General features: G+C 37.6%; 3 protein-coding genes and 1 long non-coding RNA gene across 7 annotated transcripts; 3 read left to right on the top strand and 1 right to left on the bottom strand.

Annotated features, from left to right (window-relative positions):
* Positions 1-828: 828 nt before the first annotated feature.
* On the top strand, positions 829-52707 carry MAP3K2 (mitogen-activated protein kinase kinase kinase 2). 3 transcript variants are annotated; one of them, XM_081948406.1, is made up of 17 exons: positions 829-1325; positions 23873-23935; positions 24279-24397; positions 24703-24743; positions 26192-26291; positions 28185-28298; positions 29391-29478; positions 30956-31074; positions 31236-31315; positions 31433-31500; positions 32700-32789; positions 34278-34484; positions 35037-35185; positions 35812-35943; positions 36832-36961; positions 38702-38879; positions 40363-52707. In XM_081948406.1, the coding sequence occupies exons 2-17, from the start codon at positions 23932-23934 to the stop codon at positions 40586-40588; spliced, it is 1845 nt and encodes a 614-aa protein (XP_081804532.1). In that variant the 5' UTR covers positions 829-1325; positions 23873-23931; the 3' UTR covers positions 40589-52707. The 3 variants fall into 3 exon arrangements, with proteins under 3 accessions (XP_081804532.1, XP_081804533.1, XP_081804534.1); XM_081948407.1 differs by lacking the exon at positions 829-1325 and adding an exon at positions 1490-1508; XM_081948408.1 differs by lacking the exons at positions 829-1325; positions 23873-23935 and having other exon boundaries at positions 24304-24394; positions 24699-24743.
* Positions 43461-55472, bottom strand: LOC309389773. Its single transcript, XR_014175005.1, has 2 exons — positions 55043-55472; positions 43461-45179 (listed from the first exon to the last, which is right to left on the bottom strand). It is a non-coding gene; the product is annotated as an uncharacterized lncRNA (long non-coding RNA).
* Positions 55473-55547: 75 nt separating this feature from the next.
* Positions 55548-75507, top strand: ERCC3 (ERCC excision repair 3, TFIIH core complex helicase subunit). The gene is made up of 15 exons (XM_081948394.1): positions 55548-55696; positions 56547-56752; positions 57428-57664; positions 58517-58566; positions 59294-59429; positions 59698-59859; positions 62454-62658; positions 63057-63371; positions 64276-64460; positions 65000-65202; positions 67840-67936; positions 68142-68259; positions 69625-69743; positions 73060-73212; positions 75103-75507. Exons 1-15 carry the CDS (start codon positions 55678-55680, stop codon positions 75235-75237), a joined length of 2340 nt encoding a protein of 779 aa, XP_081804520.1. The 5' UTR covers positions 55548-55677; the 3' UTR covers positions 75238-75507.
* A 2651-nt stretch (positions 75508-78158) lies between these two features.
* Positions 78159-108686, top strand: CYP27C1 (cytochrome P450 family 27 subfamily C member 1). Of its 2 annotated transcripts, none has more exons than XM_081936547.1 (9): positions 78159-78784; positions 86865-87055; positions 89071-89270; positions 90278-90487; positions 91949-92112; positions 95889-96055; positions 99220-99298; positions 101332-101535; positions 106441-108686. In XM_081936547.1, the coding sequence occupies exons 1-9, from the start codon at positions 78446-78448 to the stop codon at positions 106555-106557; spliced, it is 1671 nt and encodes a 556-aa protein (XP_081792673.1). In that variant the 5' UTR covers positions 78159-78445; the 3' UTR covers positions 106558-108686. The 2 variants fall into 2 exon arrangements, with proteins under 2 accessions (XP_081792673.1, XP_081792674.1); XM_081936548.1 differs by having other exon boundaries at positions 101371-101535.
* Positions 108687-120266: the final 11580 nt, after the last annotated feature.

Below are 120266 nucleotides of genomic sequence, written 5' to 3' on the forward strand. Positions count from 1 at the left end.
ACTCTGATTTCTGTTGTCACAGAAATCTGTTTAACCTCCACGATCTTAATTATGTCATTGTCTGAGTCCATCCTCTAGGTCAAGGCGGCGTTGACCAAAGCTAGCTAAGCTAAAATGATTTATTTAAAAAAAAAATTTAAAAATATTTTTAAAATATTTATTTTTATTGTTTTCGTGACCGCTCTTCTTAGAAGAAAAAAAAGACGACTTAAATTACTCAAAGCAAATATGTTTCAAATCATTTTGACTGGAAAAGCCAATAAAGGTTCAGAGACTCAAGATTCGCGATCAGAAATTTGCTGAGAAAAATAACTTGAGCATTGAGCGTTATTCCAAGCGTGGTCTGTTTTAGCGCTGCCATCTGGAGGAACCCGGAAGGTGAACATATCGGTGGGTTACTCCAGAATTCAAAGTCTACCGTAAAATGGTTTTACTGGAGAAGGTGGGAAGCATAGCGCTGCCGCTAGTGTTCAGATAAAACCGTGTCTGCAGAATGCTTTGTTAGGCCATATAATATAGGCATTATATATTTCATAATATAATATTTATATATTGTAGGTGTGCGTATAATATAATATTCTATGTACATTAAAGCCACGCATTCTTCTAGCCAAAGAGTTGGGCACATCTGCATTCTTAAAGCTTATTAAACCACAACTTCCAGCATTTCACGCTCTTTCGCCGGGCCTGCCGGGAGTTGTAGTTCAATGGGCTTCTGAGTTTCCCATGGTCGCCCCGCGCGCTAGTTCTTCGTCTGCCTTGAAAATGTTGTCTCTAAGCCGAGGCGTCGGAACGGGGGGGGGGGGGGGAATGCGCGCGCTTGCGCGAACGACGTTGACGTCGCCGCCGGGTTCGGTATCACGGGTTTCTGCGTGAAGGAGGCGGAGCTCTGGAGAGGGGGAAAAAAATTGGAGGAGGCAGGGAGAGAGGAAGGTCTGGCTGGATAAGGTGACGGCCGCGGGGTGGGGGGGCAGCCGTGGTATCCTTCCCCCTGCCCCTCGCCCGCGGGAGTGCCCTGGTCTTTCAACCGCCGCCTCCTCTCTATCTCCGTCCCCCGTTCCCCCCCCCCCACCTCAGCCTTCAGCTTTCGCTTTCCTGTGGGGTGAGGGGCCGCCGGGCCTGCTCCCGTCTCCCCCTTTCAACGCCATCCTCCCGTCTTCACCCGACCAGGGCCAAGGAGCATCTCGGGTCTCCGGTGAAAATCGAGAACCTGGACCACACCACCTCTCCTCCTCGGCGGTTTGGGCCCGGATCCTCCAGTCCGGGGGAATTCTCCTCCTCCCTTTCTCCCCCCACCACTCGCGCGCCTTAATTCTGCCCCACAGGTACGTTGGGGGGTGCGCGCGCGCGCGGAGGGTGCGCTGTGGGGGCCCACCAATTCCGGCGCCTCATGAAAAGTGGTGGTGGTGGAGGGGGGGGGGTAGAAGCAAAGCCGACGTCCTGGGGAGGTTGGTGCGCTGAGGGGCGCCAAGGATGGTTGTTTTATGGGCTGTCTCCGCTTTCCGCAGGTATCGGCTTTGTATTGCAGGAGCGACCGCAGAGTTCTGAGGGTAGGAAGTCTCTTGAGTTGTGATTTGAAGGGGAAAAAAGATCCGAGGTTCGCTTGCGTTGCCTGAAAAGAAAGGAGAGGGGGACTACATGAGCTAGCTGACTTGTACTTGGGGGTGGTGGTGGTATGAGGAAGCAGTCCTGCTTTGCTCACTCCCAACGTCTTTCTCAAGAAATATAGGTGTCAAAAGTCCTGCCCAGGTATGCCTTGCACGTACATTTTTTATGTGTCATAATTGTTTGAGATCAAACTTCGCTACTAAATGGATGAGAAAGCAATGTCGGTATATAACCTTGGCTGTCAACAGTTAATAGTGTAAAAGTGGCCCTGTTTATACCAGAATAACGGTTTGTTTTGGAAATGCCCTGCATGTTTTCCCTCCCTCTGGAGTCCTGCTGATTTATACATAATATATTCTGAGAATTGTGGGCTGTTGTACCATGAAATAAGATTTTTAATATTTGATTATCTGCAGTTGCCTCTTGAAAAAGCACCTTTGGTTATCTGCTGGTCGTTTTTTAGTATTTGAGGAAGAATGTTCAATCCATCATGAAAGAAGATGGAATTCGATTTATCAATTTAAAAACAAGATCTAGAAACAGATGAAAATTAAGGCTCAATAGTGTTATGGACAACCGTGAGAGATATTTTGGGTGTATAATGAAGATTGTCCACAAGAACTGTACTTGGGTCGGTTTTGATTGTGATCTTGACTAATAAAGTTTCACTGAGTGATTTTGGAAAACAGATTACAAATAGAAAAGGTTATATTTGCTTAAGTGGTTTGTGACATGATACTGCCAGTGAACACCGGTTTAATATAATTTGTGCTATTTGTGATTTGGGCTTTTAACTGCTTTTCTCTATGTATTATTTGAAGCATAGAGTCTCTGGGGGCAACTGCTTGATAGATTGTCTCCTGATTTATGAGTGTTGCCCATCATTGCATATTTGTAAATGGAAAAGTGAACACTGGGTTTCTTTTGCCCTGTGTTGTGAAATGTGGAAATACATGCAAGGAATTTTTCTGGCTTCCGCTTTTGCTTGGCAAGCAAATTCTTGCAAGTTTGCCATAACATTGTGGGTTTGAGGATCAAAGTCTGGAGATGCTGACCACATTTTAAAGATATTTATATTTCAGGTTCCTTTCTCTCACTCTCATGGTAAAAGAGGCTACCAGAAACTCACATTAAGACTTTTTAAAAACATACCTAGGAAGATTAGTTTAAAAATAACATGTTGGTACACTTTTGATATCTGTAATAAATATGCATACAGTATCTACATTTCATAACGTGCAGTTTAAGATAGGTGAGTTTTTTTTAACAAGTAACTTAGACTACAAAGGTTAGCCTATAAAGTAATTGATACTGGTTTTGATAATTATACAAGCTGGTAGCTCCTTAGAAGGGTTTCTCCTGCCAAATTGTAAAAGTCAAATATTTTACAAGAACAACACACTCCTCAGATAATCAGGCCATAAATTGTTTTATAGGTTAAACCAGCATGTGAAATTTAGTCCAGAAAGCAGTCAATAGCTACCAGAGGTCTTATAAGCACGCAGTGTGATATTAATACTGTGTGGGTATAGATAAGCAGCATGGCTGCCATATTTTGCTGCAAAGATTTCAATGCTCTTTGAGGAGAATTCTTTGTAGTAGTAATAGTATAACCAGGGTATAGGTAACTTTTATATAATCAGATTGGCCCACAAATGGGCATAATGTAATTGTTTAAGGCCTTCTCTCCTCATTACTCTCCTAGAATAGAGTAAGATCAAAGCATCGTAAATCTTTCTTGCAAAATGTAAGTTCTTTCAGAGCAGGTGAGGTGGCATCCCAGATAGAAAAAAATGCCAGTAGCTTTTTACTAATCAGTAATATTTCTGCTCAGTTTGCACTGATTTATTCTTTTGAAGTCCATTATCAAATTTAGGCAATATTCAAGATAACTTTTTTTATAGTTAGGAGAAAAAGAGCAATAATGTTTTTTTTAAAAAAAAATTTATTGGTTTTTACAAATGTTTATAGGAAAGAGTAAATAGGTACAAGAAAATTTTGACAGCTACATCGTGCGAAAGGTAGAAATCCCCCCGAATCTCACAACTTTTACAGAAAAAAAAGGAATCAAACATTAAAAAATAAACATTGGCAGCTTTTTGTTTTGCATTATATCAACAATATGTTCAATCATCTTTTATGTCACTTCCAACAATTACATTATAACAACAATTGCAATAATGTTTCAAACTCATTTTTGTGACCTGAGTCTTTTCGCTATTGCTTCCTCCCCCCTGTCTTCTGGCAGAGCCATTGCCCCTCCCCCCCCATATCTTGTGTATTGTCCCCTGTTCCATCTAGAAAGGCACTGTATTTTTCAATGAAAGCCTCTGCCTCCACAACTGTATTAATTCTAATTCTAGTGCCCTCCCAGAAAATCACCATTCCTTCTGGCAATAACCATCTGAACCAAATTCCTTTATTATATAATTTCTTTGATAAAGAGGAATATTTCTTCCTCTTATCTCTTACTTTCTTCGGAATTTGTTTAAGAATGGTTAGTTCTTTGTCTTTATATTTTAATGGTCCCACCCTTTGAGCTCCTAAGACCTCATCTCTTGTAGTCTTTCTAAGAAATTTAACATGTATTTCCCTTGGAACATTGTGAGTTCTAGTGTATATACTGAGTTGATCCTATAAATCAAATCAATATCCCACCATAGCTGTTGTTTATTTCTTTTAATATATTCTGCTAAAATTGTGGTCATGATCTCCTTAAGGTCTTCATTTTCTGTCTCTGGTAGGTTTTGAAATCTAAGAAAAAAAGACATTCTTTCAAATTCCATTTTTATCATATGATTTTCAAATTCTCTATTCCCCTTTTGGACAATCTTAACCTCCTCCCTCAGCCCAGTCGTGTCTTCCTCCAGTGCACCTAATGTTGGGCATTCAGACAAGGAAGTATTTGGCTTATACAAATAGTCCTCAATTTACGACCACAATTGGGATCAGAATTTTCATGGTTAAGCAAGATGCTTCAGTTGTGCAAGTCGCACATGCTCATGAAAAACCATCATCTCTCACCCCTTCCTGCTGTCACCGCCAGTCCATGGAGCTGGAAAGCTTGGGGACCACTATGCTAGAGGATGCCAATAGAGCCCTCATGGCAATCCCTACTGCCACCATATCTCAAACCCACTGAACTGTTATATACTACATGATTGTTTTAAGTTCCATTTCATATTATAAAATATGATTACATCATATTAAAATATATATTCCATATGTATATGCTTATATTATCTGTGAGTATTCTGAACAACTCTCTTGCTGTGTACATTAAAACAGCAAATATATGCAATATATTGTATTCAAGTCTTCTCTTTCATCCTAAACAATATCTGCTAAACAGATATATCTTACTTTTCTTCAAACGAGAATATCCTTTGTATATTTTTATGATTTGGAGCAAGCTGCAAAACATTGTCCTGACTTTTATATTTTATATTACTTCTTCCTTATTGATGTAATACAGGGATCTGCAATCTTAAACACTCAAAGAGCCATTTGGATCTGTTTCCCACAGAAAATACTGGGAGCCACAAAACCTGGGTGGTCGTGGCCAACTCAACGTCACTCCCACCCAGTCACATGACTTGTCCTCAGCCATGCCTATCTCTGTTTTGTGGTTCTGGGTGTTTTCTGTGGGAAATTGGTCTCTCTCTCCCTTCTGTTTTTCTCTTTTTCCTCTCCCTCTCCCTTTTTCTTTTCCTTCCTTTCCTTTCTCTCCCCTTCTCTCTCATTTGTTTCCCTCTTTTCCCTCTCTCTCATTTTCCTGTGCGCTGCTTGGGGAATCCAAGCATGGGTTAACTTTGTCCATTAGCCTAGAGACTGAGTTATGTAATTGTTGACTATGCCTCCTCTGACTGGGCTAGTTCAGTTTTTTAACTCAGTCCAGCCTAAAGAGACGTAAAATAATTTGCTCTAGGATAATAGACAAAATTAACTCATTTCTGCAGGATTCCTCACTATCTTGACTGTTTGTGGAAATTGGAGAAGCACAGTTCGTGTTGTCTGACTGGTTTGGCGGGCGGCAGTTCACTGTTCGCCTCCACCTCATTGGAAACCTCCGGCAAGTACCTTGAGGCTCTCGCAGCGGGGGGACTTATCGCCTGGAGAGGATCACAGCCTCGCGGTTTTACTTGCGTTCGTGTTGTGGTTGAGAGTAGCTTCGCCGCTCTCTGTTTCGCTTGTGATCGCGGTTGAGAGTTGGTTCGCCACTGTCACGCCAGCTGGGATGGGCGCAAGCCGCTAAATCTAGCGTGATCTGTCCCAGAGCGGTTTCATCACATTTACTGCTGCCACGCCACTCTCGTTGCCGCTACGTTACCGCCACGATAACAGAATCGCTGAAGGTCTCTGGCCGGGAGTGGTGGCCATTTTGGAGCCGAATTTGAATTTAGCGCTGTTCTTGCTGGTGGCGGCCATTTTGGGAGCAGTTTGTTTTCTTGCCGAAAAAGCAGCCGGAAGGGGCGCAACTTGCAGTTCGTGCCTGAATTGCAGTGACATGTCAACAGTCTTATCTGTGCTTGAGGAGGTCGATTTGCCACTATTACGCTTCGGCACACGTGATTGTCTTTCGATCTTAGCAGCCTGAGCCAGCTTCGCTATTGGTAGCAGCGTATTCACTCTGATATTTGAACATGAGCTTGAGCCTTTCAGTTCTCCCTATTAGTCATAATGGCAGATAATCCCACCTCCGGAGGCAGCGCTGGGGCTTCTACTTCTTCCCTGCTGCACTGAGACCGCCGAGGCAGGGCCACCTCCAGGGCCTCTAGCCATAGGGCTCGCTCTTCTTCTATGGCTACAGATAGGGCCGCTAAACGCAAAGACAAGTCATCGGCCAAGGCACCCGTGGTTACCAGCAGGTCGCCTCCCACATTATTGGTCAAAGGCCCTTCTTCTGGTTCTTCCCTGCATTTTACAGGGATCCAGGGTTGGTCCCTTGATCTCCCTATATCCCAAGGGATAACATCCGAGGAGGGGGTTTGGGACCCAATCTCCCCCTGGGCTTTCTGATGTTAGCCCAGCCTCGGCCCCAGCGCCTGTGCGCTCAGGTCCCACGTCTACTTTTACACCTACGGCTGCAGGACTCAAACCTGAGGAAGGCCCTGAGTTCAGCCCCCCAAGCTTCAACATATGATATCAGCAGCCATCTCACAGGGCATCAATGCAGAATTGCATCGCAGGGCCCAACGGCCCAGAATACCTAATTTATCTAGGGACCTCTCTACCTCCCAGGCTGACCCTCCATCACCCCTGCCCTTGGTATACAGCGAGGGTTTGGTGCTGGGCAAGGAGGCAGAGGTGGCCGACCTAGAATTTTCGGATGACGAGGACCTAGTGCAGGACAAGCCTACCTTTTCCGGGTTGTTTCGTCCAGCCTTATTTAAATCACTTTTACACAAGGCTAAGGCTACTACCAACGTGGGGGGTGCTATCACCCAGGCTAGTAGTGGGGCTTGATTCTACAGAACGTCTATTTGCGGAACAGGTGCAGGAACAGGATGTCATTCCCTTTCCGAAACTGTTCCTTGATATTCTCCAAAAACAATGGACGCAACCAACTGCTGTCCCTCTACCTAGTAATGGTGATAGGAAGCTCTATACTTCCACACCAAAATTGGATGGCATTCTTCAATTCCCTACAGTAGACCCACAAGTGGTGGCCTTGGCCTCCCCAGCTTTGATTCCGTCTGAAATTTTGGAAGGCCTTAAGGCTGAGGACCATAAGGCCAAATTGGTCATATGTAAAACACACACTGGGCATTATGAGCCGCTAAGGCGGCCTCACTTTTCAATAGGACTTAACTGGTCTGGCTTAGGCAGCTACAGGCCAGGCTTGCCCCTGATGATATGCGCCTCCACCAGGATTCAACAAATTGGTGGCGGCATTAGAGTTTTCTTCTGATGCTACCCTCAACGCGGCCAAGTTCGTGTCTCGAGCGGTAGCATCCAATGTGGCGTCCCACCCCCTCCTTTGGCAGGCGGACATCCACCCCCTTCAAGTGCGGCCTCTGTTTGGTGCCACATTGGACCCTATCTTAATTGAGACTAGGAACAAACGCAAGGTGCTCCCATCAACCAACAGATGCACAGACAGGAGGCAACAACCTTACAATAGACGGCAGTTCTTTCATGCTGGGGACTCTGGGTACAACGTAGTTCCATATATTTCCCAGTATAATAGGTCCTATACACAGACAGGACAGGGTCCAGGACCGTTCCGGTGCCAGGGATAGAGGCCGCCAATAGAACCAGCAACAGCCTCAAGCCCGGCGGCCATTTCGTGGTGCCAACAACCCGTCCTTTCGTAGATACCGGTGACTTACACGGGCTGGGGCCTATTGGCAGGCGTTTAACAGCCTTCGCTCACCAATGGGCAGAGACCACCTCAGATGCCTGGGCCATCCAGATCGTGAGGCTGGGCCTCACTCTAGAATTTCTCTCTATCCCCCCGAGGCGTTTCATCAGGTGCCCCATACCCAAGTGTCAGATAAAGAGGCGTATGATGGACACTGAAATCCAACATCTACTATCAATCAATGCCATAGAGGAGGTACCAAAAGGGCAGGAAAGACTAGGTTTTTACTCTATTCTATTCCTAGTCCCCCAAAACTTGGGAGAATGGCGAGCCATTCTAGACTTGGAGCGGCTTAACTTATACATAAAATACCAGAGGTTCAAGATGCAGTCGCTCAAAAGCATCTTATCCTGCATGCACCGGGGCGACCTAGTGGCCTCAGTCGACATCAAAGAGGTGTACCTCCACATGCCGATAGATCCGGCACATTGAAAGTTCTTGCGGTTCCACTTTGCAGGGCAGCACTTTCAATATTGAGCACTGCCATTTGGCCTCTCATCAGCCCCAAGAACCTTGACAAAGTTGTTGGTGGTGATTGCCACATCTCTTCGGTCACTACCCATAAGAATCAATTATTACCTCGACGACATCCTGGTCCTGTCGTCATCCCGGAACCAGGCAGATCGAGACCTGCAGATCACAATCGACACTGCAGCGCCATGGCTTTGTTCTGAACTTTCCAAAGAGTCACTTGCATCCGACCAGGTCTCTCTTGCACCTCAGGACCACCATCAACTCGCAGTTGTGTGTGGTGTCACAATCACAAGAGAGACGACAAAGCCTGCAGGCCTGGTGAGTCACGTACTATCACAGAGGTCCATACCACTGGCGGTTCTTTCCCAGCTTCTTGGGAAAATGATCTCATGTATAGACATTGTTCCCTGGGCACGGTTCCACACGCGACTGCTCCAATGGTTCCTGCTCCCCTTCCAGAGAGCCCACACCAGTCACTCGCAAACCAGGGTACAAGTATCACCCAAGGTGCTACGGTCGCTCAGTTGGTGGACATCCTGCAAAGTACTCAAGGGATGTCTCTTCAAGGAGCCAGACCGCATCGTAGTGACGACAGATGCGAGCCTATTCGGATGGGGAGCCCACGCTCTGGACCGAGTAGCGCAGGTACACTGGACTGCCCAAGAACTTCAGAACAACATCAATTGGTTAGAGCTGTGGGCCATTCGGCTAGCCCTCCACGAGTTTCGGGACTTGGTGACAGCCAACCATGCGTTGGTCCTCACCGACAACGTGGCCTCCAAGGCTCATGTCAACTGCCAAGGAGGCACGCGGTCCAAGTCCCTGATGCTGGAAGTGGAGAGGCTCCACCATTGGGTGGTGAACCGTTCGTTATCGATTCGGGCAGAGCACATATCGGGCACAACCGACACACAGGCGGATTGGTTGAGCAGGACCACGGTGGATCAGGCGGAGTGGCGGCTCCATCGGGCCCTGTTTCTGGAATGTCTCGCAGGTTCAGTCAGCCCGAAGTGGACCTCTTTGCCCAATCTCACAATTCACACCTCCCGAGGTTTTACACAAGGTTCCACGTACCGGGGGCAGAGGTCACAGATGTGCTTCGCAGTGCTTCGCCGGAAGGCCTCCTTTACGCCTTCCCGCCTCTCCCAATCATCCCGCTTGTCATCCGGAAGATTCTAGCAGAACAGGCGGAAGTTCTCCTTGTTGCACTGATGTGGTCCCATTGCCCTTGGTACTCTGACCTCGTCCATCTGTCGTTCTCACGGCCAGGGAGAATTCTGGACAATCAGTTACATCTCTCCCAGGGGGCTCTCATCCAGCCGAACCCCCAACTGTTACAGTTAGCTGTATGGCACGTGAGCGAGCTCTCTTGACTCGACAGCGTTTCTCTGACAAAGTCATTGATACAATCCAAGCGGAACGACATCACTCCACAACTCGCATCTATGAGGCCACCTGACAGGCCTTCTGCAGGTGGGGCCGCACGACCTGAGTTGACCCACTCACAGCATCTGTACCACAGGTACTAGATTTTTTGCAGATGATCATGGACAATGGGCTGACACCCAACACCCTCCACTGCCAAATTGAAGCTCTATCGAATGTTGTTGGGGGCGGGCAGGGCCGCTCCTTGGCTCAACACCCAAAGGTTTGGTAATTCCTAAAGGGTGCCTCGAACCTCAGGCCGCTGGTAATCCACCGTTACCCCACATGGGACCTATCCCTGGTACTTAGGGCCCTCACGGCAGAACCATTCGAACCCATCCGCATGATCAGCATTAGATTGTTGACCCTTAAAACCGTCTTTTTGGTAGCTATTACATCAGCTAGGAGGATGTCGGAGCTGGTGGCGCTGTCGCTCTACGAGGACCTCTGTATTGTCTATCCAACAGAATCATCCTACAGTTAGACCCAGTATTCCTCCCGAAAATTAATTCATGGTTCCATAAGGCCCAAGAACTTATACTCCCGGACTTCTGTCCACAGCCCTCACATCTGCAAGATGGCACCACCTCGATGTTCGAAGGATGCTCCATCGCTATGTGAAGCGTACTGCATCATTCAGAAGGTCAGTGGCGCTATTCATGTCTTTTCAGTCAGCATCCATGGGACAGAAGGTGTAATTGAATACCATTGGACGCTGGTTGAAAGTGTGTATAGCCCTCACTTACGACGGTCAATCCAGACCAGTTCCCAGGCGTATCACCCCCCCCCCACTCCACTAGGAGTGCGGCCACCACAGCAGCCTAGGCGACGCAAGCCTCGGTGGAGGACATTTGCAGGGCGGCAACTTGGTCATGTCCATCACCCTTTATCAGGCATTACAAAGTGGACATGTATGCCTCGGCGGAGGCTTCCTTTGGGCGGCGAGTCTTGCAGAGGGTTCTATCACCACCTAGGGCCCCTGACCAGCCTAGCTCCCGCCCTTGAGACTCATTGCTTTGGCATGTCCCATGCTTGGATTCCCCAAGCAGCGCACAGGAGAAGGACTGTTGACTTACCTGAACAGTCCTATGTGCGCTGCGAGGGGAATCCAAACCCGCTCTCGGCTTCGGCTTGTCCGGGCATTGGACACTTTCTTTCTGGTTACCTGTTTACTCATCTTCAAGTTCCGAGCCTGTTCTATTACATCTCTTGGATCGGCTGAGCCTTCGTACAAAATTGAACTAGCCCAGTCAGAGGAGGCATGGTCAACAATTACATAACTCATTCTCTAGGCTAATGGACAAAGTTAACCCATTCCCTTCGCAGCGGACATAGAAGGACCATTCAGGTAAGTCAACGGTCGTTCTCTCCCTCCGGCTCTCTCATTTCTCTCTCCCTTCTCTCCCTCATGTTTCTTTTTTTCCCCTCTCTCTCATAATCTATATATTCGCATGATCAAAATTCAGAAGTTCAGCAATTGGTTTATTTTTATGACCGTTATTTTTATGATCGGAGGCTTCCCCGAAGCCTCCGGAGCGCAAAAAACTGGTCCTATGGGCAAACCAGAAGTTCGGGAATGGACTTCTGGTTTGCTCATAGGGTCGGTTTATGCCAGAAGTCCGTTCCCGAACTTCCGGTTTGCTTATAGGGCCAGTTTTTTGTGCTCCGGAGGCTTCAGGGAAGCTCCTGAAGCCCCTGGAGGGCCTGGGGGGGGCAGGGGAGGGTGTTTTCATCCTCCCCAGGTTCCTATAAAGCCTCTGGAGCCTGGGGAGGGCAAAAAAAAAAAGCATGCAAAAATGGGGGGTTGCGCCTGTCATGCGTGCATGCGTGCTGTGTGTGTGTCGCACATTGCACTATGGGTGCGGCATGCCCGCGCATGACCCTCTGCTTCCCCTGCTTATGGCACACGAGCCAAAAAAGTTTCGCCATCGCTGATTTAGACCCTTCACTCAGTATTTTGTTGAAGCATCTTTGATAGCAATTGTAGCCTCAAGTCTTTTTAGGTATGACGTGACAAGCTTTGCAGACCTGGATTGGGGGATTTTTTTGCTATTCTTCCCTGCAAATCTTCTTCCAAGTTCAGTAAGATTGGAGGGTGACCGTCAGTAGAGAGCCATTTTCAGGTTCCTCCAGAGATGTTCAATAGGGTTCAAGTCACGGCTCTGGCTGGGCAACTCTAGGACATTCACAGAATTATTCCAAAATCACTCCTCTGTTGTCTTGGTTGTATGCTTAAGATCGTTGTCATGTTGGAAAGTGAACCTCCAACCCAGTCTGATGTGAGCTTTCCCTCAGCTCTGACCAGTTGTCCACTCCCTACTGTTGAAAAACACCCCAATAGCATAATCCTGCCACCACCATGCTTCACTGTTGTTGGGATGATATTGGGCAAGTGTTGAGCAGTGCCTGGTTTTGTCCAAACATAACATTTAAAACTGTGGCCAAACAATTTAATCTTGGTTTCATCAGACCAGAGAATTTTGTTCCTCCTCCTTCAAGTGTTTTTTTTTTTTTGCAAACTCCAAGCGGACTTTCATGTATTTTGCACTGAGGAGAGGCTTCTGTCTAGTCACTTGGCCATAAAGCTTAGTCAGAGTGACCATCATGTTCTTGGTCACCTCTCTTACTAAAGCTCTTCTCTCATGATTGCTCAGTTTGATGGGGCAACCAGTTCTTGGAAGAGTCCTGGTTGTGCCAAACTTCCTCCCTTTGAGAATTATGGAGGTTCTTAGGAACCTTGAGTGCAGCAGAAAATTTTTTGTAGCCTTCCTCAGATTTGTGCCTTGCAATAATCCTGTCTCTGAGCTCTGCAGGCAAGTCCTTTGACCTCATGGCTTTCGGTCTGCCAGAGTATGCATTGTCAGCTATGAGGTTTTCTTTAGAGAGGGATATGTCTTTCCAAATGATGTCGAATAAATTTAATTTAACTCAGTTGGACTCTAATCAAGTTGTAGAAACATAACAGCAATACTCAAGAGAACTGGGAGCCACCTGATCTGAATACTTATGCCAATATGGTATTTCAGTTTTTTTCTTTTTAATAAATTTATAAACATTTTAAAATTCTGCTTTCACTTTGTCATTATAAGGTACTGAGTGTAAATTAATGAGGAAAAATGTATTTCAACAACTGTAGAATCAGGCTGCCCCATAACAAAATTGACAAAACTGAAAGGATTTGAATACTTTTTGAAAGCACTATATGTGTATGTGTGTGGGTATACACACACACATATATACATAGATGTAGATGCATATATGCTATAATTAATTTATGTATGATAAGCTATGATTAATATTAGTTTCAGCAAGTCATGTGAATTGGTTGTTAAGCAAGGACTAGCTGTACTAAGCATATTTTTTTTTAAGTATGTCTACCTAGAGCTAAAAAACAGAAAGGTAAGAAATTGGTAGATTTTTCCAGGCAATGAGTGCTGCCACTGTATTTCTTGGACCTATATGCTGCCTGGAGTTGCAACTCCATTGCTGACTTTAATGCTTAGACATGTTTATATGGGTAGCATCAGAGCTTTAAGAGACAACCATGATCCTTCTGATTGAGTGAGCAAGCAAATAGGTAACTAGTGGAAGGTCATTGAGGATGAGAAAAACATTTTCTTGATCTCCTGGTGCCTGAATAGTTCTATTTGACAAATTGAAGTTTTCAGATTGACTTGAAAGATAGACGGATGTACAGTGCATTACATTATTACAATAATTCAGTCTGAAAATAATGAGGGCATGGAAAACTGATGCCAACTCTACCTGATGTCTAGTAAAACCTTGTTCAGAGATTTGGGGTTCCCTCTTTTAAACACCTGTTTATTATATGTGAGTTTGCTTGGCCTCTTTGCTGATGAGGTGAACTATCTTTGAAGTATTTTTTTAGTTGCTGGCTAGAAAAGTTATAACACTGAAAGTCACTGGTGGCAATTTTGATTCCTTGATATTCATATAGTGCTTTAATTGAACTGTGACCATGGTCAATTTCTTTATCGGAGTGTGTGGCATCATCACATTATCACTGTAGCATTGCAAATATATATTTCAGCAAATGCAAGAATTTTAATTGACATTATTGTTTTGCCTACAGTCTACAAGATAGGAAAAATTAGTAATTCAATTTACATTAGAAAAAGCTTTCTCAAGAAAGTGTAACCTACCGTATTTTTCAGAGTATAAGATGCACCTTTTTTCCTCAAAAAAGAGGCTGAAAATCTGGGTGTGTTTTATATACCGAATACAGCATTTTTTGCCTCCCGAACCCCCTCCCTTCACCAAAATGGTCGTGCATACCCTTCTGGAGGCTTTCAGAGAGCTCCTGGGGGCTGGGGAGGGCAGAAATTAGCAAAAAATGGGCCGTTTTTTGCCCCCTCAGCAGCACTCTATAAGCCTCCATAAGGCTATGCATGCAGTTTTTTTCCGGAGCGAGGGACAGGAGGCTCTAGTGGATGGTACTGACACACCCATTTGGCCACGAGACTCGGATGAAGCTGAAGACACGCCTCTGTGCTCCACCCTTTCTCTCCAGTTCATCTCAGTCTGGCCAAATAACGAGTCATATTTTAAACTTCTCCTGCGATTTCTTTCTCTACTGGAACCTCCTTGCCTCTGCAGCCTCTGAATCTAGCTCTCTGCTCTAACCTGTAAGTAGCTCTACGTGGTTTTTCTTCCTAGCCACCAGGGAGTGTTACTTTGTATCCTAGCGATCGGAGAGAGCGCTGAGGTCGCAGCGGCCATTTCCTGCTTAGCCTAGCACGTGGCGCCGATCCCTGGGGTTTCTTGCAATTGGGAGGCTAGAGGCTAGGGATTCCCAGCCCAGAGGCCCCCCCATCGCCCCAATCAACTTTTAAATGGCTTCGGCAGCTGGATTCAAGCTGCGGAGAGTATGGAGCACTGAGAAGAGCGTGAAGTTCTTTTTAACTGTGAGTGCACTGCGGAGCGGAGGAGAGCGCATGAAGCTACCCAGGCCAAGGCAAGCCTCGGCGGCAGCCCCCAAACACACCATACTCGGTGTGGAGGCAGGGGCTGCCCAGAAGGGGAGAAAGCAGCATTCACTGAGATTGTTTTCCCCTTTAACTGTTGCAGCGGAAGAGAGGGATAGCCAGGAGGCTGCGCAAGGAGGGTGATTAGTTTTTTCCTAATTTTTCTTACTCCCCCACTTGCCCAAGATGGCGGAGGAGGCGGGGAGGTCTCCTTCTTCCCCATGCTCCCCTGGGGAGGGACCTTCAACCAGGCAGCGACCCACTGCTTCTGCCAGGGCCCTAAAGGCTATCAACCCCCGCCCCTCTCGTGCCACCCAGAGGGACGAACTGAGGAGGCACAAGGCCCTCTCAAAGAACTTTTCCAGGACTGAAAAACTGAGGACCTTGCAGGGTAGGCTTAGTGCTCCCCCCTGCTCCAGATCTCCATTGGGGGGTGAGTTCCAGCCTGGTCACCCTCCAGGTTTCCCAGATTCCCTAGAGAGATTTTTTGGGGAAAGTTCTCCTTCTCCTCCCCTTTCCCTGAAGGACTTGGCCTTGGAAGATTCCTGCACCCACATGTATCCTAGGGAGGATCAGGCCCTACCCAGGTCCACACTAGCTCCCCAAGCTGGGATAGCTCATGAGCCAGAGAATTCCGGTTGGGATTCTCTGGATGTAGATAATCTGCCAAGGGGGCTACAAAATCTCATCAAAAGAGCAATTGCCTCCGGAATTGCGCATGGATTGCAGCAGCAGACTGTTCGGTCCTTAGCACCAGATCAAGGTGGGAATCCTAGGGCCAGCTCATCCCAGGCTTGGCCTCCATCCAATCCTGTGAGCCGCCCTGCCTCTCCTTCCCTGATTAGTGAAGGTTCAGTAGCAGGGGACAGACCCCAGAGAGATCCTGACCTGTCTGAAGATGAGGAGGATGACAAGCTGGAGCCTCCGGCATTTACTGGACTATTCCCCCACAAATTTATTCCGGTCTCTTCTACGCAAAGTGCGTGCTACTGCACAGGTAGAAGAGGAGTGGGGCATAGAGGGAGCTAGGGAGGGGGCTAAAGAGAGCGCTTTTAATGGGCCTGCAGCAAAAAAGCCTCGGGGGCCAGTTTTTCTGAACCCAAGGTGGTGAAGGAGGAGATTCCTGCCCCTCACCTCTTCCTAGAAATCGTAAAGAAACAATGGGAAATGCCCACCGCCTTCCCAAACCCTGGCAGTAATGACAGACATTTTTATAACATTGAGCCAGATTTCTCCCAAGCATTACAACTACCCGCCGTGGACCCACCTGTGGTGGCCCTGGCGTCTCCTGCATCTCTGGTGGCCAAGGACGTAGCAGACAACCTTAAGGCAGATGACAGGAAGGCAGAGATGACCCTGAGGAAGACATTCCAGTCAGTGGCCTGGGCCATCAAGGCAGCAGCATCGGCCTCATTCTTCAATTGCACGGTGATCCTGTGGATGGAGAAGATCCAGGAACGCATTCCCTCAGAGGATGTGCGACTGCATCAAGATTTAAACAAGTTAGTGGCAGTGGCTCAGTTTTCGGCTGATGCCACACTAAACGCGATGAAGTTTGCCTCCAGGGCTATGGCGTCATCTGTGACCTCCCGTCGCCTCTTCTGGCTCGGGATGGCAGGCGGACCGCAAGTCCAAATGGCAGCTGGCATCAGCCGACTACATGGGGGCTTCCTCTTCGGGGCAGCCCTGGAATCGCTCCTCGTGGAGGACAAAAACAAGAAAAAAGTCTTATCTACCTCGGCGAAAAAGGCGGAACAAAGGTCAACCCCGTTTTACCGCAAGCCCTCGTACCGTCCCCCGGAACAGGAGGCTCAGCAGAACAGGTACTCTTTTCCCAAGTCAAAGAGGACATCTGACCACAACTTCAGTAGGGACAGATCCCACTTCCAGTCTCAGAGTAAGCGGCCCTTTTGAGGAGGAGGTGGGCGCCCCTACCGCTGGGGCAAATAGGTTGAACCCGACTCCACCCATTGGCGGTCGCCTGGCTCTCTTCTCCGAGGCCTGGGCGAGGATTTCCTCTGACGCCTGGGTAATCAGCACGGTCTCACAGGGGCTTCGGCTAGAGTTCCTCTCCATTCCCTCCAACCACTTTCGCACATTTCCCCTGGTGCAAACTCTAGACAAGCACAGGTGGATGCCTCAGGCCATTAAGCATCTGCTTGACATTGCCGTGATAGAATCCGTCCCCTCGGACCAGGAGGGCCGGGGGTTCTATTCAAACCTGTTCCTCATGTCAAAAGCTTCGGGGGGGATAGAGAGCTATTCTCGACTTGCAGTTCTTGAACCAACATCTTGTGTACCGCAAGTTCAAGATGATGTGGCTTAAATCCATTCTAGCAGGCATACGGGAGGGGGATTACAGGGCATCTATAGACCTCACGGAGGCTTTTTCTCCATATTCCCATCCTCCTACTCCATAGGGGATACCTACGTTTCTCCGATCTGGGTCGCCACTACCAATACAGGGCCCTACCCTTTGGATTATCCTCTGCACCTAGGTCATTCACCAAGGTACTGGCGGTGGTGGCAACCTACCTAAAGGGTTTCCCCAATAGGCTGCATTGCTACCTGGATGACATCCTCGTCTAGGGGGCATCCCCGGGTCAGACAAGGGCAGACTTCTGGCAGATCGTGGACACCCTTCAGGGGCTTGGGTTCTCCGTCAACTTTGAAAAGAGTTCCCTCATCCTGTCAACTATAATTCTCCATTTAGGGGCGGTTATAGACTCCCATGCAGGGAAGGCTTTACTCTCCCCAGACCGTAGGGCCAGTTTGGTTAAGATGGTTAAGCCGATCCGTAGGGACCGTTATGTTCCCATAGCCCTTCTTTAATTTAATTTTAATTTTATTAAATTTATAGACCACCCCCTCTCCCCAAAGGGACTCGCCTCCACTCGCTGCTTTATGGTGGGCCGGCTGCTGGAAGACTCTCTGTCCGGCAGCCGGCCCTCCATAGAGAGCACTCCTAGAGCAGCCGATGCTGGAAGACTCGGCCCCGAGTTTTGGAGTTTGGAGGTTATGCTCGGAATGGGGGGCGGTGGGCGGCGGCCAGCGGCGGTGCCCTGGGAGAGCTTCGCAAGGGCTTGATGAGGCTGCGGGCGGAACAGGCGCTCGTGCAGCTCCCCTCTCCAGCTGGGCAGAGCTCTATGCACTGACCTAGGGGGTATCCCAAATGTGCCAAGCCGTGGGAGCTGGCGGGTGGGCAGAGCGCCACATGGCTTGGCACCTTAGGGATACCCCCTAGGTCAGTGAATGGCGCTCTGCCCGGCTGGAGAGTGGATTTGCTGGGCGCTGCTCATGAGCATGGTTACCCCATGGCTGCTTCGCCCTTGAGACTGTGCCCGGCTCTTCGGGAGCCAGTTCACAAGGGAGCAGCCACCCGGCAACTCTCCCCTCCGGCCAGGCAGAACGCCACTCCGCAACCTAGCAGTATCCCTATGGTACCACTCCGCAACCTAGCAGTATCCCTAGCAGTATCCCGTGGAGCGGGCGCGCAATTTGGGCGTCCTCCTGGATGCCCGGCTGTCAATAGATGACCATGTGACGGCCGTGGCAAGGGGGGCGTTCCACCAGGTTCGCTTGGTGCGCCAATTGCGCCCCCTATTGGACCGGGGCACCCTACGCACAGTCACCCATGCACTGGTGATGTCCCTACTGGACTATTGCAATGCTCTCTACATGGGGCTTCCCTTGAGATGCACCCGAAGGCTGCAGTTGGTCCAGAACGTGGCCGCGCGGCCAATTATGGGAGGTACGAGATACTCCCTTGTAACACTTCTCCTGCGTGGCCTGCACTGGCTACCTGTGGCTTTTCGGGTGCGTTTCAAGGTGTTGACTATCATCTTTAAAGCGCTCTATAGCTACCTGCGGGATTGCATCCTGCCCCATACATCCCTGCGGCCGATTCGCTCTCACAGGGAGGGACTCCTCTGGGTGCTGTCCACTAGGCAGTGCCAGCGGGCGACGCCCAGGAGTAGGGCCTTCTCTGTGATGGGCCCGACCCTCTGGAATGACCTCCCCCCGACATTAGAATAACGACCGATCTCCGCTCCTTCCGTAAAAAACTTAAGACCCACCTGTTTAACTTAGCTGGCCTGGCCTAACTGTAGCTTTTGTGTCCCTCTAGCCTATATTTTAAATTTTAAATGTTTAGGGATAGATTTTTTAGGTTGTTTTAATTTTTAACTATAACTGTACAGCCTATCATATAATTTGTTTTAATGGGTATTTATAATTATCTAAGTTTGTATATTGTTTTATTGTGGTCTGTACACCGCCCCGAGTCCCTTTGGGGAGAGGGGGCGGTCTATAAATTTAATAAATTAAAATTAAATTAAATCCCGAAGGCGGCAAGCAACGTGAGCACTCCCCCCGCTCCTGCAACTTGGCGCTTTCAGGATAATGCTAGTGAGCGGTGCTCTGCCTGACTGGAGTGGGTGTTGTCCAGGGGGTTTATTTTCAGGGGTGGGCTTATATTTTTGCCCACGCGAAAAATTTGGCAAGGCTTTAGTCCCGGGACACGTCGTATTTTCGGGGAAACACGGTAACAGTACCGGTTTGTAGCCTGGGGATTGGGGACTCCTGCTCTACTGGCTTAATTCCCCCTGATTTTACAGAATTATAGGATAGTCAAGACCTTCTCCCAAAATGAGTGGGTAAATTCTTATTGAAAAAGATGGTCCTGAACACACCACAAATGGCTAAATGGAGCAGCTTCTAAAGACTATCCCCCCAAAATAAAATTAGTGCAGAATATGGCAGTGCCATTGCTGCAGGTGTTAACTCCAGGAGTGTATTATACTTGTGCACAAGGCTGTGCATTAGTTGCTGAAAACTCTATAAGTACAATTCAGAGTACTAGTATTAAGCTGTGTATGGTTGGCCATACACTCCAACTACACTCCAACTAACAACAGCTTATCACAGAAGAAACTCCTACTTATCCCGCATTTTAAAATAATAAACGTGGCCAGGTGCTTTTCTATTAGATAATTAATAATGTGAAATAGCCTCCCTGTCAATATTAGATTAACCTTCACCTTAATGCTTTTCCACAAAGAAGATAAATTTGGATTATTCAGCAGGGGCTTTCAGAATAAATACTTTTCACTGAAATTTTATTGAATCTTATTTATTTTATATCCCATCTTATCAATAACTCAATAACTTTCTTTATAAATAACTCAAGGTGGCAAACATACCTAACTATCTCTTCCTCCTATTTTCCCCCCAACAACTTTGTAATGTGGGTTGGGCTTTGAAAGACACACACACACACACACACACACACACACACACACACACCCTGTGTAAAATTGCACTGAAAAGATGCCTGACATAAAATATTTTAAAAAGCACAATATAAGACAAGAATAAACAGTTCATGTGTTGCATATGGTCTTTAAGATAATTCTATTCAAGCAGCTTATTTCTTTGATCAGTTCTGGATTACCCTGATCTTCTAAATCAGGGATAAACAATTTAGGACCCTCTACAAGATCTGAGTCACATGTCTCATAATCCCTAATCATAACCATGTTGGCAATGTGCATTAATAGTGTTAAAGACACACTGCAAATGTTTTAAAATAGCACTGTGGTGAATATTTTTGAAAGTATGAATGTGTATGAGTGAGAAGGAGGAGAATTACTATTTTCTTTTTATAATAGTTAATTGGTGTGACAGCAGCCATTTTGTAAGTATTTTTATACAAAATCACCTTTTCTCATAGGGCTGGACAAACCATTCCATGGTATGCTTTATGAATCATCCCTCAGAACCTTCTTATTAAAATGACAAGGTAGTCTTAACTATTGAAGAATTGATATGGTTCTTTCACTGTTCCTTCAGTCTAAGCATGCTGCTTCTTTGAACAGTATAGCTTGAATGTTCTTCTGACCAGGGTTCAAAGGGGTGTTTACAAAGAATTCTTAAGAGTGGCAGTCATGTATTATACTGGTTGGTTATTTGAGATCTTCACATTGAGCGGGGTTTTCTAATTGCAGTGCAGCAAATAAGCATGGCTGGAGGATAATTTCCTTCCTTCTGCTATTTAAAAACTGTAAATCAGTGATTTGAGATACATCCAGAACAAATAAGCAAACACTGTTACTATTAAATTAAAAATAGCCAGCTTTCCCCTTGATGCCAGAATAAAATTAATGTTGATGGTTAGTCTAGCTTCCCAAAGAAGAATATTCTATAGTTTTAGTACCACACTTGAAACACACTTTTTCTCTTTTATGCAAACTTAAGATGGACACTTTTGGTGGGCTCCCTCCACGAGAAGAACCATTTCTGTCTTGCCTACACCCTTTGGGACATCTTGCCACTAGAGGTGAGATTTGCCCACTGTCTTCTGACCTTCAAGAGAAGCCTTAAAATCTGACTACGCCAGTTGACATAGGACCCTGAAGGAGTAGCTTTAGGCTGGGAATGGTTGGTGCAGTAACAGCAAAGACACCCCTGCTGTTCTGTTCCAAACCCATGATTGTTTTAAAATCCTCTGCAATTTTAATTTGCTTTTATATTTAGAATTGTTTTTATGTCTATGTTTTTATACATTGTAAGCCCCCCAAATTCTCTCAAACGATGAGACAAGTGGCATAAAAATTTCATAAATAATAAATAAAATAAAACAGTGTTCCATCCAGCTGCTGTTATCTTCTTGAAAGTCAACCAATGCATATAGTAAATTTTAATCATCTTAAGAGAGGATTTATTTATCTATTTATTAGGTTTATAAGCCTGCCTAACTCAAATAGTGTGATTCTGGGCAGTGTACCGCATAAACAACAATAAATTAAAAAAATAAGAAAAAAAGAACACCATATAACAATAAATAAATAATATATAAATGTAAAATGGTAATGAATCACAACAAAAGAACTATAGTGGGACTCCCATTCTATAGGCTACTTAGAAGACCTAGCAGAAGAGGCAGGTTTTAACAGTTTTCCTAAAGGCAAGAAGAGGTAGGAATTGCACATGTGTGTGTGTGTGTGTGTGTGAAGCAGTTACAAAAACTCCTGTTGCTCCTGTTGTGGCCCAGCAGGATCCGGTTTAGCTGCTGATGGACTCGAATATCGAGGAACCATATGAGTCTGCCCTGGACGATGTGGAGGACCCTGTGCAGGGTTCAGACTGAGAGCAGGGACCAGAGAGGCTTGTTGGCCATCAGGAGGTGCCTGAGGCATGGAGCAGTGGGGAGGATCAAAGGCAGTTTGTCCCTTATGCTAGATTGAGAAGGGCTGAGAAACTAAAGCAGCAACTCCATAGGCAGACTCATAGAAGATGATTAAGCACAGGTGGTTGTGGATTGACCCCTCCCAAGAGAGATTATAGGTGAGGCGTTGGGAGGGGACATTTGCAGGAAACAACCGTTCGATTTAGTAGTTAAGAAAATCTATCTGTGTATTCTAGCCGTGTCTGTTCGTTTGGACTATCTGCGTTGCTTCATTTGAATTATCTGGGTTGCTGCAGAGCTACTCTATTGAAGTGAGTTGTCTGGGCCCTCAGCCAAAGGATTCGTTATCTCAGTAATTAAACAGTGGCAAACAGCCAAGTCTGTGTTCTGGTTTATTCACAGGCGTGGGTGGTGGTGGTCAGAACAGCTCCCTAGGTTGTGTAAGATAATAATGGCAAGATTTAAAAGAAGGATCCTGGAGCACACAAACTATTGTGGCCATTTTCTTCATAATCAGGACTTACTGGGTTTGGTGGACCCAACCAAGATTGATCAAAAGCAGCATTGGGTAAGATGACTTAAGAAGGATTTATAGGTGATATACCTGCTTTTCAAACAGGAATTCAACCTCATCTGGGCTATGACATTTATCTGAGCAGAGCCTCAAGGCAGACACATGGTTTCTGATTTCCGTATTTGGCTTGTTTAAAAAAATGCTAATTAGTGTTTTAGTAATTCAGTGTAAAATTATAAGACAGTCTGATGTTTTTCTACACACATTTAGGAATGAAACCGATCAGAAAAATTAAGTTATCATCATGTAAAGATGATGTAGGAATATAAGAAAATATGTCCAGGAAGTTGAGAAGACTAACCGTTCTATAGTACTATAGTTTAAATGGTATGGGGAAGCTTTATAGAAAGACACACATCATGAATATTTACCCCAATGTTTCTAGAGAACTAAATATGTATGAATGTCAAGCTGTTCCCCAACTGAATGGTAAACATATACTATATGAGCAGTTCAGTTAAGCTTATGATCAAAGACCAGTACAAGTAACGCACAAACAAGATACAATAGAGGGCTAAAATACCTTAACATAATGACCTAACTGGCATCTAATAAGTGAAATCCAAGATTTGTAAACATTAAAATTATACTAAATATAACTTCTAAAATTGCAGCAAGATAATGAGCAAATAAAATTTAAGATAGGGTTAAAACACATTTTTAGAATGGACTAACTAGCATCTAATAGGTAAAATCCAGTCTGCGGCCTTCATAATCTAAACACTAAAATTACATTAAATATAAAGCATCTAAAATTTATAGCAAAGTATCTAAAACTATTAAGTAAGAATAAAGTAATAATATATAAAATTTAATAAAATTATAGTTACAGAGCATGTACTATAGCAGGGGTCCCTAACCCCAAGGCTATCGACTGGTTAGGATTAGGGTGAGGAAAACTGTGCATGCGTGGGATCTAGGTTGTGCTCCAACCCATCCCCGATCCCTAGTGCCAAAAATGTTGGAGGCTGCTGCACCACAGGATGTTGGCCCATCAGGGTTCAGTGGATCCTTTGCTTCAGAGTTTGTTTTGCCTGTTTTATTTTGTCTTAAGGACTATGGAGGGAGGGTATTCTTACTTGAAAAGGTTGAATTCAACAGCCTTGATCCATGTACATTGAAAGTTTTCCTGAAAAGTTAATGATGCTAAAGCCTTGAGGGAAAAAGTTGGTTTAACCAAAGGTTTATAGAAACTAGACACTTTTATCATACCTGTCTCATTTCATTTTCATTTATCTTTCTTCTTATTTGTTTAGGCAATAAAAGAATTCTAATGGGAGCACTGTTCTGAAGTTCGGTTTTGCTGGGTGCCATTATGGGTGAGTTCCAAACATATGCCTGAGAATGTAATAATCCAATACTGAATTTAAATAGAAAATGATGAGTAATATTGAAACTCTATGTGAGTTTTTTTTAATCATATAAACATATGAATGGAATAAAATGCAATTGTTGCTGAAAGAAAATATAAATGAAGGAAGGAACACTACCAGAATTAATATCTAACATCAAGCTGTTGAGATCCATATTATAAATGCTCTTAAAATTACAATGCAAACTATCCTTAGATTCTACTTATGCTTCTTAATTCATTAGTTTTTTATGATTTTTAAAAACTTAGTTTGACAAGTACATTTCCTTGTTTCATTATTGTTTAAATAGATGAACAGCAAGCTTTGAATTCAATCATGCAGGATTTGGCAGTTCTTCATAAGGCAAGTCGTCCTGCTTTGCCGCTTCAAGAAATGGGAAAGGGAAAGTTAACTTCACCCAAAAAACAGGTAATCATCTAATGTGTTTGCCCAGCACAGTGAAGAATTTTTGCCTATAATTTTTACATTGATTTGTAATATGTATATTTTAGAAATTGAAATGAAATGGTTTTAAAATTACATAACAGATTTTAAACATATGTGCTGTATATGCTAGTTTATTTTCTGTGTCTTCCTTTCTAATGCTTCAAAAGACTGGAGAAAATTTATATACAATCCTTACCTCCAGATACATATTTTTATAAGATTGTGGAAAAGATCTCTTTATCAATGCAACTGAACACTAAAAATAAGTTTATATAATTCTCTTACAGAATGATGTACGAGTCAAATTTGAACATCGAGGAGAAAAAAGGTAAATAATAGTTCATTTTAGCAAATTTCTGTTATTTTCTGAATATGACAACTTTTTAAAATTTTTCACTGTTTCCATACATTTATAGAATCTTGACTTAATTTAAAACTACCTAGTCAATGTTTGAAAACCATAACCATTAACCATTTTTTAAAAAGTCCTGCAAAGGTTATGACTTCATAGTGCAGGCAGGTGGGCAGGTGCGGTGGGGGACAGGGAAATGCCATAGGCAGGTACTCTAAAGTGTAGATTAACATGTTGCAAATAGATGCTGTGGAGCACAGGAAAATTATGGGGAAGGGTGTTGTAGGCAGGCCATATAGAATGTGGGTGAGTGTCAATGGGTGGCAGGAGGCAGGCACTACAGAACTCAGGCAGGTGGAAAAACGACAAGAGTGACTTTTGACTTCTATTCAAGCTCCCCATTAGATTTGTTTTAGGGAAGCTGGCAGGGAATATTGTAAATCATGATCATGTGATCATGGGGATGCTGTGATGATTGAAATTCTGAGGACCTGTCATAAAGTCCCCTTGTTCAGCATTTTTGTAATTTTGAACAGTCACTGAGCAAATGTCATAACCCAACGACTACCTATAAATGTATGAGGATTTTTGTTTTAGTTTTAATTTCTGCTTAAAAATAGATGAAATAATGTACTGTATTGCAATCTTTCAGTTTTTATTTCAGTCCAAAATAGTTAAATAGTTAGAGAGCTAGACAGATAGACAGACAGTGTTTTCTAGGATGGTTACATAAGATGTTAATTGGCTTAATAATTAACCTCAAGCTACAAATATAACTATGTGGTAAGATTCAGGTTATTCTGACAAATTTTAAAATACAGGTATATTACATTCCATATGAAATTGTAAATCACATAGTACGAATTATTTTTAATATAGAAATTAATTCCTAGAATGCTTGACTGGGTAAAAATGTTGCAAATTAAAGTTTAGTTAAACTTGGTTTATCCTATTATACTTATTGTAATTCTTAAGTAGATCACTTCCTAGCATGGCTTTCTAATACTAGGAAATCTGTATAAGACTAGCAAAATAATCTTTTTACTGTCAATTAGCTCATTAGTCTCCTCCTATAGTATAAAGAAATAAGGCATAATTGGTTATTGCACTGAGCAATATTTTGAGATACTGTTTTGTCCACCAGAAGTCATTGACTTGGAATAATTGAAGTTGAAATTTCTCCCTTTGGAAGGAAAGGAAAGGGACAAGCCTTTATTTAGTACTTTGTAGAGGCAAAGAAAGGAACAAGAGCTTGGTTCTCCATTGCAATTGAATACAGCTCCTGTAGTTTAATTGTTGGGGAAAGTTGTTTTCCTTTTTTTTTCAAGATGGCACTGAAAATAAGTTGGACTTTCATAATTATTATTTGTATTTTTTTTCATTTCTGTAGATTATTTCTAATAAAGTTGTATCCTACTTTATAGAATCCTACAGTTTTCTAGACCTATCAAGCTCGAAGATCTTGCATCAAAAGCTAAAGTTGCCTTTGGACAGACCATGAATTTGTATTACAGCAATAATGAGGTAAAATAATGGTTTTTAGACTGTTCTTTGTTGATATAGTGAAAGCTTGGTGACAGGACTACTTGAAGCTCTGCGACATATTTAAGGTTTGCAGTGAGTTACATTCCACTTGTGCCATTTATAATGTGGCTTTTTGCTTTCATAAAAATATTTTTTCTCATCAAATCATGTATTGATGTAATAAGATTTTTCATTGTGTTTTGGGAAACAGGAAAGCGAAATAAAAATATGTAATATAATATCTTTATTTTTAAGGAAATGTAATACAACTCCTTTGGAAGATATGATTGGGAAATAAAATGTATCTTATTAAATATAAAATCTGTGAATTGGTTAGGGTTTGCAGAATATCATCACTGTGTAACTGAGAAGCAACAGCCTTGTCTACAATAAGACATTAAAAATTGAGATCTCTTTCAGTAACAGTATATCATTACTAAATAAACACTTAAGAGGAAGATTGAGCAACAATAACAAGCAGTTCATCTTACCTTTCTGACTTATCTAGGCAGAATACTAGTAATGCCATACCTTTTGAAATAATTTCTATAAGGGTTGGCAGAAACTATTCATAATTACAGAGTTTCTCTTCTTCATATTTGCCACTCTAACTACTTGATGATGCCTTACCCTTCTCTAAATCTGCATTTTTCACTAATTCAAGTTTGGCAAAGTGCTATAGTTAAGGCATCAGGCTAGAAATCAGGAGCCCTAGTCCCACCTTTGGCACAAAACCAGCTGAATGATCCTGGGGCAGTTATTTCTTCTCATCCGTAGGAAGGAGACAGTGGCAAACCACTTCCAAAAAACCTTGCCAAGAAAACTGCAAGAACTAGTCCAGATAGTTGCCAGAAATCAGCACTGAGCTTAAGGCACAAACATATTTTTTTCTAAATATGATAAGTTTGCCACCTTGAGTTCTTTTTAAAAATGATAAAGGCAGGATATAAATAAATAAATTAAAAAGTTCCATTTTGTAGAATTGAAAAAATAGATGATAATAAAAATATTTATTAAATAATGTTTAATAGTTAAATATTAAGAAACCATTATTTATTTGTTTGTTTTGTATCCTGCATTTACTATTTTCAAAAATAATTCGAAGTGAACCTATCCAACACAGCTTCCTTTGCCTGCTTTCCCCACCACAACAATCATTGGGCTGAGAAAGTTACAGCTCAAAGTTACCCAGCTGACTTTCATGGCCAAGGCAGGACTTGAACTCATGGTTTGTAGCCTGGTGCCTTAACAACGAGACAAACTGTTTCTCTTAATATTTAGTATTTTAGTATTGTTTTGGTATTTTTAAATTTTATTTTAGCATTTTATTTTAGTATTGTTAAAAAGAAAAAAAAACACCTAGGCATTTGCATTGCAGTTGTAAAAACAGAATATTTGATCAGATTACTTGAAGTCCTTTTCCTTGCTCCTTTACGGAGAAAATAATAGTTGTCATGACAAAAATAGCACATTTTATCAGTGCAATGCTGCGAATCAGATGTGGATTTATTTTTCTTTTAGCTACTTCCTTCCATGTATTAAGAAGCCTTAATTTATTATGCTTCACCAAATTTCAAAAACTATAGCCACAAAGAACATAGGCATCTTTAACAAGTAGCATTTGGGATATGGGAAAACCTGGTTAATTTTTACTATGATTACATCTTTCTACTGATTACAGATCCTGCTTAGCCAAATAGTCATAATTAAATATCCTTTTTATGGCTCATTTTTACCCTTTTTCTAGCACACTATCCCTTAGTTCTGCTAAATATTAATTATTGAAGACAGTTGATGTTGCTACAGTTCATTTTCAGGCCACAAACTTAATGTGTACATACATTGTTTGTATTTAATTTGCACTTTAATCTTGTGAATTTTTCCTATGTATAGCTGGTAATTCCATTAGCTATCCAGGATGATCTGGACAAAGCTGTGGAGCTCCTTGATCGCAGTGTTCACATAAAGAGCCTCAAGATACTGCTTGTTGCTCATGGAAACACACAGGTGTGTTAAGGCTTTGTGTAAATTTGTATATTGCTATAACACTTTCCTCTGTTGTTTGCTTGTGACCCCTAACAACCTGATCCCGTTGGAAAATTGCCATCTATCCACTTCCTTTATCAAGGAGTATTTTTTGAGGGGGGTTCTTGTTTCAGAAAGAAACAGAGCACTTGTTTTCATTAACAAGTGATTTTTGATCAAATCTATAAAAAAGATTTGAGTCAAAATCATTAGTTGGATAATGTCTGCATGAATTCTTATTCTTTGTCTTGTAACCCATTAAGTTTGGTTATTCTCATGTGCACATTATTTATATTTGTAACTCACAAAATGCAAGTGTTTGTGTGGGTATATGTAGTATAGTAAAAATTGTTAATGATACAGTATATATTGCATGTAATAAACCATGTTCTGTATGTTCACAGCGTATTCATGAAATATAAATTGCAATCACAAATCTCATTATATAATATCATGTTTTTACTTTAAAGGTTACAAATGTTATATTTTTAATAGTTGTGTCATTAGAACAGTAGGAGAGAGAGATTATAGCCAAAGCCCAAAACAATTTAAAAGATGATGAAAAAATTATATATCAACTATATTTTGATTGTCTATTTCTATCCTTAGTGAGATGTGTGCAGAAATATTCCTAGGTGTGCCAGAAACTTTATTTTTCTGTTTCTAAATAATCCCACTTAATGTATTTAACCTTTCATTCTTGCTATCAATATAATTTTAACATTTGGAATGTGTGCACTTGGGAAATAATAGCATATTAATATTTTACTTGAAACGGGCAGAAATTTGGGGAAAAGTCCAGTGTCATCAAACTGGAATTTTGTGCCATGGGGTTTTAAATAGCTCTGTCATCTGCAATTCCATCTTCATAAAATTTGTACCAGAAGTTCTCAATCCCTCCTAGCCAAATTTGAGGACTATGGAAGGGAGAATAATTTGCTCTACCCATTATCGTCTGTGGAAGTAGAAATGAAACACTGGATGTCCTCTATATTTATGACAAAATGTTGCTTCCTTTTTTAGAAGGGTAGATTTTTTTAAAGCATATATAAGCAAACATACTTTTCCTTGTAGAATAACATGGATCCCTTGTCATCATTAGAAGATTTGGATAATACAGTTTTCAGAGTAACAGAAAAGAAAAACAGGAATTCTGTAATAGGTAATAATCCTTCATACGTTTTATTTGAAACTGGTGGTTTATTTATTTATTTATGAAACATATTTTGGTGCTGCTACAGTTATTTGCAAAAGGCAAGCAATTCAAATATTGCTGCACACAAAGACCCATGATTAATGTGCAGTATGAATCTTGAATAATTGGAAAGTCATAGGAATATTAAACAAGTCAAAACTAAATTCATGTAATACTAGAATTGTAACAAGAACAAAGTACAACACAAAATCTTTATGGGAATACAGGTAGTCCTCGACTTACAACAATTCATTTAGTAACCATTCACAGTTGCAATGGCACTGAAAAAAGTGACTTATGACCATTTTTCACACTTATGACTACTACAGCATCTCTATAGTAACGTGATCAAAATTCAGACACTTGGGGACATGACTTTGTGGCCTTCTGACAAGCAAAGTCAATGGGAAAACCAGATCCACTTAACTGCATTATTAGCTTAAGAACTTCAGTGATTCACTTAACAAATGCGGCAAGACAGTGGATTAAAATGGAGTAAATGGAGTAAAATTCACTTAACAAATGTCTCCCTTGACAACAGAAATTTTGATGTGATACAGTCTCAATGCCTTTAGCTTTTTCAAATTCAGTTTTTAATTCTTTTCATGTCCTGCCCATATTTTTCATACTTACACATCTGAAAGCTACCAAAATTAAAGCAGGCATATTAATTGTTTTGGTAGATTAAAGACAAACCATCAAGAATCATTTATTAGTTTAATTTTTAAATCAAGTAATATTCTTTTCTTCTGATCCTTCAGGTATTTTCTATTTCAACTGATGTGAACATTTCATATCAATAAAAACATTCCAAAATAGAGTCAGGATGAAAAAAATGTGGAAATAATGACTAATATTTTATATTTTCTTTGCAATACATGTCACTTTGTAGACCACTATTCCACAATTTTGTATTCTGTGAGGGAATTACATATAATCAGCATCAGAAAATTGTCTGAACTAAGGGAAAATGTATTTTTCGATACTTGTAGTTTTATCTGGGAAAACAGTATGTTTTCACTACTTGAAAGCAAAACATCAAAAATCACTCTATGTTGGAAAGCATCAATGATATTAAGGAATATCATTCTGAAATACTGTGTGAACAAAGAAGGAAGAAAAAACAAGCATTTTTTAAAAGTATGCGTTCAGCATTTTTGACAGTGTACACCTGTTTGTATCAGTGTGTAAAATATATCTCCCTCTGATACTTTATATACCACATAGAAAATTACAGAAGTACTTACTGTATTTCTTTATATTTGAAATTGTTCTATATTAAACTAAAGTTGCTTGCCTTTCAGCATGCATAATTTAAAATAATAGAAAATACCTGAAGGATCAGAAGAAAAGAATATTATTTGATTAAACATTTTAAACTAATAAATGATTCTTGATGGTAAGTTTGTTTATTATCTTTTTCCATTTTTTAAAAATTCAACAGGCTATACTCGTGACAGCAGCTCTCCTCCTCCAGGATACATTCCAGATGATCATGTGGCACGGAATGGATCATTCACTAGTATCAATAGTGAAGGCGAGTTCATTCCAGAAAAAGACTTAGTAAGCATTCTCTTGTTAAAGGATTTTCTACATGCATATCTGGTAGCTTGAGGGTTTTTTTGGTTGGTCCCCCTTTTTCTCCTTAAATTTTGGATTAACATTTATGATGTGCTTTGAACTAATCAAATTTTTGCAGTACATTTTTTGTGCTTTTCTTTCAGATATTGGATCCATTATCACTGAGTAGCCCTGAAAATTCTGGCTCAGGAAGTTGTCCTTCACTTGATAGCCCATTAGATGGGTGAGAATCATTTATAATTTGTCTTTCTGCTATACTCTGCAAGTCATAGTTTCTTAACTATATACAGGAGGCTGTTAGTTATTAAGAATTTAATATTGCAATGTTTTGTGTTTCTAGAGAGAACTACCCTAAGTCCCGGATGCCAAGAGCTCAGAGCTATCCTGATAACCATCAAGAATTCTCTGGTAGATAAAAACAAATAGACATTGTTTCCAATGTTATTGTTATAAAGTTTTATATTATAATATTAAGTACTTCACAATATAGCGTTTGAGTTGGACAAAGACTATGGTAGCAAATGCAGAAATTTATGTAATTCAGCTATATTATTAAAGAAATATCTAACAAATCAGGAAATAGCAATCATTGCTGAGATGATAAAAAGGATCTTCTGTTTTTTTATTTTTAGTAGATATATTTATAATTTCAATTTTTTCAAGGTCCTTTGGATTTATGCAACTATTTGTCTAGCTCTGTAAACATATGATGTTTAAACATATAAAATATTGACCATATTTATTTAAGTCATTGTAACCTTCACAATTGGAGCTGCAGTAAGAATCTTAAAACTTTTAAGCTTTCAGACACTTGACAAAGTTCTACTGAAATCAAGATAGAATTTAATATTAGTATACGATGAAGTTGTACTGAATTTCACAGTTGAACTGGAAATTTAATCTAGTGGAGCAAAGCATCTTAAAACCTTCAAAAGATTATAACGTACTCTAAAAGATATGTGAGATTTGTTTTAAATGGATGCTTGTTATATTGTAATCTTGTTTTGAAAGCTTTAAAAGACCACAAAATGGGCTTCAGATGTAATAAATGTATGTTCCCATAGTGAAAGAGAATGAGCAGAACCAATCATGCTTACCAAGAAGATAATTAAGCAATATTTCTTGAACAAACTGGGATCTAAATGATGAAATTTGTGTATGTATATAGTATAATACAGTATATTTTCAAAAGGCAACTGGAAAGAAAGTTCAGTTGCCTTTTGAAAAAGCACCTTTGGGACAGTCATGACCTGGATGACTGAGAATCTCCATCCACATATAGTATAGTAGTGTAAAGTCTATTATATTCATAGAGGAAGAATTACTCTGCAATAATAAAGGTATATGCTTGTAAAGAAAAATATTTCTGGGGCATAAAATATGTATTAAAATAAATGTGCTGTTTTTAAAAGGCAATATGAATATGTTCTTTGTATTCTGCCCCTAATTTAGGAATGACAGATACAGTATATATTATGGGGAAAAAAGCATTGTCCTTTATGTATGCTTTTTCTGATTTGAAATTGGGGATGATACATAAACCTTTCTATTCAGTTTTGGTTAGTTTATACTTTTTAATGGAATAAAACAAAAATATTTTTCTTCAGATTATGACCTCCCAATATTTGAAAAGTTTGTCAAAGGTGGAACTTATCCTCGGTACCATATTTCATACCAACATCAAGAATACAGTGATGGTGAGTTGTGGGTCAGCTAACTTACCTGGTTTATATTTTTCTTCAAATTCTTGGTTTCTTTTACTTTAAATTAAGAGAGCATTATTTTTGTGTATTAATTTTGAATTTATAAATCTTTGGGTGGTTTTTTTTAACTAACATTTGTCAGCAGGACCTTTTTAGGGTTGTCTTAGAACAGCAGAATGAAATCTTTTACTTGTGACCACATACAGGCTGCTGCTAAATTTTTTACAGTTCCAGAGCATACATGCCTTCCCTAGATTGCCCAGTAAAATATCAGTTTTGGAGCAGCATAATATTTTCATTTAGAAACACAAGATAAAATTCATAGTGGTTCTTTAAGCTGTTAGGAGACTTAATGCATTTGTTCTTAGCAAAACTATTCCCAGAGGCTATCAACAACCTCCCTCGCCCCTGGTCTCTTCTTCTCTTATGCCATCACTATATTGTATCACTGTTAGGCTGCCAACCAGGCTCAAAATAGGGAGGAAGAGAAGTGTGTTTACGAGCCCCAGAATCTGTTTCACACAGTTGGAATAGCTTTTGAAATCATATGAGAAGTGGTGCAAGGATTTGCAAAGAAGAGATATCCTCCTCCTTCATTCGGGTGATTGGATGCCTCATTGCCAGCCTTGGAGGCTTCATTTTGTCAAAAACACCCAAACGTTGAGCTGGCAGCATTCTAGCATAATATAAATTTAATCACAAATGTTGATATTTAATTATCAGGAAAGCTTCCAGTTGGTTCTTCAAGTTCTCAACATCTGAAAGAACACTCCCAAAATATTTCTTGTTTTACTTAAATGGGCCCTTCCATTCATGGAAGAGAATGGAAAAGATGCAGATCTAATATGGTCCACAATAAAATAATTTCAACATATTTTCAGTGCTTTTTTTTGCAACTTCTAGTGGCCAGGCTTATGTTGTTCTGGAAGGTTTTCCATATTGTTAGAACAGCTTTTCAGGAGATGACAGTGAGAAGGAACAATTTACTAGAGTACCTTCTTTGCTTCCTTCTAGAGCATTTCATAGTTGAGTTCGGTTCATGGCAACTAATTTCAGTTTTGTGTGAATAATGTTTTTTCTTAAATTGACTATTTGTAATGAACTCCTAGAGTTTCATCAACTATGGTATTTAAAAGATCAGCAAGGCTATTTACTTTATAGAGCTGAAGCTATTATTTTCCCACCATCAGTAAAAAATATTATAGTGTTATATTTTAAACCTTCCATGTTTAGAAAATTAAAATCTATTTTCCAAGAAAAGCTGCTTTCTCTGGTCCATTACAAAGATAACTACTTTGGTTATCATATGTATTTCTTATTATCAAAGGACCTGAGAGTAATGTTTATGATTGCCTGTCAAGTCTGTAACATATCTCAGGTACTGTCTAGTGATCTTTACTGTCAGTTCCGTCGAGAACAATGTACTGATAAACAGTATGGTTCATAATACTATGGTGTTGGATTTACTTATAATTTCTGCAGGTCGTAAAACTTTTCCAAGAGTTAGAAGGACTCAAGGAAACTGTTTACGCACTCCAGTAAGTTTCAGCCCAACTGATTATTCATTGAGCACAAGCAGTGGGAGCAGCATTTTCACTCCAGAATATGAAGATGGACGAATGCGGAGAAGAGGAAGTGATATAGAAAATCCTACCTTGACCGTAATGGACATCAGTCCTCCCAGCCGCTGTAAGGAGAAACAATATATTGACTTGTAATCCCTCATCTAAACTATAATTCAGTTGTTGAAATAGCTAGGTTTTATATGCAAGTGTGAGGAAAATAAATGATCAGAGGAATGGGAACATGTCAGAAGAATAGACTAAAAACAGAAAATCCAACATACAGAAGAAGGGTGTAGGCCCCAGTAAGCTGTATCAGGAAATTCATATGGCAACCTACTGTACGTGTTCCTTTTACTAAGAATAATTCTATTTTGAAGATAGTAACAGTAAAAGGGCAGAAAATAATTTGAAATCTATTCATGTTAATATGTGTGCTTGCATTTAGTGTGTTTGTGTGTTAGTAAATTTTGGAGAAAATTCTCGCATTACATACTGACTAATAACACTGCAAACTTATCAAAAACAGGAATTGTAAGTATTCAAAGGGTAAATGTTTATATTTTAAAATAGAATAAAATATGCTGACTTGGGAGCTTTTTGTACAGTGTCAGAAAAGTGTTGGTCTGCTTTTCCCTTGTATAGTTGGATATATCAGACTTCTCACATTTTGTTGCAGCCCCACGTGCTCCAACTAATTGGGTACTTGGTAAACCGCTTGGCCAAGGTGCATTTGGTAGAGTTTATCTATGCTATGATGCAGACACAGGACGAGAACTAGCTGTTAAACAAGTTGAGTTTGATCCTGACAGCCCAGAGACGAGTAAGGTAAGAATTTGGGAAGGAAGTGCCCCCTCTCAGCTTTCTGATATGTACACATGGTGCTGAAAGAAAAAAATGAACTAGAAAATTAAATGAATGACAATTGTAAAGTGCATTTTTATTACTTTGTGATATTCAAACATGTAATTTTGGATTCAATATTAAGAGTATAAGCTACAGAGGACTTATTGAAACCCACAGTATTACCAATAACATTTAAGAATTATATACAATTCATATTTTGTTCAGTAATTTGATCATTGTTTTAAATGTGTACACATAATTCAAACAGAGTCCTCTGAGAACCACTGCTGTGCAATTCTTATTGCAATTTATGGGAGCATTGTAGATTCTTTGATATTGTTTAAAGTGACTTGCGGAAGCTGTTTCTCTAGGTCATAGTTCAATTAAGAGTGAGAATAAATGCTTTTATATTTTTTGCAAAACTGAAGTGTTCGTTTAATTATAAAAATAGTAAAGCAGCTAAAATGGTTTGTAGTGATTAATATTAATGAGCTAGCAATAATGATTTTTAAATTATTCAGTTTAAATTTAAAAAAATACTTGAATCAAGTATTTTTGGTATGATTTAGTGCTAGAAATTTGCTCTTATTCTATTATGTTACTTTTAGGAAGTAAATGCCCTTGAATGTGAGATTCAGCTTCTGAAAAATCTGCTACACGAAAGAATTGTTCAGTATTATGGCTGCTTAAGGGACCATCCGGAAGGAACACTTTCTATATTCATGGAATATATGCCAGGGGTAAGCCACTAGTCCACAAGGAGACAGTAAATTTATGTAATATGTGTATGCCTATATGTAAAAATCAAATCTGCAAATGGAATGATGTGTACCATCAATCTGAAAAGAATACTAAGTTTCTATAAATATCTTCTGTTTTTCATTAGCATCTACAAACAAACATTTCTGAAACCCCACAGAGTGTTTTTGCTATCTGCATTTTGCTCTTGGCATATCTATTGTCTAACAAGCATATTTAATTATTGAATTTTATTTCTATATAAGTATGAAGCACCATATTAAATATTTATGTCTTGGTCAAAATAAGCTAAGGGGATATCTGAGGCTTAAAAGAAATTAGCATGATCAAACAAAACAAATAATTTTAAATTAACAACTATTATTCTTTTTAATATTATAAACAAGTTTGGTACTTGCAGCATTCTGTTATCTTTCTAGTATGAATCAAAAGATATACGTTCCAGAAAGAATCTGGACTTAAAGTTTACATCCTATTTTCCCTAAGTTGAAGTTGCACACTTGGTGGGCTGGATTTAGTGCTCTGCAAGTTAAGGTGAGATGGAGAAAGATTTCCAAGACCAGTTTGCTCTAGTGGTTAAAGCTCCAAACTAGAAAGTAAGAGATTGTGAGTTCAAATCCAGCCTTAACCCTGAAAGCTAGGTGGGTGGCTTTGGGCCAGTTGTTGTGGGGAAAATAGAAAAAGGAAGATGTGTTGGATATGTTTTCTGCCTTGAGTTATTTGTAAAAATAATGGGCGGGCTACAAATAAATAAAAATAACTTTGTGGATTCAATCAGTGTTTTAAGTGCTGTAACTTTTATAGGGTGGATTTCTAGAAAACTTATGTTAAGATCTTTTACTATAGCAAGTTTCTTTCTTTCATTATAGGGCTCAATTAAAGATCAGTTGAAGGCATATGGTGCTCTCACAGAGAATGTGACTCGGAAGTATACTCGCCAGATCCTGGAAGGAGTTCACTATTTGCACAGTAACATGATTGTACATAGAGATATTAAAGGTACTGATGGGGGCATTGTTATAAATGTGCTTGTTGAATTGTAAATATTTCTTCCTAAATCTTGAAGAGTTGGTTTCCTTTTTCTCCTGGTATACTACTAAAAATAGCATTTTATTGAACACCTTTCCTGCACTTTTCAAAACTTAATAAGTACATGTTTCAAGTGAGTGTGTTAGAAAAATGGTTAATATATGATATGATAGATACAATGCAATACAATACAATTGTAATGTTATAATACAATATTGATTAACAAGCAGCAAGCCCAATTCTATTTGGTTGAAGTGATAGTTTTACTAAGGATTACTGGCCAGACCATCAGGGTTCAATAGCATCCTGGTGCAATGTTTTGGAAACCAATTTGATGCCAGGCACATCTTGAAAGGGCTGCACATTGTTTCCCAGGCCAGGTGTCCTTCGCCATCTGGATTAGTCCAATTTTCACACGTCTGGTTTCTGCCAGTGCCATTCCCTCCCCCCTTTACCTCCTTTTACTTCCTCCTGCACTTCTTCCCCAAATGGCTATCCCCCCCCCCCCCCGCATTGATGGCAGGATGCCAGTAACTTAGTGGAGCATAGCAAAGATAGCAGAGCTGACAGCTGTGGTGGGGGCCTGGGAAGTTTTGTCCAGCTATGGCTGGAGTACAAGTTGCAACTGTACATGAAATGGGACCAATAAAACACTTCAAGAAAACCTTTTCATGAAGATAAATGAGGGAGGGAAGGAAACACATTAGACTTGCAAGTTTATATTATAGTAGCTGTTCTAATAAAAGTACTTTAGGTCTACTCAGTGTATGTTACTTGGTTTTGCCCACCTTGTAGGTCTGATACTACCTTCTTTGTGCAATTCACAATGCAAATGTTGACCCTAAAGATCTGCATAGCCTGTTGCTGAAGTATTGTACCAGTTGGAGATGGAGGCATAAATGTTTTTTTTCCTGTCACATGTAACCCTTACCCAGAAAAATTCAAGCCACCCCATTTGATTAGTTTTAGTACATTTTAAATTCCTATTTAAGAAGGTATTTGAAATTAGAAAGAACCATCTTTTATTTGTTTATTAATGTTGAAACAGATTTTTATGTTATGATTTTAATTTTGATCAGTTGTACCATGGATGTTTTATAGCAAATTACTTATTATTCACTGACAGTCAATTGATGGCCTGAGCTAAAGTTTAATAAATAACTAAGAGTCAGTGGAGAGTCAATGCATAGACCTAATGCTCATGTCGATTATTACTTGCCAACAACTGGTATATTCTGGATTAATAGAAGCTTCTGAATGATCTTCAATGGCAGCTCCATTTAGTTCGCATTACAGTGTTCCAGATAAATGATAATGTGGTTATGAGTCACTGTTTAGACTAGTATTTGAGGTGTCAAAAAGTTGAATAAATGTCTGTGCTTTCAGATTTTGAATTGGCTCTTTAACAACTAAGGGAAAGATTGCCCACTATGATTCCTTGAGATCAGGGTTTAATTTCTTGTTTAATAGCTGAGCTCTAATTAAAAGTATATATATACAATTTTACACGATTTGTTCATATTTATTTCAGATACTAACTGAATTATTCAGTCTGCATATAGTATTTTTGTACACTAAATTACAGTATCAATTAAACAAAAAGTGCACTTATTTTGTGCATTATTCTATTGGCCCTGTATGCTTGCACAGCAATAGCTATTATTAATCCAAAGTGGGGACAATTACACAGTCTGTTTATATTTCTTTCAGGAGCAAATATTCTTCGTGACTCTGCAGGCAATGTTAAGTTGGGTGATTTTGGTGCCAGCAAACGGCTTCAAACAATTTGTCTATCTGGTACGGGAATGAAGTCTGCTACAGGAACTCCATACTGGATGAGTCCAGAAGTGATTAGTGGAGAAGGATACGGAAGAAAAGCAGATATTTGGCAAGTCTTATATTATTTTTCACCTGGAACGAATTGGAAATAATTTCTTGTGCATTATTTTGTGAGCCCCTAAATGTACCCACCATGTTGCATTAAGATTAGGGCTGAGACTGTTAACATCAGAAACCAGAATTTATGGTTTATAAAAATTATACACTACTTCAGTTTGAAATATCAACAGTTTGGTATTATCCCTGATTTGTGCATGACAAACCCTCAAATTTAGTAGAGCAGTAGAGCAGAAAATGCCTAATATAGGTTTAAATCCTTAATTACCATTGAACTTTCTAAGGCAAAGAAAAATGTTAATACCTCTAGGACATTGCCATCTGAAGTGATAGAGAAGTTAGAGAAATATCTTTAATCATTGGCAATTTAGAAAGTCTCCATAAGTTGACAAACAATCTCTGTAGGTTTATCTAAGCCAAACTGAGGAGGACATTTACACTAGGTCATTTTAAGGTATGTCCACAGCAGTTTTATGGGGTCATCATGCGGGCATTCCTTTCTATAAACAGCTTTGCCCGTGTTCTAGAGAGTAGAAAATATTGCCCGTGCCATTTTATAGGAATACCCATTACTCATACTTGTTACACCAATTTTACTACCTTATTTAGCTGAGTCTGCTTCCTTCTATAGTTTTTCATTACTGGCTGATACAAACCATGAAAGAAACTTCAGGTTGCAAAATCTGTATGCCTTATGAGAATTGTAACTTGAAGAAAGAAGTGGCATAGCCTTTGATGCAAGATTACCTTAAAGAAAATAGGATAATATGCTTTTCAAAGAAATAATAATGTGTTACTAAGAATTTTTTCAGACATAAATGTTCTTACTACCGTTCAGTGAGTGTCTTTCCTACTATAAATTCTGAAGAAGCTATTTTTATGGCATGTTTTAGTAGTAAAATTATATTTCAGTTATTGGAGCTTTAGAGGAAACTCAAAATAGAGCCGTCAGTATTTAAACTGGGTGCAGCTTTCTTTGATTTTCAAAAAACAGAATAATTGTTACAAATTGAAAATGACTAAATTCATCTGAATGAAATACAGAACAATTGTGCTAGTATAGGATTGGATCTAATTGTTTGGTGAATGGGATTTTGTCCCTAACAATGTCCCAGTGCAATATGAAGCAGATATTTTTGTCTAAAAAAAATCCTGCTTATTTCTGTGTTATAGTTGTTTATTCCTATCAGTTTTGGAATGATGAGGAGAGTGATGAATGCTCTGGGCATTGTAATGAAAACAATAAATTGGTTGAATCGACTCACTTTTGTTTTCTCTGCCCCCTTCTTCCAGTAAAAACATATGAACTTGATAACATTGAAAGAGCAAATTTGTCTGCACCCAAATGAAATCTCAACAGAAACTAATATAGAGCTATAAAAAGCTTTTCTTTTTGATGGGAACATACTTTATGCTTTGATTATCTTTTCCAGATAGTCTTTTTAATTTTAATTTGCTTTTCATTCTTGTTGCAGGAGTGTAGGCTGTACAGTTGTTGAAATGCTCACTGAGAAGCCACCCTGGGCAGAATTTGAAGCAATGGCTGCCATTTTTAAAATTGCCACACAGCCAACCAATCCCCAGCTGCCACCTCACGTCTCAGACCATGGTCAGGATTTTCTAAAGCGGATATTTACTGAGGCTAAGTTGCGACCATCTGCAGATGAACTGCTGAGACATACATTTGCACATTATCACTGATGGCCTGCCTCAATCCCTCTCACCTACTGCATTTTTTACTGCACTTTTTTTTATACAGAGTTGAAAAAAGACAAGGGAGAAGTTATTTCTCTTGATTCTTTCTTTCATATAAATTGTTAAGATCTCTCTGCATATTTAGAATGCAGACTTTTTCCCATTTAGAATCTCCTTTGTTTCAGTAATGTACTGATGTGGTTTGCATAAAGCACTTTAGTACATATTCATTCCTTATTTAAGGGGGTAAAGAATTTATTTGGACCATCAGGAATCATGTATAAGATTTTCCCCATCCCTATTCCCTTGGCAAGCACTGCTAATTAACTCCCAAGGCTGGGAAGATATACATGTCACTAGCAGATTCAGGAAAATAGTATATATCCAGTGGTTGCAGTGTATAAATAGATAACAAAGAACTCTCAATTATATTTGAGCTTTGAAATAAGTTTCATCTGTGATTCTGGAAATTCATTTAGAAGCTAGAATCTCAGGTTGCTGAGCAAGGTACATTTTGGAAAATAAACCATCATATTAGCACAAAAATGTAAACCAAATAAGTGTTTTCTGCTTTGAAGATAAGAAGTCTGTTGTTTAATAGTGCTAGTGCATTAATGTTGTATATCCAGAATCATAGATAAACAGATTGCTGTAGTATCAGACTTCTCTAACGTTAAACAATGTCCACGTATCATGCAACAAACTGATTTTCAGGGTTGGAAAGAATTGATCTGTGAGGAGTCTCTAATGGGTAGAATGAAGTTATTTCATGCAACATAATTCTTTCATATTAATTAAGAATACGTTCTATATTCTTTCTTCTGTCCCAATCATTCTTCTGATTCCCTAAAATACTTTATAAGGTTCAGGTTTTTTTCTCTCTACTGTGAGTTTTATCATAAAGTACTTAAGGTAGAATGGGCAAAAGTGTCAAAAATATAGTTTCCCTTTCTGTTGCTGCTGAACTGAATTCTGTGTCTGAGATGCATATTTTATTTGTCAAATCTCCTTTGCATAATCTGACTAACTTGTACTGGGCTGACCGTGTAGAATTAACTTTGCGGGTTGCAAATGCCTTATTAATTTGCATTGGAGAAGCAAGTTTGGTAGAATGAGATCTGGAAGTTCCCATGTGTATCTGTACCATATAATTCAGTTAAAGCTGAAGACGAAGGAAGACGTAATACAAATAGAAAAAAATATATTTTCACTCCCAATTGTTTTTTTTTTAATTTATTTATTTAGATGTTTTACTTTTGATTTGATAATAAAGGAATAATCAGATTTGGGATTATTATCCCAATTGTTTCAACCCATATTTGGACATGTATTAACAATAGAACTGTAGAATGGATGTTTGCTGACTGGTCCTTTAGGATATGTCTAGCACCAAACAATAATATAACTGGAAAATGGAAAAGATGCTTCCATTTTCCAGAAGTGTTGTAAACATTACTATTAATTGTTTCCTAGGCTTTCTGCAAAATGTCCAAAGCAAGTCAAATTATATGAAGATAAATAGATACCATAATGATGCTATTAAACCTGACCAACGATGACATATAAAACATGTTACATAAGTATGAATCATAAACCACATATACAATAATATAAAAGTGTGTATGTGATTTATGATTCATGCTTACCTAATGCTCCTGGCACCTTAATCATGACTTGGTAACCTGAATCTATGTCTTTATTTATTGTTAAAATAAGTTCAGATAGATAAAGCCTGTACTTTTGGAAAGCATCTCTTAGACATGCTGAAGAGAAATAGGCAGCCCTGATCCATATAGTCTTTCCCCAACTAAAATGTAATTTCAACAGCAGATCACCAATAAATAGAAATGTATTTTTTCCGTTTTTATAGAACTAGGGAAATCTTTTAATCTTAATATCCCAAAACGAACAGCCACCAAAGAATTGTACAAATAAGAATCCTAGCGTTATACATTTTGGTGTTGTTGCTGCCCCATTGATTGCAGCAATAAGCTGCAGCCATTAAATAGGGCTTTTGTTATTGGAAGTTGACCATATGTTGTTAAGAGTACATGGAATATTGCTTATGCATTAGTCTATAGCTGTAAGAGAATTTAAATTGGAGAAGCAAATGTGGCTTGAACAAATTTGACAGCAAATCCTCTAAAAAAATATACAACCTATTAATTGAGTTATTTTCCAAGGGTCTTAATTTTTGACTTTTGAAAGTAACAGAAATGTTTCTATAAGGAGGTCAGGATTATTTTTCTAAAGGTATGCTTAAAATTTAGAATAACTTGTAAAAAGGAATCATCATCGTCATGACTCCTTTCCTGTAACCCTTTAGTCTGTTATGGTTCTGTACAGAGCTGTGTTATCCTACATCTGAGTACAGGCTGTCTTTTTCTGGCCCCTGTAAGAAAGTTCTGTAAGATTCTGAATTTTCTAAACTGCCATCAAGCTATAGCTATGCAAATTATGTAAAACATGAAAATTTCCATCACTTGGTCCCAAGTAGACTAAAAGGAGAGACAACAAGAGAAGTCCTCCTCCCACATTTATCAAGGTGTATATGTATATTTAATAGTTTTATCAAAGTTCTGTGCTCTCTCAATTAACAGGGCTTTGAAATGTTTAAAATCTAGCAGTCAGACAATCATTGCAGCCTCTGAGTGACCTCTGAACAGCGCAGTTGCACCAGTTCAAAATTGTTGAATGAAAATATTTGCTCGTGCAGACTATTTTGAAGACCAAGTTTAACCTTCCACTTATTTCAGAAGGTAGTATCTAAAGCAACAGTCTTAAATGCATTAAGGAATAAGTTACACTGAATGCAGTGATACTTTTTCTTTTTAGCAAATATGCATTGGATTAACCTGTTGGATCCCCCCCCCCCCCCCCAAATCTGAAGCAGAGCCTTAAATTATTTTTTGCAGGGAAACAGGAATCAAACTCCATCCAGAAATTTCTAGCTTAAAGGGCAACCCTAATCAGCTATACTTTTAAACAAATTTACAAAGTCCTGTTTCAGCTGTAAAACATGAACTTGATACTGTTGGAATAGAATCACTGGCTGCCTCTCCTTGCTCTTTCACTATGTAAATAGCCTGTTTATGGTGCTTTTCTGCTATAATTCAATCTTTCTTGGATCGGCTTTATCCTGCCATGCCTTTTGGGAGTTTAGAAGCTTAGGGCAGTGAGTTCTTAAAATTATATTAGGGCAGCGAGGGCGATTGGCTCAGCATGCCAAACATTCAGAAAATGCCAACATTGACGGCATATCACATTTCCCCTCCTCCCCCAGTCAGAGAGGCCGGTCTTGACTCCCCTCTAGATTCTCCTCATCCTGTGAAAGACACATAAGAGAGCCCTGCTCTTGGGGGCGCCCTGAAGCCTCAGAAAAATCACCCGAGAGCATTCTTGTATGGTTTTCTGAGGCTCAAGAGGCCCTTCAAGAGCAGGGCCTTCTTATGCAACTCCTAGAGGGTCTGGAGGCCTGATGTATCACCAAAAATGACATGTCATATCAAGGCTAGCTATCATACTAATATTTTTTAGGAGTCTGGCACAGCGTTAACCTGATTATCAATAGGTCTGATGTTCACATGATGTAGGATACTGTGGTAACAACTGGGACAGAGGGTAAATGTGATTATGTAGAAACTGTTGGTTTTCTTCTTGTCCCTGATTGGGATGTGAAATATGTTTTTTTATACAAAATAGAAAGTGCTGACATCAATTGAACTTTGGAGAAGGCTTGTTTCTTTTGATAATTTATTAAACAAATGCATAAGAATAACTCATGAATGTGTGAATCCCTGAAATACAGAAGTAATGTGAAATTTGCAAAATTCTGCAGCTCTAAAATATTTGAAAGTAATAAGGTCCTTAAAATGGCTACAATTCTATGAGTAGACAGGTATGAGAGCATCAGTATTATGTGAAGGAGCAAAAAAAATATATTAGGTGGCTTAAATTCATGCAGAACAAATGTAAGAATGAGACAATACTTTTTGCTAATAAATTAGAAAAAAACCAGAAATGTAGACAATTAGAATTTAATATATTCTGAACAGGAATAACTTTGTGATCAAGTTGTTGAAATATGGATGAGTGTAGGAGTTGCTTTAGGGGAAAATTGTGATACAATAGCCCTTTGCCTTTCTAAAGTTATGTGCAATTTAAAATATATTCCTTATCAAAATAACTGAGTTATAAGATTTATTCTGCTGTGTATATTTTACATATAATTTATATACAGAACAATTTACAATGACCCTAAACCTATATTTTAAGTGTGGTTATATTTGAAGTAGCATGGGAGATTTCTATCCATGCTATTTTTATTCTAGGGAGCATATACTAGGGACCCATAAAATGCAGATGACATTTCCATTTTATTTTGTGCTTTGTTTAAACTTTTGCATAATTTTAGTCTGAGTATTTTGTATTACCAAAAGGTAATAATGTGATCTTCAAAGATAATGTCTAATGCAAGTTAAGAATTAGAAAATCTTGTAATGTCCAAAGAAGTATCTTGAAAGTAGGCAGAGTCCAAAATTGTAGATAACTTGCCCAGATTGCAGGGTACTTTGTGCTCCTCAAATCCATAGTGTGGCTGAGGGAGAGAGGGGAAAAAACAACAACAACAGAGCAAGACTGATAGCTGTGCCTTCTTTTAATATCGTGTTTTGTGTTGACAATGACAATATAAAAGTGCTTCAAAAAAAAAAAAGGATGGATTTTAAGAGGTTTCCCAATCACTTCTAATACCAGCTTTAGTGGAGGGAGGTAGCTCAGTTATTAATGATTTACCTTTAAGCCGCAAGGGTCAGTTCCCAGCAATTTGGCATGTAGTTATTGAAGTACACATCCAGTTTTGATATGAATTTGTAATTAAAGTTTACAAAACAAAAAGCATAGTGATTGACAGCAAGCTTGCTGTTGCAATTCAAGCCAAATTTTGGATCATTTTAATTACATTTTCCTTGGACTTGATCAAATGAGGCTGGGCACAGCTTATGTGATTATAGGCAAAAGTTTTCTAACCAGAACTTCTAATAAATTCTAATATATCAATTAAGCTAGAAAGAAAACACTAATATAAAAATACTTACATTTCTGAATATCTAAGGTGATAATTTAGAATCCTTCAAAGCTTGCCAATATAAATTGTGTCTGTTGACAGTGATTTGTAACCTTTTATTTTTAGTCTTAGAATTTCAAAAGTATAAACATATATAAGATCATGAAACAAAAGCTATATATTCTTTATATTATTAAAATGATTATGAGAAAATTATATGGGAATATATCACATTCAAATAATTATTCTAAAATGAAACTGGAAACACTAAAGGGAAAATTTAATATCCCTCAGAGCTGAGTAGACATAGCTACATATAGCACATAATCATGTCTTCATTTGTGTTAAAATGAAGACAATTGTGTAGCTGGCTTTTCTGCTACATCAAAAATAATTCAGTATATTATTTTTCAGCCCATTTGTGCAAGATTTAATGTGTGTCCCATCTGCATTATAAATCATTTCTGCAACTGCAGATGGTTTAAACCCAGTGTGAAGCATAACTAAAATTCAGAAAGAAAAATGCAGGGTCATACTTAGATGCTATGATTCTGGGTATAATCCTGAATAGTTGTGCCAATCTTAAATCCAAATAGTCATTTCTTTCTTTTCATATATGACATGGGGTACCCATTAAAGGTAGATCTTGGGAGCACTAGCTTCCTAGCAGACATAGATACAAGTAGCATGCAACAAGCATTTTTCTAAACCACAAATTAAATTAAGCATTTTAATGTGGTGAATTTATTTGTAATTTACATCTTGAAGCCTGATATTTTTCATGAATTTGAAAGTGACAGGGAGGCTTGGCATGAAGTCTGGCCAGTACCTTCAGATATGTAGGATTTAGATTAAGAAAATAGATGTTTTGATAAATTAGAAAGCCTAAAATTTAAAAAAAGATGGTCTCCTTGATGAAATTTTAATTTTTAGAATAAGCTTTACTCCTTAATTTTTAAGAAGTATGGATTACACACATTGGATTAAAATGTTCTTGTTAGACTAACAAAGCATTCAAAGACATCTGAGTGCCTTTATCTTTATGCCTTAAGTTTATTTTCTTAGCATATTGATTACAGAAAAGGTTCAAATCATATGGGACCACTTACTAAGTTGCATAATAAATTTTCCCTTTCCTTTTAAAATTAACTAGGGAGTATTTACAACAATTTTTATCAGAGTTATAAGTATATATAGACTTGCAAGCCTTGCTTCTAAAAATACTGATAGTATGTTAAATCTTTATCCAACCAAGTATGTTATTAGTTTTAATAAGCTGTTAAAAATATTCCAAGTTCACTCATTTCAAATAGAGATGTTAATAGCACTTAGATATGATTATATTCTTTATTCTTAACCCCAGAACTGGCAAATTCTGCAATAACAAAAGTTCTATGTACATGCAAAATATTTAATTCTAGAATAATCAGCAGCTCAAGTGAACTGAGAATGATTTTAGTGGTGCTTTCTTTTAAGAAAGTATTTGCTTAAAGCAAGTGACGGTATTGGTTTTGAATAGGAAAATCAGAAGTAATTTCAAATAAGGTATTTGTATTCTATTAATGCCATGTAGCTTTAATAAGGACAAATCTTGTTCCCGCCATTGTCCAGATTTAATGTAGAAATCAGTAACACTTTCAACAACTTTGCAGCAGTGTCTGACATTTAAGAAAATTGATCAAAAAATTATAATATATTTGTTGATTTTTTTTTAAAAAAAATGAAATTTATTGCACCTATAGAGAAGTACAGACTTTTATGCTTGAATGTATATCTCTAAGGTGAGGTTTTTTTTTTTAGCAGAAGTATTAATGTCAACATACCAGTACAGGTTTGGTTGTGTACTTATTATGTATATGTTAGTAAATTACTGAAAACCAAAGCTTTTATACTCCTTAGGTACAGCCAAAAGCACTATTTATCTAGTTTAGTGGCTGTTAGCAACTTTCCTGTGATTTCTAAGTTGTGCTGGATATATTTATTACCATGGCTCTCTCAGACACACATGCAATCCAAGTGGCTCCTTGAGCAGTAATATCTTACAATTATACCTACCATGCTTTTGGATATTTAAATGTGTTCTGGTGTCATAAAATGCAGTCTTTTTGGAATCCAAGCCTTACAATCCCGGGTACTACTGGTTATACTATTTTGGGAACTTGAGCTAACTCTAGTTCAGTGTTAAATATGTAGATTCCAATTGAAACAGGAGAGAGAGAGAGAGAATCTGGTACAGAAAGTAAAGTAGATATATCCCTTAAGGGAAAATGAAGGTACTTAACCAAAATCTAGCTTTATGTGGAAAGTAGAAAAATTAGCTCAGAATTAAAAATGCTGCAGTTATAATATAGACTAAAATTTCATCTGAAGTCTTTTCAAAAGTAAAGAAATATTTTAATGAATTTAAACATTGGCTTAAATATATTGTATTTGTCATTGGCCTTTGAACTGTGGAGTTATATTCTATAATGGATATATCTAGTATATCCTACATATACATTAGATTGTACTTGCGGATGATACATAAGCCCTATCAGAACAATAATTGGTTTCATCATCTCTCTAGGGCAAATTATTCTCATATCATCCATTATACTAATCAGACCTTTGGACATATTGTGTAGCATATAGTGAAGACCATTACTATTTGAATGGTATACTTGAAATGGTGCAATATTCACACAGCTGTGATCATGCTGATTCCCCTTTGATCATGTGAAAATAGTCATACAACTGCAGAGAAATGTGCACCTGGCAAATGATCCTGTGTATGAGCACAGCAACTCTATTTTAATTATTATAATTACAAAATGAAATGGAAATGTTGCAGACTATATCAACCATGAAATTGAGCATTTGGTTTATGCAGAAGGAATTTTGAATGCAAGTATCTGTCCAAACAAGTGTGTTAATTATAATAATGATTTTTCAAATTTCCCGGTCTTAAATTGGAAAACAAATTATCCTTAGTGAAAGAAATCTAACAAGCAGTCCTTATAATACCATTTTTAACATACAGTATGCTGCCTTAGAAAAGAAGGAAGATTACTAACTGAGGATAATTATCTAAACCTCAGCCTCTTTTATAAGAGAGGCTGGAGGGAGCCAGGTTCTTTGTCAGGCTGTACAGTTTAAAGTGAGTGTCTGCTTTGACTATATTATGCCATTCTTAGTAGATGGATAGATGAAACCAAATGGAAATTTTTAAAATCCCATATAGAACAGTATTTTGTCACAGCTCAAGAGAACATATCTTGGCAACTTGATAGCAGACTCACAAACTTAGTAAACATGAAAAAGTAGGATTGTATTTCATTTGTATGTGTGCAGCTCCTAAAATTGATGACACATTGAAGGCAAAATCCCAATGAAATCTCAATTTGGGACAGAAGCTTGCTTTTATTGTTAATTTGGGTTTAACAATGTGCATAATATTATGTGATTATTGCCGTGGCAAGGAATGTGAAATGACTTTAAATTAAATGTATTTCTTTGAGAGGAACAAAAAGACTGATCCTCAGGCATGGGGAGATTATGCCTAGATTCCTGCATGGGGAGGGGGTTGGATTAAATGGTCTCCAATGTCTCTTCCTCTTTTCTGTGATCTGATTTCTTTCTCCATTAACATTTTACCATATTCTATCTGGTCTTGTTCTTGAGGAGTCCCTGTTTTGAAGGTCTATGTTTGAAGGGGACGCAAGGGCTGCAGCATAAGAAGAAAGTGGGAATGTCTTCCTTTGTGAACAGAGATCTCTGACTGACCTGACAAATATACCAGGCATAGAAGATCAAATTGTAGGAATTTACAATAAGTAGAGAATATTGGCCTAGCATCAAAGTCCTTTTAAAATTATACAGGGTAAACGTTAAAGTTTTCATTCAAGTACTTTACATTTTTCATTTGGATTGTTTTTGGCCATTACTTTATTTATTTTGCTAATTTTAACCTAGAGAATATTTATTCTAAAAGACAATTTATCTTTAAAAATAAACTATATTTTTTTCTCGTTCTGCCCTTTCCCTCCTATGTGTGATCAGTGGGCATCACACATTATACTAGATAAAGTGGGTTAGAGATGGATTGTAGTTTCCATCTAAGTATTTCTGTACTATCTTTTCCCCTCGGTATAAATAATAAAATATTATTCCATTCTGAAAATAAGTTTACAGCTTAAGGGGAAAAAGAGAATTAGTATAATGAGCCAAAGTATTCCTTGTGCCATAGCAAATTAAAACATTGCACATACTCAGTCTCATCATTCCAAACAATTTAGAGCCATAGTCTCTTTGGTGTCTTAGGAAATGAATATTAAAGACATGCAAACAAGTGAGCAAACCTGAGATTTCCGAGTTACTGGAATCTTAGCAGCATTTTTATCTTGAAAGTGCAAACTTTATCTCAAATGAGAATGTACATAGGAAATCTATTACATTCCTTTGGGAATAGGTGGGGAATGATATAAATGCTCTCATACTGGTTTTTTGTTTTTGTTTCTCCCCTTCAATTAAACACACAAAAGCTAATAATTTCTACAATAGTGTTTCATTGTGACATATTCAAACTTAAATGATTGACTTACAAGGGAGAGGTGGTTTATATTACTGGGTTTTTAACACTGCTATGGTGGACAATTAGAATTACTTTTCTACGAAGTTTACTGGGTCTGTATTCTGAGAAACCTCAGAAATGAAGTGGTGTCAATAATGGGAATATTCAGAGTTAATGTATTTAGAATTATTCCATTTTTATTAACTTCACATACCATCTATCCCCATGCAACCCCACACGTATGCACATGTGCACCCAACAGGCACATAATTAGTTCTAAAAAATATATAATGCTTTCTTTTGGAACAGGGTCTAAAAGTCCAATTTCACGTTGCTTGCTTTTTCTATGATTGTTTTGCTAATATCACCAGTTTAAAACTTGATACTTTTAACTGTAAAAAAGAAATAATTACCACAATTATGATACGTTCATACTGTCATACCTCTAGCAAGTGTCACTATATATGAAGTCAGTGGCAGACTCATTTTTCAAAAAGCTATGAATAATAATATATAAATCTTATCCTTTTGATCTAATGTACATTTTTATGCAGCTGTCAAATTCTCTATTTAATCCCTTTATTTCTCTAAATGTTTTTACTCTCTGTTTGAATGCTGGGCACAGTTTGTAACGTATGTACACAATGGTATTTTTTTCTATCAATGTTGACTCTTTTGCACATTTTTTTAAAATGTTTAATTTGTACACTGATTTAATACTCTGACCAACTGTTATGGAGTGTATGCAAAAAATGTATGTGTGCAATGTACTACTGTCTTGAATGTATGAGGATTTTCTAATTCAGTATAAATGTATGTCAATTTCTGGCTTTATCTTGGTTGAGGAACTCAGGACATTAACGTTGCTTACAAGTTCCCCATTGTAAATCTAATCCAGCAACTTGGTTGCATCTAAGCAGCTTATTCTCCCTCTTTTCCACGCATGCACGCACACCTACATGCACACAAATCATTCCATTTGTGAACAGGGATTTTCAAGTTCACTACATACTGTTGGAATATAACAGTCAAATATTGGCAATAGATTGCAACATAATTGGTTTAAAATAGCAGTTAACTGAGTTTTCTCTTTCCTGTGTTTAATGTAAGTCTTTTCACATTCAGTTTTGAGTATTTGACCATTATTTGAGTGGAAAATTGGCCAAATACCAAATTGTTTTACCTATGTGTGATGAGAGTGCATGCAAACTTTTCAGAAGTATGAAGCAGCTAAGGAAACACTGCTTACATGAAACTTCATGCACTCATCAAAGCCTTGGTAAACTTTGGGTTGTGGCAAAGATGTCTAACTTTCAAAAAGAAGGTATACAAAAATACCTTCAATGTACTGTTTTCTCTTTCCAACAGAATCCAGATTCATTTCTACATTTTTAAATAATTCTTTTTTTAAAGGTACTGCATTTAGTTAGATAAATATATAAAAGCTTTGAAAGATAATTTACTAGATAAATATATTTTCAGCTGGCTGATGTTCAGAAAATATTTTTTTAATTTTTGTTTTTAACCATTCAAAATGTATTTGTATTTCCAGAATTGGACATGAATTGTATATTAAAACACTCTGGCTGGACAATGGTTTGGTTTGTCTTGTAAGGATTGTATCTCTCTCTCTTTTTCTCTCTCTCTCTCTTTCACTCACTCTCTCTTTCTTTCTTTTTTTAAAAAAACCCTGAAAAGTGTTTCCTTGATACAGAGAATAGTAATACTGCTCTGCAAAGCTGAAAGCAATCTTTGAATTTATAGCTGCTTGAAAAAAATGAGACACATAACCAGTCTTAGAAAAGTCAGATGGTGTTTTTATTGCCTGTTCCCTTTTGTTACAATGAATGTTATGTCTCCCTCTGGATCTTAAATCTTTCCTTGTTTTCTGGTACTGGGAAAATTAAAGCATATTGAGGGTACTAGCAGAATACCAATGTTTAAATTTAAGTTGACAACCTAGTTTGAAAGAATCTTTGTATTAATGATTAAGACGCACCAACTATAAGGTTGGGAAATAAAGCACTGGGGATCTCAAGAATCGACATAAAACTGGTATTCTTTTTTTAAAGAGTGTACTAATGGCCTGGTATGATGTGGTTTGTTCCATTGTTCATGCACATTGGGACTTTGTTATAGTGCTTGTACAAAATGTATAATTTTTAATTTTTTTTTAAAAAAAGTATGTATTTATCCATTATTTTCTTTCTGGTAAATGGCTTTTTATTTTATTTTGGGGTCTTTATCAAATATAAAGTAAGCCATGCTTTTATTATTTTGTGTTTGACCAAATGACTTTGTTTTATGAAATGTGTATATTGCTGGTACACATCTTCGTTCAGAACGATTGTGCATGATGACCTGCAAGAATTAATAGAAGAAAGATTTTTTTCCTTCCATGTTATTTCATTCTGGAAAGGTTATGGTGCAAAGGTATACTGGATGTAGCTTATGGAATGACTATAGATAATGGCACTTTTAAGTGTTAATAAAACAAATATTTATTTCCAATGTGTGTATTCTATTTCGAAAAGTATGTTAATAATATTTAGCACTTATATAATGCTTTCCTATACTGTCTATAGTTTATACATATTTCAAGAATTTTTATAAATCTTGCAGATTACTTTGCCTGCAGGTGAAAAATGGCAATTCAGAATGGATTATAAACATATGGATTTTGAATAATCTTGTTTCCAAAGTGAGGTCCTATATAAATTGACTTGGCAATAAATTTCACTGATTCCAATTTGCCATACTTGGGTTTTAAATTACAATCTCAATAAATATGCTACACTATTCATTTAATATAGCACTTCTATATAAGGTGGTTTGCTGATTTCAATGTGAATAATATTAGAATAACTATTTATGCAGGTAGATCTAGACCAGTGATGGCGACCGAGTGCCCAAACCACAAGCCAGCTGGTCTTTGGGTTTCCAGCGCATGCAAAGATGCGTGCCAGAAACCCAAAGACCAGGTGGCCAGCGTGCCAGCCAGCTGGTCTTCAGGTTTCCGGTGTGCATGAAGACAGAAACCAAAAGAGCAGCTGGCGATGGCGTGGGTGCCCACAGAGAGGGCTCTGCTGCCATGCCTGACATATGTGCCATAGGTTCACCATCACGGTCCTAGCCTTACAACTACTGGTTTAACAAACGTTTGGAGTTATGAAGGCCTTTGAATGGGTGCTTTACAGTCCATAAAATACAACTATTGTAAAATGTCACAACACATACATGCTCCTGTAGTTACATAACTGCATATCAAGTGATTAGCCGGTTGAAACATCCCACAGTCACATAACTGCAATTTGTGACTTTTTTTGCTGGTTTCTAGCAAAATATGCCCATTCAGAAGAATGGGTTCACGCAGTAACTGCATGGTTCAGTTAATGACAGTTGTGAAAAATATTGAAAAAACAGGCCAATCACATGGATGCATCGACTTACAACCATGATGACTCACAACCAGATTTCTGGTCCCAGCTGTGGTTATAAATTGAGGGTTAGCTACTGTACTTCTCTAAGCAACATAGAAAAACAGTCAGCTATACTCATCTCTAACTGAAATGATAGATCATTATTTTAAACTAAATTACTAATTTCTGCTTTGTGTTAAGACAAGATTTTTATTCCTAGGCTAGTAGTCAATAATTCAAGTTAAATGGTAGAGCAGCTTTTGAATTTGATTTTCAAATTCAAAGATAATTTAAAATAAAATATACTTCAAATTCTTTCCATACATTTGGGCTTGTCCAGACTTGAAGACTTGCACTCACAATTCAGTAAGTGTAATTTTAACCTTCGTTTGCTTTGTGTCTCAGTCTTAAAGGCAAACCTATCTATTTATGGTTCAGTAAGTTTTGTGAATTCAGGTAAAGCATGCTGTATGAACTTGGGCTGTTCAGTGCCCAAGAAATACTGTGTATCCAATCTTTATTGTACTGTTATTTCTGTTAAATATATTATTTTGGAGCAAGCAACATCAAGCCAAATAAGAGAATAGAAACATGATCTGAAGAATTCCAATCCTCTTTTTGAGTATATTTAGAGTTTTTAAAAACTTCATCTGACAGCTGATGAGTGTAGCCTGGGACAGATCAATCCAAAAACCAACTGAAAATAAGCTTCCCACTAAGTACCCCCGTATCACAGACCCTACCTATTTTTCTGACCTTTTTTTTGGTGAGGGATTTGGACTAGTGGGCACATTTACAAATCGGAGGTACAGCCAACTATGTTTAACTTTTAAAGAATGTTTACAGGGTCAAATGCATTTTTAGGACCAAGATTTTGTTTTGGATTAAACCAGATTCTCCTTTAAAATTTTAAAAGCAAACATAAAAGAGTCTGTGAGAAATATCCTCAGCCACTATGAGTAGAGACTTTAAAATACACCACAGACCTTTGCATATGTACTTCCCTGCTCTGAATTCAGCCTCATTCTCATGGATCTCTTTTAACATGATTTTTTTTTTCTATTGAAAGGTCATTCTCTCTATTAAATGCTGAATTCTTCAAAATAATAACTGATGGGAAAATTCCGCATTTGTAACAATCTCTCTGGTGAAATGTGGATCAGATAGTGCTGAGTTATAACTGAATGTTGGAAGCCTCTTGGAATTTGAGGAGAGCTACTGAGTGGAGGCACAAAGTTGAAATATTCTCTTTATTGGGGGTGGGTGGGTGGAGGAGACAGAACAGACCTCCTGCCCCAAGTCAACATTGTTAAGAGGAGATATTTCTGCTCGACAGTGAAGAGACCCTAAATTACATGGCTGATCTAAAAATAGCTTTTAGTAGTTTCATAATTGGTATTTGTTCTTCAAGAAGCAAAAAATCTCACCTAATTCGAACTGCTGGAGGCAGGAGTTGCTTCTTCTCCTGTCCTCTCCAGTTTCATGGCTCTTAATGTTGATTGTGAAAAGGTGAAGGAGCAAAACGAAAAAAACCCACTCGGAACCATTAATTATGGCTGTAGTCCTACATCCATTTCCCACACAGCAATAGATCTCATCGAATTAAAAAAGACCTTCCTGGAATGCGTCGACATTGCCAAGATTAAAAAGGTTTCTACTGGAAGAAGGTTCCTGCAGACTTGCCCTTGAGGCTGTTGTTGTAGAATCATACGGAAGCTGTGCGGACATGTCTTGCGTGCTTTGGGTGTTTTCAACCTTCCATCCCCAATTCTGCTGACAAGCTCTGAGATTTCCTGAAGGACTCCTATCCCCGGTTCGCCACGTTTTCGCTCTGCCTCCTGGGAGGATTTGTGTCGTTCCCCCCCCCCGCTCCTCCCCGGAGCGAGAAAGCGATCCAATCACCGACTACTGCAAAATCCTCCTCCTCCTCCTCCTCGAGGTGCAATCCCCTGATGACGTCACATAGGAGGAGCAATCGGATTTGCTCTCTCCTGCTCCGGAAGCGGTGGGGCACCCCGGAGACGCTCACGGTTGGGCGCTGCGTCGCCGGAGCTCCTTAGAGATGGGCAAGAAGGAGCGAGGTAAGCCATCGGCGCTTTCTCGGGAGGCTCCTCGGCTTCGTCTTCCTAGAGTTGGAAGCTGTTTTTGCTTCTGCCTGGGATGCCAGTTTTTGTCTTCGGGACGTTGTTTCTTCGACGGGGAAAGTTCTTCAAGACCTGGCGCCATTGGGTTTCCCTCCCTGCCTTCCTCATGCCCCAACGCCGGTTCTCTTATGCTTACAAAACGTAACGCCCAGCTGTTAGCTTTGTGGCGGTGATGCTTTTGACCACAATCAGCACGTCCTGGTTTGTGATAAACCGGTGCTTCACTACTCGCCTTATTCATTCTCTCTTTAAAGCAAGACGTTGCTTTTGCTTGCAAAAGTCGTCTCTCCCTCCCCCTTCCTTTTGCTATAACCAGGAATAAGCTATTCTGTAAGTGCACACTTTCCCATGGAAAATTTCCATATGCGGAATATATATAGCTCTCTGAATCATGGCAAGCCCTTTAATGAGATTTAGGATGCAGTATCACTTGGGGTGTTTTTTATTTCCTCTATTTAGAAAAAAATGTCGGGTTAGTAAACCTAATTTTGCCTTAATCTAAAGGAAAGCTGGTAATAATTTGCATAGCTCTCTGCTTTCTCCTTGAATATAGGAAATGGGAAGAAGCCTTGGAACAGCTAAAGCAATCTTTGCCAGGCTGTTTTCCTTAAACAATCGCTGTATACTTATAGCAACAACTACTTCTGAAACCAGTAAAATACTATGCTGACATTCATGGTTCCCTCAAAGTTTTGCATTAAGAAACGGCTCCATTTGTGTTGTCATGTGGCTGAAGGGAAAACGGTTGTGGAACTGTATGCATGCTTAATTACGGTTGGGTTTCCAGATAAGAAGAAATCTAAAAAACGCCACTATGAGGAGGAAGAGGAAGAAGAATATGACCTTACAGGCAAAGAGTCCCAAGAAGCAGTTCCATCAGCTGCAGGGAAGCAAGTGGAAGAGTCTGGGCCCAAAATTGATGAATATGGTGCAAAAGACTACAGGAACCAGATGCCACTTAAAGCTGACCATTCCTCCCGCCCATTGTGGGTGGTAAGTTCTTTTAGAGACACTGCTTTTCAAAACACTTTGGTTCAAAGAAAGGAAGCATATAGCTTATTGTTTCCTAGTCTGCTAGCTTCTACATGTGAACTATAAATAGTATCTCCATACCTGTTTGATTCATGTGATGAATGAGACTCTCTGTATTTCTCATTATACAAATTAATCTATTTTAAAGGAGATGGAAGGAATATTTGTTGTAAGTTAGGCCTTTCTATTGTGATAAGGTGCCTGGTTTTTGTGATTTGTATGGTGGGGAGAGAGAGGATTAATAACAAAAAGTCACCCATGCAGGCAGAAGCACTACTATTGCTCTGTGAATGAATTTTCTAGGATGTTACATCATACTTTTTATTCATTCTTTGGGTAATTTTATGAAAAAATATCACTCTCTTCTCCAGGTGGTTTGGAGATGCATCTTTTGAATGACTCGGTTCAAGTCCTTGTCACCTCGGCCAGCATAACCAATAATGAGAGATGCTGGAAACTGTAACTTGATAATATATAAAAGGCCATATGCCTTCTCACCTCTCCACTAAAGCAGAAATACAAATACATTCACAGCATTGAATTGATTAGGATGAAATTCTTTTTCTTGCCTCATACTAATAACTTTGGTATATGTAATTATTTTGGTTATCTTCACAGTTTTTGTCTCTTCTCTAGGCTCCTGATGGCCATGTTTTCTTAGAAGCCTTTTCACCTGTCTACAAGTATGCCCAGGATTTTCTTGTGGCTATTGCTGAGCCAGTTTGCCGACCTACTCACATCCATGAATATAAACTGACTGCTTATTCCCTCTATGCTGCTGTCAGTGTTGGTTTGCAAACAAGCGATATCACTGGATATCTACAAAAGCTGAGTAAGACTGGTGTGCCTAATGGGATCATTCAGTTTATTAAGGTACACTGTCATTCATTGCCTAATTCCATGTTCAGGATATAAAGGGCTGGATGCTGGGAGTGGGTGGGTGGGAAGGAATAAAACATCACAAGAGATGCTGCATCTTCGCTTGTGGTTGGCTTTGGCGCACAGCTTCATGGGAAGAATTGTTTTAGAAATCAAAAGAGAAATATGGCATATACTTTAGTATTTACATTTGATTATTTACTTCATCATAATTAAGGGAGACAAAAACAGGTGCAACTAGAGAAAGGTTGGTTTTAGATAGGTATAAATGGCTTGTTTTTTTCATGATAATAAGCCAATGTTCCCACTTGCTGTTATGGAAAATAGCCAGGATTTTACAAGGATATGGTGATGATATTATGAAAGCAAACTTTTAGCCATTTATGACCTCCCTAATATTTTCTTCATCCCTGATAATACCCTCTAGATAGTGTAAATCCTGTCCATTGACTAGTAAATTTTCTTTTACTTTGCCAGTAGATGCTAAAATATGGGCACAGGTGGCAAAACCTGCTTTATAGAGGAGTTATGATGAGTTTTGCTAAATCTTCCTTTCTCAACTTCTGGGTCTCCAAGAGTATTATAGCACCAATTGTCTCCATCTGGGTGATAGGCATTTTGGTATAATGGATTTAAAGAGTACTAAGTTGGGAGAAAGTACATGAAATCATATGGTCTAAATCAATATTCAGGGCATTTTTTTTAATGAATTGCAGCCAAACCTTTCGTTTTGATTTCCCTTTCTTGTAGAATAGTTTGCTGAAAGTTTTCTGTTGTTGCCTAATTCTATGTATAATACAACTAGATTTTATGTATCTATTTCTAATTAATAATATTATTTTGTAGCTATGTACGGTTAGTTATGGAAAGGTGAAGCTGGTCCTGAAGCATAACAGGTAAATAGTTACTTGCATGATTTCCCCCCTAATTTATGGAGTATGGCATTTTCAAATGTGTATCCTGATATTAGTTTTGGCTTTGATACTCCATTAACAATCTTGGTTTTTCATAAGGTGTTTACTGAATAAAATATAATTGGATCAGAAATATATGGAAATATAGCTTGTTATAAAGTAAGAGCAAGTTTTTGAGGGCCAATGTCTACACAAATAGGAGTAAAATAGAATCAGATATACTGTGGGTCCAAACAAACTAATATGTGATGTGGCAGAAAAAACAAAGGAAATAAAACAAAAATGCAACAAACACCCAAATTCAAATAACAGAATAACCAGAGGTAACCAATGTATGTTATTTCAAATTGTGACTTGTTAACCCAAGATTTATGGTTTCTTATGTATGAATGTGGCAAGTGTCCCTTTAAGGATTTTAGTCAGATACAAATTCTTTTCTCCAACTAAATAGTTTTTGCCCTCCCAAGGCTCCTAGAAAGCCATGAGTGCATGCGCAGGGGGAACGGCATGGGAGGGCATTAAATTATGCGGGTGGGCATGCGAGTGCCCGTCATAGCATACATGCACATGTTTTTGGCACCCAAGGTGAAAAAAATTCACCATCACGGCTATAGAGGAAGATGTTAAAATGGTAAAAAGTTATAACATTTGTAGAATGAATTATTTGTATTATTCACCCCTCCCCCTTTTTATTTTTAATATTTGCTAGGTATTTTGTAGAAAGCACCCACCCTGAGGTCATTCAGCAACTTCTTCAGGACCAAGTTATTAGGGAATGTCGCCTGAGAAATGCAGAGGGGGAAGAAACTGAACTCATAACAGAAACGTTCAAGAGCAAATCTGCAGTATGTTGAGATTATAGTCTATGCCTTCATGTATTTGCTTTACTCTGTAACTGTAGCTGAACAATTATGTCAAATCTTTATAAGAATCCCTTTTCAATATGGTGAATATGCCACGTATTTTTGTGTATGTTGTCACTATTAATCCTTAGGGAATGCTTTATTTATAGATTATTGTATCTGTACAGTCTGCTTTCATACATCCTTTAAATGTTTTTGCCTGTCTGGTCTCATTTTTTTTCTGCTTAATTGAGAAATCTATCTATTTTAGATTTCCAAGTCTGGTGAAAATAGCGGGCCATCAACTTCTCAAGGAGCAGATGGTCAGAATAAACCAGATGTTCCTGCTGATTTATTTGAATTTTATGAACAAATGGATAAAGATGAAGAAGAGGAAGAGGAAACTCAAACTGTGTCGTTTGAAGTGAAGCAGGTAAATTTATGAATTTACTTATATCTCACTGTCCTAATAAAAGCATATGGTATATGAACTACTTACAAAATAATAACATCTTATTTTTGATGTGATGAGATGTCAGATGATTTAAATCTTTTTTTCCCAAGTAGTTTTGTGTCTCTGTGCCTAGTCTTCCTTTACATTTGTAGCATTTCAGGCTATAACTAAATCCAGTCTTAGTAGTGCTGTATAACTGCAACATACTTCCATTAAAGGAATCAATCCCAAACACTCTAGTTTCTATGGTGATGTGAAAATTGAAGGCTGATCAATGGAATGGAATGAAAGCATGTTTGCATAATTTGTTTCTATGTAACAAAATGAAGTATATTTACTCCTGTGGTTTTTGTATGCTGACTCTAAGCAGCTTAGAAAAGACAGTATGGCTAGGCGAGATTCCATGGCAAAGAAGTTATTCCTGAAGGAGTGTGGATAGCATTGTGGCACAAATTGGCAGAGTCCTCCAGACAAGGAAAGACCATGAGAATCCCTTCTGTACTCCTCCAACTGCTCTTTGTCAGTCAACAGCAGGAGCTGAGGTTTTTTTGGTCAACTTGTGAGTTGAGCAGCTGGAAGTGAGGGATTTCAATTAGGCTCACAGCTGCATTGCAGTCTGTAAAAGGACATAAAGTCCACAAAAGCTTCATTTTGTTAAACACTATTGGATGTAGTCAATTTATAGTTAGATCTTCTGATTGGCAGGATAGGACAAAACCACTTGGTGAGTCAACATTCTTTCTGAATTAAATAAGGAGGAAAAAACTTACAAAGGAATTAAATCTCTAGCAAAAAGCTTAGAAATGATTGAATGTAAGACAGTTTAAATCTATAAAGGGAGCAGTAAATTTTGAAAGATTGTTGGCAAAATGGTTTTCAAATATTGGAACTTGGACAAATGGATTGGACTTTTTGGTGAATTTTGTTTAATATTAAAGAATGTAGATAGTTGGTGGATTTCACCCAAAAAAAAAAAAAGAATACTGGTAGCCCTCAACTAATGACCCCTTGCATAGTAAACATTAGAAGTTCTGACAGACCTTAAAAATATGACTTCTCATCCAATTTTAAACACCCCCACACCCCCTGTGGTCACGTGATCACATCTGGGGCACTTGACAACCAGTCTGCATTTACAACTGTTTGCAGCGTCTGATGATGAACATTGTATTTGATTTTTTGAAACAGAATTCTTTACAAATGGCAAACGTGATTGCCAAAATGTATAATTACTTATTGAAATTTGAACCAAAAACAAGTCAAAGAATGTAAGATAAAGTGGGTTAAAAAATTTTGATTATAATATGCAGCTGGAAATATGTGATTAAAAGAATTGAAATTTATATTGTTATATTGAGTTATAATCTTAAAGATAATTTTTATAAAATGATATACTATTGACATATAACATCAGAAAAATTAGAGTGCATAAAAGTACTTTAAATTTATATTGATAATGTGAACAAGAAATGTCATTTTATTATATTGGATGGATGTGCAAAAAGGCTTGAAACTTTTGGGTTCAAATGCATATATTGATTAAGAGGATTTTAAATATGAATATGCAATTAAAACCAAAGCTTTTCTTCTTGGGAATGATGAATAAACAGTTGGAAAAAAGTCATGAAATATTGTTTTTAAATAGGATAACTGCAGCAAGCTTATTGTACAAAAATGGACAGATTTGGCAATATCTATGATGGGAATTGTTGGTGAAGATAAGCAACGCTTTACAAAATATTTAAGCAAATATATTTATGTTTTGTATTCTAGCAAGAAACACTTTATTATTATGACTTCACATCTTACGAACATAGGAGTGGTTTAATGCAATGCTAGGTGATATCTGTTGAAGTCCTATAGGAATAGTGAATAACTAGAACTCCTGGTGGAGCAGATAACCATGAATTTTCTCTGATGTTTTGATGAAAGCACATAGAAGCAATAAGGAAGGAGACTAGTATCACAGAAAAAGCCAAGGATTTCTTCCTTTAATTTCCTATTAAAGTTACCTATAAATTGGGTATATAACAGCCACTTTGTATTTTGTGTGTGTGTAAATTTTATTGAAATTTTTAAAGATAAGAGTTAATACAAACTAAAAGTAGAGCAAAAAAGAAAAAGAAAAAAGGTACAAAAAACTACAAAAATATGAAAGAAGAAATATATAAAGTAGTTTCCAATCATCTTTACAGTAATTTTAAGCACAATTATAAATTGACCTTTGTTTCCCTCTATTTACATTGTGACCCTCTTATTTCTCTATTCCATCCTCTCTAAACATCAAAACCGTAAATCAGAAGTTCATTTTTATGCAAAAAGTCCATAAGGGATTTCCAAACAAGTCAATTTGATCATTCTATTTTGAGACTCATGGAACTATGGGAAATGTTTCTGGATTTGTGACTGATGATCCATTGCTCTAATCATGTGTGTGTGTTTTAGAAGAGAGTATGTGCAACTTGACACCTCAAACTTTATGAAAAAAATTCAGCATTTTCCTATAGCTTTAAATGAATAACAGAACAGAAGAACTGTAAAAGACCCTCTGAACTTTCTGTTTCCATTTCTAGGAAATGATTGAAGAGCTTCAGAAGCGTTGCATTCATCTGGAGTACCCTCTGCTTGCTGAATATGATTTCAGAAATGATTCTGTGAATCCAGATATTAACATAGATTTGAAACCCACAGCTGTTCTCCGACCATACCAGGAGAAGAGTTTGAGAAAAATGTTTGGGAATGGTCGTGCTAGATCTGGGGTTATCGTCTTGCCTTGTGGTGAGTGGACTCTGCTGAAATTGAATCTTCTTTAAAATTACCTTATTGAGATTAGATTCTGAGAGAAGACTGGTAAAAATAGCATTTATTTTACTGGATGTCCATATTTCTTTCTTTCTTCTGCAGACTACTCATTTCAATATCTCTGAGCATCTCGGAACAGAATTCTCATATCATTTCTGTACAGTTTATACATATTTTATAATTAGTTTTAGCGACAGAGTGGCATGAGTTGCTTTCAGACCATGTCGGTGTCTTTTTTTTAATAGGGACTAGGTTAGAGTTTTCAAAGCTCTTTTCAGAGGGACATATCAAGCTCAATATTATATTATATTTTTCTCTGGATAGTAATACATTCCATGCAAAGTTTTGATAAATTTTCATTTCATTCACTGCAGGTGCTGGCAAATCGCTTGTAGGCGTAACAGCTGCTTGCACCGTCCGTAAGCGGTGCCTAGTATTGGGTAATTCTGCTGTCTCAGTGGAGCAGTGGAAATCCCAGTTCAAGATGTGGTCTACTATTGACGATAGCCAAATCTGCCGATTTACCTCTGATGCCAAAGACAAGCCAATTGGCTGTTCTATAGCTATCAGCACATACTCCATGTTGGGACACACAACGAAGAGGTCATGGGAGGCAGAGAGAGTGATGGAATGGTTGAAGAGCCAAGAATGGGGTCTGATGATCCTTGATGAAGTGCATACCATACCTGGTAAAGACTCTCTTAATGACTATTGCTTTTGAAATACGTTGACAATACTGCTTTGCAAAAAGTAGTATATGTTTATAATGAATCTAACATGTAAAATGAAACAAATAAAAATAGCACGAATGCTGCGATTCGGTGCATTTTTAAGCATCAAATATATACCTTTTATTGTACAAATAAAAATGGCACGAATGCTGCAATTCGATGCATTTTTAAGCATCAAATATATACCTTTTAATTGCTGCAGTTTTTAAATTTTTGGGTGGAGAATTAAAAAAAATCCCAGTATGATTTAAACCTAGTGCATGGCTTTTGGATTTAGATATTAGCCAACTTAGTAATTAATTGCCCAAATGGATACTATTGTATTTAATTTAATTTAATTTCTGTAGATTTAATTTGTGAAATGAGTTGGATGAGGAATACTGTTGTTGCTACAAAACTTATCATGTAGATCAGGGGTATCAAACTTGATTTCATTGAGGGCAGCATCAGGGTTGTGTTTGACCTCGGGGTGACTGGGTGGGCATGGCCAGCTCAATGTCTGTTTTCAATCGCGATGGCCTCCTGCAGCCCTCTGCCAGTAAAACAGAGCTCGTGGGGACATGCTCCCTACCCCAGCTCCTTTTTCAATGGCAGAGGCACCTCGGATCGGTCCTTCACTATTTCCAGGGCGACCCCGTGGGCCAGATCTAAGCATCCCATGGGCCGGATCCAGCCAGTGGGCCTTCAGTTTGACACCCCTGACGTAGATATATGGGTGGAAATCAACTAAGCACATCTAATTTTAATGTAAGATGTGCAAATGGTTCATTTAATATCACTTAGCATGAAAAATTAACTTGGTACTATATTTTTAAAATACTCCTCAGACAGGATCTCACTTCTTTTTGCACAATTCTTTCAGCAAAAATGTTCAGGCGTGTGCTCACTATTGTTCAGGCCCATTGCAAGCTTGGATTAACAGCTACTCTTGTCCGAGAAGATGACAAAATTGTAGACCTGAATTTCCTGATTGGGCCTAAACTCTATGAAGCCAATTGGATGGAATTGCAAAACAGTGGTTATATTGCTAAAGTCCAGTGTGCTGAGGTAAGGAATGTTTTGTTCAGTGCGAGCTGTGCTACAGCGACTTCAGCAAATACATTCTCCAGCAGCAATATTTTTCCTCAGCTAACTTACAATTGGGGTATAACACTCTGGGCCGTTTGATACTGGAAGTAAAATTTCTGTATGTGACTTGTTTTAGAGATCCTGGCTTTATTTGCCTCCTTTTTAAAAATAATTTCAGTTGTCTTGTTTCCCAGTTACAGCTCATTACTCCATAACTCACGCTTTTCCCAAGTCTTCTCTCTGAGGGAAAAATCTTCAACAGGGAAGAGAAACAGCTTCTCTTTAGCCAATTGCTGCTAGGGATAGAATCAGAAGTTGATAATAGTTCTATAGGGGTTTTTAAATAATCAGAAATATTTAATAAGGCTGAAAATATCTGCCCTATCTTTCCTGCTAGCATAAATACTTTTTTTTCTTTTTATCATACAGTGTTATCTTGTAAACTTTTATCCCTGTCACATTTCTGTTGTAAACCTATTGATCTATTGTTACTAAAGTCTGTACTTTATTTTATGTAGGTTTGGTGTCCAATGTCTCCTGAATTCTACAGAGAATATGTAGCTATTAAAACAAAGAAGCGGATATTGCTCTATACCATGAACCCAAACAAATTTAGGGCTTGCCAGTTCCTGATTAAATTCCATGAACGAAGGAATGATAAGATCATAGTCTTTGCTGACAATGTGTTTGCTTTGAAGGAGTATGCTGTTAGATTAGGCAAGTAAGTATTCGTGAATTTTAGATATTTGTGTGTTTCTTAAATTTTAGAAGCAAAAAAAAGACCTCTTCCAGGTTTGTGACTTTGCATATTAAATCCTTAAAATCAACAGTACTACTTACTCCTTTTTATATATTCATTTGCATGAAAGTACAGGAGTTAATTATCAACCAGGGACAAAAAGATTTCTTAAGTTAGAAAGAATTCTTGACAAATAAGTTACCCGTACTTCTTGAGGTGGCTTCAGAAATGATAAATTTTTCTCTGGTAGAATTCCTCAATAAAATAATGGATGCAAGTTACACGAGGCTCTTGCACTTGATTATCAACAATCTATTTTCCTACATGTACAGTTATGAGTACATACAAGTACAAACACACAATTTTAATACTGGGCCTTTGAAGTATTGAGGACTGCATTCCAGAAAAGGGCAATAATTGGACAAATCTATATTGAATTGAATTTGATTAAAGTTATCTTAAAGCTGCATCATTCCTCAGGCTAATTTTCTCTTTTTATCCCAATAAGTAATGAGAATTCTGTAGCTACTTTTGGAAGGTTTCCAGAGGTTACAACTAAGGAATCCATGCACCTCATATGCTTTCCTGATCTTCAAAGTTGTAATGCATAATATCTTGCATCATATATGCAGTAAAAATCTTTTGCTGTTGGGAAATTTATGAAAAGGTCCTTAAAGCTGTTTTATAATAATGTAATCTAAATTCAATCTAAATTCAAAGGGCAGTTACATTGTAATTATTTGATAAGGGGGACGTTAACTTAAAACACTGCAGTGTGAATACGGTTTTAAGTCTCTTGCTTTTGTTGTTTTGTTAGGGGATAGCAGAGGATGAGATGGTTAGATAGTATCATCGACATAGTGAACAAAAATTTGGGCCCATTGCAGGAGATAGTGGTGGACAGGGCATGCTATTTGTCCATGGGATCACAAAAAGTTAAACACGACGTAGCACCTGAATTACAGACACTTATTTTCTGATTGAGAAGAACATTAAGTAGTATGTTTCCAGTTAGCCATCTGTTTTCTGTGGTACAAGAAAAAATATAGTTGATGCAATAATTTGCCATGTGAGGCATCCTTGGTGTTCTATGAGTTTGCTTGTTTTCTTGCAAGACTTACCCAAACTAGGTACCACCACTGCTGGTCACAATTTGCCATGTGTTTTTCAGCACTCTAAAGATCAATTCTACATATTCAGTTTAACTAGTTAGCATTTGACAAATCTATGCAGCAGAAGAGCAAGGTACCTATATCTGCAAGATATACTTGCCAGAATATCTTGCAGAAGCAGTATTTAAATACATTGTTCAAGTCTAGTATCAGAGGCAGAATACAAATGCAACATAGAAACACGAAGGAAAATTGCTGCAGTGTCATTGTTTTATGTAGTAATGTGTTTTTGTTTCTTTTAAATAGTAGCTGCTGTTGTAGCTTGATCATTTTGGTTGTTAGATTTATTTTCTCTGTTTCCTCTAGTACCAGAGGCAGCATATAAATTTCCAGTCAGTTTTCTCCTCCAAATTTTTCTGCAACAATATCTATGTGAAGTGGGTTGAGATGAAAGCGAATCACCAACCCAAACTCAGTGAGCTTTTATCAGTCAGATAAAATTTGAACCTAAGTCTCCTAAAATGGTTTTGTAATCTGGAATAATTTTCAAAAAATATTCTTCTTTGAGGATATTTTAAATTATTTCATTAATACTATACCATTTTACTTGGTCCATAGAATCTTCAGAGAGACCATCAGTTCTCAGTTTGTGATTTATTTTCAAGCTTTTATTCATGTATGTTAAGTCGTCTTTGTCTTTCTTTCTTTCTTTCTTTCTTTCTTTCTTTCTTTCTTTCTTTCTTTCTTTCTTTCATTTTTCTTTTCTGTTGGATATTAAGTATATATTTCAAATTTGATGCATGTTTTCAAACATGTTTAATTTGAATTGTGTTAGCTTATTTTATTTCAGTATGTCATATGAACTTAGCAGACACCTTAGATTGTCTCTTTGATTGAATACTTCCACCATGCTCTGGCAGCATCTATTTACTTTGCCACAAAAGATATGTTGATTGTTCATTTTCACTGTAGCTCTCAGTGAACTATTTTGAGACCAGAACATTTTAATTCAAAAGTGAAATTTAGATGTGATCAGATATAAGGGGAAAGGGAAAAGAAGAACACAGCTGTTAAGTACAAGTTCATTGGTTCAGCTGAAGAAAATACCTTTTTTATTTTAACAGCTGCTTCTTTCCTTTCATGTAGGATTAGTAGATATATTCCGCCCACTGATCTGTTGAGTCATGAGGCACACATCAAGCACATAACATTTTACAACTGTCAGGATTTATTTCTGTGGCGGAAGGGTTGTCTGACAGAATGAATTTGTCTCCAAATGAGTGGGAACACAATCCAGTGAACTAAAAATAAATGAGAGAAAAAATGCTACAAAAAAATGAAAGTTCTTCTATAAAAGTATAGCTTAATTACATAGTGAAAACATATTGCTGTGGTTTTTTCATTTTCTTAATCATAATTATAATAGATTGTATGAACTACCTGAATCCAGGAAGTAAAATATTATAACTATTTGATCCTTTACATGTATGCATATTGTCTCTTTTAGACCTTATATTTACGGGCCTACAGCACAGGGGGAGAGAATGCAAATACTGCAGAATTTCAAACACAATCCCAAAATCAATACCATCTTTATCTCCAAGGTAATTCATGTTGCTCTGCTTGATATTGGACTAAATTAGAGAGGTTCAGCATTTATTTTGAATAATCTGTAATTTTTTTAAAAAAAAATCATATTCATGTGTTTTTCATTGTTGGCCACAAGCTAATATGTTTTACTAAGATTTGGTTATCTATGTTAATATGAGAATATAGTTTGTTTCCTAAAGGGTGCTTATGCATTTACAGGTTGGTGATACATCTTTTGATCTTCCAGAAGCCAATGTTCTCATTCAGATTTCATCTCATGGGGGTTCTCGAAGGCAGGAGGCCCAGAGGCTGGGTCGAGTCTTAAGAGCTAAAAAAGGTAAATCGAGTCTTGTGTTGCCCAGATTCTGTAATTTTAATGAAACACTGAAGCATGAAAGTAATATGTTATTTAGCTGACTAAGCACATACAATTTGCTATTGTCCTGTTTTGTCACTCTCAGCTCAAGGTCGCAGGTTATGACAAAATTCAAAAGTAATTATAAAAAGTACTTCAATAGTGGGCTATCTTTTTCTCTTTCCTGCCTAATCATTCCTCCAAACATTTAATATTTTTCGTTATTTAAAGATACAGTTTAGTACATCTTAGGTTAAAGAGACTGGTTATTCTGAGTGAACTTTGATGGCAGCTTTGCCAAAATTCTAATACCACTGTAGTATTATTTTACAATGTGATTAGGGCTTGGAGAAATATTTTTTCATGCCACACTACCCTAAAGGAAACAGAGTGATTGAGGTATTCCATTAGCAGCTTGACCAACCAAAGTATAAAGTTAGCAATAATGACATCTGACGTGAGTATGAGATGTGTTTTTAAGACTAATGCATATAAGCACTTTCTGGCTGAGTGTTTGGTATTTTAGTGCAAAGTACTCCTTCCTCTAGACCCAAAACTAAGCCTCTGTCAGCAGTTAAATTACAACAAAGAGTAAAAATGTACTTGAACTTATAAAATGCATTTTTGTATTCCGCAAATTTCCAAATTAAGAACATTAAAATTATGCTAGCAAACTGTATTTGATAAATTACATCCTTTCTATTCTGTAAAAATGGGAGCCCCCAGTTTGACATGTGACATACCTGGTTTGCCATCTTGGGGACTTCCTTTTCCATCTAACTTTGTAATTTTAAAGCATTCTTTTAATATAAAAAAAATGAGATAATGTCTTCTATATCATCTTTATTTTCAAGGAGGCTCCAGGATTCAGATGAACACCATACAGTTTCTTTAAAAAAAAAGTTGGGAGGGAATGGGAGGTTGAAAAATGCTTTGTTTGAAAGTATGTCCACTTTACTAGAGAAAGGATAGGATTTTCTGCTCAGGGTGAAGATTTGCTCCCCTTCAGAGGGCAAAATTGCTGCAGTATATTATGCTATAGGTCATGTGCCAGATCAGCTGGATTTTGCATTAACGGGGGGAAAAAACACGATAAATTTCCTGGAAGAAATCTTGATTTTTTTAGCTGAGAAAAAATTGGGGTTTTCTTTTGCTAATGTATAAATTTAAATTTGGCAGAATATTGTTATCAGTGTACTTAATTATAGGTTACTAGAAAGCAATTATAGGATGCTAGGAAGTAACTTTTGTAGACAAGAGAAAACCAACAAAACTTGGTTTTTCTTGAAAGTTTTGACTTGCTTAGATGTGAGTTAATCTTACATTGCTAATTTTTGTTTTCTTCAGGAATGATTGCAGAAGAATACAATGCCTTTTTTTATTCTTTGGTCTCTCAGGACACTCAAGAAATGGCATATTCTACAAAACGTCAAAGATTTCTAGTAGATCAAGGTTACAGCTTTAAGGTAATTCTGTTATTTGTAATTTACAGAACTGAGAATACAGAACAGGCTTTAATTTTTCTTATGTTCAGATATTCAGTATTTAAATAAGTGGTTCCTAACATGGGGCCCATGCCCAATAGGGGGGCAATTTGAACCTTGTTTAAACCAATGGCCTTTTAAGCTTCCTCTGTGTGAGTAGAGTTCATATTTTGAGTAAAGTAAGAATTATATGTCACAGGGGGGAAGGCATCAGGATTTTAGAGATGCTTAGGAGAGACATGGCCCCAAAGAGGTTGGGAACCACTGGTTTAAACTGTTCAAACTCGAGACTGTGGGCAGAGTTTCAGAGTACTGCAGTCTAACCAATGTGCCACTAGATGTCCAATATTTTCATTATATTGTAGCAGCTGAAAACCAGTCCCATTTTAAATGTATTATTTTAAATGAAACAGCTGTTGCATTGTAATTATGTTTCTGCCCCAGGACAAATTTTATACAGTTATTTCTCAACTTACAACTGTTCATTTAGTGACTGTTCAAAGTTATAACAGCAGTGAAAAATGTGACTTATGACCATTTTCAGTTACAACCTTTGTAGCGACCCCATGATCATGTGATCAAAATTCAGATGCTTGGCAATTGGTTCATACCTATGATCGTCGCTGTATCCCAAGGTCATATTTTGTGACCTTCTCACAAGTAAAGCCACATTTATTTATTATTTATTTATTTATAAAATGTATTGGCCACCCATCTTATTGCAAAGTATCTCTGGGCGGCTTACAGTTACATATAATAGTATCTCTGTCCGGACAGAGAGTTTTCCGGACAGATTCTTCCAGCAGCCGGCCCACCATAGAGAGCACTCCTAGAGCGGCCGATGCTGGAAGACTCGGCCCCGAGTTTTGGAGTTTGAAAGTTATGCTCGGAGCGGGGCAGCGGCGGTCGGCGGCGGGCAGCAACGGCCAGCGGCCGGCGGCGGTGGCCTGGGAGAGCTGCGCAAGGGCTTGGTGAAGCTGCGGGCGAAACAGACGCTCGCGCAACCCCCTTCTCCAGCCGGGCAGAGCTCCATGCACTGACGTAGGGGGTATCCCGAATGTGCCAAGCCGCAGGAGCTGGGGGGGGTGGGCAGAGCACCACATGGCTTGGCACCTTAGGGATACCCCCTAGGTCAGTGAATGGCGCTTTTCCCGGCTGGAGAGGGGATTTGCCGGGCGGCTGCTCGTGAGCATGGTTACCTCATGGCTGCTTCGCCCCTGAGGCTGTGCCCGGCTCTTCGGGAGCCAGTTCACAAGGGAGCAGCCGCCCGGCAGCCCCAAAATTTCGGGGAAACACGGTAACATCATCAGTGCTAGAAGGGGTGGGGGAAGGAGGAGAAAGGAGAAGTTTCTCTTCTCAGAAATGTCTTCTCAGTGGAGCTGCGGCAGCCTGCCTGCCTCTTTCTGACATTTCTGAGAAAAGAAACTTCTCCGTTTGGGCTGCGCCCGTGCGATCGGAGCAACCACGTGGTTTGATGACGTCACCAGCCTCATCAGTCATAAACCTCACCGCACGTCACTGCTACCATCTGTTCCTCGAACAGAAGTTGCAAGTCCAGGAGAACCTCCAAGTTGTGGACTGGGTCTTTCTGGGGCAGTGCCACCCCATCCAGAGTCAAAGATGACAAAGTCCTGAATCCCAGAGCCCCATGTAGCCAAAGTCATTCAATCTTACCAGCATTCATTTGAAGCCAGATGTCCCCCATCCAGGCCTCCACAGCCTCCAGGAACCATGAGAGGGCAGCCATAGCAACACTTGGGTCACCAAGAGTGGAAATATAGAGTTGGGTGTCATCAGCATGCAGATTCACTTAACAACAGGATTAGTAACTTATCGACTGCATTGATTTACTTAACAACTGTGGCAAGAAGGGTTGTAAAATGGGGCAAAGCTCACTTAACAATGTCTCACTTAAGAACATAAATTTTGGCTCAACTGTGGTCGTAAGTCAAAAATTATCTGCATTTATATGCCAAAACTCTTTAGCTGTATTAATAAAGATGCTTGTACCAAAAGAACTAACAGATACACTTTATTAGTTTGTCATTTTATGTTATAGTTTTGTAATTTGGAGTTTGATCAAAATGAGGTAATACAGAAGGGCTGCATATTTAGATTCCACTTAAATTCTTAGTATAAACCAATACTGTGTTTTGGGGTACTCATGCCTCCTTTTTTAGGTGGCAAGATAATTAAATAAAAAACCTATGCCTAGACTCAAAAGAGCACTAAGTTTAGTGCATTTTAATGTCTTTACAACTGCTGTTTTTTTAGGGCAAATGAAGGGAAAAAAACAACTAATAGATGTTAAGATTATACTCTTGTGGAAAAGTATAAAGCACTCTTGTGGTTTCTATTAGGATGCAAGGGCTCTATTTATAACTTTGTATCTGGTGAGTTACCCAGACAGTTCAGATTTATTTTATGCATAGTTAGCTATTATCATACCAAAACCTGGAAGTCTATACCATCTTTTCAAATTAACGTATATTAAAAGAAAACGTTCTTTTGAACTATAGCTCACTTCATCAGATGCCAGATTTTTACTGTCTGTAAAACTACACACGTTCTGATAAAAATTGTACTACGGTGAAAAACAGAAACTGGTTTTTTTGTATTTGTAGAGTTCTGCTCAAAAATTTGGGCCTATATACACAGTCAGTGACATCATCAACCTACTGAACACTTTTTTTTCATCATTAGTGTTGCCATTATATAATTTTCTAAAATCATGATGCTCCTTATTAAGTGCTTATTGAAATGAATATTTACTGTGTGAAAACTTTAAATTATAAAGAACCTATAGGAAGAAAGTTTACAGATAAATTTATTTTATTTACGCATGTTTTCACAATATGATGGCAGTATGTGCAAGAAATAATAATATGCATTCCCATAAGGAAATAATAAATGGTTAACATAGAGGTAAATCTTCGTTTCACACTTAAATGTACTTGCAGAAAGGCCCTGAGGTTGTCCCTAAATCCATAAAATCTGGTGGTTATAGAAGATAATGTAATGAAAGTGTAGTGATTCATTTTTCCTTCATTTTAATGAATAAAATAATGTGACAATAAATCAAGGAAAAAATAACAAAATGACTAATGTGCTACAGCATTTGAAAATCTGATAGTATGAATCATGCCCTAGAAGCATATGCAGTATGAGCTAGTTTTCCACTAAAATCTTTCTCAACTTTTAAAATTTTCCAAATAAAACTCTGTATAGGCACTTTGCCCTTGAGACCAAACAATGGTAAAGAATCGAATAGAATAATACCGTCTCTTCCTGTTTCCAGGTAATTACTAAACTTGCAGGTATGGAAGAGGAAGAACTTATGTTTTCATCCAAAGAAGAGCAGCAGCAGCTCCTCCAAAAAGTTTTACAAGCTTCTGACCTGGATGCTGAGGAAGAGGTGGTTGCAGGAGAATATGGTTCAAAGTCATCTCAGGCAAGTAGTTATTATATCAAGATCCCAGAGACAGTTTTGTAAGTTGGGCACCATTTAAATGACACAATTAAGAACATTTTATATAACAGGAAAATGAAACATAATGTTCCAATAATCTCTTTACAATTTTACATTTATCACCCAGAGAATGCTTTGGCTTATAGCCTAGGACTTTTCCCTGTCTGCTACAATGGTGTTAATCCCCATAGTCCTTCAGGTTTTCTGATAGTGTACCCAACACCACTGTACAGGTGATCCTTGACTTATGACAGCCTTGGAATGGGTGCTTTACAGCCCATGAAGCACCTTTGGACATTGTAAAATGTCTCCCCACCTCCAGATGACATGACTGCTTTTCAGGTGCTTGGCCAGTGGCTCACACACTTACAGCTGGTTGCCCCACAATCATATGAATGCTACTTGCAGCCTTCCCTGCCTGTTTCCCCAGAAAGCCAGTGGTGGAAGCCATCCGGGAAGGTTACAAGCAGAGACGATAGAGGGGAGCTGAAAGAATTCCATGGGCTGCAGGAAAGAAGCTAAAATCTTCAGAATTTCAGTTCTATTTCTCCAGCTCACTGAAGGATTTCCCGTGCATGGAAAATCCTTTGGCAGGCTGCAGGAACATTTGAAAACGAGAGGGTTACCTGCCTCAACTCCATGCAGAGCTAAAATCCTTCCACAAGCAGTTTTTTCCCTTGATCTGCTTAACGACCTGGGAGATTGCAACCTGGAGTGCCAGGATTGTGGTTCTTGAACAAAGCAATCACATGGGCAGTTGCTTCACCACCTCACTCAGTGGCTGAGGGTTAGGGTTTCTTTTAAAATCCAACTTTTGCTTCTGTAGAGCGTCACAGGTAATACTATAGCTTGTAAGATTCTGATCTTTGTAGGTATAGGTATATCACAGAATCTGAATATCTTTTCCAAGTGCTAGTAGTCTATGACATATTTCTTGACTGGTTAGGTCTTTGTTATTGATTGAGTCTAAACGACAAAAGCTGTCTTCCATTTCATGTCAGTTGTTGTACCTGATAGCATTAGTTTGGTTTTCTTCATCTTAGTTCCATTTTTTCATTGCACTCCTTAATTATCACTACTACAGCTTGAGATTCTTACTTTTTCAGTTATCAGAATAGTGTTATCAGCATAGCACACCAATGAACATCATAGTTATTTATGTTTGTTTCTCCAAATATGTTTGTTTTATACTTTGCAGTTTATGGAAGGTTTTCCAGTTAATAGAGAATGTAAAAAGGTACACTTGGGGGACAGCATTGAGAAATGATACCCACCCATAGCAGCTTAAATTCAGCTTAATTTCATTTATGTAACCTGAATTGTTTCGTAATTACTCTAGACCATATAAAAGTTCCCCCTGAAGTCTTCCAAAATAACATGGAAAGCAGCATACTAAGAAAAAAAATGTAGAATTCCCTCCCCTTCTATCAGCCTCTGTTTATCACTAGCCCTCTCTTGCACTGAAGGAACTTTTCCATTTCATAATTTAAATTACTAATTTCGTTGTTTAGGAATGGATTTTTTTTCAAATCCTGTGATTTATTCTAGCTGCTTGTGCTCCAATCACATCTATGTGACTTTTTTGCGAAGGTACTTAGATGTGAGCGGCTGTTTAAATGTAAATAACTCAGTGTCACTTGAACTTTTGCATGAAAAAGGCTGTAGTTTTATTTATAAAGAAGGTACAATGTCCTTTAAAATGTCATTTAAAATTATTCGAAATGTCTTTTTATGTCTTTTAATCTTTTTATATGGATTTTAATTTTTGATTGAGAGCAGTCCAGAATTGGTTGAGTTGATTGAAAGATGGGTGGCTATGTAAATTCTTTAAATAAGTAAATAAAATTAAAATTTTATGTTCTTCTTTTCTAGATATCTCGACATTACGGCACAATGAGTTCCATGTCTGGAGCAGATGATACAGTTTACATGGAATATCAATCCTCACGAAGCAAGGCATCTTCAAATAAACATATTCACCCACTTTTTAAGCGCTTTAGGAAATAATATAAGGAAAATGCATTATAGCTATAAAAAGAAATGTTAAAATTTCATATTTCATAATTAAGGAAATGGAATAAGCAATTTGCTCACAACTGAAGATAATTATTTCAGTATTCTATATTCTGGGAATACTATTAACTTCATTTTTATTTAACAGTTTCAGACATTCTTAAGAATATTTGTGAATGTGTTTATATTTATATTTGTAGTAAGATGATCATAAGCGTGCAAATACCTGAAAGCACTGAATAAAAATACTCTATATTAAAAGATTCTCATCTCCCTATCCCTGATTTTATTCTCGTATCTTAAATACTTTATAATGGTTTAGCCGGGCTGTTGGGGCTGGGATGTGGGGAAAGTATAAAGCTGAGGAAATGTTGTTGGAAAGACTACAGATGAAAAGAGAGTAGAAATATTGAACCATATGCAGACTTCTGCTAAGGATACTTGACTATTCTTCAGCCTTCATAAAAATTTCAGATAGTTGTACTAGGATTAGGATTCATTCATTCTCACTATTTATGTTCTTATACTACAGTAATAAATAAAAATTATGCAGTGCACTACACACTATACATGCTGTACAAATTTTAGCATTCCAGCTTACTTTAAACTTTTAAATTTATCACTGCATAACTCCCATGATCTCATATTAAAAATGTGTACTTCCTTTTCTTAATTAGAAAATGTCAAAGGACAAGATGTCATTTTGACATGACTGCTGAGTTCATTTGACATATTCTCCCTAGGTGGTGTTTGATAAATATGTATACAACAGAAGTAATTAAATTGAAAGTTACCCAGCTGTCAGAAAAAGGCACAAAGACAAACATGAAGAATGACTGTCACTATGACTCAAGCTAACATCATCAAGTAAAACAAATTAAATTTTCCCTTCCCTTTTGCTTTAGTGGGAGGCAGCTTGGGATGTGATCAGTCTTAGTAAAGTAAAACCCTATAATAACAATTGCCAAGCTTTTTTTAAAAAAAAAACTTTTGGTAAGTGTTGAGTTCAAAGAGTGAGAAAACAATTACAAAAGCTGCTGTCCAACAATCATTACTCACACACAACTCCTGTTGATTTCAAAGAGTTCTGCCTTAATAGCGATTGAAAGGGTGAGACCTAAACTGAGAAACCATTATGAGGTTACAGAGAACAAAGATAGTATACCTTCTGGATTTATCTCTAATACAAGTCTATTAACAGTAAAAGGACTTCCAGCAAATGTATTATGAGCATGGCCATATTGTTGATGTTATGGTAATTATCTTCAGTATACCTAAATATGTTTCAACAAACAGGTTAGAAAACAGTAATCACAATCACTAAAATAATTACTGTAATCTGTTTTAGAGAAGGCTACCTTTGAAAACTTCAGAAGCTGCAGTAGGTACAGAATACTTTTCAGTCATAAATACAAGTGGACAGAGCTGTACTGTATATGCTTTAAGTGGAACTCAAAATTGCTGGTTTTTAATTCTTCCAAGCCCTATATGTTTTGCTAGTAAATAAATTCAGGATGAGCTCCAGATGGTATTGACCCCTTCCAGTACACATTATCATAGGTGGGGAGGCTTAGTATGTCCAACATTTATGAGACAGAGAAGGCACCTGAAACAGTATTTTACTTTACTAACCTAACCCTCCAGAAAGATCTTGAAAATGGATTTCTGCAGAACATTTAAAACCTAATGGTTTTAATTATTGGCTGGTACAATGGTTTTATAGTTTTACTGATTTGCTGGTTTTGCTGATTCTATGTGATTACAAAATAGAATGGTGGAAAGTGGCATAAACTAGTTTTAAAATATTATTCCCATTTTGAAGTCGACCAATTATTTGATTTTTTTTCTTTGGATATGGGATTGAAATACTTCGGTAACTGCAGTGGGTATATATACAAAACTAGGCACAAGAGTAAAACCCAATTCCAATGAAGCTAATAATTATATTGACATTTTTTTGAAGATACAGTAGCTGAATGATTTGTCTTTCCTATTAGCCCACATCTAGAATGTAATCTCAGGAAATGAATGTTATTCATTAACTTATGTCACACATTATTCCAATTTGTCCTGTGTGATTTAATAACTATTTGAAATATCAAACTTGACATACTCTAGAAATTTGAGCTCAATAGATTTCCTGAATTAGAATAAATTTAGAATGAACCTCACTTAGATTAATCCTAATAAAATAAATTAACAAAAAGTCTATAGAGTTAGTCTTCAACTTACAATCATTTGTTTAGTGATCAGTTACAACAGTATTAAAAAAATGACTTAATTGTATTTACAAGGTAGTTTCTTATGAAATCCTTAATGTTTGCAGAATTTTGGATTGGATATTACCATGTCCACAAATAGAATCCCTTTATTAGCAAATGGGATTGCAATCAAGCAATAGATCCCATTGGAGGATGGCAGCTTTTTTCCTTTGGGGTCAAATTGCCCATTTAAAGGAAATTAGAATTATATTTTTACACATCAGAATTCATTCTGCAAATGGAGTGATAATCTTAGTGAGTTTTCTGAGAAATGCATGCAAACAGATTGTGACAGGATAAAACTGTCCTTTCTCTCTTCATAGTTATTTTTTATTTAATCTTTTAAATATCCAACTATAATAAAGATTAAAACATGGCATGAACAAAATCAAAATTACATTAAAAATTAGTTGTTCCAGAGGACAAGGCATGTTCGCTTGAAGATACAGTATTGTCTGTATTTAATATGAAACATGAAATACAAAATTATTTAAGCCCTGATGAATATCATTGAAAGATGTCTTTTTGTGCCTTTTCTGTAATGCAGCTACACAGTTTTAAAATGTTCTATTTTAATATTAACTGACACATAAAAACCAAGTAAACTACAAAAAAATGACACGTAACTCAATTTCTTTTGCCAAACCAATGTAAAGTAGAAGCCCCAAAGTTGGCAATGTAAGATAATGTATTTAAGTAAGGCACTTATCCGACCTAAATGAAACAAAATACATCATCGGCTTTCTCTCTTGAAGTCTCAGACCACCCCGCCTTTTTCAGCCTCCGGGGAGGGAGTCTTTAATAATGGCCTGTGTAAACTGATGCTCAGGCAGTGAGAGTTTGGAGAAGCGCTGCTTGACTAGAAATCAAACAGAGAAGCTCAGTCTAAATGAAAATCAGTTTGTGAGGGTTAGCAAAAGTTTTGTCTAACTTAAAAGAAAATGTCGTTTCTCTCCAAAGCTTTGAAAATGGATTGCAAACAGGTGATTGAAGCTCAAAGGAACTGTATTTATAGTATTGTTTTTGGCAATAAGTTTCACCAGCTGCCCAAACTTTCAGGCAGCACTTCCTTGGAGATGCAAAATAATGCAGCTGCAGCAACAGAGGACAAAGAAGAGATGGTGGAAACTTCAGAGGAAGCCAAGGGACTTCTTAAACCAAGCCAACATCCAAGCCGCCGAAGAGTGAAAAGTCTGAAAGAAATGCCAGGACCCAAGACTTTTTCCAACCTCATGGAATTTTTCTGTAAGGATGGTTTTGCCCGCATTCATGAAATCCAGGTACAATTTAATGAAAAGCAATCGTTGTTAGATTGATTATATTTGCTTTTTATTGCACAAAACAATTCTTAAAAGTTTAACTTAGTTTTCTCTCTATGGCCATGGCATCTTAATGTTAAGAGTTTTGCTACTAAGTATTTCCTACTTTCCATCTACAAGCAATTCTGGATTTCATATTGTCTGCTTGTAATGAAAGATGTTTTGTTTTTCATTCTGAAGAAATATTTTAGGTTGATTTTATTAATTACAAACATATATTGCAGTGGAATGGCATAAGTTGTGGGGATGAGGAATAGGAGACTGTTAACCTCTATACTTAAGGTATCTGCCTTTAAATTGTAGTCAGATTAATATTAGCTTGTTTACATGTGCATATTCCCTTACTTACAGCTGGGCTGCAAAAAAAGGGGAGCGGGAAATGGATGCTTGGATTAATTTAAAGCTGCACCCATTTCAGTAGGAGTTAGTTCCAAATAGATATACACTTGGGTTTTTTTAGTTGCCTCAAGAGTATTTCTGCACCATCTTTTCCGCTTGAGATTGAACTGAATTGACCCAAATACTCTCCGTTGGTTTTCCAATCTGATTACAAGTCGCATTGCAGGGATCTGCAAAACAGCAACCTATTTCCACTGACTTTTCATCCATCCACACACTCCCCCTCTTTCTCTCGGGGCAAGAGACCATTTTGTCCTTTTAAACTTATTCTGGCCCCCGACTCACGATCTTCGGTATACCACGCTATTAAAATCTGCTGCTCGTTGTATACCTGCTACATTATTTCACTTGGACGATTTATATGGTGGTGGGGGGGGGGAGAGAGCAGCAGCATGAGCTGTCGGCTAAGCAGTAAACAGCCTCATTAGGCCGGCATTGTGAAGCCCTCCCATTTTTCAGCCGGCTTGCCTCACTCCACGGAGCCGCTTCGCGCCCGCCCGCAAGGTTCTAACGGTGCCAAGCCTCCAGCAACGGCACATTCTCCTCACGCGGCGCTTTCAAGGCGGGGGGGAGGGAGTGAGCTAGGACCACGAAGCCCCCTACTATCTTTTCCGTTCCTTCTTCCAATTCCCCTTCTTCATATTGTATTCAATTGCTGGCGTGGGAGACGGGTCGAATTTCGAGAGACTAGGTTAGGATTCCCCGGCCGTCCTCTTTCCTCATTGGCTCCTTCATTACTATTATTTTTTTCACATTTGGCTCCATAGTCCCGCCCTCATTCCATGACAACATGGTTGCCATGGAGCGAGGGTGTTTTCACTCATCTAGCATTTGCGTACATAGATTCCTTTCCCTCTTCCTCCCCACCCCTCCCCTAATTTTGGTGCTTTTGACATCCCCATTGCTGGCAATGATAGCCTCAGTGTTTCACAACTCTTGCTAAAGATCTCATATTTCTCAACAAGCATAATTATCCCACTTATGCTTTACAGAGGTCTATAAAATAGAAGTTAGCCACTGAAGAAAAACATGTATTTGATAAACAAGAATGGAATGTAATTAGGTAAAAGTGTATAAAACCATATCTAATTGCATCCTTACATGCCAATAATAATCACCCTTCCAGCAGGGGCCATTTTTTTGCATACAGGGCTTCTTTTGTGAAGGGAGACTCTGGCTACCACATAAGAGAAGCCCAGCTACATCATGGAGAAAGAAAAGTTGTAAGAAGGCCCAGGCTGGTACAGTAACGGCACATGGTGCTGCAAGTAGGGCTTGGCAGGGCGTATCTGGCAGCAGTGGGTAGCCACAACAATGGAAATGGTGGGAGAATTTTAAGAGGAAGCAGTCCCATACACTAATAAGGCTTGTGGCTGGGTGGGATCAAGGTAGATTGGGCTGGCACCTCAACTCTTCACTGGTAAAATTTGGTAAATGACAGCAATGGGGCTGCCAAGGATTGCAATAGCTATGTGATGTGGTCACATGACATTGGGGACAAAAAATCATCCTTGATTAATATTAACTGAGGACTACCTCAGAATCACTGCTGTGTGATGGATGGCTCCATAAGTCATAAATATGATTTTACAATATCGTAATCACCTAGTCTTTCTTTCAGTACCCACTGAGGTACTCCTCTCCAAGGAGAGGGGGTCAAATTATTCTCCAAAGCACCAGAAGGCAGGTCAAGAAACCACAGATGGAAACTAATCAAGGAGAGAAGCAACCTGGAATTAAGGAGAAGCTTCCTAACAGAACAATTAATCAGTGGAACAGCTTGCTTTCAGACAGTGTGGATGTTTCATCACTGGAGGTTTTTAAGAATAGACTGGATAGTCACTTGTCTGAAATGGTATAGGATCTCCTGCTTGAGCAAGGGGTTGGACTAGAAGACCTCCAAGGTCCCTTCCAGCCCTATTCTGTTCTTACTCTTCCAATTTGCTTTTTTCCCCAGCTCAAACAAGAACAGGTATCTTGAGATTGCTGGAGATGCATCTGTGGTCAGCAATTGGGAGTTTATTCATCTCTCTCTTAGTGAGATAACAATTTATAGGGATTGTGGATGAGTGAATAATTCATATTAAACTAAATGACAAGACAGTACACAAAGGAATCCATTGTTAACCTACTAGCTTTACTGAGCACAAAATAGATAAGTTTTGTTTCACCATTTTTATGCACATACCTTTCACTCTCATACACCAAATCCTCAAAAGGCAATTGCCCAAGGATAGAAAATGGCAACAATTTGGCAAATATATACAATATTTCCAATCAACGTCTGGTCCAGCCTTTTATAACAGTCCTCATTCTAGTTCAGCTGGAAATCCTCCCAAATCCATTTCAGCTAGGTTTTGTTTTCTACTTGATAAACTATTTCTTACTTTGGGTTGATTTCTGGTTCTATCTGTTTTACCTCAGGTTACGGTAGGTCTTGCATGCCCATATTTTTTAGAGAGCTTTGTTCTTTGTTAACTTTCTTGCTCTGCCCCCCCCCCCCCCATTATCCATAACAATATCCTTATTCAAGAAGCTACTTGTGGTTCAGTAGGATATCTTGCAATGATATGTAGAAATTTCTTCAAAGACTACAATAACCAAACATATAGAATCCATTTGTTTAATATGTAGCTGATGATAACTGAGCACCATACTCAAAGTAGCAAAATTTAATCAGATATGAATGTTCATATTTTAACTATATTCCCCACATTTCACTTCACATAACTTTGAAAAACTGTTAGCAAGCTTTTTTTTTACTACTTAGCCATGTTCAAAAAATATTTTGAGCAATTGCTAATTGGAAAAGCTACAAAGATGCCAAACCACCTTTCCTCCACTGCATTTAACTGCTCGCAGGAACTAATGGTGAAGGATAACATTTCAGCATTTTGAGTTACATTAATTAGATGCTGCTGTGGCAACTGGGATAAAGGAGATAATCAAATAAATTGGCTGTTGAGCTTCAAATGGAGGAAATTGTCAAATTCAGGAGCTAGGAGGCAAGATGAGACAATAGTTTCTGGGAAAATAGGCTGGATAGATACAATTCTGTAAAGGAAACAACAGCTTTCCTCTTAAGTCTAAAAACTGCAATATGCAAAAAAAGAAAAAAATGACTCAGTTTTCAAAACTAGGAAGTGTTGTATGATGAAATAGACCAAAATTATTTTTGAATTAGCAGAGAACTTTGCTTGGTTCTATATTTGTGATTTTAAAAGATGCCTAATCAAATGTAACCAATCTTTTCAAATTTATTGGTACAACTTTACATCTAAATAGAGAAAATGTTCAACTGTTTATTAGGAGCTGCTGAAAGTGGCAAGAGCAAGAATGACTCTGCGCAATAATGTTTAGCTTTTTTTGCTGAAAAGTCTTTCATAAATGAGTATTTAACTTTTTAATATAATTCTATTTGTGTACAGTGGATAAAAGAAAAATCTGAACCCTGCACTTAAATGATAATTTGGTATACAAAATATTCCCTGCATTATAACATATGTGAAAGGTGGAGGGAATTTAGTGGTTTCACAATGAGAGTTCTGTTTGTGGTAACCTGACCCCAACATTAAGTCAGAGTATAACATCTATGGCTGGTATTTTGTTGGTTAAAGTGGCACAACATTGCTTTAGAGGAGCTGTATTCTATGATTGGATTATGAAAACGTAATGGTTTTCCTTGCTTCTGCCCACCCAAGTCTGTATATCTGTGTCCCAAAAAGGAAAACTTATGTTTTAAAAAACAGATTCTAACCTAACAGATTCTGCAGCCTGAATAAACTTGAAAGAGTCTGATCTAAGATGACACGCTGTAAAAAACCAAAGTCCATACTAAAGTCTTAAAGGGCAGAGCAGGAATGCCATCTGAAGCTACAGTCTGATTGATCTGCAGATGTCACAATCTTGTTAACTAATTTGTCAATAAGGCCCAACACTCACAATTTTACAGTCAGGTGTTCAATGCCCAGGAAAGCCCACAGATGTTTGTGGTTAATGAAGCAGGCAAAAGACTCTGTCCTATAAGTATATTGTCATCCAGCCCAAGATTTGGGGCCAAGAAATACTAATTTCAAAAAACTGTCCCCTCTCAGGCCAATAGAAGGCTATACTATTTATCTCATCAAACCACTAATGGCATCTTCCAACATAATACGGCCTTTTTGCATCTGTCAACCTGTTGATTTCAGTAAATAGCTGTGACTCAAACCCTAGTGCCTAGGTCTCATGCAGCATACACAAGACACCTTTGGAATGGCTGCCATTTAAATTAAAAGGAATTTTGGGACAACATAACTTTAAAGATAGTCCTCAACTTACAACCATTCAGTTAATGACCTTTCAATTTATGATGGTGCTGAAAATAATCACTTATGACCAATACTCAAACTTAAAACTGTCACAGTGTCCCTGTAGTCACATGATGAAAATTTAGCCATTTGGCAACTGGCATGTATTTACAATAGTTGCAGCATCCAGTGTGTGTGTGTGTGACCATTTGCAAGCTCCCCAGGGAGCAACATCAGTGGGAGATGCCAGATTTTCTTAATGATGATGGCAAAAAAGTTCCTAAAATCAGGCGTGACTCACTTAACTGTATTGCTTAGCAATAGGTTCCAGTCCCAATTGTGGTCATAAGTCGAGAACAACCGGTACAGTAGTTGGATTCTCACACTTCAATAGGATAGTTAGTGGCTCAGTGTATTGTGTGAACCTAGCCTGTAAAATTAATTTATAGTTCATGTTTTGTATGTTCCTTTATGGAGTTCAAGTTGATATTTATTCCAACATCTCAAAGATTGAGTTTGTTCAGTATAAATTCCTAAGCAATATTGTTCAAATGCAGTTTACTTGGAAAAGTTTTTTTCCTGAAATAGTTTGCCATTACCTCCTTCCAATGGCTGAGAGAGGGTTTTTTTTCTGAAATAGTTTGCCATTACCTCCTTCCAATGGCCGAGAGAGATTGACAGGCCCAAAGTTACCCAGGCCCAAAGGCTGGTTTTATGCCTAAGGCAGGGCCATAACTCATAGTCTGGTTTCTAGACTGATGTCATAACCACATAACTGGCTGTCTTCAAATTTTTGGTTAAGTCTTATATTTTCCTTGTAGGCTGGGTCTACATGTATTAGTTAAACATTTTATCTCAAAATGGAAAACAGGACTGGAGAAGAAGGTATATTCCATTATGGTTTCTCTCCTGGTACAGCGATGTATAGTATAGTATAATCTTTATTGTCATTGTACTTAAATACAACGAAATTGGTTTTAATCTCACTGGTGCAAAATTATAACAGAAACAAAAAAAGAAAGAAAAAGAAAAAAGCTAGTGTGTGCATGGGGTGATTGTGGTTGTATTTAAAAGTCTCACAGCCCAAGGATAGAAACTATCTTTAAACCTGTTTGTTCGGCTGGCTATACTTTGATGTCTTTTGCCTGATGGTAGAAGTGCAAAGAGACACTGACCAGGGTGTGAATCATCTCTGAGTATCTTCCTTACTCTGCTAAAGCAGCGAGATCTGGCAATGTCATCCAGTGGTATCAGAGGGCAACCAATGGTTTCTTGGGCCAAATTGATCGCTCTCTGTAGTGCAGTGCTTCTCAATTATTTTCTGTCATGCCCCCCCTAGGAAGAAGAAAACATTTTGCGCCCCCCCCGCGCGACTGTAAATAGTATAATTTGTCTATAAAATTGTTATAAGTACACCTCTGCATAACATAGCACACCGGTCTTTCCTCGTCTCCCACCGTAGTCACATGCTTTCTTTCCTCTTTCCCTCTTACTTGTCTATCCTTCCTTCCACCCTCCCTTCCTCCTTCCCTTCCTTCCTGCCTCCCTTCCAGTTCCCTCCTTCCTCTTTCCCCCTGCCTGCCTGCCTTCTTTCCTCTTTCCCTATCCTCCTATCCTTCCTTTCTCCCTCCCTCCTTCCCTGCCTCCCTTCCAGTTCCATTCTTCCCTCCTTCCTTCTGCCTCCTTCCTGCCTGCTTGCCTTCTTTCCTCTTTCCCTCTTGCTTGTCTATCCTTACTCCCTCCTCCCTTTCTTCCCTCCCTCCCTGCCAGCAGCTCCTCCAGCATCCCAGCTGGAAGCAGCAGCACAACAGTCGCCATTACCAGGGGCGAAGGGGTGGCGGTGGCAAGATCGGGCGACCGCCGCCCCTTTGTCCCTTCCCCAACAGCGGCTGTTGCGCTTCCGCTTCCAGACGGAATGCTGGCGGTGGAGCTGCTGGCGGGGAGGCGAGCTACCTGCATAAAGACGCCGCCGAGGGCATGGCAGAATATATCCCGGCTTGAAGTGGCAGCGCTGGGGACTGCTCAGAGACTCATCAGAGCCGCGGGCTGGAGCTGTGCAAAAAGTCTGCTTGGGCTGGGGGGGGGGAAGGGAGGGAAGCCTGGGACAGCCATGCTTCCCTCCCTCCCACCCCCGCCCGAGCAGGCTTCTTGCACAGCTCCAGCCCGCGGCTCCAATGAAAATCCACAGTCCGAAGTGCTGCCACTTCCAGGCGGGATATATTATGCCTCGCCCACGCCGCCGCCGTTGCACCCAGATGGAAAGGGAACCTTCGCGCCCCCCATTTACGGAGCCTCGCGCCCCCCCAGGGGGGCACGCCCCACTATTTGAGAACTGCTGCTGTAGTGCCTTCCTGTCCGCAGCTGTTAAACCAGCACACCATACTGTAACGCAATATGTGAGGATACTTTCTATGGTGGACCAATAGAAAGAGGTCATCAGCCATTGTTCCACCTGATTTTTTCTCAGGACTCTAAGGAAATGAAGTCTCTGTTGGGCCTTTCCAATCACCAGAGACGTGTTGTTTTTCCAGGTGAGATCTTGACTAATAAGCACTCCCAAGAATTTAAAAGAGGAAACCCTCTCCACAAAGACCCCCTCAATATACAGTGGGACAGGTTCCTCTCGGTGCTTCCGGAAATGTAGCATCATCTCCTTTGTCTTACTGGTATTTAGATGTATGTTGTTTCTTGAGCACCATGCGGATACCTTCTGATACTTCATCAGGGTGAAACTCACATAACAAATAGTTGATATGGAGCATTAAATAGAGCATAGCTTAATTTTTACCAATGTCTTCAAAGAGATGTCTCTAGAAGGAAGGCTGCAGAAAATCCCATATCATCAATATCTTGGCCACTGTAATGTATTCATATATTTCACATATTTGCTGTATAAGTAGTCCTCAACTTACAACCATTTGTTCAGTCACCATTCAAAGTTAGGACAATGTTGGGAGAATAGACAAATTTACAGCTATTGCAGCACCCTCATGATTATGTAATCATGCATGTGTCAGCCCACTTGTTCTTATGAACTAAGAAATTTTATTTTATTTTATTTTACTTATCAAATTTATAAGGTCATCTTATGAAAAAGTGACTCTGGACAAACATATAAGACAGTGAAAAAGATAATTATTATTAGAACGAGAAGCTGACTTTAACTTTGAAATGAAGATGTAGGCAATATCTTGGAATCACAAGCAGCAAATAAATATAATTCCTTTGAAAATTATTGCTGTTATTTTTAATTGCAGTTTGATATCATAATGCATGGTAGAATTCAGTGCTGTATAAAAATGTCACTATTGCCAGGAAGGATGAGTAATTTATTCTTTTCCTCCCCTTCGTAGCAGAAACATGTACAGGAATATGGAAAAATTTTCAAGTCTCACTTTGGTCCCAAACTAGTTGTGTCCATTGCAGATAAAGACATGGTGGCTCATGTTCTACGGGAAGAAGGTTGCATGCCACAAAGAGCTGACATGGATTCCTGGCAGGAATACAGAACTTTACGGGCACGAGCTACAGGGCTTATATCAGCGTGAGTGCACTCACTTTTTTAAATATTGTCAAATAATATTCTAACTTTGTATTCTTCTTAAGCCTAGTGAAGCAACTGTTTTCAATTAAAGTATTTTATTAAAGAATCTACTTATAATGTGATTATATCCCCAGGGATTAGGTATTGGTAAATGCCTACAGGGAATAATTAATCAAAATAAGAATTTTTGATGCAGTGTGGTTTTTCAAAAGAAAGCCAGTCCCTTCATGAGTCATAGTACTATTCTGTTTTCATAGGATAAAATTGTGGCAGCTAAGTATTTTACAGAGTAAGAACCAGAATGTGCTTTAGAAAATGTCAGCAAAAATATAATGAAACTGTATGTAGTAACAGAAAGATCTCAATTCTGTAATTCCAGAAATGGAACATTCAGTTTATTTTGGTTAACCACAAAGTCATTTGTTGTTAGAACTGCATTTATAGTTTAGTCACCCTACAGGCATTTAAGGCATATTAAAATCAGTAGCATATAAGCACAGATATCTTCTAGGATTAATTCATAATAAGCAGGCAAATTTAGTTAGCTTTAAAAGATCAGCATTTCCTATTTTATCATTATTATAAAAAATAATTCTGGTCAAATTAACTTTCAGTGATTTTAGTCAAAAGATTATTAAAAGAAGACTAAAAGATACCCGCCTCCCCAAAAAATATGTGGATGGGAAATTGCAGGGATCAGCACAGTTGAAGTGCTGTGGATGAGCCTTATTCCAGGAAAACTTATAATTACTCTTCCTTACTCTTCTAAAGCTCTGTGCTTCTTTTATGATTTATTAAATAGTTTAAAAATATTTTGAGCCTTATTCCAGGAAAACTTATAATTACTCTTCCTTACTCTTCTAAAGCTCTGTGCTTCTTTTATGATTTATTAAATAGTTTAAAAATATTTTGTTACTTTTATTCTCAATCTACTTTTTATGATTTTCTATTGTGGACTTTAGCCCAAACCTTTGAGAGTTTCCCCCCATCTGCTACAGTTTTTAGTAACATAGAGTCAGTGATACTTTGCACAATGATCAGATAGCAGTTTCCCATTTTCCAAACTAAAAAAGGGCTATTGATATTTCCTCTGTTCTTTCTCTCAGAGAGAAAAAAAAGATCAAGCCCTGGACTTAGATGAAGATTTTGCAGATTATCTAGTAAAATAGCATTACTCCCAAGAATATATATGTCACCATCAGCTTCTGGAGCAATTTGTGGTTTTGCAGGCTACATGCACTTTCCAATAATCCTGTAGTAGTCCTGAAAGCACACCAAATTGTGATGTTGAAACTCAGTAGCAAAATGGTATATTTATATTTACTATAGTCACCTGGAGACTGAATTTTTGCTATCAAAAAAATAATTAAACCATCTGTTAAAAAATCTAATTGTTCATTGCCTATGTTTAGAAAGCAGAAGCATTTGGAAATGGAGCACTGATTTAAAAGTGATCTTGGTTTTCAGATAGATTTATCTGGATATAATACTTCACAAGGATAAGAACATCTAAAAGAAGTTACTGAACTATTTAAAAAATGATTTTGGATTGTGTTTAGAAAAGTATTAGAATCTAGGCACCTACCAAAATTCTTAAAGTAAACTTGTGACATTTTTTTCATGTTCAGTTTTATTTCAGTGTCCCACTGAACACCATGAGTGGCAGCATAATTCTGATAACATCATATAGAAAAAAACGTGATTTTAAAAAAAACCTTTCGCATATTTTTTCCAAATGTCATTATATTACTAGTATGTGGGGAAGAAATGTTTCTTTACCTGACAAAATTCATAACTCAAGGGTAGAGGCATTCCAATAAAATGAGAATAATAAGATTTAACATTTAACAAAAATGTTTAAAGCATTTTATACATTAGTCTAATATTTTTGTACAAATATTACCCTCCAGAAACAGTTTAAAGTATGATTATATTTCCATTTACTGAAAAATTGGATTTTGTTTTTTGACAGAAAAAAAGTGACCTAGATTGTCCTTACCTGTTATTTCTTCTAGCGAAGGGGAACAATGGCTAAAAATGAGACGTGTACTAAGACAAAAAATGGTAAAGCCCAGTGATGTTGCAATTTTCTCCAGAGGAATTAATGAAGTTATTTCAGATTTAATTAAGAGAATCCATATTCTTAGAAATGAAGAAGAAGATGGGGAAACCGTGACAGATGTTAATAGTCTTTTTTTTAAATATTCAATGGAAGGTAAGAGTCATCATTTTTAAATAAGGAATAAAAGCTTAAACCATGTGATTACATCAGTGATTATTACCAATTGAAGTCACTACTATAGCATTCAAACAAGAGATGGAATATTCTACAAATCAAAGGTAGATAGTCTAGACGTTGTTAGAGGTTGTCATTTCCATAAGTCCTTGGCAATAGCCGTAGTTATGAGTGATTCTAGAGAAAAATAATTAACAGATGGCAGAATTAATGAGTTGTCTAACAAATGGCAGTTCAGTATGGGTTGCAAAAAGCTCAAGATGGAGAGATCCAAACCTTTCAAAGACGATTCACATTAATAACAAAGTCAACTAAGAAAATAATGTTGAAGGTATACAGGTAGTCCTTGACTTATGATTGGTCTTGCAGCAACAATTCAAAGTCATAACAGACACCCTCCCCCCCCGAAAAGCTGTATACGATCTAATTGTGAAGTTAAAAGTGCTGCAGTGTCCCTGCGGTTTTCGCCTTTACGACTGATTACAGAGATGTTGCAGCGTCCCATCTATCTCTTTGTGTCTGTTTCCCAACCTACTGGGCCCTATGTTCTTCTCCTCACTTGCCTTTTGTGGATCTCCAAAACTCTGGAGTTTGGGTTAGAGAAGGAGGACAGGCTGCTGCATCGCTGGTCCACATGGCGCAATTCTGGAAGTGGATGTCATTTTCCAAGCAACCACATTGAAATCTGGTCACTTGGAAAGTGGTGAACACCATGCTAACTTCCTTAACCTGACCTCTGCAGCATACCACAGCCTTTCGCAGTGTTCCACAACACTGCGGAAGGCTGTGGCGCTCAGGTTAGAGAAGCATAACAAGCTGTTTTGTTGTTGGGTTGTGTGGCATGATTCCAGAAGCAGTCACCATTTTCTGAGCAACTACCCTGGAAGTATCAGAACTCACCCTTATCTATTCCTGTTGCATGGTATTGTTTTGTACATTCTTTTGCAAAGAAAAACAATAAATTCTGCATTACTTTGTCCTTACAGGAGTTGCAACTGTTTTGTATGAGTGTCGATTGGGGTGCCTAGAAAATCACATTCCCAAAAGTACACTGGAATATATTGAAGCATTGGAGTTGATGTTTAGCAGTTTCAAATCTACTATGTATGCAGGAGCTATTCCTAAGTGGCTCCGTCCAATTATTCCAAAGCCTTGGAGAGAATTCTGTAAATCATGGGATGGACTCTTTAAATTTAGTAAGTGTTCTTGTTTATTAAGATTGAAATTCAAATATTATTTATGTTAGCTAAAGAATGTCAAAGTGTAACTGTAAGTTCTAACCTGCAATACTGAATCTAATTCTAAATATTAATTTTCTTAAATTATGTCTAAAATTGGAATTAAAGCAGCCAAATGTTCTGCTTTAATTGTAAACATATTTACTGCGGCAACAATCAAAATACCATTCTAATCCAGGATGAAAAAAAGTCAGAATTTGACTAACAATACATGAATATATTATTATTTGTATAGTTATGATTGTAAAGTTGTTATTTACCCACTCTCAGCCTTTCTTGTAATGTAAGTAACCTTTATCCTTGGTTTATATTAACAAGCAGAAAATATTTCCCCAATCTTTCTCCATTATTCATTTTTTTTCTTTTCGGACATCAGACTGGGACCCTCCAAATTCTTTCATGGTTTCTTCTTTCCTGCACACTGATTCTTTTTTTCAGTGTGTGCTTTAAGTCAGGTTGGACAAATTATATTTAGTATTAATGTTTAGATAATCTGAAGTGGTTTTTTTCAATGTCATAGCAAACTCTGTGGAAGGAGCTGAAAATGCAGGTGGAATGCATTTTCGAATAGGTAAAACCTTTCTTCATACAGCATTTTAAAACACAGAAGTAGAAAAAATGTCTCCTTTTTTGGCCTCCAAAGAGTGTGTAGCACTTTTTTTTTTATAGCAGGTGATTGAATTTACTTTAGGTCTTAAGAAACCCTTTACTTTTAAAAATTTCTTTCATGTTTTTTTGCTAACATTCAGAGTATGGATGCTGTCATACCACATAATGTCTGTTGAAGTGCAATGTTGTGACAATGTCAACTATTAAGTTACTAATATACTAAAAATGGAAGGAATAAAAACTATTTAATCCACTAAAAATGCAATAATTTAAGATGGCTGGGTAATATAAAAATACAATTAGGCATTTGAAGGAATATACAACATGTGTGCTAAGTAGCTCTCTATTCCAAATTGGGAAATGCCTTGCCAAAGAATATTTCTTTTGTTCATGCATGAAGCATGTAACCTTTATATGAAATGGCCTTTTTTATGGTCAAGTTGACATGGGAAAATAGACCTTTTTGAGTTTTGGGGTTCCAAACTGTTTTGGTCTTTAAAGATAAGTACCAGAATTTTGAATTAAATTCAGTAGTGTGTCAGATGGCACATCTTGGGTTTTTTCCCTTGAAAATGTTTCACATCTTATCCAAGAAACTTTTTCAATTCTGAATAATTGAGAATCTCCGTAGACAGAAAATAAATTACTTTCCAGCATTGAAGATAGTAAGACATTTAACATTTTTAAAGTAATTGAAGGTAAATATATTTTTAAAAAGGCTACTTTATAAAGAAGATGATAACAGCATAAGAAGTTAATTTTCAAATTTTGATAAACATTCTTTGTTTTTCTTCTCTTTCAATCACTAAGGTCAAATTCATGTTGACAATAAAATAAATGAAATAAAGTCCCTTTTAGATCAAGGAAAAGAGATAAAAGGTGGATTACTCACAACTCTGCTTAGGAGAAAAGAGCTTACAATAGAAGAAATTTATGCCAATATGACTGAAATGCTTTTGGCAGGTGTTGACACAGTAAGTTCATTATTTATATCCTATGTTTCTGGATATCCATGCCCCAAAGTATCTTATATGCAACATAAATAAAAATACAATAAAATCATTTTTAAACAACTATTTTATCTTTTAATATTAAATTTCTTTTATACTTATGTAGGTGGATAAATTAGGGCAGTATTTTACATAGTAAAGTTTGGGTCTTCAATTTTCATTATTTTTGCTTTTTAATGTACATATGAATGGATTGTAATAAATAATTTTCACTGACATGGCACACTCTTTCTCTGAAGTTCAAGGTGTACACACACACACACACACACACACACACACACGTGTCATATGTATGTAGAAAGAGATCCTTTCAAATGCAACTGTATATGGGAGGTTTCCATGCAAGCCAGGATTTAACAGTAGACTGTTTCTTTATCAGAATGTTTCTACTAACAAATATAGGCACAAAAGCATTTTAATCCATTTTTATTTTAATGAAAAGAAATTAAAATACAAAACTCCAATTTTTTTTAACAAACAAAGAAAAATACAATCCAAACAAGACATTAAAAAACTGCATTAAAAAAAGAAACTAACACATAAACACATATTATTGCCTCTAGCTGAATACAAATTAAAATATATTACAATAATATTAATTTCCCATCCCTTGAGAAATGGGTCCCAAAATTTTAATCTACTAATTTTATTTGCAAGTTATTAATCTTTCATCTATATACTATGTTAATGACAAAATAATTAACAGGAAGAACAATAATAATAAAAAAACAACATTAGAATTTCAAAACCATTTGTTAACAAATTGTTATTATAATCAACTCATAGAAAATTTATCACAGCTTTTTATATATTCCAAATTACCCAGAAGCTAACACTGATTCATCCTGGATCAAATGTTCACATTTATTTCTTAATACCATCTCTTATCAATTGTTGTCTGGTTAAATATAATAAGTCCAATCTCCAAAGTTGGTCTGCCTTCCCAAAAAAGTCTAAATGAAATTATTTTCCAGTTAAATGTAATAAATCCATTCTCCAATCTCCTTTCTATCCTCTTAAGGAATACCAATATTTATCACTTAGTCAGTTTTCTGCTGCTGTAAAAGATACAGACTTGAACTTCAGGGAGGCGTGTACAATAAGTTCTAAGTCTGTAAAATCCATATTTCTTTAGGATTCTGCCAATTTTGAAGAAGGGGTGAAGGATCTGAGAAGAAATATTATTTAGATTACAGTAAATTGTTACATAGTTAGTTGAAAACTGAATTTTTGTGAGAGAATATTGTAAAATGCTGTGAAAGAAATGAGATCAGAATTAAGGGAAAAGATGTCTCTTTTTCCCCTTTCATGAGATGGAGAAAAAAAATGAAATGCCATTGTAAATTTCATTCTAAGAATATGACATGTGTTTTGATAGCTATTAAAAGCATACACAGAACTTGAAATACAAGTTAATATTTGTGGGGCTGAATTAAAACTCAAAACTGAAAGCACTTAATTGTATTATAAGCATTAAGGGAAATGGAAATTGGAACAATGAATGGAAGATGGAAGAATGGAAAAAGAGAAATGTCAATTACTTTAGCAGTAGTGTACAGTATTATATTTAATATAGGAAAAGAAGATGTTTGGATGAAAATGTACTGGGAATACTGAGAACAAGTCTGATCACCATAAAACTGTTGATATTGTAATTGTAGACTCCTCAAAAAGGACACTGGAAAGTTCAGAAAGTTGCAGAAACATACAATTGAGATGATTAGGGATTAGCTGTTGCTAATGTCATCAAAGCTGTAAAGTGGAGACTATAAATTCAGATCCTGCCTTAGCAATAAAAGCCAGCTGGGTGACCTTGGACCAGTCACTCTCTCTCTCAGCCCAACCGACCTCACAGAGTAGTTGTGGGGAAAATAAGGGGGCAAGATGTGTTGGGTATGTTCTCTGCCTTGAGTAATTTGTAAAATAATAAAGGCAGGAAACAAGCAAGCAAGCTTTCCATAAAGCTGCCCCTTAAGGCTATTGAAAAGCTACAGATGGTATAGAGTTCAGTCATGCAGGTACTTATGGGGATTCCTCTGTAGGTCCATGTAATACTTCTACTCTGGGATCTGCACTGGCTTCCCATATGATTTTGTATGCAATTGAAGGTGCTGGTTATCATCTATAAAACCGTACACTGCATTGGAGCACATATTAAGCCTCGGTGGTGCAGTGGTTAGAGTGCAGTACTGCAGGCTACTTCTGACTGCCGGCTGACTGCAATTTGGCAGTTAAAATCCCACCAGGCTCAAGGTTGACTCAGCCTTCCATCCTTCCAAGGTTGGTAAAACAAGGACCCAGATTGCTGGGGGCAATATGCTGACTCTGTAAACCACTTAGAGAGGGCTATAAAGCAAGGTAAAGTGGTATATAAGTCTAAGTGCTATTGCTATTGCTATATTTGTGGACTGTTTTTCCCCATTGTATCTGTCCAATGCTCTAGTAGGGAGGGCATGCTTCAGGTCTTTTATTTTAAATAAAGTCATTTCATGGGATCTAGGAAGTGAGCTTTCAATTGTGGTGGTGCTTGCTTTTGATGCCCAACCCTGCAGGCTATAATAAAGCAGATTTAGTTCTTTCATTAGGAGCTTGGGACAGGATGAACAGATCTGATGGAATATAATAAAATTCTGATCTCCAGTTGTATCATTTATTTTAATTATAACTGCCTGGGGGCGGAAGATTTTTGTATACAGTTTTTGTACACTTTTGTTCAAATTGGGCAACCATATAAATACTATAAAATAAGCAATTTTAAAAGCTACAATTCTATGCAAAGGGAATTAGATTCTCTGAAAAGCCAACATGCAAAACCAAGGCCGTGTTGTCTGATAATTATTTGATACCATGATTGATAGTCTGTCACGTTCCGGCTTTCACGTTGCATACAAACAGATTGTTTAGTTAAAAACTTATATCTCTATCTAACAAACTACGTGATGACCAGCACTAAATGATAATGATACAAAGGTAATCAAATCCAAGTCAGTTCTAACCAAGTTAACACCATAACCCATATATATACAATTACCCCACCCAGCTCCAGCCACAACTCCACCCAGATGACACCCACCCACCATCACCAATCACCATGACCCACACCTCCAGCCACACCTCCACTCAGTGTCATCATAGTCTCTTTCCTGGTTTGCTGCACCCGAGCAAAGAGTTACATCAGAGTAGGCAGTTGCACCCGAGTAGAAGAGTTACATCAGAGTAGGCAGTTGCACCCGAGTAGAAGAGTTACATCAGAGTAGGCAGTTGCACCCGAGTAGAAGAGTTACATCAGAGTAGGCAGTTGCACCCGAGTAGAAGAGCTACATCAGAGTAGGCAGTTGCACCCGAGTAGAAGAGTTACATCAGAGTAGGCAGTTGCACCCGAGTAGAAGAGCTACATCAGAGTAGGCAGTTGCACCCGAGTAGAAGAGTTACATCAGAGGAGGCAGTTGCACCCGTGTAGAAGAGTTACATCAGAGGAGGCAGTTGCACCCAGGTAGAAGAGCCACATGCAGCTATAGGCTCAATCGACATCAGAGAGGCAACATCAACGTGGCAGCATTGCATGGTGGGCATGGTGATGGACAGGGTCCCCCTGGATGGCAGCCTGAGGGCTGACATATACAGCTTGATTTGATTCCAAATGTATATCATTGGTTGAAAAATGCTCTTATTTAATGAACAATATCACATCCCTCTTCTTTCCTCACCTCTCTTCTCTTCCCACCCCACCCCGCTCCAAGACTTCATTCACTTTATCCTGGGCAACATATCTTTTAGCAAAGCATCCAGAAGTGCAGGATTCTATCTATAAAGAGATAGTTCATAATTTGGGAAAAGATAAAGTTCCTGATGCACACCATATTCCCAACTTGCCAATGACTAGAGCTCTTCTCAAAGAAACCTTAAGGTAAGTGTATAAAAATGTAAGATGATCATTGTAAACATTCTCATTACAATAGATTGGATCTAAACTGCACGCTTATAAGAAAAGATATATACCGTAGATTCAATATATATACATTTATATTTAAATCAAATTCAGTTGATCCCATTATCATATTTTCCTTGCATTTTTTTATTCTTCATATTGGAGTAGTTTGTGTTACACTAATAGTTTTTTAAAATGAATAATGTGATAAATAATTTATGATTGGGCTGCTATTCATATTTTTAATGGCAAACAGCTTAGTTTTAGGAAGGGGGTTCTTTTTAATGAGTATAGATGATAATGAGAAATAGACACCAATTCTGATAAATACTACAAACAATTTGACATATTCATGTGTGCAAATGTTAAGCTCAAAGGCCACCTAATACTATATTTCTGTAATATATTCATAACGTTAACTAAATATTATATGCATTAGAATCAAAGTACTAGAATCAACAGAGTATCAGACTTGCTAAATTTGGATGATCAATTTTAGCTTAAAGTATTAAAAGGCCCTTTCATAGAAGAACTTTGTTTTAATTCAGAACCAGCTCTTGATCTAAGCCAGCTAGAAGTCAAGATATTTTATTTTCTTCTCAGCACTGCTGTAGTTTAGTTTAAATAGAAGCACAACTTTTTTCTTCACAACATTGTGGCTTTGGTGACTTTGATTCTGATTTGTTTTTGACATTGTGTATTACTTCATATCTCTTGGTTTCTGGGTTCAGGAACTCAGCATTCTACCAACTCTGAACAAGAATTTCAATATTCTGTTTATAGTTTCTGTCTGTAGGTACCATGTAGAATATATATCTATCCCAATCAAAAAAATCTACAACCATAATTAAAGCTACAGTATTGGGAAGATCCTGATTATCCAAAAGCTATCATTTTCTATCACAATTTGGAAAAGATTTTACATACAGAAATACAGGTGAAAAAGTGGCTTTGCAGCTGATAAACTTTCCTCATTTTTTGTTTGTTTGCAAACTGTCAGACAAATTCATACAACATGAATGAAAACATGGATAGGGATAAAAGAGCTAGCAAATTATTTATTCTCCTTTTAGACACAGAGTGAAGAGGGTTTTTTGCGTGCCAACACTTGCCCACTTTAATGCCTCCCTTCTTACTGTTTTTTTATATACAGTGAGAAGACATAGAAAAGCTTCCCTTAAACATTTGATCCTCAAATTCTGTGTCTGAACTCAGTTTATAGATTTATAGTTTGCCCCTCTGATTAAAACAAGACAGAAATAAATAATAGTTTATCTTTATTAATTACCAATAGGTACTAGACTACTTGACTACACTAGAAAATTTAGTTCTATACATGTCAAAACATTTTTTTTTGAAAAAAAATGTAGATTTTACTCTTCTAGTTGTTGCAGTCTATAGGGAGCGTTGCTCATCTCCATTTCAAGGCTATTGAGCTAGCATTGTACAAAGACATTTCTATGGTCATGTGGACAACTTGATGTCATAAAGTGCTGTTACATTCCCATTGAAGTGGTATTTATTTATCTACTCACATTTGCATGCTGTTAAATTGCTAGGTTGGCAGGAGCTAAGGCGAGGATGGGAGCTTTTTAGCCATCAAGCCCAGCATCTTAATCGCTGAGCAACTGCGCTGTCCCAGTTTTTTCAAAAGCTGTATTATATAGCTTTTGAATATGTATGTATGTATGTATGTATGTATGTTGGTTTTGTTGTATTTGGGTCTTTTCTTACCCGGGAAAAGACCCGAATACAACAAAACCAGCATACCTACACCTGTGAAAATCTACGAAAACAAATGTATATGTATATGTGTGTGTGTGTGTGTGTGTGTGTGTGTGTGTGTATGTTCAAAAGCTAAAGGAGAAGCTTTTAGTCTCTTCTTATAAGGCAAAGAGAATGAGCACAAGACCTCAGAGTTCATGCTGTTTCATTTTCAAACAGGAAAATACAATTTCCCATTATTTTTAATCTGAACTCTATCTCCAACATTAGTTGACAGAAAATTTAGAAAACAGAAAATAATGATGAATAAATATATTCTCTTAGTAAAGATAATGGGAAATATACAACCTTTGAACATGAAGGTTACTTTGTCAACTAGAACAAGAATGGACTTATTTTCTATGAAATTGGATAAATTCTTCTGAAATCATCATTTTCTAGGGCAAGATGGAAAGATGGGGGCCTGAAATAAACAAATATGTAATTTCTTAAAATTTCTTATTGCCTCCAATGAATTCTATTATAGCATTAAACATTATTTTGATTTATTCTGTACAAAAATTATACAAAAAAAGACCAAAACCCTAAGCAAATTGCTTTACTTAGAAGTACATTGTATACAGTGGTCCTTTCTAGAAATATATTGTAACTGCCTTGTATGATTTCTAGCTAAAAAGGATGTTTCACTGTCTTTATCATTGTATTGTGCAATATGTGCCTGATTAATTATAAAGTCACTCCATTGAACATTGTGAGAATATTTCTAGCTAAAATTGTATAGGATTTGTAATGGCATGTGAGATTGATGGGAAGAGATACTGCCTAGGAAACGATCAGACAGGAGAGGGGGGATTCCCCAATGGCTTAAGAGTCAGAGAACAAAACTTAAGAAAGACCTGCCCTAAAGGATTAGGCAGTTAAAAGTGTTGGTGGGAGATTTGTGTTTTCAGACTTGCAAGATTCTGTTAATATGTAGCCTTACAATAAAGTTGAATTAGCTCATCTGGTCAAGTTACCTGTCTGGTTTACCTTGGATTACTGATCACATTGCATTAGGGTTTTTTTTTCCTACATTTATTTTTACCAGATATGATGGTGTGTTTAATGGTTAAACTATGAACACTAGTTTTAGAAGAATGACATTAAAGCTAAAAAATATTCAGACGTATCTTTAAAAGCTGTTTCTTACATTTGCTTCAACCAATTTATATTCTGTGAAATCAGGATTTTATTATATCTTGTTGAATTATTCAACACTTTTAATATTTTATCTCATTCTATTAACAATTATACAATCTGAAACTCTTCACAATTTCTCTAAGATTTTTTGTGATCCTGAATAATGTAATGTATTCTCATCAGAATATTCTGAATATAATTATACAGACACTAAATATCTAATTGACACCTATTTATAGATTATTTCCAGTATTACCAGGAAATGGCAGAGTTACGCAGAAAGACATGATTGTTGGAGGCTACTTGATACCTAAAGGGGTAAGTAGGGTAATGATTCTATCAAAAGACTGAGAAAAAAATAAGCTGCAGGTTTATTTTGGGTACAGTGGTAACTCAGTATTGATTGTTAATTGCTTTGAGGAGGCGAGATTAGTATCAAAAACTGTGAGTACCAAACACATTTTTCCCATAAGGAATAATATAGTGAATTACAAGGCATCCAACAATGACAAATTCTAGCTTGTAAATTGATTACCAAGGAAACAATGAGTACCAGGAAAAAAATTTGTGTCAGAATGCATTGAATACCAAATTCGATGACTTTAAAAGCAGTTGAGTACCACGGTACCACTGTATATAAAAGTATGAGCTAAGAAATTATCTCAGATTTGATTCATTTAGTTTTAATCTGAGATTATTACTTTAAGAACTGAAAAAAAGTGTACCTCTTAACTGCCTATCCTTGAATTATGATTTATAAATAGTATTCTTATGTGAAACTCTAGAATAGGAATTTGATTTTTTTCAGGCTTTTGAACCTGTTAATGGAATTCCTAATGAAGAATCAAAGCTCTAGAAATTCGGCTAAAAAAAAAAACTATTTAAAATGTCTGCATATTGAATAAAAGTTCATTTTACACCAGTGAGTTAGAACATAGCATTCTATTTAGATGAGCATATTTTTCCTGTTTCACTTTTCCTAATAATTTGTTTCCCTGCTCAGTAATGAAAACACCCTGATTCTTGTACTCTGCTGTTCAGGTCATTTTTGTTCCTTCAAATCCCATAAAGCTTTCCTCAGATTGAACCAGTATGCTACTAGATTTTGGTTTAAATCCTGCTCAGTGATTGGTGGAAAACATTTCCCGAATTTCAATAGAATTAAAAATATGCACAGTTCTGTGGAGATACAGGGTATCACAGTTTCTTGAGGAAATATCAATTCAGCAACTTTCACAACTTACCCTTTGTGGTCAGATATGTTACATCACATTACCTTCACAATAATGGATATGCTGTTGAAATAACCATTGATGACAGTTGAACAATATCTGTCCAGACCTAACAAAGAACTTAAACATTCCTCAAATTATGGCACTGAATAATGTGGAAAAAACCTGACCAACAAAGTTAGACCAGGAATAATATAGCACATATTAGAGAAAGCAATAGAACCTACTCCTTATCTTCTATTCCTAATTCTTTGCCACATGGGTGGACTAGTGTTATTCCTCCATGTTATGGAACTGCCATGGGAGTTGGGAAACTAAGTTAATAATCAAGATAGCTTTGCAGTCTGGTTCTGAGTTGCTGGGTAAAGAGTTTCCCACTAATGAGAACTCACATTTTACTCCACCTTCAAAATCCAATTCTACCATCAATCCTGCTTTGTCATTTCTGTCCAATTAAATTTTGTTTTTAAAAAATGTTTTCTTCATAGTTGTGCTGATGAAAGAACAAAAAAGAAGGTAGACTCTTGGCCAGGTCTCATTTTTGTACTCTCTGATTAATTGGAGTGAATAGTACTCAGTACTGACCTTGCTCAAGGAAAGGAAAACTAGGTTATTTGCCAGCAAATGCACAAGTGTAAAAATGTTGCTTATGTTGGGGAGAGCAGCCATGTGAAAGGGACCCAAAGTATCTCAGTAGTGATTTATAATACATTGTGGACAGCAACACATTTCTAAAACAGTCATTGAATTGCTAAGTTGCATTACTAATTTATTAAATCTAATTAAGGTGGATCTGATGAGATAGACTTTGGTTATAAATTCCCCCTCCCACAAAATACTGAGTAAATTTTAAAATAATGTTTTTATGAGGTAAAAAAATACTGGCAGGTTTAAATGCTAACTTGATAAATACAATTATTATTCTAATTGTTGTCATAATTGCAACCATGACTATTACACTAACTGAAGGCTATTGTGATTTTATTTGAAATAATTTTTGAAGCAATATATAACATGTTAAACATTTTTGTCATACTGTTATTGATATTTGTGAAATTATAAAAAGTACAGGCACTTGGGGATTGATATATATATACTACAATATATTTACTTTATTAGACACAATTGGCACTCTGTCATTATGCTACTTCATATCAGGAAGAGAATTTTGCCTCAGCAAAGGAGTTCCAACCTGAACGCTGGCTAAGGAAAACCAATATGGATAGGGTAGATAATTTTGGATCCATCCCTTTTGGTTATGGCATTCGAAGTTGCATAGGCAAGCGAATTGCTGAATTGGAAATTCATCTTGCACTAATACAGGTAAGCAAGTTATACTGACTAAAATTGCTTTAGTTGGGAAAAAATGTTATAGTATAAGGAAACACATGCAATGAACAAGCAACTACTTTTTAAAATCCTTTTACTGCCCTATATTCCCTGAAAAGCACCACTCCAACCATTTGAATCGGAGAGGAAGATGTTGGACTCCTGGCACCTTCTCTCTGTCTTCCTCTAAGCTAGAGGTGGAAGAGGATTATGGGCTGTTTTAAATGGTGACAGGGCTTGCAGATAACAAGGTTGAATAGCCACTCTATTTTCCTTCCATTCCTCAAGATTGAGGGGAATGACTTCCCCTCCCCCTCCCACTTATTGGGTGTTTTTATCTAGAATAAGCTAAGAGCTATTAAACAAACATTCTCCTTGAATCTTCTGAGTCAGCAAGGTTAGGAGCCCTGATTTAATGCTAAAGCCAGAGGGGGAAAATACTCCCTATCTTGCCTTCTTAAAGGCTAGGCAGGTTTGGTGATTCAGAGGACAGCTATTCAAAGTTTTTTCTGCCCTGGTTTCTTTTTACAGTCCAAACACTTGGTGTGGAAAAAGAAAAACTGAGTTTTCTTTGCTACCAATTCCAGATAATAACTAGGCATTCCAGATGCCCTGTAGATTCTTTAGAAAAATTGGTGCTTTATGTGAAAATGGCCCTTTTAATTCTACTTGAATTTGAATGAGGATGTGGAGAAAGAATCAATTGCACCACAATTATTATTAGCAATAAGATTAAGAACATTGTAGCTGAAGAGATGCTATCACAGATTAGAAAAGGAAAGAAGGATCTCCCACATCTTCTATTCACTTTCTTCATAAGAATGAGCTACATAAAACTATATAAAACAAGAGCCAGCAGGTCCTGTAGGTAAATATAGCGCAACAAAAGGCTACTTTCCTCTCTGAATCCTTGTATTGAAACTGTGCATCAATCTTCTCAGATGCATGCCAAAAGAATGTGAGTTTCTAGGCAACCTTTCATTAAGTGTTTGAACATAAGATATTTGATTCTTCCCTATCCAAGAGTACAGGTAATGCTTGCTATCAAAAGTTTCATTATTCAAGGTTGTACATATCTACGATAAAAAGAGACATGACTTTGGTATATGTGTAATTTTTCTGCTACTTAACTACAGTTTTGGCCTTGGGGTAGGTTGTTTTTTAATTAATGTATATAGAAAATGGATGATGGGTATCAATGCACCTAGAAGGTAGTTTGTTAAGGATTAGGGTTAGGCTATCAAAGAGCTATTGTGGCACAGTGGTTAGAATGCAGTACTGCAGTACTATTTCTGTTGACTGCTGGCTGCCTGCAATTTGGCAGTTCAAGTCTCACCAGCTCAAGGTTAACTCAGTTTTCCATCCTTCCGAGGTCGGTAAAAATGAGGACCCAGATTGTTGGGGGCGGTACACTGACTCTACAAACCTCTTAGAGAGGGCTGTAAAGCACTTTGAAGCAGTATATAAGTCTAAGTGCTATTGCTATTTCTATTCCTTTTCAGTGTACTAATATTGTCCCTCCTTGCTTGGTCATAAGGGTGAAAATGGCTTCCTTGCACCAGCTGACCTTTTTCCCCTATTTGCAGGGATTTGCTTAGCTGGCAGTGCCATTCACAGCTCATGCTAGCTTTCCACATGCATGTTTCATGTTATTTAACAATCTCAGTGGAGGGGGTCTCTCAGTTTTATTGCTGCATCCTGAAGTGCCCTGCAGACTGCTTGTGGCAATCTCCATCATGCTTCTGGATGCTCCCACTGCTTGCAAACTGCTTATGCCTCATTTCAGATGTCATGAGTGGTTTGTGTTAGAATTTATGCTCAGCATCACGATCAACAAATCCCTCTACTGAAACTGTGAAAGAAGCCAGCTTGAATCTCTGTGACACAAGAGTGGCAACTCCTTCAATTTTCAGCAAATTAAGTCAATTCATAGAAGAAGACAGAGTCAGTTTGATTAAAGGATCAGGCTAGAAGCAGGAGATTGTAGCTCTAATTCCACCTCACGTACAAAGCCAGACGGGTGACCCTGTGCCAGTCAGTCTGTCTCAGCCCTAGCAAACTAGCAATGGCATACCACTTCTGAAAAACGTTGCCAAGAAAACTGCAGAGACTTATCCAGGCAGTTGCTAGGAGTCAAAAACTGACCCAAAGGTATACAATAGAACCAAAAATAGAAGAAGACAGCAAGCTGCTGTGAGGAAATCATAGAGCTCTTGAACCTAGGCTGATCCAGTGAGATCTGCTCTGATCAAGAGAGAAAAGAAGGAATAAATGTAGATAAATTGAATAGAGCAATTCAATTCAGATTTATTACATCCTAAGGCAGATACAATCTAAATGTTGAATAAAAGAAGTGTTGAACCCTTCTATATGTACAGTATGTGATCAGCTTTGGCCAGCTAATGAGAAGGAAGGAATTGCTGGAGAAGAGCCTAATGCTGGGAAAGATTGAGGGCAAAAGAAGAAGTGGACGACAGAGAATGAGGTGGCTGGATGGAGTCACTGAAGCAGTAGGCGTGAGCTTAAATGGACTCAGGAGGATGGCCTGGAAGAACGTTGTCCATGGGATCACGATGGGTTGGACACAACTTTGCATCTAAGAACAACATATATATGTGTGTCTGCATAAGAGAAAAACATTAATAATGAAGTCTAAAAATAATTAAGAACATACCGTAGTTACTAAAATAAATCCAAATAAAATAAAATAAAATAATTTCCAATCTTAAGTAACATCATACAAATGACAGAACAAAACTATGCAACTTGAAATGTTATTTTTACTTAGAAATGTCATCAAGGTCACCCCTCTCACCCGTCAATGCAAACCTATACATGGAACATTTTGAAACCAACACCTTAGATAAATCTGAACACAAACCCAAACTCTGCCTTAGATATGTAGATGACACTTTTGTAATTTGGCCACACGGGAAGGAAAAAACTGGACAACTTCCTCACACATCTCAACAGCCTACACCCCAAAATACAATTTACTATGGAAATAGAAGCTAACAACCAACTTCCCTTTCTGGACATCCTAATCTACAAAAACCCAAAGGCTCCCTAGGACATATCATCTACAGGAGAAAAAAACACACCAACCACTACTTAAACGCACAATCCCATCACCACCCTGCACAGATCAACTCCGTAGCCAAGACCCTCATCTCCAGAACCAAACGCCTAGCTGAAAACTGAATTACACATTCTCACAAATGTATTAATCTCCAACGGATTCCAAAGAAACACAATTACCAACCTAATCCAAAAGGAGACACCCCCCAAGAACCGAGACACAGAACAGGACAACGGCATCGCCCTCCTCCCTTACATCAAAGGTACCACAGATAAAATCAGCAAAATTCTCCACAAACACAATATCAAGACAGCCTTCAGTACTGACCCCAAAATAGCCAACATCTTAAGAAACCCCAAAGACAAGATCCAGCTAGAAAACCTAGGAGTCTATGAAATACCATGCAAAATCTGCCCAGCCACATACATTGGACAAACTCATAAGAGAATAAATGCACACATCGCAGAACACAAGAACGCAGTCAGAAAAGAAGAAGAAAAAATTTCCTCCCTTTTCCAGCGCCTTAAAGCAACAGGACATGAAATTGATTTTGAAGGAACCAAATTAATCTCCAAAACTGATCACTTCAACAAGAGAATAATTATGGAAGCCATCGAAATAGAGAACCACACAACCAATCAATCCACTTACTGACACAAAGCCAGCACTCCACACACCCCCACCAAGATTTATAGAAAGATGGCAGCTCCGACCACGCTTTAAGCCGAAAACACCAGCCTGAAGATGGCGAGTGAGACCTTGCCAAAACGTTGCCAAGACAATCTCAATCTTACACGTGAAAAGACCCAAATACAACAAGACCAGCATACCTACACCGGTGAAAATCTACCTGGCTAAATGAAAGCTAAATGTAATTTTAAAATTTTAAAATAAGACCCTTTGGGGAGCAAATGATAAATAATGGGATGTCACTCCTTACTTAAGCTTGTTTGAAAATCTATATCCAGTTTTATTGCTTAACAGCAGCTCTAGCATTATCAAAGTCTAATGTGCACGGAATTTCCATAGAGAAGCCCAGCAACTGAATTTATCCAGGACTTTTCAAAGTTTTGATCATTTAATGCAATCTCTAAATCAGACCTACAGAGTCAGGCCTACAGGGAGTAGAATTAACTAGCCCGAAGGTAAGAAAAAGAAGCCATGCTCTGGAATTAATCGAAACTTTGCCTGTTTCTTATCGTAAAGTGACATTTTTGACACTATTTGGGGCCATCAAAATGGAATAGAGAACTTCTATGAGCTGAGAAGGGGATGAGGACTATAGACTTTGGAAAGTAATCTCATTCTATCGGCATGTTCTCATTATTTGAGGTTTCGTTATCTGTGATTCTATACTGGAATGAAACCCTGTACTGGAAGAAACAGCAAACAGTTTCTCATGTGCTTTGTCTTGTCCTTCCTAGATGGCACTGTGAGTCAATCTAATACCATAATGCCTTTTTTAACCCCTTCCTATTCTCCTCTTAGTTCATTGGTCATTATATAGCTCTAGCAGAGTCACTACATTTGTTTAAATGTAGTCACATTCATCCTCAGATAGTTAATTGCACTTTTTTTTTAATTTTTGAAAGTTGTCTATATACATTTTTGTATATAGCTTTTTGTTTTTTAACAATAATTTTTTTCCTTCTTTCCTTTTATCTTTTTCTGCCATGTTTGTTTGGCTTTTGTATCATTACATAAATACAATGTATAGTATATCTTATAAGATATTGACTTCTAAAACTATGAACTGTTACTGTTGCCTTTCTGATATTTCATTTTTATTAATCCTGATATTATTCCATTTTTCTTATTAGCTACTTCAGCACTTTGAAATAAAAAGATCTCCAAAAACTAAATCAGTTTTTGCCAAAACTCATGGATTATTGACGCCTGCAGATTCCATCAATGTGAAATTTGCTGACAGGAAATGAAAGCAGTAATGTTAAGAAGATCTCCAGTTTTAGCTTTGATGCAAGATTCTCTCAGCCATTATGGGATTTTCCTTCTAAGCTTTAGATGCTTTCACAGAAGCATATCTGTTTCCTGAAAAGTATTATACATAACACAAAATGTTATGTAAGTATCAAAATAATCCTTTTATATGCTCAGAATTTTGTTTATCTCTGAGAGATACAGTAAAGGCAACTAATGCATCAATTCACCATCCAGCATTTGGGCTATGCATGCTTCAAAAATTATTTGGAAGAAGTATCTTGGACCTCCCATGAATATCTCTCTGTTATTCATTAAAGCTTGAAAAAGGAGGGTCTGCTTTAATGAACAGAAGAGGGATGTTGTTAAACTCACACCAATTATTTCTAAACTGTTTTTGTAGAGCTCATACATAGCCTTGTTAGAATCCTTAAGCACAACGTTCATTGTATTGCTTTCCTAGAAAACTTTTTACAAGAATTAACACATTTATTTTAGTAGCCTCAAATATATTCAGGTTAGTTACCCATCACTAAATCCTTCTCCTCAGTTTAAAAATCCCCCTGTTAAAATAAGAGTTAATGGTTTATCTATACTTGGTTAAATGGTAACCAATTTACATTTTAGAATAGCTTCAGTTATTACATACCTCATGTAAAATCTCTGAAACAAGAACATTCCTTTATCTGATGGAACATATAGTATTTACCATTTTTGTGTCTTCAATGTAATCTCAAAAATTTCTGTCTTGACTATGCTTTCTTTCCAAATATAAAGACATTTTAAAGAAAATTCTGAAATCTAAGCTTGTGCCTATTCAGAGGTGTGATCTTTATTCCCTGAAAAGTTTCGGAAATGACATATGCAATTTTGTAGAATTAAATCAGTGAGCAATACAAATGATAAAAAAAATAATTTTTTATATTTGTCCATTTTTATTGACTGAAAATACAAATGTCTTTTTCAAATGTAGTTTTCTTTTTAAAATAAAAATTGACTTTAGTATCCTTGCATCTTTTTTTAATTGCTTGCTTTTATGTTACTCTTTGTGGGGGCTACTGCCCTCTCTAGGCTAGACAGATCATGACATAGTTTTTGCATATTCAAAAGACAGACACTTTCTAATTATTTGCACAATTTATATAGCTAGTAATTACCAGAAGGTTGTATTTGAGTGTTTTTATTGTGATAAGACAGATTTTAGCAAGATGATATTTATATAGTAAATTTCATTAAATTAAATATCTTCAACTAAACCATTTTATGTCTTTTAACAAAACATTTTGCTACCAAAATGGAGCACACATATTTAATGGCACATGGATTACAGTATAGATTTAATAGGTAAAGGTTATTTGGTTCAAAATATTTATATTACTAGTTTTGGACACAGTTGATACTATTTTATCTGTTATCACTAATCTCAGCTTTGTACTTATTTTTCAAATGTAAAAAAATATGCCCAGCTTTCTCTTTATATCACTGGAGTGTCCTCAGAGAGACAGAATGGGACAATTGGCGTTGGCTAGATTACCATGCCCACTTCTTTGCAGGCCCCTCCACCACAGCCAACCCACCGCCAGTGTTTATGTTTGGCAGGTCCTTTTCTCCTGAGTCACTGAGGGACACTTCTTACTGGGTGTTTCACTGCTCAAGACACTTCAATGAGCCTCTCAGGGCCAGGCTGGGAGGTAAAAGGGTCCTCCCTGGGAAGAAGCATCCCTTGGTGAGTCAGCTGGGAGAAGGGGCCAGGGCAGGACTGGCAGACTATTGCTGGAGAAGGAGTGCCAGCAGAGAGTTCATGGAACATAAATGCAGGTGGTGGATTGGCTGCAATGGGGGGCCCACGGAGAAGTGGGCATGGTAATCTGGCCGATGCCAATTGTTCTACACCCCAGAGAGAAGAGTGCATCAAAAAACTTACTTAGCTTCATTATATAAACTTGCTTTCAGCAGATTCTTTGCCTGAGGAGGAATGAAAGAACAAGTTCTGATCTTAGTTTAGATATCATACAGACCTGAATTTAGGCTTTTGTATTACCTTTTTTAAGACTGTAATATTTACTGGTAAAATTGTAAATTTACTGGTATTTTGTAAATTAATTCGTATTATGTAAGAGTTTCAGAAGGGCATATGTTAACAATACAATAAAATTAATAATTTTGATAACATTTTGTGTCCCTTAAATATTATCGTAACAAAAAAAAAAAGAACTGAGTAGTTGTTATATAAGGGTCAACAAATGTCTTGTTGTTAGTCGCAAAGTCGTGACATGACCCCATGGACAACTTTCCTCCAAGTCTTCCTGTGTCCTCTACCATCCCCTGGAGTCTACAAATGTCTACAGGTCCATAAAAAACACGATACCCATGTAACTCCTGTCTGTTTCAAGTGATATATTTCCATTTTGTTTCATTGATCATTTTATTATTCATCATTGTAATTCAATTAACTGATTGATCAATAGCATTTTATAATAAGGTATTGCATTCCTCCATCTTCAGACATGAAATGTGGCTCAGCCAGTCACTTATTCTCCACCCAACTTACATTATAGGATTGTTATCCTAGTGATACAAGTTGAGGAGGATTAAAGACTCCTCCTTCTGTTCTTGGAGAAAAGGTAGAATTCATCAGTTCAGGAGCAGCTTCATAGTTGTCCGGTCTCATCATGCTAACTGTGTCAAGGAGCCAAATGGTCTTTTCACTTGAAAGGCTACAGCTCTGCAGAACATGCGAGTGGAGCATTCTGTCGTTTGTGGGAACTTCATCATACAACTCTTTGTTTTACACAAGTTTTCATAGCAGCATTCTCTGTCTTTTGAGTTTTGCAGATATTGAGACAATTGCCAGCCTAGATCAAGTTTCTTTTGAAGATTTGGGTAATGGAAGTGATAGGTAGTTACAGGCATGCTCACAAACTCTCAGTGCACTTAGCATTTCAATTGACCCTCATCTTCTATTAGTTCATATTTTTTTCATCATTCTGAATCTATTTCTGAAGAGTTAAAAGTTTTTGTTTTCATTTTCAACTTGCAGTGTCACAATACTTTTAGGCAATAATTAACTATTTCTAGTATTTACCAAAAGCACTATCACAACAACAACAACAACAACAACAACAAAGCCACTGGCTGTAATCCCTGGTATATGAAATGAATAAATCAATACATTGGCAGTAGAATAATGGGGAAAGGATCTGGTCATTAATTCACTAATATAATATTGATTGACTTAGAAAGTGGCATAGATTTCCAGTTACTGTCTTTTAAACACAGATAACACTCATTTATGTAGTTCATAGTAGAGGTGGAAATGTGGCAGAAGAACTGCAGACCTTAGCCATTGTAATGAATACATATCAGTTCTTGCAGTTTCAGATCTGGAATGCCTAACAGCTTTCCAGTATTTTTGGAAATACTGCTTTTGTGTTATATTTAGTACTTAATGATCACGTATATATCCAGTTGAGTTTCTTTGCATCTACTTTTGTTTTGTTTTTTGCTGGGCAGCGATTACTTTGGTTATTACAGATTAATATGAAAGATCTGATTTTTGTATAAATTATAAATGTTCTTGAGGGATAAAAGGTCTGTTCTTGAGGGAAACTCCTATACTACAATGGTAAATGTAAATATATATTTACATTAAATGATACAGAATATATTCTAACTCATTACTGCCTAAATTAAATTAATGAAGAGGTTCCTTTAAATAGATAACTCAAATACCACCAGGTGGGGCTATTGTTTATTCTGCTTATTTATTTTCATTCCTAAATTTATTTTGTGCTCAAAGTGGTCTCTCTCTCTCTCTCTCTCTCTCTCTCTCTCTCTGTATGCCTATATATATATGGTCTTCCTTATGCTATAAGCATAAGGAAGACCAGCACCTTAAAGCTACAGGACATGAAATCAATTTTGAAGGAACCAGGTTAATCTCCAAAACAGAACACTTCAACAAGAGAATAATTATGGAAGCCATCGAAATAGAGAAACACACCCACAGCATGAATAAACGTGACGATACCTCCTACCTACCAAACATCTGGAAACCAGCCCTAGTCAACAAACGAACCCCACCCACCACCCAGGCCGTTACAATACAAAACAACATTATATATATAATGTTCTGAGTCATTCATATAATCCTGGCCAGTCCCTAGTACTAAAAACCAGGATTTCTGGTCCTTAGGCATGAAATCTGGTTGGACGACTGGGTCATTTACTTTCTCTCAGCCCAACCCACCTCGGAGAATGAATATTGTTGCAAAAATAGATTATGTGCATCACTTTGAATTGTGCAAAATAAAAATGGGATATAAATGTAATCTAAATGGAAAGTAGATGGATAACAAAGACTAAAGAGAAAAACTAGATGCTAATTTTTAAAGCAGTTTCCAGAAGGATGCTGCTTATATAATCCACTAAAATAGATGGATGAATGGATAGCTCAGGGATAAAAGAAGACCAGTGAATGTTAGCAGAGCAGCTGGAGCTAATTTTTCTCTTTACTCTAATTAGGTGAGTACAGGAAAACTTTACTTCAGAGGAAACAATTTGATCAGCTTTAATTTGAAAGAAAATTTATCAAGATAGCTTTTTAAACTGCAATTTAAATATATGGTTCCTCAAAGTTTTGCAGAAAATTTAAATTAAAAAAATCAGTTTTTATTGCCTCTGAACCATTTGTGTTATAAAGTCATATTTTGTTCTCTCTTGAAAAACTCTCTGTTCTTTTCCACATTAAAGGTCGGCCAGAATGGTCCCCTCCCCCCTATTTTCGAAAGAATAAGAAATTTCAACTTAAGAAAAATGTTTCAGTTGATGTTTTTGCTTATCCTTTCCAACTTAATGGGAACTCTCTTTGGCAGGATGGAATGGAATAAACAGTCAACCAAATATACCTGATTGTTCGCTAAATGATCAGATATGATGCTGTTTTTACAGTTGACTGAAAGGGGTGGATTTTCAAAAAAGATTATTTTTATTTAAAAGAGTACTCTCACACACATTTGATAGAAGCTAAAAAATACAATGCGGTTATTGAAGAAGTAAAAAAAGGCTGTCTACTGTTTCACAAATATATAATTGCCTTTAGCTGGTCTGTTAGTATTCTTCCTTCTTTTTTATGTTTACATATATTTGTAGAAGGATTGTTGCATCCCTAGTAACAATGTATCTAAATGGAAATTAAATTTTCCTACCCTGCTTCTGGAGCTTCTGATCAGCTGAATAAGTCAAGCATGGATCAATATTATTGAATGGAATGAAAGAACGAATTCATTTACGTATTTATTGTATAAAAGATGAGTTACTTTAAAAGACTTATCTAATAGCTGGGGCTCATTTGTTAGTGGGAGAAGGCAATATACATTCCTTGGAGATGACCAGGGAGAGCCTATCTAGTCACAGAATTAGATTTCATGAAGGATACTGTCTCCAGCTATACATTTTTTCCATCTTCACTCATGTTACTATATATAAACAATTTAATACATGTGTTCTTTTATGTTTTAAAAGATTTTTTATTCTGTGTAGTCCAGGGGTAGTCAACCTTTTTATACCTGGGCGGTAGGGACCAGGTTGACTACCACTGGTGTAGTCTCTTGTAAATAACATTGATATTCTCATTTAGATAAGTAAGTACAGTATTCTTTAAAAGTGTTCTCTGCTACCACTTGTGACTCCAAACCAAAGAGAATATATCAAATTTACCTTATACTGCTTTTTTTGTTTAAAAAGAGCTTGCTCTTTTTGTTTTCTCTTCTTATTTCTGTGTACAAAGAGATATTTGCTTTCAATTGCTTCCCTTTACACTTCTTCACTGTTTGGTCTGATTGTTGGTTGTAATCATGTAAAAGGGTAAACTTCAGCACCAACTGCACTACAAATGCAGAATCTTACTTTATGCTTTTCATCATGCTACTAGAGTTCTGATGCTGAGTGAGAAAAACTCTGAGGGAGATGTAGTCATTGTTATGAGATGGGTTGTTGTTGTTAGTTGTGAAGCCTTGTCCGACCCATCGCAACCCCATGGACAATGTTCCTCAAGGCCTTCCTGTCCTCTACCATCCCCGGAGTTCATTTAAGCTCATTCCTAGTGCTTCAGTGACTCCATCCAGCCACCTCATTCTCTGCTGTCCCTTCTTCTTTTGCCCCCAGTCTTTCCCAGCATTAGGCTCTTCTCCAGTGAGTCTTTCCTTCTCATTAGGTGGCCAAAGTATTTGAGTTTCATCTTCAGGATCTGGCCTTCTAAAGAGCAGCTTTGAAATGGGTAGCTCTGTAAATTATTTAAAAAATAAAATTCATAAAGACTTTAGAAGCTTGCTTCCTGGAGCTAGACTGTTAACTAAAGTCTGGATACTAATTTGTATTAAAATTAGTTGTTAGATCCACAAAAGAGTTTTGGCCTAACATTAAAATGTACTTTAGGATTTCCCTAAGGATTGTTCTCCATTTAGATATAAAGTGTCTGACTAGATTCTTATTGAGTAGCAATTTAAAAACAAAATCTGCCCTACATAGTTTTTCAAATATGTATCTTTATATAATACTTGAAGTGTATGCTTGCTTTTATTATTTATTGGATAATTCATTGTAGGAAAAGATTGGTTATGATCATCAGATCTCTTGCATAGTTTAAAAGGAGAGATCCTGCATTTTAGAAAAAATACTGTGGGACATTTTTCCATCATTTGGAGCTAGATCTATCTTTCTTAGATAAAAGTAATATGAACAGATTTTGGAGGACAGGCTTCCCCAATTCTGCTAATGAAAGCAAACAAGAATCTTTGATTATATGAGTACTTTAACCTAGTTTATTGCAACCAGTGTAGTCAGAATTTAGTTTTTGGAAGTGTGCTTTGTGCAAGTTTTCTGCAGTGTTTGCTCCCTATAGCAGTTTATGGTGATTTTATCTATTAATATTAATGGCAAAAAGAGAGAGAAGGATGTTGTGATATAGTTTTATCATCATCCGTTGGTTAAACTTCCTGTATGCAATTGCCTTATTCCCACAATGAGTCTTATTTTGGAATGAAGAAGCTTAGGATGATTGAATTTTAATTTCATGCAGTGCTAAAGTCTATGTATTTATGAAAGAATCTGAGAGTCGATATGTTTTTCACATATTTACACAAAGGAGCAAACTGAAACTCCTGGAGTTCAAACAAAAGAAAATACCCTTTTATTAGCATTCTGACTTTGAGTAAATAACATCAAACACAGCCTTAGATAGCAGAACTTCACTGATAGCCTTGGGGGAATCAGAAGAGGAACAGAAGATTAACCTGGTATTTTAATTTATCTTAGTGAACCATGAAAGGCTTTAGTATCTGGAGAATGATTAGTAGTTGGCAAGTTCCAGCTCTTCGTGGTGATATTATGCAGGCTTTTTCTTGACCAGTGTTTGTTATTTTTTGATATTCTTTAGGTTGTGGTTTAAGCCCTGAAGTAAAGCTTCCTTATAATGATACTATTTTGAGTGATCTAAACATTAAAATTGCTGCAAGGAAGTCACAGAAAGAGCATTTATTTTTAAAAAATATGATTTCTAAAATTTAATTTACCCTCTTTTGCCAATTACTACGGTAATTTATTTTTAAAATATTTATATTTTATTATATATATTACATAAAAACCCTGGGTTATAGGACATTAGCAACTATCAATAACTTAACACACCAGAGCTAACTCACTAATAAACAGCTTGTATAGAAGGAGAAAGGAGATAAGTAGGTTAAAAATTGGTCTGTACTTCTTTACTTCAATCATCTTTTCACACAACCCCCCCCCCCTGTATTCTCCAGCTACAATGTTGCGTACTACAATAAGCAGGAAAAGATGGGCAAAGAAATAATTGGAGCAGAAAGATAGGAATGTTATGACCGCAGACTATTTTTCATTGCCTCTCAACTTTAACACAGCTATCATTCTGCTGGTCTTAACACCCTCAAGCTGAGTTGTTTTCAGATTTCATCTAGGCATCTTTTTCCAGCCTATCATCATTTGACATCAGGGAGATGCTATATATAATATACAGTACTTGTCCCAAAATGTCTACTCCTATACGTTTATTATGGGCAATGCAAAATAGGAATGCAGGAAATGTATCTTGTGTCCACAGATAATATAGTCTCTGGTATTATAGAGGGAAACTCGGTCTTTTCTGTTCCAATGAAACTTGCACATGTTTTTCTAAAGATTTCACAGGTGTACGTCTAGGCATCTTCATTTACCTTCAGAATTCAGAAAGGCGCTTATATCTGTTTTAAAAAAAGGATGCCTATTTGTTTTTAATTTTAAAAATCCTATAAAATATATGTTTAAACGAAGCATGGATGTCTATTTTTGCATCTGAATTTTTACGAAAAGTGGAAACATATTTCTGTAAAACAAGTGAATGATATAGAGATGGCCATCAACTTATCACCATTTATTCGGCAACTGTCAACCCTGATTGAATAGTGATTACAACTGGTCCTGAATTCTCGCTGTCCCAGCACCCCTGTGGTCATATGATCACAATTTGGGTGCTTGGCAATTGGCTTGCACTTAGACTGGCTGCATCATCCTATGGTCACGTTTGCTATTTGTCACATGCCTTGTTGGCTTCTCCAGAATGCTAATGGAGAAACTTGCAGGAGGATCACAAGTTGTTAGGGTAAGTGCACCGTTCCCCAGATCCTCTGCACTCTCTGCACCACACCAGTGACTTGCATACTACCATCTCCAAGCCTCACTGCAGTGCACCCTTCACACATTCCTTTGTGCCTCTCTGAGCCTTGCCATTCCTCATTCTCACTGTGACATGTCCCCATGCACCTGGCTGAGCCTTGTGATATTCCCCTCCTCATTCCTACCCCTGTCTAGCAGCAACCATTTCACACCTTGTGTGCTCAGCCTCAGGCCCTTCATGAACTCTCCCCTGCCTGCCAGATTGGAGTGGTGGATGGGTAACAGCAGTTAGGGAAAGGAAAGATAGCATTGCATTCAATGATTGATTAGGCAGCTTCCAGAGCAGAGTAACCCAACAATAAGACCATAACTCGTCACTCGAATCAAAGCATCTTGTATGTGGGTAGATGTGTATGAAGACAACTCCTTAATCATCCCATTTGTTCTATCTCACTATTTCAGGCTGTCAGATGAATTGTGTTCCAGAACTTGTGGATGGCTTTAGTTAAACTGATTTTTCTACAGTAAATAGTAAAGGTGAATTAATTCTTTATAGGTCCATTTCAATACCTGATAATCAGCCCTCAATCAAACTACTATTTCCAAAACCCAACCCAACATAATTCTCTTTCCCATTTTATGATTAACAAGCCAGAAGAGCTTTCAAGAGTCTTTCCAAGAGAGACAAATGAGTAGTTAAGTTAGCTGGAGTGAAAAATTTCCAGGATTCTGGCCCAGATTAAATCTGGAAGGAATCATGAGTATACTTCCAAAATCAGAAAATTACCAGATTATGGTGAACATTTTGATTTTATTTTGGATGTTCTTAAAGTTTTGCCTGACAATTTTCATGGCTATTTTCCCCATGAGGCTCAATTTCTATCTTGCATAAGTCCTCCCCCTGCTTTATATGTACTATTTATACTATATACCTAAAATAATATACCACTGTTATGTGATTCTTGTGCTTGCAATTTCCTTGCTTCCAATTATTACTAAACTGTCAGTTTTAAACTAGCAATTACAGAGGCAATTTATTAAGTAAATAATACGTATATGCTGATATACTTCTGATTCACACTGTATATTTTTATATACTACATATTTCATATTTGTTTTATAACTTTAATTCAATTTAATTAATGCAGCAGCCATTTCCAATTGCAATTTCCAAGAGCTAAATGATATAGATGCAGACAACGGTTGCTGTCTCTGTTTGCCATCTCTTAACCCAGGGCATGTCTGGAAATCCTGCATAGCTCTTTCATGAACAACAAATAAACAACAAAGGAGGAAACTGAGTCATTTGGAATCAGAATCTCCTAATCTAATCTTTTACACTTTTGTTAGTATTTCCATTTCCACCTTCTTCATAGCAACCTTGGAATGATCTGTACTTTTTGTCACTGAAGTGGATGACTCATTATTCAAGTTTTTCCAGTTGCTAATTTTCTCTTAATGTGATACATTGCTCAGTTTTGAATTCACATCCTCACAAACTAATCACAAAACAACAAAGGATCTAAATGCCTTGCTTTTAAAAAAGCATATTTTTGTTTTTATTGTATGTTGAAAGACCATCAACATTTCCCCCAATTTCAAATGTGATTAGTTATTTAAATTACCGACATATTGTTGGCCCACTTCACCTCCCAATGGTTTAGTACTTATTTTCCAGAGTTTTCACAAAATAATGTAACCAAACACAGTGTACTTTACTGGCCTAATTCAAAGATTGTGCTAAGAACTGAAAATGTGAAATCTACAGGACCCAGGCCAGTATTAATAACTGAACAGATGCTATTCATAAAAGGCAGGAGAACAAGCAAACATTAAATTAAGTCATGTTAGAAAGTTAATTTGATCACTTTATTTGTATCTTTCCTTTCTTTTGGAATATATACATAGACATGTTCAGATTTCTAAACTGATTCCTAATCTAAGAAGTTTCATTACCGCTCTTAACAGATTTGAAGGGTATCTCCCATCAATTTGAAGGATCCTTTTGATTTCCCTCCTTCAATCTGGATATACCTCAAATCAACAATTTACACAAATATAGAACCAAATGACAAAAGACACTAAAAAGAGTCAGGGCACATTGCTTCTGTGTGATATCATTGTGAGCTCTGACAGACCAACCTATGCCAGGCAGGTAACTCATTAATAACAAGAATTTCTTAACAATGAGAGTAAAGAAATAGGCCTTTCATTATGAAGCTTGGTGAATTAATATTTCTTCCTGCTGATGGATCAGCCAGAAATTTTAGTTCTTCACATAGAATAAAGTAGAATAGTTTTTTTTTTACTGGCAAAGTGTGGTTAGACACACAAGAATTTGTTTTTGGTGCATATGCTCTCAGTGTACATAAAAAGACAAGATACTGTACATTCATCAAGAATCATAAGACACAACACTTAATGATAGTCATAGGGTACAAATAAGCAACCAGGAAACAATCGACATCAATATAAGTTGTAAGGATACAAGCAACAAATTACAGTCATGCAGTCATAAGTGGAAGGAGATGGGAGATAGGAACGATGAGAAGGCTAATAGTAATAATGCAGCATTAGTGAGTAATTTGACAGTGGTGAGGGATTATTTGTTTAGCAGAGTGATGGTGTTAGAGAAAAAACTGTCCTTGTGTCTAATTGTCTTGGTGTGCAGTGGTCTTTAGCGTCGTTTTGAGGGTAGGAGTTGAAACAATTTATGTCCAGGATGTGAGGGGTCTGTAAATATTTTCACAGCTCTCTTTTTGATGCGTGCACTGTACAGGTCCTCACTGGAAGGCAGGTTGGTAGTAATTGTTTCTTCTGCAGTTCTAATTCCCTCTTAAGTCTTGTTGGGTTGCAGAACCAAACCAGACAGTTATAAAATGAAGGCATGTCCAAATTTATAAATACTAGTATGAAATACAAATTATACAATATTTTCATAAGAAAATAAGATTAAAAATCAGCTCTAATTACATATCTATTTCATTCGTTGTCCATATATCACAAAGTATCCCAACCAGAGGTGGGTTGCTGCCAGTTTGGCCCAGTTCTGCCGTACCGGTAAAGGGAATTCAGGTCTGGGTTGCAGAACCATCAGGGACCCAAGCCTGCCACACCCCTGAATCAGTTCTCTCGCCACTGCTGGACTGCCGCCATTTTGTTTTTTAATGACTGTATGTGCGTAGTTCATTGTAAATTGTTCTGCGCATGCGCAAAAAACAATTTACATTGAATAGCACATGCTTGCGCAGTGTGCATCTGTAGCGTGCACACTGCGAACAGGTAGTAAAACTGGCAGCAACCCACCCTTGATCCCAATTGAGCGTAAGATTTAAAATACTCCATAGTCCCCTGGCCTTCAAAAAACCCTCCAGATTGGTACCAATGTACATCATTCGCAGGACTACCTGTTTCCAATTCTTGGAGATGTATTCCTATATAATTACATTTGAAGAAAAATGTTTAATCATTGCTTAAGTTTGCAATCCTATATCAACTTTCCTGTGAGCAAGTATTCAGTAATACTCTATTTTATCAGTTGTGTTTGGGAGCATAGAAATATTAGAGAAAGGATATGGATTTTGAGTTTTTGTTGCAGCAAGCTTTGAATTTGTTCTTATTAGACTTGGTGGAAAATTCCAGCCTTTTGGCATTCAGCCCAAATTGGTTATAGCAAAAATGGATGGGGTAACTGGAAATCTGATTCTTCCCCCTCACTTGAAACTCTAAAGTAAATATAGTATATAATATAAACTTAAACTATCAAGTTATTCCTATAAATATTTGGCCTCTATTTTATTACATGTCATAGTGTGCAGACAGGATTAACCAACTGTTGTTATGGAGACCAGTATTTTAAGTAATACAGTTTCTAGGTGACAGTCTTTTTTTTTAAAAAAAACAACTTTTCAAGTACCTTGTCTTTGCTGTTTGGGTTTGTGTGTATGTTGTTTGTATTGTTCTGACTAGTTTAGTAATCTTTCATTTTTACTCACTACATTATTTTAAAAAGGAGAGGTATGAATTGAAGAAAGCTAAGCAGAGTTGTTTATAGTTGGGGCGTGGATCAAGAGGAAAATTCAGAGCTACAGACTACAATGGGAAGTCAAAAATATATTCCACAAGGCAATGGCAAAACATTTCCTTACCTTATTAAGAAAATTGGGCAGATGTGTCCATGAAATCACCATAAGTGAAACTTTTCTGAAGAATATCTATGGAGATTCGTAATCATCCATGTCATGGTTGTCCCAGATGTGCTTTTCCCAAGGGCAACTGAAATTTCTTGGGGTTTTTTTCCCCTTGAAATTTTTGTTGGAAGTTCTGAAGAAGCTTCTTGGATGAGAAGCAAAATGTCTTCAAGGAAAAAAAATATAACCAAGGAATTCCAGTTGTTTTGAAGAAGACTATTTTTAAATCAGATGTCCTCCAGTTATAGCTATGCTTCCCCCTCCCTATTGTCCTAATGTTCCACATTTTCTCAGATAACTCAAGGTGATGTTCTTGTAGGGCGGGGGAGTGGGGACGGCGACAGAAATCTCTACTAATCTTATCCCCACAACAAGATACTGACTGGCCTATATTAACCCAAAGTGCACTGTGGCTAAGCAGGACAGCAGGTCTTTTCAGTTATTTAAGCATTTCTGTGCATTGACAGCTAGTACTCTAAGAATGCCATGCATTCTGAATAAAACAAAGCAATAAGTTCAATGCATTGCTCACTTGTACTGATGTATCCATGGATGGATTAATCTTTTGCCTAATGCATCACCTCTGCTTTTTAACTTCCTCCACATTGTTATAGATTACTATGCACATAATGGATAGAGTGCTACAAATTAGGCTACAGTTTGTTAAACCATAATTTATTGAAACAACTACAATTGATAAGGTATAATACACTAATCTCAAAACTTCTCTTCTGGGGCCTTTGTAACCTAACAGGATAATGTGTTAACTCGACGAAAGACAACTGGATGATTTTCAGTGCAAATAAAACATTATAGACTACAGTATTTAACGTCTTTAA

Source organism: Natrix helvetica (assembly GCF_964273705.1).
Source record: "Natrix helvetica genome assembly, chromosome: 1".
Classification (NCBI taxonomy): Eukaryota; Metazoa; Chordata; class Lepidosauria; order Squamata; family Natricidae; genus Natrix; species Natrix helvetica.

Coding starts and splice junctions, on each gene's coding strand:
- MAP3K2 (XM_081948406.1), top strand. Junction 24,398..24,702: donor TAACTTCACCCAAAAAACAG/GTAATCATCTAA, acceptor ATTCTCTTACAG/AATGATGTACGAGTCAAATT. Junction 31,316..31,432: donor CTTGATAGCCCATTAGATGG/GTGAGAATCATT, acceptor TTGTGTTTCTAG/AGAGAACTACCCTAAGTCCC.
- CYP27C1 (XM_081936547.1), top strand. CDS start 78,446: ATGTCGTTTCTCTCCAAAGCTTTGAAAATGGATTGCAAACAGGTGATT. Junction 89,271..90,277: donor TTTTAAATATTCAATGGAAG/GTAAGAGTCATC, acceptor TTGTCCTTACAG/GAGTTGCAACTGTTTTGTAT. Junction 90,488..91,948: donor GGATGGACTCTTTAAATTTA/GTAAGTGTTCTT, acceptor TCAATCACTAAG/GTCAAATTCATGTTGACAAT.
- ERCC3 (XM_081948394.1), top strand. Junction 58,567..59,293: donor CTGGTCCTGAAGCATAACAG/GTAAATAGTTAC, acceptor AATATTTGCTAG/GTATTTTGTAGAAAGCACCC. Junction 67,937..68,141: donor ATACCATCTTTATCTCCAAG/GTAATTCATGTT, acceptor ATGCATTTACAG/GTTGGTGATACATCTTTTGA.